The sequence below is a fragment of the Sinohyriopsis cumingii genome, chromosome 2 (genome assembly GCF_028554795.1).
Source record: "Sinohyriopsis cumingii isolate HCF-2022 chromosome 2, ASM2855479v2, whole genome shotgun sequence".
NCBI lineage: Eukaryota > Metazoa > Mollusca > Bivalvia > Unionida > Unionidae > Sinohyriopsis > Sinohyriopsis cumingii.
The window spans coordinates 158,671,197-158,815,375 of record NC_142962.1 but is presented as its reverse complement, the minus strand read 5'-3'; the positions used below and the strand labels follow the sequence as shown (position 1 = coordinate 158,815,375).

At 35.5% G+C, this 144,179-nt stretch overlaps 2 protein-coding genes and 1 long non-coding RNA gene across 6 annotated transcripts; 2 read left to right on the top strand and 1 right to left on the bottom strand.

Annotated features, from left to right (window-relative positions):
• The first annotated feature begins 49,363 nt into the window (after positions 1-49,363).
• LOC149806195 (uncharacterized) lies at positions 49,364-73,802 on the top strand. Its single transcript, XM_089951110.1, has 3 exons — positions 49,364-51,525; positions 64,112-64,300; positions 67,425-73,802. The coding sequence occupies exons 2-3, from the start codon at positions 64,141-64,143 to the stop codon at positions 67,661-67,663; spliced, it is 399 nt and encodes a 132-aa protein (XP_089807236.1). The 5' UTR covers positions 49,364-51,525; positions 64,112-64,140; the 3' UTR covers positions 67,664-73,802.
• Positions 73,803-83,796: 9,994 nt separating this feature from the next.
• Positions 83,797-129,570, bottom strand: LOC149806193 (caspase-3-like). Of its 4 annotated transcripts, none has more exons than XM_089951108.1 (6): positions 129,405-129,570; positions 118,171-118,422; positions 116,943-117,151; positions 108,983-109,148; positions 92,941-93,129; positions 83,797-88,430 (listed from the first exon to the last, which is right to left on the bottom strand). In XM_089951108.1, the coding sequence occupies exons 2-6, from the start codon at positions 118,373-118,375 to the stop codon at positions 88,192-88,194; spliced, it is 1,008 nt and encodes a 335-aa protein (XP_089807234.1). In that variant the 5' UTR covers positions 118,376-118,422; positions 129,405-129,570; the 3' UTR covers positions 83,797-88,191. The 4 variants fall into 4 exon arrangements, with proteins under 4 accessions (XP_089807234.1, XP_089807232.1, XP_089807235.1 ...); XM_089951106.1 differs by lacking the exon at positions 129,405-129,570 and adding an exon at positions 124,072-124,124; XM_089951109.1 differs by lacking the exon at positions 129,405-129,570 and adding an exon at positions 122,702-123,739.
• On the top strand, positions 121,452-127,783 carry LOC149806194 (uncharacterized). Its single transcript, XR_016414655.1, has 3 exons — positions 121,452-121,498; positions 125,895-126,046; positions 127,604-127,783. It is a non-coding gene; the product is annotated as an uncharacterized LOC149806194 (long non-coding RNA).
• Positions 129,571-144,179: the final 14,609 nt, after the last annotated feature.

Below are 144,179 nucleotides of genomic sequence, written 5' to 3'. Positions count from 1 at the left end.
GACCCTAATTAACAAAGGAATAACCAGTCCGAATTCCTAATTTCCAAATAAAATAATATTCAGCAAAGAAGAAATATGCACATTGCTGCACGTGTCATCCAGGTCATGTATTTTTATCCAGTAGTGATGTTTTACAATTGTGTCTGTACTACTTGAAAAGAAAAGTAGGGAAATTAATGACATCACAGCCAGTAATTTAAACTAGACCAGAGATGAAACAATTTGGCATTTTCAGCAAAGGTGCACATCATTCCTCTCCTAAAAAGTTTCGAGACGGTGTAAGTCAATAACCAGCTAATGTATTGGCATGCGTTCTTTAATATTTGCTTATTTCAAAATGTACCACCAAAATAAAATATTGAACTTTTTCACTCCATATTATCTTTCAGTGTTTTAATATAACATTTATGTTGAAAAATAGAGTTTTATATCATATGTTAAAGCTATTTCAACATAGTGCAATAAGAAAAAAAGACTCATTCATCCAGATCTCCCATGGGGCTCTGAGATCTTTGCTATATGAGGGTCTGACAAAGGTCTCATTTGGACTACCATGTCAATTTCTGCAAAACAAAATACATTTGTCAGTATGTATGTCAGCCAATCTGAATAAAATTAGATCTTCACTGTCTTATGTGAACATCTGACAGCAACCACTTAGGGGTCATGTTCTGGTGATCTATGTTATCACCATAATCACTAATTTTATCAGCCAGTCAGGTAAAGTCTTATATCTTCGCATCTCGGCGACTGAGCAACATGGCTGAAGAGCATCCCTGTTTGCCAAATGATTTCATCCAATATCAGATTTTTGAAAGCTGCATTTCAATTGGCTAATTCAAAGGTTACCAGAACTTGACCCCAAAGTGGTCGCTGTCAGATCTTCCTGCAGGATAGTGGGAATCTGATTTTAACCAGATTGGTATGTCAGCACGATAATTTACAGAAAACTTGTAATTTTTGTTAGTTATAAATTTCTTCACTAAAAATCGCACCTACTGGGACCAGCTGGGCTGTTTCTATTATTAGACTGACCATAGAGTTGACAGAGACAGTCGTTTGCATTCACCAATTCTCAGTCAGTCTTTGTGTCATACACATCTGAGGTGGTCCAAATGGTAGCATTGGCTGTAATTGGCATACAATTCAAGGTATGATCCGAAGGACTGAAGGCTGGTAATCGTTGGAAGACCTTTTCATTTCACAGTTCTTCCATATTTCTTTCCCCCTGGCTACTATGCGTCACTACACGCATCCACCATTAAGGTACTGATTAGAAGTTGTATAATATATTCTAAGGAAATAAATTTCTTTGTTGATTTTACTAAACTTGTTGGTTTCGCTACTTTGTTTATTAGTGATTCTCTATATGAAGTTGAGTCAGTTGTTTTACCTATATAGTCCCTGACTCCACTATAGATGTTATGATAGGAATGAGTAATTTCAATGTAAACAATTTTATACACCTTGCAGCTTGACCCATGTCACAATAACCATTTTCTGGAAATACTGCTACTCTGTAATCTTAAAGGAAATTTCCATCAAGTTCATAAATTTACTTAAATTTTAGCAGCCAACCTGTCAGAAGTCATTTAGACCATATAATTTCAGTGGAGAAAACCAATGTGTTGAACTCAAATCCATGTAAATATGTTCATCTATGAGGAAGACTGATCTTAAAATATAATCTAAAATCAGTTATGTAATAGTATTACCCTTACAATCTATAATCATGGACAAAATATCAAACACACAATATAGATGTATATAACAACACATTCATGCAATAATTAATTAGTAAGATTTCTAAGGATCCTTTTATTAATTTACTTCTGTGGACTTTGGAATGGACAAATGTATTTTTATCAAATAAATATCCTTTTAATTACTGTGGATCCTACAAAGAAGTTGATTAATTAATAATTCAGTTGCACAAAAAATTGGAGACTACAGTTGCACAGTAATAACTAACATGTACTTATGTAATTTTCAATTCAACAGTGAAATACACAATTTCGGAAAAAGCAGCTCTCATTGTGAAATACCACCAAAAAAGAAATTTACCTTTAAGAATTGTTTGAATAACCTCCTTAGCAAATACATCAAATTTTAGGTGACAAAACAGTTTTTCCCTGTTCATGTCATCCTCAAAAGCCCATCTCCTTTCTGGTTCCATAACGTGATTAGCAAAAATCAATGCATATCCTCTGTGCATGTGACTGCAGTGATAATGGTCCATTGTTGAAGTCATTGTTTTGAACATCTAAATTATGAACAATGTACTGTAGGAATGTGAATGTAGTTTTCATGAAAAATAAAAATAAAAATGTTTAAATATTTTGCAACAACAAGAATGTAATACAATCAAAAGTGAATTGGAATTATATATTTCCTAACAAAATGAAACACACGTACCAGTTAACTGAGTAATATAAATATGAATGCATAAAGTCGTTTTGCCATGTTTAATATAACGGTGGCTATATCGGATGTCCAACTGGCATAATTTTTAATTTATGACCAAGTAAACACCATAAAAATCTTTTAACAAAAATACAAGGAGTGAAACAATACACCTCTGCCGCATATCGATACGATTCATGAAACACAGCCTATGATACAATACCGTATCAATACATATATTAACTTGATGGTCTTTGCATCCTTAGAAGGACTGTCAGTGGAAGGTGGTGCCCTTTTATGTGTGTTGACATACTGGTTTTATTTCCAATATGAAGATTACAGATAGACATATAATTAGCATCTATTTATATGCCATTCTCATTCATGACAAGTTAACAAAAATGCTTTCAAACAGACCACCTGTTGTCAGTGATTTGTATTCAGCATTTTAGGCCATATAAGGCTGCTCCATTTGACTAGATGCAGGACTCACTTTAGCCGCCAGACAGTGGTATTTTGATCAAATAAATAACTTTATATCTTAATTTCATTTTTTTCCTTCTTATTTATTCAGTTTCTCTTAACTGTGATATGGAAATGTACTTTTGCAGCACATGATCCCACAAGGATATATGGTTTGAAAAAATAAATGAAAATTGGATTCTACTCTTAAATTGTCTATATTTTAATTTGGCTTGGTATTCTGCATTTTCTACTTTTGATGAATGGGTGATTGACTGGCATGCCATCTATTTTTGTCCATCCAGCAAGGACTCATATTTAACACCATTTTCCTGCTCAAAATTACCACTCTTTCCTCCATTAACACTTTTCCCAGCTCCAATAAGCTGATATACTTCATAACTTTAAAAATTACTGTCATGATAACTATCATCAGCCAGTATTTGCCAAGTGATTTTGTCATCTGAAGATAAACCATGCTGGGAATCAGCCATTTTGGGTTATCCAGGTAGCCTGTATTTTAAACATGCATTTGTAAAACTTTCTTGATGCACGTTCAAAATTACAATATAATCTTGTTCCAGGGCACAATGTGCCATTCAAATTTAATTTAACAACCATTTATATTACGTGGCTTGCTATGCAAGCGGCAACTTCCAGGTCAAATATTATCAACACTGTGGTTTTGTCTCATCTGTCAACAGAGTAAAGATATACTCAATGTTATACTCACAATTTCAGAGAATATAAATCATCTTCCTATCGATTTCAAGCAGGTACGGCTCGATGTAAGAGCGTTCAAGATTGCTGGATAGACTAGTAAGCAGCTATCCTATGCCAACACCACACAGTGTCAGTGAATTCCAACTTTTCAAAGGCAGTTGGATCTGACCCTACACCCCAACATAAATGTCTAAATATCAAAAATGTGGTGGCAAGGGCCAGCGGAAACTCAGACTACTCTATGCCTAACAATTTGTTGCAATAACATAATTACAGTGGAATTGGGGGGGGGGGGGGGAGGGGGGGAGGCATTATTACAAACCATGTTACTTGGTCTTAATTTGTAGATGGTTAGTGAGTGTTGTCAATTCTTTTTTGTTTTTACTAACAAAAATGAGTGCCTGTGCCTGCAACAGCTGTCTCAGATGAATCCTCAATTAAAGAATAACAAGGCATCAAAGCAAAAGACTAATAAAATTGTTGACAAGTGCTTAACATTAAAATAATTGTTTTGTACTGATTTTTTCACCACTTGTATCGATATGTGTATCAGTACAGCAAAAGTATTGATGCGCCAATATATCGATAAATTGTTTCACCCCAAGAAAACACCATCTCAATTTGACATTTCTTTTAGTCATTGTAATCATAGCAATAATATATCCAAACTGGTGTACATATTGGAAAGCCTTGTGGCACCATTTTCGTTATGACCAACTTTACTAGGCCTTGGGACAAATGTGTCATGGCAATTATTAGGAGGATGACAAATTTATGTCAACAGGTGGCTGTATGACAAGCAGATGACAAACAACTGGCATTTCCATACGTTATTCTGTTCTGCACCAGTTATGAGCTAAAAATAGATTTAACTTATATTAAACTAAAGATCTTCTCAGTTTTAACATTCACAACCTGGATGAAAATGTTTTGTTGGTTTGTTTTTCTTACCATGAAAACTCGAGTAAAAATTATTTTATAAGGACTTTTGTAGCAAATATGTGAATTCTATCACCTTTCAGCCCTATTTTATATTCTTTTTCCTTCATTTCTCGGTATCAGGGTAGATGTCTGATATTATAGAACTAAATAAACGTAAGCATGAAGTACAACAAAGCTATATAACGTCAAGATGTTTAAAATGTATTTAAAACAACATGTGATTAATGCAAATTTTCAAAATATTTTATTGGGGCAGATGTTCGAAAGAATGTGCTTATGCGTAGACGGATTCATCATTATTGATACTCACACAATACTCAATACTGCAAGAGCACTAATATGTTCAGCACTTCATTTTGCCTAAGGTGTCTTCTGAAAGCGAATATATGCAACACAATGTACTAAAAATACATGAATAAAATTAAAAAGGTTTCACAAGATATCTTTTATCATTCATATCAATATTATTAACAAACTTACAGATGAATAAACACTAATAACAGCTATTCAAAGCTGTAACATAGTGTGATGTTAGGCTACTGCACACTATTGTCTATGGAGGGGGATTACCGCCATAATTCTATGCATGTATTTTCTAATCTTCCTTGATGATCCATTGTAAATGGCCGCTGGCAAGTGCTACTTTCATAACTCTATCAATGTATATTGTATTTTCATTGATACAAACTGGACGTGGCAGTTTGCAAGTGCTACTTTCCTTCTGCATTATTGTCAATGGCTGCTTGCAAGTGCTACATTCATAATTCTAGTCATGAATTTTCTATTCTTCATTGATGCAAGCTGTAAATGGCTGCTTGAAACTGCCTAGATCTACTTTCCTTCTGCGTCATTGTATCATGCAATATTCCAACTACTAAACTGATTCTGAAGTTTGTCATATGGCAAATACTATGTCAGTTATTACAAGTTTTAACATTCCATTTATAAACTTGCTATATCACAAGTTTCACAAATTGCACCCTCCAAAATCATGACTATAATGCACAGGTGCTCGACACGAGCTTGATGTTGAGAAAAAAAAAAACAACCAATAATCTAAAGGAAAAAAAATCATACAGAGTGACAAAAATGCCTTAGATTACCCCCATGTATATTATGACAGAGAGGGTCCTATGTCAAATCGGATCATGGGGTAATCTAAGGTATTTTTGTCACTCTGTATGACAGGAAGTCACCAACAAGCCAACCCATTCCCAAGCCTAACTCAAAGTAAATCTCAACCACATTACAGATTTAGCTTCTGTGTGAATTTATAAATGCTAGGCTTGTGATAATTAGGTTCGTGCCTTCTGCCTTAAAAAATTAGGGAGGTGTCAAAATACGAAACTATCCAGTGAGACCTTACAGCAGATGATGTCTCAGAGTATTAACATTCGGAAGAGAGGTGGCCTTCAAGTAGCACAAAATCAATTAAATGTATCAAATTGTATACAAATAGATGTATTTACACACCGTTATAGTAATTAAATTTTACTGTTGATATGCAGTTTACAGTGGCAGTTAAATTACACACACACACACATAACAAGAAGTAATGTAAATAGTCAAATTATACAAAATTCTTATATATGTATGGCATGGATGATTATGCTTGTTGTTCTAGTGTTTAACGCCATTTTTCAGCGCACGATAGGCTATACATGGCGGCCAGTATTAATGGTGGAGGAAGAACCCGGGAAAACCCGGAAAGAGCCACCGACCCACGAGAAGCTACTGGCAAGCTTTCTCACATACCGACATTGGCTGAATCCGAGACTCGAACCCACGCAGGCAGAGGTGAGATGGCAGTGATCCGTAACGGAGAGCGCTTTAGACCACTCGGCCACTCGGGGCCCCGGATGATTATGCAATAGCCAGCAAGTATTGTCACTAGTTGTCTGTGACAAGTATGTCGTATCTCCAGTTTCATTTTAAATCTCTAATTCCAATACAACAGCAAGCGGCAAATGACTTGAAACAACGACATCACATACAAAGCATATACGCTACAAAAATATGAACTTATTTCTTTATATAAAAAAAGAAATTCTAAGAGTATGAAATAGATTTTCTATATGCAAACATAAAGAACACTTCCATACAATTATGAGATACTTTATTTCGACAGATATCAAACTGGAAACTACATTTTTTATTATTTAAAACCGTATTCATCCATATATGAAGCAATATTTATAGTACAGATAAGATGACTGATTGTATGGTACCTCACTGATAAAACATCAAACTCCTTTGGTAGCAATTATAAAAACATAATATACTGAATATAAATAACATTGCTACCACTACCAGTAACCAACTCAATTTGTTTGTATTATTACTGTACAGTACAGTACTAAAAGTGCTTGGATATGATATTAATGTAGTAGTTAAAAAGATTAATACAAATTTTTACATGTATCTTCTACAGATGTGATTGTTTTCTGTTGGAAGAATAAGACACTCCCCCCACATAATTTTCTATATAAAAAAAAAAACTTGTCACAGCTCAGGCTGTTGTAGTACCCACCCCACATAAACATCTTCATTTGTCTGTGATTTTATCATTATTTTATCCTGTTTAAAATATAAGCTAATATTGACATGACACAAAAAATATCAGCACAATACAACTATGCAAGAAAGCAAAATAAATAAATAAAAACAATATACAGTCATATGTTTAACTTTTTATAGGAAATATAAGAGAAAAAAATAGTTTAAACCGGCATTCATAAAAAGAATATTGTTAAATGAATTAGTCTGAAACAAAAATTATCATACAGGTAGGCAATTATAAGGAACAAATACCTGGATTGTCTTGTTACATTGTTCTTATAGATTTATTTGTCAGTCCCTTTTGTTATTCAATTTCACATCAATAAAACATGAATGAAGACAAGCTTTTCACACAATCTGGCTTTTGGATTGGACATATACTCATAATTGCAAATTCTGAGGAATTAAAACAGTAAATTATGGATTGGCCAAGACACATTGTCTTTTGTGTACCACATACATTTGTAAATTATGACTCAAGAACAGTCAGGTTATATTCCCTTGTGTCTGTGTCAAGAATTATTCCCCAAAAACATTCCATTACTGGATCTGTATTAAATATATATACTGTACAAAAATGCTCCCTTTTTGATGAATTTATTTTGTGGGCAATAGAAACAAGTTGTTTGCACTTGCTATGAGCAAACATCCATGAAAAGGATTATATTTTATTTGCTAATTTGTTATTTCTGATACTTTGACCTTCACAAAACTATTATATTATGAACCTGAGATGAAATTGTAAATTTGGCCTCTTATCCCTAATGTATGTGCCTTGGAACAATGGATAAAGAAAATTCCATAATTTAAATGTCTTAATCACTCAGCAGAGAGAGAGAGAGAGAGAGAGAGAGAGATTCATAAGTAAGTTAGTTTCTTCACAGTATAATAGAAACCACTAGCCAATTTCTGACTGCATTGTAAGATATCTGAGCAGAAAGTAACAGCTACTTTATTTATAAGCATGCAATTTATTTTAATCTGAGTTATAGGCCCCCAAGTACTATTATTCCTCAGAGAAGACACAATACTGGGTTTTAGAAATTAAAGCCACACAAGTACCAGTTTGTTACTGTGTGAAAAATGGGGTCATTATGAGAAAATGGAGACACCTTATGTACCTGCTGGTGATGAGTGGTCAGTGAGCAATCAAATTGTTGTTCCTATGTCAGGAAATGCATAGTCTAGCCCATAAAACTCTGGTCATTTTGGTGTCAGTAAGACTGATCATAAGATCCTGAATCATTTTTATTTGTAGAAAATTAAAAGTGATGTTTATAAGTACCATAGATCTTGTCACACTTGTCAAATGGTAGGAAATCCCAATTCGAATATATCTAAGGCACATCTGCAACCTATTTCTGCATTTTGACAATTTGGCAAGCCATTTAACAGAAAAATAGTAGACTGTCAGTTCTTTACCTATTACCAAGTCAAGCAACCAATACTTGTTGACCATAATGTGTGCATCCTCAAGATTTCCACAGTCTGTTCCTTGGAAGAATATTAAAGCTAAAACTGTTCTAAAAGTTAAGGCAATGTTTTTAACACTTGTTTGCCACCCCAAATCTGTCCAGCAGTTTAATTTGTCTATCTGTCACCCTGAAAACAATGGAATTTAGTTCAAGACTCCGAAAACACTCTCACCTACCCAGGATATATGTATACCATTATATTGAATCAAACCTTAAAAAGAACAGTGATCAGTAAAATCCTGCATTGTATAATTATCGAGTAAGATCAGGAGAGTTTTTTTCCCCCATATTGGTATTTATTACCAAATGAAAGACCTCATGACTACCGTAAAACAACAAAAGACTGTCCCAAAAAAATAACAGAGAACTCGCCCCATGGAGAACTTGCCCTGGGAGAACTCGCCCCATGGAGAAATCGCCCTGGGAGAACTCATCCCAAGTGTCAGGAGAAGTCGCCCCATGGTGGTCGGAGAAGTCGCCCCACTTCGCCTGGAGATGTCGCCCCAAGGATAATATATAGTAATTCTTTATTTATTGTTGTTTTTCTTCAACTTAATCACTTAATAAATCTATAAAATGTGAATTTTTTTCAAGTTTTCCATTTGATCAACTCCGCTTCTATGCTTAACGAAAAGTAAGTGTTATCTGTCCCTTTCGCTCTGCTCTTCAAATCATTAGATGCATTTTTTTTTTGGTGGAAAATTAAGAGAGGATGTAAGCATGATGTGATGTCTGCAGTTTTGTATATAAAATGGTTCCAACCTAATAACCTAAGTCATCCTGAGATGACTTTATGGCACTGACTTCTATAACCCGAAATCGACTGAATTGGCGCTGACCGTCAATAAGTCAAAGGGTTATGTTATTATCTCTCTAACCGAACAATTTAATCTGATTTTTCATTGAGATTTGCTAACCGTTGACAAATGATACTTGAACTCGATAAAAAGCATCATTGACGCCTACTCAAGAAATGCGGTCGCTGCCTAGTTCATCATCATGGCTAATGCGCATAATTCGGACAGTTTCTGAAAGATCACTTGTACTACATCATTTAGTTTATTTCTTCTTTTTTGTCAATGTTCGTAATTATATTATTTCTCAATAATAACAAACTATTTCAAGTTGAACGAGAAGTTTAAAAAATATTTCACTACTAAATTACCGATGCAAAATAAACAAGATTACGTTATTTTGTAATATATAATAACACCATGATCACGCGTACTAGACCCAAATTCACTAGTGAGTCACAAATCAATGTCAGTGACACTTTAACTCATTATATATGTTTCTTTCCTTAATGCATACATTTTTGCTATATCAATATACGTCTATCATTCAAAAAAATTCAATGTAACATTAAATAAAACTCGGATTTGAAAATATTGTAACCTAAATGGTGTATATCAATACCTACGTTACTATCGCCAGTGTACTTACGAGATATTACTAAATTAAGAGGCCCAGATTCAATTCCATTGAAAATATTTAAATGAACTGTTACAATGAACGGTCTGCTCTTTGATGAATGGAGATAAAACCTATCAGGGAAAATGGAGAACGACGTGTGTGGAGTGGAAAATTGTGTGCAAATAATTTTGCATTTAATTTGTGCTTTTTCAGGCACGAAATAATTAAAAGAAACGGATAACGTTTTTTATTTTTAAACAACAATTATGTCATTACGTAACAGTAAAATAATAAAAGAAAAGAGACAAACAGTCATACATATAATTATATTGTTATAAAGGATTTACAATTTATAAATTAAAAAAGAAAATTATACAATTTTATATAGTGCATTGGTATTAAGGCCATTAGGATACAAAGTATCTAACTTATGAATCCAAAAAGTTTCTTTTTTGAGTCTATGCATGTCACCATGCACAATATCTATTGGCATGAAAGACAATTCGCTTAGAGAGAGATTATTGGTGTTAAACTGTGTTGAAATGTTAGATGAACGCTGCGGATCTCTATAATTTTATATATGAAAGCGATGATTATTCATATTAGTAGTTTCTCTTATGTTTGCTCATCGAGAGCACCGGTGTATGTTACATTTAGATGACGAAAATGTTTTTTCTTCTTTTCTGTCTGTTTAGTACTAATAAAAAACATATTGCAAATTCTTGGGTCTTCTTTAAGCGATAATTGATTTATTTTTGTAAAGTGCTTTTACGCTTGTTTTATTTGATAAATTTAGGAGACTATAAAATGTATTAATTATACGACGTAGATTAGATAATAAAGGATTCGATTGTATTGTGAAAGGAATTACATCTCTCTCTGTTTTACATTCTGCTGTGTTTAAAGCCTCATGTTGAGTAAGATTACGAGCTTTGTTCAGCGCAGAATCGATTATATGTGTAGGATAATTTCTATTTTGGAAATATGTTTGTAATTTATTCAACGAATTTTGTAATTGACAATCATCTGAAATGATGCGTCGGTATCTTTTCGACTGGCTATATGGGATGACATGAAGAATATTCCACATATTGGTGGATATTAGTTTCCTTGATATGAATATTTGTAGAGATAGTGTTATCAATATTTTATATCACATTTACATCTAAAAATGAAACATGCGTACTAGATGCAGTATAAGTAAATTGAATTGTCGGATGAAAATGATTTAGGCGATCAATTAATTTTTTCAGTTCTTCGGTTGACAGCTTCCAGATATAAATATGTCATCAAAAAATCTGAACCAAAGAGATGGATTAAACTTTTTGTTTTGAAGAAAATCCTTTTCAAATTTACACATGAAAGGGAAGAGTATGAAGGAGCCATATTAATACCCAATGCCGTACCCATTATTTGTATGTAATTCGTATTATTAAATTGAAAATAATTATTTTCCAAGATAAGTTTTATTATTATACGAATATGTTCACAAGATAGTGTGCTTTTATTAGGAATGTTATCAAGAAAATATTTACATGCTTCAATACCAACTGCATACGGAAAGTTGGTATATAGTGATGTTACATCTAATAATACCAGGATTGAAATTAACAAATAGCTGTGAAATAGACTTCAACTTTTTAATGAAAGTTGTTGTATCTTTAATGTATGATTTCATTATGAGTTTTGGGTAATATGTAGAATTGAGGTGTACAAATGTTAAGAGGGAAAGTATCAAATTCCTCATATACGGAATTATTTTTTTTAGTCATCTCATTAATGCATGTTGAAATTTTTTATTTAATTTCTATTGACGGATCTTCGACAGTATGTTTGTAGTAGTTTTCATCATTTAATTGACGTTCAACTTCTTTAACATAATCTTCTTGATTCATAATAATAATAGTGTTTGACTAATCATCCTTTTTAATCACTATACTGTCGTCATTCATTAGATTATATAAAGAATGAATTTCGTCTTAGAAATATTACTATGATATTGTTTTTTATGATTACCAGTTAATATCTCTTTTGTGATCGCGTATAAATAAAAATCTGAATATAAATCACGTAAAAGATGTTTTAATTCTGTTATGAAAAGGTTATCTGGGTTTTGGGGCGACTTCTTCAACCACTCTGGGGCGAGTTCTCCATGGGGCGAGTTCTCCCAGGGCGAGTTCTCCATGGGGCAAGTTCTCTGCATACCGTCCCGAAACACCCTCAACTACCCAGGATACATATAGGCAATTAAATAGAATAAAACCAAATAAAAAGACAGAAATCTGTAAAATTCTACCCAGTATAATTATCGAGTAAGATCAGTAGAGTTTATTCTTTTGTCCCAAAACACATTCATCAACCCAGGATACATGTATACAATTACAATGACTTAATGAAATATGCAGTTTTGGTGCATTCTCTCACTCTTTCTTTCTCTCTCTCTTTCTTTGATCATAGATAGTTCACTAAACTACTTTCATATTGCAAAGAGCAGCACAATTAACAAGTCAGAATCATTTGTCACTACATTCATATCTCAAAAATTCTTATTAGCTTTTTTTAAAAATCTTTAATGTGACAAACAGCAGCTGAATAATTAGAACCCAAGGGTGCTATATTTATATTTTTAAAATCCTTGAACCAAATTATTAATTTTAATTGGTTTGATAATGGTAAGAATTACAATAGATAAAAGTAGAATCTCCTGTAACATCTTTTGTCTCTGATTATTTCCACTTTTAGAGACAAAAGTTTTACAGGATGCAAAACAGTTTTAAAGCTGGTCTTGTTTGTTTTTTTAATATATAAATACATTCAAAGGTTGAGGTTCTCTACATAAACAATGCAAATTAAGTATTGAAAAACAATTGTACACTAAATCTAATCTTTCTAATCGCAAGTAAACATTTTTATCATGATACGATCATGATTTTCCACAGTTTGATTATTTCGGTTTTTGCGGCAAAATATATTCCAAAATGAAGATCGTGATAAGAATAAGAACACCTTTAAGGAATGTTTAATTTTTGTAATGTCATTTTACCTATAAACTTTTTTTTTAAAAAATGTGCTATTGATGTTACTCTGAAATATTTTATTTTCGCAGGAGCTTATGTACAAGAGTATCACAGGAAAAGATAGACGTCTGTGATGTTCGTCAAAATGGGCGACGTACAATACAATGCTTACAACCAGGGTTCGTCTGATGAAAGCTCGTTAAGAAGAGTACAAGGGAATATATCAGTCATTTCTGATCCTTACTAAAATAACTAATATTTCCAAAGTAATGAGAGATATCACTAAGAAGTAGATTTCTTAAACGGTGAAGGTAAATTCTTAAGTACGTCAAAACTGGGGTTGAAAAAAATGGACCACCCTGCTGTACTGAATGCGTTTTTGTTTTCGTTAGGTGCTATAAATCACTTAGATCTTCGAGAAAGCATATGGTTTTAGAGACGATTAAAACTTTGTTGCTAACGTACACCTTAAAAAAGGGACTGAAAGAATTATCAACACAAAATGAATGTCGTAAAGCTCTGTGGGAAGCATTCATTGTTTCTGGTAAAGGAAAAACTTTAGAAATTTAGAGCGTCGTCTATTGTCATAATGCCATGCTAATCTCCATTATGCCCTTATGACAACAGATGGCGACACGAGATGGACAACAAAGACGATACTGATAAAACTTAGTATTTACGTTGTTGCAAGGCCAAATCTGTATGAAAACAGCAGTCGGAATGATGTAATTGTAAAGTTTATAAACCGAATATACAAAACTTGTAATAACTGACATAGCGTTTGTCATACGACAAAACTACAGAATCAATTCAGTGGTTGGCAAATCGCAAGATACAATGACGCAGAAAGAAAGTGTTACGTGTTTAGGCTCGAATAAACAGTAACACAGAAAGAGTGAAAACAACAAGCTTTTTAAAATTTGACAAATAATTTATTTTTCTGGAAAATTCTGTAAAAATGAAAAAAAAAAAAAGAGAAGAACTTACGGTTTCAAGAATCAAATCCAAAAATAATCTAAGAATAATCCACGAATTAAGTTGCAAAAGTCCTAGTAGTAAATGTTCTAATAATTTCAAGTTCGAATCCTGATGGAAAATCCAAGATGGATGGCGATGACGTAAGCTGTGGTCAGTACTGTGCTTATCTACAGTTCCTTGTAGAAATACACATAATGGCACTCCGGTGTTGGAAATCCAAATTAAATTTGTATGCAATGTCTTACCAAAATTTCTGCGTGAGCACTCCTCAAAATATTTCCAGAGAATAAAGAATTAGTCTTTTTGAAATCCAGCTGATCTGCAGACTTATTATAGCTCAAATCTGGCTACAACAAATTAACTTGATGTCAGTATAAAAAGCCCAAAAGTGAGAAATCTTTCTCAAAACAAAGATTATATTGTATCATTAGACGCAGTTTCGAAATTCCTCAAAGTTGCGAAATCGGGGGGGGGGGGTCATATGATCATGTTTATGTCACATACACAGAATATGGCCTTGATTAGATCAATGATTTTATTCCCAGAATAATTTTTTTTTTTTTTAAAGTGTTTACCTCGTAACCCACGTAGTCTCATCATGACCTTGACAACAACCAACCATTTTAAAATAAAATTTTTGCATCAATGAAAATACGATATACATTGATAGAATAATGAAAATAGCACTTGCAAGCAGAATAATGCATCAAGGAAGAACGTGAAATACACGCATATAATTATGGCGGTAATCCCCGTCCATAATTGTCAACGTAATGTTACTTTCATTTAACAAGAGTAAGCCCCGGGCTATCCGAATGATCAGACCGGTTTCGATAGTGTTTATATTTTTATGTTTTTTAGTGTATGTAATGTTTTATATATGAGTCTATCTGGAAAAAAAAGAAGTGAAACTTCATCCACGATCGGCAACAGTGCTTAGTATAAAAGTGTTTGTTTACTTTTTTATTAGGGTGTTTAAGGTGCTGAAATACTCTGGGTATCTTCGTTACGTTTTTGGTATATTTTTTGAACAAAGGAGCTTATTTAACTCCAAATATCATTGTTATAGTACTCAGCGTATAACTGCTACTCAAAACTTAAATAGCTCATGAAAGTATAGTTGCCTCTGGTCCATTATAAATCGTACCCTACCTCCGGACGGACCATGTCTGATTCGGACCGTGGCTGATTCGGCCCATATTACAGACTGATTCGAACCAAATGCCAGGCTATATCGGACGATGTGAAATATTTTTTTTTTTTAAAACCACACCCATCCACCCACAAAAAACCCAAACAATGGAACACCTGATTTATTTTAGTAGTTATTACTGTTTTCGCATGCATATTAACAAAATGATAATCTTAAATTTACATCAGATATTAACAAAATATCTTGCCCAAGTCAAAACAAAAATGAATATAATCAATTACAATTACATTTAGATTTTTTTTAACCAAAATAACTTTCCATTGCATCAGTAAAGAAATTATAAAGTTAACTTTTCATAAGTCAAGCCAGTATGAACACTATCAAATAGTAATGCATATAAATTGACCTATGCATTTATTGATTTTTCTTGCAAATCATGCATTCTTCACATTATATTTTTAAAATTAATTATTTCAAGTCATCATTATATTTGGTATTGTAGAATGGTATTAAATTCAGTAAATTGGCAAATGATATCAAAAGTGCTTTAGTTATAGATGTGTTGGTCAAATGAATTTTTGCCAATTCATTGTCAGATGATCCCACTATTAGTGTTTGCAGTTATATTAATTAGGGAGGCAATGATCAAACAAAGTAATAAACAAACGGTGATATTTTAATTTGAGATGGTACCTGACGGTAAATTCAGGATATACTAGGCCGATAAAGCAGCCTCACATCTATAATGATATTGACTGGTGTTTTAGGGGCTGATCTTGTTTATTCATTAAAACATGCACAAATCTGCAGACACTTTTTATACACTTGCCAGTATTTGTCTCAGCTGTTGAGCTACCATCAGCTAAAGGGTTCTTTTTCCGATATGTACCTACTGTTTCTGGATAAAATCCTGTGTTTGGCAATTTTTAATCCATGATGAGTAGCACAACTCTCTATCTTGTGGCCATTTTGAATTTTGCTCTAATTACCAAATACTGGCAAGTGTTAAACTGTATGCAGGTGTGTTCCAGAAAGATTTGCATGCAGCAGAATTGCACATATTAATAAATTGGTGACATACCTATCGTCTACCAGTATAAACACAGATTTGGGGGCTGGATTGTTTGGAATAAAGAGAGACAAACATAAACAGATGAGGAATTACCAGGGACAATTGGTGGCACTGTGTAAGCCATACACCAAGAAACAGATCTCCACCAGTTAGCTACTGAAGTTACATTTATGGACTGTTTCTTCATTGCTAATATTATATATGTGACCCAGGTGTGTGTTTATCATGAATGAATGAGTGAGTGAACAAGCAATCACAGTGCACAAAACACACAAAAGGCCAGCTAATGTTGATCTCATGCCACCTAATAAAAGCCCTTAGACAACACCTTACTCATTTTGCTTTTGCATCGGCTTAGAGTAATGGTCATAATTCTAGTAGTATTGTGACATTTGTAGATTTAGAGTCTTCGTATCTGGTATCATTTATATGTTATCGAGCTGATATATCATTTTAAATAATAATATGCTATTTTTTAATAGCATCTCCTGGACTATGGAAATTCGATAGGTGGCAACCTGATTATTCTTGGAGATTTCAACTTTCACTTTGACTGTCCCGGAAACCCAAATACATCAAAACTCATAGATTCCATTAATGTTTTCAACCTCAAACAGTCAGTTAACCAACACACCCATAAACATGGTCACATTTTAGACTGGATTCTTCATAGACCTGATGATAACATTCTACGGTCCTCCCTTGTATCCCATGACCTTGCATCAGATCATCTCTGCATTATGTGCCATCTTGATGTATCAGTCCCTAACCCTCCACTTTTATCTGCTACTAAGAGAAACCTCCGGATGATATATAGAACCAAACTAATGCACAACATCCAAGCTAACCTTACAACTTGCTTACCTCTTACAGCAGAACAACTCGATAACTGCCTGCGTTCATTGCTTGACAAACATGCCCCAGCTACCAAGTGCAGAGTATCAATTCAAAAGTGTTCTCGATGGTATAGCAGTGTTAGGGACCAGCTTTGCACTGCTAAAAGGGACTGCTGTAAAGCTGAGAGGCTTTGGCTTTCAACCAGACTCACTATTCATAAGCAAATCTATGAAGCCGCAAAGAAGAATGTCACAAATATAGTCCATGCTGCGAAATCAGCCCACTACACTACTAAGACCATAGAAAGTTCCAGTTGCAAAGAGCTCTTTGAGATTACTAACAAGCTAATGTCAAGGAACAAATCTACACCACTTCCAACTACCTTCTCTCCAGTCATCCTTCCGAACATGCTTGCAAATTTCTTCCTTGACAAAGTACAAACCATTAGGGACAAGCTTGGCACCACAATTTCAATTGACTTGTTGTCACCATACAGTTGGGATACAGAATTTGAACGGCAACCATTAGCAGCATTTGAACCTGATGAAGAGTGCACCAAAGTCATGTGAACTTGATCCATTTCCATCATCACTGCTGCTTGAGTGCTTAGATCCAGTATTGCCTTCACTAACTGATGTTATTAATACCTCTCTCTCATCATTTTTCAAAACTGCCTTTGTAAAGCCTCTGCTGAAGAAACCAACACTAGACCATAACGATTTAAAGAACTACCACCCAGATTCTAATTTCCCATTCATATAAAAAATCTTAGAAAAGGTTGTTCTATCCCAGCTTGTATCTCATCTAAATTCAAACAGTCTTTTTAGCAATGTACAATCTGCATATCGCCCTTGCCACAGTACTGAAACTACTCTTCTAAAAGTAGTTAATGGCATTCTCTCAGCATTGGACAGCAGAAAGATTACAGTCCTCACCCTCCTTGATTTGTCTGCAGCATTTGACACAATAGACCATGATATATTACTTCACCATCTCCAGCATGTATTTGGCATTCACGATACAGCCTTACTGTGGTTCAAGTTCTACTTGGTCAACAGGACACAAATTGTATCTGCAAATTGAATACACTCCAGCCCACCAGCCCAATTCATCTATGTTGTGGTGTTCCAGAGGGGTCTGTTCTTGGACCTGTTCTCTTCATTCTGTACACTCAGTCGCTCTCAAGTGTCATAGATCATCATCCAGTGTCTCACCAATTGTACACTGATGACACCCAAATATACAAATCTAGACACACAACTGAAGTTGATGCTACCATCCAAGGTGTAGATAGGTGCATTTCTGATGTGAAATCATGGATGACATGTAACAAGCTGCAGATGAATGATGATAAAACTGAGGCCATTCTGATCACAACACAAAGACTTTCTCATTCACATCCTTTACCTCAAACAGTAAATATCAGCAGCACCAACATTAAATTCACACAATCAGTATGAAACCTAGGTGTTACTCTGGACAGTACTCTCACATTGCTCCAACATGTCATGAACATATGCAAGGCTGCATATCTTGAGCTGAGATGCATCTGCTCAATTCGCAAATATCTTTCAGTTGATGCCACTAAAACACTTGTGTGTTCATTAGTACTTTCAAGACTGGACTATTGTAACTCAATTCTGTCAGGTTCATCTCAATATCTACTCCAGAAACTTCAAAAAGTTCAAAACACAGCTGCTCAGATCATACTTAGAGTACCACGATCAGAGCACACCTCCCCGCTGCTCTGTACCTTACACTGGCTATCCATTCAATCCAGAATCAAACACAGAATTTGTTCTCTGTGCTACGTTTCACTGTCGGACTCTAGTCCAACATACCTATCCGACCTCACCCATGTGTACACGCCAGCAAGATTCTTACGCTCCTCTTCTGACAATCGTATACTCATTATTCCCACTCTGAAAACAAAGTCATATGGACAGTGTTCTTTTGCATACCAGGGCCCAGCAACGTGGAATGAATTGGCCACTGAACTTAGACACAAAGACACAGTGATCACATTCAAGAGGGCTCTCAAAACTCACTTATTTCGACTGCAAGAACAAACTTAAAGACCTAATAATGTTTCCTACCTTAAATATTCTCAGCATGTTTTTTTAATGTTTTCTAATTTCATGGTGTTTGTTTTTGTAATCATATCATTATATGTTTTTTATCTTATAGGTGTTTAATGTTGGAAAGCGCTTAGAGCTTCTAAAGATTAGGCGCTATACAAAGTCCTCATTATTATTATTATTATATTTGCTTTTATACAGTATTCACTTTCAATAATAATATGCATTCATTTAAGTAATTCATTATAAATTTAGCCTATGGAAATTGCTTATGGTACTCATTGTTTTTGTTTAAATGGTTAATTTAGTTGAGAGAACTAAAAATATGCTGCTATAAACAAAGAATATTAAAAAAGGTCAAAAAAATTAAGAGAATATTTAAGTATGATATTAATAAGTGATGTTGCCCGAACTAAACCATACATTTTACAGGACCACACTTTCAGGTTTTAGTATACAAGTTTTATTTAGTACTATTAGTTTATAGTACAATACACAGTATAACAATGAATTCTACATAAATCTAATAATGGCATTGACATACACAGACCAGTGTGTGTAGAAAAAACAATGTAACAAAAACATTAACACACACACAAACACCCACACACCCCCACTGCTTCAAAGCAAGACTCATAAAATATATTTCATGTTTTAACAGAGATAATACTACCATTTTTGTTATGTTATCGATAACACAACCATTTTTGTTATGTTATCGATAACACTACCATTTTTGTTATGTTATCGATAACACAACCATTTTTGTTATGTTATCGATAACACTACCATTTTTGTTATGTTATCGATAACACTAACATTTTTGTTATGTTGTCATTTTTATTTTAATTATTATGGTCCATAAGATATTCAGAATATAAACATGATTTTGTACGAATTTAAATCTTAAATTTGACAGGACCCCAGTTTAATTTTTTTAAGTATATATTTTCGCTATTTAGCATTACTAGTCTATAGTCTATAGTACAAGGTACAGGATAAATATTAATTAGAAGTAAATCTAACAGAAGCATTTATATAATCAGGCCAATATGTATTTTAAAAAATGTTATTGGATGAGTCCTGATGTCACGATTTTGTCAGTGTTAGTAATTTTTTGTTACTAAACAAAATTAAATATTCAAGTTTTGCACAAAGGTAAATGAGCTGCTTTGACAATATTTCACTACTAAATTGCTGATGCAAGATGAACAGTCTTACATCATTTCATTTCATTATATATAACAACCCCATCGTCGAGCTTAAAATCGGGGATTTGTTTCCTTCAATGCATATTTAAACTGGTCAACATAGATAAGAAATAATGATAAATATCATATTTTATACAGATATAAATGTCACATTTAAATCACAGACAAAACTTAATAATAATTCACATGGTTTGAATCAGCCTGGCATTTGGGCTGAATCAGCCCATAATGTGGGCCAAATAAGCCTTGACTGAATCAGCCAGGGTCTGAATCAGCCAGTTACCTTCAAAATTATTTACCTGGCACAGTTACTGTCTGGTTGGGGATTATTTAATTGCTTTAAATTAAACCTTGCAGATTTCAAAACCAAACCTTAATGTACCATAAGTGCAAATTTTTCTTAAATTTTGAAAACGAAGTAATTAATGATGAGTGCAATGTTAAAGAGATGCTACCTCATTGTGGTGCTACCTCAGTACAGATGAGGTATTTAGTGAAACAGCCTCAGAAATAACATATCCTTTGGAATATGGAATGCCCTTTATTACTTGGCTCACCAGGTATAAATCTTTGTGGTCTTCAACAAAATGCTCTGCTGCAGGACAGTGGTCACTAGTCCCAGTTTTCTCTGACCCTTGCCACCCCATTTTTAATATTTGGACATTTATGTTGGGGTGTAGGGTCAGAGTCCATTCCCTGTCCAAAAGTTGGAATTCGCCGACACCATTTGGTGTCGGCATGGGGTTGTCGATTACTAGCTGCCCCAGCAAACTTGAATGACCTTTCATCGCGATATACCTGCATGAAATCAATAGGAATATGATTTATTTTCTCAGAAATTGCAATCATAGCATTTGTGCTGTCTTCAATCCACTGACAGACGCGACGAAAGTACATCAGTACAGAATTTGACCTTGATCTGGCCATTTGCATTCCTAGTCACGTGATTACACAACTCTCGCAACCTACATGACAATGACATCAGAGGTCATACAGTCACGTGATGTCAACAATAAACAATTTCTAGTGTTGCTGTAGGAAAACAAATCAAACATGTAAATGAAAGTCATCTAATTTTTATAGAAAAATGAAAAAAATAAACTTCTAAAAATATTTATAATGAAAACAATTATCGAAAATCTGTAAATATTGCTTCAATTTGAAGAAAACCATATTCACTTCACAGAGAACACATGTCAATGTGGTAGTCATGTGACACAAACAAAAACATCGCTGACTCATGCTTGGTACTTTTTGAAAATGGTTTTCTCCACCCTGCTGCAATACTGACAGGTTTCTGGTTGTTCTTCTCAGAATAAAGATGTTGAGAATTTAGTGTGGATTGTATTTATTTACAAACATTAAGTGACTTCCATATAATATGTCCAAATTCTGTATACAACAACTTTGGAAATTTGTTTGTTGATATCATGTGACTATCAGACCTCTGATGTCACTGACATGTTGGTTGCGAGATTTGTATAAGTCACGTGACTCAGAATACAAATGGCCATAATTAGGACTTTGCACTACTGCATAGCAAGAATATGGATTAGGACTTTGCACTACTGCAGATTAATTAGGACTTTGCACCACTGCATAGCAAGAATATGGATTAGGACTTTGCATTACTGCAAATTAATTAGGACTTTGCACTACTGCATAGCAAGAATATGGATTAGGACTTTGCATTACTGCAAATTAATTAGAACTTTGCACCACTGCATAGCAAGAATATGGATTAGGACTTTGCATTACTGCAAATTAATTAGGACTTTGCACTACTGCATAGCAAGAATATGGATTAGGACTTTGCATTACTGCAAATTAATTAGGACTTTGCACTACTGCATAGCAAGAATATGGATTAGTATCTTTGATAATAACAGCAAATCCCTCTATCTGAAATGGTTCTATTCTCTTGACATTAGCTTTACATTAGCAAGTAGCCTGTGTACATGTGAGTAATTTAAAGCTGATGTTTGCATTTCTGGCAAGAAATTTAGAAAGAACAATTCTGATTGTAATCATATTTGTGACCTCCAGACTACTTGAAAGACATCATGTGGGTTTGTATTTATATTTATTTGTGGACTCCTTTAAATTTTTCTGAGCATACATGGCAGGCTAGAGCTTAGAAGATGTCCCCTCAAATAACTTTCCGGATACCCAAAAGGCTTAAAGTTTCAAATTTAATTGACGGTAATTTAAGTCAAGGCTTGTTTAAATTTTTTTGCCAAGTAACCAAGTTTTCTCGGGCTGGGGATTTCCAGGTCTATACCCACCTCCTTTAAGGTATTTCCTGTTGGTTAGCTTGCCTTTCCTTTCTCTCCCATTCTACCTTCAAAAATTATGTTACCCAGAGGACATTTTGGTTTTATTAATCTGTTTTTATTTTTAAATTAAAATGCTACTGTATATCATTTTGTCATTGCTATGGCTTTAAAGATCAAATTCTTTTGTTAATCTAATCCATGTGTGTTTTGGTTAGTGCATGTTTGTCGTTCTTTTTCCTCTCTCTTTCTTATACTTCCCTGTTTAAGTTTTCTGTATGTGTGTTTGTGTGTGTATATATATATATATATATATATATATATATATATATATATATATATATATATATATATATATATATATATATAATTTTTTGTTTTGTTTTGTTTGTTTATTTCAGTTCATTTCTCCATCCTTTGGGTTCTCATAGACTAATTGGCATTATTTTTTGCAAAGTGTCTTTCTCTCTCTGCTTTTTCTGTACTTTTCTTTTCCTTTTACTTTGATTTTTCAATGGAGTTAAATTTCTTATTTCCAAAGCTCTCTCTTCATCCCTATTGTTGTTTCCGTCTTTTGTTTCTGCTTGCTGGGTCCTGTTCTTTCCCTAGCTGACTTCTGTACCACTTTTTGGTAATTTTCTCATCATAAAGGTGTAATCCACTGCAAATGAGGTTGAATGTTGCTCTCTGTGATGTCACAATGAAAGTTAACCATGTTAAAAAAACAATCGTACTACCATAATTATATTGTGATGATCAGACCCAACATGATCTTTTCTTCACCCAGTCTAGCACCTGACCACTTGATAATAAGACATTTTAAGATGGCAGTTATGGTGCAGAGACATCAGTAGTCAGGATTTGTTTAAAATATACAAACTTGTATTAGATTTTAGAACAATATATCAACATATACTATAGACCATATCATTGTTAGATGTTAGGTTGTGTATGCCAAGTTACAGAGCAATCATATGTTGGTCATTGTTTATCCTAGATTGAGCAAAAAGTATACACAAACAAAGAAGACTTAATGACCACATTGTTGATGGTTCAATAATAATTAGATTAACAATTATCACTATTTTAGTAGATGAAGGCACTCTTCTTTTTCCTTAAGTTCTTTGAGAGCAAATAAATATAGAAAATGAGCAGATTTAATCATTTTTATTTTTTATATTTGTATTTAAAAAGTACTGTTTCTAATGTTGTGTTAAATTATTAGTAAAAACATATCTCTTTGGGACAATTGGAATTAGATTTATTGCATGTGATTTATTTAAATCCAATTGACCAGGGAAATGAAAGACTGATACAAGAAATATGGTATAATGATCTGTTAATTTAAAATATTCTATATATTGTTTTTATATGAAAAAAATATGAAATTCGTTCCTCCAAGTCAGTATGTTTTCCCTTCATTATGTACATATGTACAAAACTGGTTCTATAGTGCCAATAATTTACTGTCACAACCCCGCTACTGTATTATAAATAATACTGATCCACTACGGTATTATAAATAATGCAGAAGGTGTGCATTAAAATTTAATGGCTCATGAGCCCAGAGTCAGCAGTTCCGACTCACTAAATACATATAACAACTCAAGGTTAAATAAATAACAATTTTATCAAATATACAAATGCAAGAATTTCATGGAGATAAATCTGCAGCTCAATATATCATAATACAATAATGGCCGGGTTGACCAAATGCCCTTTATTCTTTACTTCATCATATAGAAATTACTGTCCTATTGTGTGAGTCTCTGTTCAGTGAGTTTTCCCAAGTACTCATCTAATTTCTCTTCTTTCCTTCTTCCTTCCTCTTCCTCCTTCTATACACTGTGCCTTCTGTGTACACACTAGAAGTCTCCACGGCTTCCTTCTTATTCTCTCGGTGTCGTCACTTCGTACACCCTGGAATATCTCAGCACCGACTCTCACGGCACCCTGGGAGCTTCCTTTGAGAAGCTTGTTTACCCAGTTCAATTCCATTCTTTTTACGAGTTAAGTCTCGGAGTGGCTTTTACTAAAATTCCCTCCTCAACATAAGCTTCCTGCTTTACTAGACAATACATCTCTATCCCCTGAGAATTAGCAGCTCACTGATGGGTCTGTGCACATTTACGAATAAGAATGAAGCCTAAAGTATTAGCCCCTCCCAGTGGAAGATCTCATCCCTAATTAGTCGACACGCCTACCATTTGAATTTCTTTCCGCCTGGGTCCAGGTTTCTTCACACCATCTTGGCGTGCTATGGTGTATCCGGCCCAAATATGCCCTTTGGCAGAAGCCCTGCTTGCACAAGGATTAAAAACCTTTGAAGCCAATTTAGAGATCCAAAATTATGTAACTCTTAGTAAGACATCCGGCCCACATGCTCTGATTCTGCAAAATTCTGCCTTCAGTTTGTTACATTTACACAAGTGTGTTGAGTAATTTAAAGAGAATCCTTAGTGTTTTTGAATGATGTTTTGATAAGTACTCTACATAAGTACATGATACAATACAATCAGAACTTCACAATTAGGTATTAAATAAGCACATGACACAGCCAGTACTTCACAATTAGGTATTAAATAAGTCCATGCAACAGTCAATACTGAACAATTAGGTATTACATAAGTCCATGACACAGTCAGTACTTCACGATTTAGTATTAAATAAGCACATGACACAGCCAGTACTTCACAATTAGGTATTAAATAAGCACTTGACACAGTCAGTACTTCACAATTAGGTATTAAATAAGCACATGACACAGCCAGTACTTCACAATTAGGTATTAAATACGCACATGATACAGTCAGTACTTCACAATTAGGTATTAAGTAAGCACATGACACAGCCAGTACTTCACAATTAGGTATTAAATAAGCACATGACACAGCCAGTACTTCACAATTAGGTATTAAATAAGCACATGACACAGCCAGTACTTCACAATTAGGTATTAAATAAGCACATGATACAGTCAGTACTTCACAATTAGGTATTAAATAAGCACTTGACACAGACAGTATTTCACAATTAGGTATTAAATAAGCACTTGACACAGTCAGTACTTCACGATTTAGTATTAAATAAGCACATGACACAGCCAGTACTTCACAATTAGGTATTAAATAAGCACTTGACACAGACAGTACTTCACAATTAGGTATTAAATAAGCACTTGACACAGCCAGTACTTCACAATTAGGTATTAAATAAGCACTTGACACAGACAGTACTTCACAATTAGGTATTAAATAAGCACATGACACAGACAGTACTTCACAATTAGGTATTAAATAAGCACATGACACAGCCAGTACTTCACAATTAGGTATTAAATAAGCACATGACACAGTCAGTACTTCACAATTAGGTATTAAATAAGCACATGATACAGTCAGTATTTCACAATTAGGTATTAAATAAGTACATGGTACAGTCAGTACTTTACAATTAAGTTTTAAACTTGATGATTGTGTAAAGGATATTTAAGACTGAATTGCCATTTTAGCAGAATGAGAGATCATCTCAAAATGTACCGGTAAAATGTGCCCTCTCTTCCTGCTTCACAGGATGAAATATGAAATAAACTTGTTTACCTTCACTGGCGTATAGTTTGTAAACCAGAGTATTAAAATTTGCCTGTTATTTGGCAAGAAATGCATTAATATTGCATCCATTTATTAGCATTAATGTGTGAAATTTTGGTGGGAAATTGCAAAGATTAAAACATATTTGTAGACATAAATTATTTGACATAAATGTTGATTAAAAAGTATGAAAATACCATCATTTTATTGTTTTATCTTGGTCTTGAACAAAACATGACACAATCGTTGATTAAAAAGTATGAAATTGACATGTTAAAATATAAAACAAAATTGATTAAAAAGTTTGAACTTGACATGTTTCATTGTATTACCTTGGTCTTTGCACAAAACATGATACAAAAGTTGATTAAAAAGATGACTCAGAATATGAAAGCATTCGTTGGTCAAAAGTGGAAGGTGGAGATGTTGACTGAAGATAGGTGATATCAACTTTGCTTTTTTTTGTGTGTATTTGGTTGAAATGATGTGCAGTTGCCTGAATCACCCCATCACCCTTTTATCTGGAGATAATGCTCAAGATGATCACACAGCTTTATGCCCTAGTAACAACTGTAACTTGTACAGCCTTATGGAATTGTTACTCTGCAATGTATAAAAAACAGCTGTTTTCAAATTGATGGTTTGTATAAAAACTGTTTAATGGGACATTTGCTGATGCTGGATTCCACATGCCAGGTATAGCACCCTGTCACGGAATTGTATAAATTCTTTTATTTATTAAATACATGTACTCGGGTTTCGTTTTTTGTGTACAATGATACCCGAGGGTGATTTATGTATATTGTGTTGTATTTCGAAAACGTGAGTTCGGTTCATCCTATGCCGCACGTGCGAATTAGTACTCTTGATGGGAAGAACCAAATGCCTTCAGTACACAGACTACATCTATGTATAAGTACCTCTCCGTAGGTAAAATTCCTTACATAACGTATAGTTTGTCTACTTTAAGGACTTGCACATCTTCAGCTATAGAGGTATGTAAGTTTATTAATTTTTTGTGTATAAATTATAACTGCTGTATCGAGTCCAAGGCTCGGCTAGCGTGGGTACGTGAGAAAGCCTGCCAGTAGCTTCTCGTGGGTCGGTGGTTCTTCCCTGGGTTTTCCAGGGTTCTTCCTCCACCAGTTATACTGGCCGCCATGTATAGCCTATCTTGTGCTGAAAAATGGCGTTAAACCCTAGAACAACAACAACAACAACAATAACTGCTGTATTTCCAAGTTTATTTTTGTATGTTTGCTATGTAGCTTTGGTTTACGCAGTATAATGAACATCTTTCTATTCTTGTTTGCGACTTAGCAATACATTTATATTAGTAATATAAAGCTACATTTTCAAGAAATGTTTAGTACAGTAGGATTCTTATCGAGCAGGGTTAGGCTTATTTCTGAACCTGTTTTGAAATTATTGTGCTGATAATGTAATCTGTATAACTTACTGTGTATAATGTCATTACGTTTTACCTTATATGCCCGTGTCATGTATAGTACACAGTATTGGATATATTTTCAGCTGTCTGGAGTGTCTAGAGTTTCTGGAGTGTTTAGAGTAGCCCAGAGTGGTTAGAGTGACCCGGGCATTCAAAGTTATTGGAGTGATCGAGGTCGACGTGTGCAAGCTGTAAAGCCAACCACAGGAATTAACCGTAGCAGCAGTGAAGCTGAACTGTAGCAGCCGTGGAGCTGAAATAAAGTGTGTTGGTGATGGATTGTATCTCCTTACATGTAATCTGTTAGCCGTGGGCTAATTTTGGGGTTCGTAAAACCCATTGTATCTTTTGGGACACTTCACTATCTGAGTGAATTCATTTTACTACATCAGTAAAATTCTACATTGTTTACTAGCTGAGTAAACTATATCCATCTTTTCATTGTGAAATCACTGTGAACCATTCACCCCTTGTCTTTGTATTTTGTAAAGTAATTTATTTGTATTTTTCATTATTAAGTCTGTGCATTCTTATGTTAATTAATCCAATATTTGGATTATATATACATGCACATATTCATAATTAATTGCTCATTCAAGTCATTCATTATTAATCTTTGTATTTATATCATCGTCAAAAGTGTTCTGTTGTGAATCCGGAAATCCCACCCGGTTATCTTGTTACACACCCATCTTACCAGTGTGTAAATGTCTTTCTGGAATATTAGATGACCTGCAAGCTGCTGAATGATTGCTGTTGTCAACAAAGAGACTAATGGCTGAGGGCACGTTATTGTCAATGCCACTTAAGTATAACAGAAACAAAGCTGGGCCTAAATTTGCCCCATTAGATTTGTCAGATGTTACATGAGCAGTTTCTGATATGGCACCATCAACACAGCTTGTTACTACTTATTATCTGGAACCCACTGCAGACTCAGGTATGTAGAATAGACCTGACAGGCTTTCTTGCATATTCTAAGAGGTAACTAAGGGAGAAAGAAACTGGTGGCTCATTGGTAAGCATGCTGGTCTCATGCCAGAATGGTGCAGGATTGTATCCTACTATTCTATCCTCCCAGGTCAGGGTATTAAGCTATTACTTTACTCCAACTCTATCATCAGTAAACAAATGACTTGTATTTTGGTGCCATAAATCTCCACAACCAAACACTAACCGGACCTAATACTGCATCTCCAAAATATGCCAGTATGTTTATTGTGTGAAATAATTGGTAATTGCAAGGAACTTTGTTGAAGGTTGTAGAGAAATGAAGAATATATCCATATCAACTCTTCACAGAGTGCCTTTCTTCTGGTTCTTTGAGAGATGAAGAATATATCCATATCAACTCTTCAAAGAGTGCCTTTGTTCTGGTTCTTTGAGAAATGAAGACTATGTCCATATCAACTCTTCAATGAGTGCCTTTGTTCTGATGTTCTTTGAGAAATGAAGACTATATCCATATCAGCTCTTCAGTGAGTGCCTTTGTTCTGGTTCTTTGAGAAATGAAGACTATATCCATATCAACTCTTCAATGAGTGCCTTTGTTCAGGTTCTTTGAGAAATGAAGACTATGTCCATATCAACTCTTCAATGAGTGCCTTTGTTCTGATGTTCTTTGAGAAATGAAGACTATATCCATATCAGCTCTTCAGTGAGTGCCTTTGTTCTGGTTCTTTGAGAAATGAAGACTATATCCATATCAACTCTTCAATGAGTGCCTTTGTTCTGGTTCTTTGAGAAATGAAGACTATGTCCATATCAACTCTTCACTGAGTGCCTTTGTTCTGATGTTCTTTGAGAAATGAAGACTATATCCATATCAGCTCTTCAATGAGTGCCTTTGTACTGGTTCTTTGAGAAATGAAGACCATATCCATATCAACTCTTCAATGAGTGCCTTTGTTCTGGTTCTTTGAGAAATGAAGACCATATCCATATCAACTCTTCAATGAGTGCCTTTGTTCTGGTTCTTTGAGAAATGAAGACCATATCCATATCAACTCTTCAATGAGTGCCTTTGTACTGGTTCTTTGAGAAATGAAGTATATATCCATATCAACTCTTCAATGAGTGCCTTTGTACTGGTTCTTTGAGAAATGAAGACTATATCCATATCAACTCTTCAATGAGTGCCTTTGTTCTGGTTCTTTGAGAGATGAAGAATATATCCATATCAACTCTTCACAGAGTGCCTTTGTTCTGGTTCTTTGAGAAATGAAGACTATATCCATATCAACTCTTCACTGAGTGCCTTTGTTCTGGTTCTTTGAGAGATGAAGAATATATCCATATCAACTCTTCACAGAGTGCCTTTGTTCTGGTTCTTTGAGAAATGAAGACTATATCCATATCAACTCTTCACTAAGTGCCTTTGTTCTGGTTCTTTGAGAAATGAAGACTCTATCCATATCAACTATTCACTGAGTGCCTTTGTTCTGGTTCTTTGAGAAATGAAGTCTATATCAATATCAGCTCTTCACTGAGTGCCTTTGTTCTGGTTCTTTGAGAAATGAAGACTATATCCATATCAACTCTTCAGTGAGTGCCTTTGTTCTGGTTCTTTGAGAAATGAAGTCTATATCCATATCAACTCTTCACTGAATGCCTTTGTTCTGGTTCTTTGAGAGATGAAGTCTATATCCATATCAACTCTTCAATGAGTGCCTTTGTTCTGGTTCTTTGAGAAATGAAGACTCTATCCATATCAACTCTTCACTGAGTGTCTTTGTTCTGGTTCTTTGAGAAATTAATGAAGACTATATCCATATCAACTCTTCAGTGAGTGCCTTTGTTCTGGTTCCTTGAGAAATGAAGACTCTATCCATATCAACTCTTCACTGAGTGCCTTTGTTCTGGTTCTTTGAGAAATTAATGAAGACTATATATCCATATCAACTCTTCACTGAGTGCCTTTGTTCTGGTTCTTTGAGAAATGAAGACTATATCCATATCAACTCTTCACTGAGTGCCTTTGTTCTGGTTCTTTGAGAAATGAAGACTATATCCATATCAACTCTTCAGTGAGTGCCTTTGTTCTGGTTCTTTGAGAAATTAATGAAGACTATATCCATATCAACTCTTCACAGAGTGCCTTTGTTCCTGTTCTTTGAGAAATGAAGACCATATCCATATCAACTCTTCAATGAGTGCCTTTGTACTGGTTCTTTGAGAAATGAAGACTGTATCCATATCAACTCTTCACAGAGTGCCTTTGTACTGGTTCTTTGAGAAATGAAGACTATATCCATATCAACTCTTCAATGAGTGCCTTTGTTCTGGTTCTTTGAGAGATGAAGAATATATCCATATCAGCTCTTCACTGAGTGCCTTTGTTCTCGTTCAGTGATTCTCAAACTGTGTGCCGCGGCACACTAGTGTGCCATGAGAGATTTGCAGGTGTGCCATGGGAGTTTTGAAAAATATTTAAAATTGCTAGCGTTTTGAGCGGTTCTTTGAGAAATGAAGACCATATCCATATCAGCTCTTCACAGAGTGCCTTTGTACTGGTTCTTTGAGAAATGAAGACTATATCTATATCAACTCTTCAATGAGTGCCTTTGTTCTGGTTCTTTGAGAGATGAAGAATATATCCATATCAACTCAGAGTGCCTTTGTTCTGGTTCTTTGAGAAATGAAGACTATATCCATATCAACTCTTCACTAAGTGCCTTTGTTCTGGTTCTTTGAGAAATGAAGACTCTATCCATATCAACTCTTCACTGAGTGCCTTTGTTCTGGTTCTTTGAGAAATGAAGTCTATATCCATATCAACTCTTCACTGAGTGCCTTTGTTCTGGTTCTTTGAGAAATGAAGACTATATCCATATCAACTCTTCAGTGAGTGCCTTTGTTCTGGTTCTTTGAGAAATGAAGTCTATATCCATATCAACTCTTCACTGAGTGCCTTTGTTCTGGTTCTTTGAGAGATGAAGTCTATATCCATATCAACTCTTCAATGAGTGCCTTTGTTCTGGTTCTTTGAGAAATGAAGACTCTATCCATATCAACTCTTCACTGAGTGTCTTTGTTCTGGTTCTTTGAGAAATTAATGAAGACTATATCCATATCAACTCTTCAGTGAGTGCCTTTGTTCTGGTTCTTTGAGAAATGAAGACTCTATCCATATCAACTCTTCACTGAGTGCCTTTGTTCTGGTTCTTTGAGAAATTAATGAAGACTATATATCCATATCAACTCTTCAGTGAGTGCCTTTGTTCTGGTTCTTTGAGAAATGAAGACTATATCCATATCAACTCTTCACTGAGTGCCTTTGTTCTGGTTCTTTGAGAAATGAAGACTATATCCATATCAACTCTTCAGTGAGTGCCTTTGTTCTGGTTCTTTGAGAAATGAAGACTATATCCATATCAACTCTTCAGTGAGTGCCTTTGTTCTGGTTCTTTGAGAAATGAAGTCTATATCCATATCAACTCTTCAGTGAGTGCCTTTGTTCTGGTTCTTTGAGAAAAGAAGTCTGTATCCATATCAACTCTTCACAGAGTGCCTTTGTACTGGTTCTTTGACAAATGAAGACTATATCCATATCAATTCTTCAATGAGTGCCTTTGTTCTGGTTCTTTGAGAAATGAAGACTATATCCATATCAATTCTTCAATGAGTGCCTTTGTTCTGGTTCTTTGAGAAATGAAGACTATATCCATATCAACTCTTCAATGAGTGCCTTTGTTCTGGTTCTTTGAGAAATGAAGACCATATCCATATCATACTCTTTAATGAGTGCCTTTGTTCTGGTTCTTTGAGAAATGAAGACCATATCCATATCAACTCTTCACAGAGTGCCTTTGTTCTGGTTCTTTGAGAAATGAAGACCATATCCATATCAACTCTTCAATAAGTGCCTTTGTTCTGGTTCTTTGAGAAATTAATGAAGATTATATATCCATATCAACTCTTCACAGAGTGCCTTTGTTCTGGTTCTTTGAGAAATGAAGACTATATCCATATCAACTCTTCAGTGAGTGCCTTTGTTCTGGTTCTTTGAGAAATGAAGACTATATCCATATCAACTCTTCAGTGAGTGCCTTTGTACTGGTTCTTTGAGAAATGAAGTCTATATCCATATCAACTCTTCAGTGAGTGCCTTTGTTCTGGTTCTTTGAGAAATGAAGACTATATCCATATCAACTCTTCACTGAATGCCTTTGTTCTGGTTCTTTGAGAAATGAAGTCTATATCCATATCAACTCTTCACTGAGTGCCTTTGTTCTGGTTCTTTGAGAGATGAAGTCTATATCCATATCAACTCTTCAATGAGTGCCTTTGTTCTGGTTCTTTGAGAAATGAAGTATATATCCATATCAACTCTTCAATGAGTGCCTTTGTTCTGGTTCTTTGAGAAATGAAGTCTATATCCATATCAACTCTTCAATGAGTGCTTTTGTTCTGGTTCTTTGAGAAATGAAGTCTATACCCATATCAACTCTTCAGTGAGTGCCTTTGTTCTGGTTCTTTGAGAAATGAAGACTGTATCCATATCAACTCTTCACAGAGTGCCTTTGTTCTGGTTCTTTGAGAAATGAAGACTATATCCATATCAACTCTTCACTGAGTGCCTTTGTTCTGGTTCTTTGAGAGATGAAGAATATATCCATATCAACTCTTCACTGAGTGCCTTTGTACTGGTTCTTTGAGAAATTAATGAAGTCTATATCCATATCAACTCTTCAATGAGTGCCTTTGTTCTGGTTCTTTGAGAAATGAAGACTATATCCATATCAATTCTTCAGTGAGTGCCTTTGTTCTGGTTCTTTGAGAAATGAAGACTATATCCATATCAACTCTTCACTGAGTGCCTTTGTTCTGGTTCTTTGAGAAATGAAGTCTATATCCATATCAACTCTTCAATGAGTGCCTTTGTTCTGGTTCTTTGAGAAATGAAGTCTATATCCATATCAACTCTTCACAGAGTGCCTTTGTTCTGGTTCTTTAAGAGATGAAGTCTATATCCATATCAACTCTTCAATGAGTGCCTTTGTTCTGGTTCTTTGAGAAATGAAGTATATATCCATATCAACTCTTCAATGAGTGCCTTTGTTCTGGTTCTTTGAGAAATGAAGTCTATATCCATATCAACTCTTCAATGAGTGCTTTTGTTCTGGTTCTTTGAGAAATGAAGTCTATATCCATATCAACTCTTCAGTGAGTGCCTTTGTTCTGGTTCTTTGAGAAATGAAGTCTATATCCATATCAACTCTTCACTGAGTGCCTTTGTTCTGGTTCTTTGAGAAATGAAGACTATATCCATATCAACTCTTCACAGAGTGCCTTTGTACTGGTTCTTTGAGAAATGAAGACTTTATCCATATCAATTCTTCAATGAGTGCCTTTGTTCTGGTTCTTGGAGAAATGAAGACTATATCCATATCAACTCTTCACAGAGTGCCTTTGTTCTGGTTCTTTGAGAAATTAATGAAGACTATATCCATATCAACTCTTCAATGAGTGCCTTTTTCTGGTTCTTTGAGAAATGAAGACTGTATCCATATCAGCTCTTCACAGAGTGCCTTTGTTCTGGTTCTTTGAGAAATGAAGACTGTATCCATATCAACTCTTCAGTGAGTGCCTTTGTTCTGGTTCTTTGAGAAATGAAGACTATATCCATATCAACTCTTCACTGAGTGCCTTTGTTCTGGTTCTTTGAGAGATGAAGAATATATCCATATCAACTCTTCACTGAGTGCCTTTGTTCTGGTTCTTTGAGAAATTAATGAAGACTATATCCATATCAACTCTTCACAGAGTGCCTTTGTACTGGTTCTTTGAGAAATGAAGACTATATCCATATCAATTCTTCAATGAGTGCCTTTGTTCTGGTTCTTTGAGAAATGAAGACTATATCCATATCAACTCTTCAATGAGTGCCTTTCTTCTGGTTCTTTGAGAAATGAAGACCATATCCATATCAACTCTTCAATGAGTGCCTTTGTACTGGTTCTTTGAGAAATGAAGACTGTATCCATATCAACTCTTCACAGAGTGCCTTTGAACTGGTTCTTTGAGAAATGAAGACTATATCCATATCAACTCTTCAGTGAGTGCCTTTGTTCTGGTTCTTTGAGAGATGAAGAATATATCCATATCAACTCTTCACAGAGTGCCTTTGTTCTGGTTCTTTGAGAAATGAAGACTATATCCATATCAACTCTTCAGTGAGTGCCTTTGTTCTGGTTCTTTGAGAAATGAAGACTATATCCATATCAACTCTTCAGTGAGTGCCTTTGTTCTGGTTCTTTGAGAAATTAATGAAGACTATATCCATATCAACTCTTCACAGAGTGCCTTTGTTCCGGTTCTTTGAGAAATGAAGACCATATCCATATCAACTCTTCAATGAGTGCCTTTGTACTGGTTCTTTGAGAAATGAAGACTGTATCCATATCAACTCTTCACAGAGTGCCTTTGTACTGGTTCTTTGAGAAATGAAGACTATATCCATATCAACTCTTCAATGAGTGCCTTTGTTCTGGTTCTTTGAGAGATGAAGAATATATCCATATCAGCTCTTCACTGAGTGCCTTTGTTCTCGTTCAGTGATTCTCAAACTGTGTGCCGCGGCACACTAGTGTGCCATGAGAGATTTGCAGGTGTGCCATGGGAGTTTTGAAAAATATTTAAAATTGCTAGCGTTTTGAGCGGTTCTTTGAGAAATGAAGACCATATCCATATCAGCTCTTCACAGAGTGCCTTTGTACTGGTTCTTTGAGAAATGAAGACTATATCCATATCAACTCTTCAATGAGTGCCTTTGTTCTGGTTCTTTGAGAGATGAAGAATATATCCATATCAACTCAGAGTGCCTTTGTTCTGGTTCATTGAGAAATGAAGACTATATCCATATCAACTCTTGACTGAGTGCCTTTGTTCTGGTTCTTTGAGAGATGAAGAATATATCCATATCAACTCTTCACAGAGTGCCTTTGTTCTGGTTCTTTGAGAAATGAAGACTATATCCATATGAACTCTTCACTGAGTGCCTTTGTTCTGGTTCTTTGAGAGATGAAGAATATATCCATATCAACTCTTCACAGAGTGCCTTTGTTCTGGTTCTTTGAGAAATGAAGACTATATCCATATCAACTCTTCACTGAGTGCCTTTGTTCTGGTTCTTTGAGAGATGAAGAATATATCCATATCAACTCTTCACAGAGTGCCTTTGTTCTGGTTCTTTGAGAAATGAAGACTCTATCCATATCAACTATTCATTGAGTGCCTTTGTTCTGGTTCTTTGAGAAATGAAGTCTATATCAATATCAGCTCTTCACTGAGTGCCTTTGTTCTGGTTCTTTGAGAAATGAAGACTATATCCATATCAACTCTTCAGTGAGTGCCTTTGTTCTGGTTCTTTGAGAAATGAAGTCTATATCCATATCAACTCTTCACTGAATGCCTTTGTTCTGGTTCTTTGAGAGATGAAGTCTATATCCATATCAACTCTTCAATGAGTGCCTTTGTTCTGGTTCTTTGAGAAATGAAGACTCTATCCATATCAACTCTTCACTGAGTGTCTTTGTTCTGGTTCTTTGAGAAATTAATGAAGACTATATCCATATCAACTCTTCAGTGAGTGCCTTTGTTCTGGTTCCTTGAGAAATGAAGACTCTATCCATATCAACTCTTCACTGAGTGCGTTTGTTCTGGTTCTTTGAGAAATTAATGAAGACTATATATCCATATCAACTCTTCACTGAGTGCCTTTGTTCTGGTTCTTTGAGAAATGAAGACTATATCCATATCAACTCTTCAGTGAGTGCCTTTGTTCTGGTTCTTTGAGAAATGAAGACTATATCCATATCAACTCTTCAGTGAGTGCCTTTGTTCTGGTTCTTTGAGAAATTAATGAAGACTATATCCATATCAACTCTTCACAGAGTGCCTTTGTTCCGGTTCTTTGAGAAATGAAGACCATATCCATATCAACTCTTCAATGAGTGCCTTTGTACTGGTTCTTTGAGAAATGAAGACTGTATCCATATCAACTCTTCACAGAGTGCCTTTGTACTGGTTCTTTGAGAAATGAAGACTATATCCATATCAACTCTTCAATGAGTGCCTTTGTTCTGGTTCTTTGAGAGATGAAGAATATATCCATATCAGCTCTTCACTGAGTGCCTTTGTTCTGGTTCAGTGATTCTCAAACTGTGTGCCGCGGCACACTAGTGTGCCATGAGAGATTTGCAGGTGTGCCATGGGAGTTTTGAAAAATATTTAAAATTGCTAGCGTTTTGAGCGGTTCTTTGAGAAATGAAGACCATATCCATATCAGCTCTTCACAGAGTGCCTTTGTACTGGTTCTTTGAGAAATGAAGACTATATCCATATCAACTCTTCAATGAGTGCCTTTGTTCTGGTTCTTTGAGAGATGAAGAATATATCCATATCAACTCAGAGTGCCTTTGTTCTGGTTCTTTGAGAAATGAAGACTATATCCATATCAACTCTTCACTAAGTGCCTTTGTTCTGGTTCTTTGAGAAATTAATGAAGACTATATATCCATATCAACTCTTCAGTGAGTGCCTTTGTTCTGGTTCTTTGAGAAATGAAGACTATATCCATATCAACTCTTCACTGAGTGCCTTTGTTCTGGTTCTTTGAGAAATGAAGACTATATCCATATCAACTCTTCAGTGAGTGCCTTTGTTCTGGTTCTTTGAGAAATGAAGACTATATCCATATCAACTCTTCAGTGAGTGCCTTTGTTCTGGTTCTTTGAGAAATGAAGTCTATATCCATATCAACTCTTCAGTGAGTGCCTTTGTTCTGGTTCTTTGAGAAAAGAAGTCTGTATCCATATCAACTCTTCACAGAGTGCCTTTGTACTGGTTCTTTGAGAAATGAAGACTATATCCATATCAATTCTTCAATGAGTGCCTTTGTTCTGGTTCTTTGAGAAATGAAGACTATATCCATATCAATTCTTCAATGAGTGCCTTTGTTCTGGTTCTTTGAGAAATGAAGACTATATCCATATCAACTCTTCAATGAGTGCCTTTGTTCTGGTTCTTTGAGAAATGAAGACCATATCCATATCATACTCTTTAATGAGTGCCTTTGTTCTGGTTCTTTGAGAAATGAAGACCATATCCATATCAACTCTTCACAGAGTGCCTTTGTACTGGTTCTTTGAGAAATGAAGACCATATCCATATCAACTCTTCAATAAGTGCCTTTGTTCTGGTTCTTTGAGAAATTAATGAAGATTATATATCCATATCAACTCTTCACAGAGTGCCTTTTTTCTGGTTCTTTGAGAAATGAAGACTATATCCATATCAACTCTTCAGTGAGTGCCTTTGTTCTGGTTCTTTGAGAAATGAAGACTATATCCATATCAACTCTTCAGTGAGTGCCTTTGTACTGGTTCTTTGAGAAATGAAGTCTATATCCATATCAACTCTTCAGTGAGTGCCTTTGTTCTGGTTCTTTGAGAAATGAAGACTATATCCATATCAACTCTTCACTGAATGCCTTTGTTCTGGTTCTTTGAGAAATGAAGTCTATATCCATATCAACTCTTCACTGAGTGCCTTTGTTCTGGTTCTTTGAGAGATGAAGTCTATATCCATATCAACTCTTCAATGAGTGCCTTTGTTCTGGTTCTTTGAGAAATGAAGTATATATCCATATCAACTCTTCAATGAGTGCCTTTGTTCTGGTTCTTTGAGAAATGAAGTCTATATCCATATCAACTCTTCAATGAGTGCTTTTGTTCTGGTTCTTTGAGAAATGAAGTCTATACCCATATCAACTCTTCAGTGAGTGCCTTTGTTCTGGTTCTTTGAGAAATGAAGACTGTATCCATATCAACTCTTCACAGAGTGCCTTTGTTCTGGTTCTTTGAGAAATGAAGACTATATCCATATCAACTCTTCACTGAGTGCCTTTGTTCTGGTTCTTTGAGAGATGAAGAATATATCCATATCAACTCTTCACTGAGTGCCTTTGTTCTGGTTCTTTGAGAAATTAATGAAGTCTATATCCATATCAACTCTTCAATGAGTGCCTTTGTTCTGGTTCTTTGAGAAATGAAGACTATATCCATATCAATTCTTCAGTGAGTGCCTTTGTTCTGGTTCTTTGAGAAATGAAGACTATATCCATATCAACTCTTCACTGAGTGCCTTTGTTCTGGTTCTTTGAGAAATGAAGTCTATATCCATATCAACTCTTCACAGAGTGCCTTTGTTCTGGTTCTTTAAGAGATGAAGTCTATATCCATATCAACTCTTCAATGAGTGCCTTTGTTCTGGTTCTTTGAGAAATGAAGTATATATCCATATCAACTCTTCAATGAGTGCCTTTGTTCTGGTTCTTTGAGAAATGAAGTCTATATCCATATCAACTCTTCAATGAGTGCTTTTGTTCTGGTTCTTTGAGAAATGAAGTCTATATCCATATCAACTCTTCACTGAGTGCCTTTGTTCTGGTTCTTTGAGAAATGAAGTCTATATCCATATCAACTCTTCACTGAGTGCCTTTGTTCTGGTTCTTTGAGAAATGAAGACTATATCCATATCAACTCTTCACAGAGTGCCTTTGTACTGGTTCTTTGAGAAATGAAGACTATATCCATATCAATTCTTCAATGAGTGCCTTTGTTCTGGTTCTTTGAGAAATGAAGACTATATCCATATCAACTCTTCACAGAGTGCCTTTGTTCTGGTTCTTTGAGAAATTAATGAAGACTATATCCATATCAACTCTTCAATGAGTGCCTTTTTCTGGTTCTTTGAGAAATGAAGACTGTATCCATATCAGCTCTTCACAGAGTGCCTTTGTTCTGGTTCTTTGAGAAATGAAGACTGTATCCATATCAACTCTTCAGTGAGTGCCTTTGTTCTGGTTCTTTGAGAAATGAAGACTATATCCATATCAACTCTTCACTGAGTGCCTTTGTTCTGGTTCTTTGAGAAATTAATGAAGACTATATCCATATCAACTCTTCACAGAGTGCCTTTGTACTGGTTCTTTGAGAAATGAAGACTATATCCATATCAATTCTTCAATGAGTGCCTTTGTTCTGGTTCTTTGAGAAATGAAGACTATATCCATATCAACTCTTCAATGAGTGCCTTTCTTCTGGTTCTTTGAGAAATGAAGACCATATCCATATCAACTCTTCAATGAGTGCCTTTGTACTGGTTCTTTGAGAAATGAAGACTGTATCCATATCAACTCTTCACAGAGTGCCTTTGTACTGGTTCTTTGAGAAATGAAGACTATATCCATATCAACTCTTCAGTGAGTGCCTTTGTTCTGGTTCTTTGAGAGATGAAGAATATATCCATATCAACTCTTCACAGAGTGCCTTTGTTCTGGTTCTTTGAGAAATGAAGACTATATCCATATCAACTCTTCAATGAGTGCCTTTGTTCTGGTTCTTTGAGAAATGAAGACTATATCCATATCAACTCTTCAATGAGTGCTTTTGTTCTGGTTCTTTGAGAAATGAAGACTATATCCATATCAACTCTTCACTGAGTGCCTTTGTTCTGGTTCTTTGAGAAATGAAGACTATATCCATATCAGCTCTTCACCGAGTGCCTTTGTTCTGGTTCAGTGATTCTCAAACTGTGTGCCGCGGCACACTAGTGTGCCGTGAGAGATTTGCAGGTGTGCCATGGGAGTTTTGAAAAATATTTAAAATTGCTAGCGTTTTGAAACCTTGAAACTATTGAAAAATTTAATGGTAAATCAATGTCGCAAAAGTTAAAAAAGTAACATATATAAAAACGCAAACTCTGTCAGTCTGTCATTCATTGGTTCCTTTTGTAACACAAGACTTGTGCGAGATCTCGGGAGAACTCGATCGCTCTAATTATAATAATAGTCTAATAATAAATACATGCAGCCCATTATACAGGTGTGCCGTGAAATTTTTTAGATCTTTTTGGTGCGCCGCAAGACAAAAAAGTTTGAGAAACACTGTTCTGGTTCTTTGAAGACTATATCCATATCAACTCTTAACGGAGTGCCTTTGTTCTGGCATGGCCAGATGTTATCGTTGGTCTGATTCTATTTGACCTTTTGACCTTTTGGCTCGTAAGCCTCTAATAACCATAATAATAAAAAGCTGTTGTTATGGAGACAGAATTATTAATTTATCAGATACAAAGTTATTATGGGGGCAGATTTATTGATGTGTCTGATACAAATTTGTTATGGAGACAGATTTATTGATGTATCTGATACAAAGTTGTTATGGAGACAGATTTATTGATGTGTCTGATACAATTAAAGGTTGTTATGGAGACAGATTTATTGATGTCTGATACAAGGTTATTATGGAAACAGATTTATTGATGTGTCTGTTACTCACAAAGTTATTTTGGAGCAGGTTTATTGATGTGTCTGATACAAAGTTGTTATGGAGACAGATTTATTGATGTATCTGATACAAAGTTATTATGGAGACAGACTTATTGATCTATATGTTATTCAACAAGTTACTGTATCATGGAGACAGATTTATTGATCTTTCTGTTACTCAAAAATTCTCACAGATATGGAATCATTTCACAAGTTTCATAAATTTCATTGAAATTGAACACAAATGTAAGAGTATGTCTATCTTATGAAAAAATGTAAATAAATGTTATACAAATTGCACTGGCTTAGAAATTTAGTTTGGCACCTCTGTCACAGACCACTAGCATGACATGCTGATGTTGCATACCCATTTGAACAATGATAGGATACACTTCACTAGCATGACATACTGATGTTGCATACCCATTTGAACAATGATACAATACACTTCACTAGCATGACATTGCTAATGTTGCATACCCATTTGAACAATGATATGATACACTTCACTAGCATGACATTGCTAATGTTACATACCCATTTGAACAATGATATGATACACTTCACTAGCATGACATTGCTAATGTTACATACCCATTTGAACAATGATACGATTCACTTCACTAGCATGACATTGCTAATGTTACATACCCATTTTAACAATGATAAAATTTGTATTTTCAAAAATAAATTTACCTATGGAAAATAACCTTCTAGAAGTTTCCTAATGTTTGCAACATAAAATCTTAGTTATAACTAATATATAAAATGTAGTCAACATAATTTCCTTGACTCAGGCCAAGATAATAATCCTAATAGTTAACCCATACTTGTAGAAATCTGTTTGTTATATATTAGTTATTTACAGAATTTAAAAAATCACTGATTAGGTCAAGTAGAAAATGAAGTCCAAAATAGTTTTTCTTAGCATATAATGAAATTAAAAAACAACAACAAAAAACTATGAAACAATGCAAATTAAGTATACATAACTATATAAATTGTTAAAGTTCAGCATTAAAGCTTTTGAAAGGAACACTTTTACAGACAAGCATTCATAGGCAGGTGAGACACTCTTCATTACATACTTAAATAGTGTTCTACAAATGTAGACATATTGCTTTTCAAATGCAATTGTATGAATTTGTATTGAGCTTCTCTCTAGAAAAAAATTTCATGTTATACACTGTTTAGGTTCAATGTCTGTTAAAAAAGTGGATTTTCATTTTTAATGGGTTATTCAGGGCACAGTATTACATCAGAAATGTTTGTGAATAACAACATTAACAGTCTTTGCATTTTTCTTTGGTAAAAAGTGTATTCATTTAGAAATAAAATCACTACAGTAACAACAGATTCATGAAAGGAGTGTTTCACTTAATTTATCAACAATTGGCAGTTGGAGCAAATTGTTGTATTAATATGTTATTTACTTGGTCATAATTTGTTTTGAAATTGCTGATCGTTGCTCATACAAGTCTGAAATAAAGTTATTACTATTATTATTTTTCCCAGTTTTTAACTTCACTTACTTATTAATTTACATATACAAGAAATCATTCCATAAAATAATCACTGTTATTAATTTCACTTACATATAAAAGACATATTTCCATAGAATAATTTCACTTACACACAAAGACACAGTGATCACATTCAAGAGGGCTCTCAAAACTCACTTATTTCGACTGCAAGAGCAAACTTAAAGTCCTAATAATGTTTCCTACCTGAAATATTCTCAACATGTTTTTTATTTTTTAATGTTTTTCTAATTTCGTGTTGTTTGTTTTTGTAATGATATTATTATGTTTCTTATCTTATAGGTGTTGTCTAATGTTGTAAAGTGCTTAGAGCTTCTAAAGATTAGGCGCTATACAAAGTCGTCATTATTATTATTATTATTATTATTATGTAAGGACTTATTCTCATATAATAATCCATTAGTAACAAGAAGACATCTTTCTGTTGATTAATCCCTATTATTAATTTCACTTGCATATAAAACAACATATTCCTATAGATTGATCACTGATTTTAATTGAATCTTTTTTATCTTCACACAGACTAATCCCTCTTTTTAATTTCACTTAAATGTAAAAGGGACACCTGTCCATAAAGGACACCATTTTGTGATCACTTGAGGGTCCATAACCATAATAGTATGGACAGGTTTCACTGTATCATTAAAATTATTTTATCTTCTATATTATTTTCATGTTTCAAATTAATGTCTTGAATAAAAAGATGGACTGGTTATGAGCTTCAGAATTTATGCTTTTTGAAACTATCCCTTGTTTTGGGCAAGATATAATACAGAAAAATTAAAACAGTAGATTATTAATAGATGATCAATATTTCAGTAGAAACTGATGATTGATCATGAAATTTGTACTAATACCCAACATGACCATCCAGGATTTCTGTCAATGCATTCAAGGCTTGTCTTGGACAATCACAGATTTTCACATGAGCTGTCATTTTTGTAACTTCTGACTGTAACCAGATTGTAACTTCATCTTTAGCAGATTGTGTTATTCTGATACAGGCATTGTAACCAGACTTCACTGTTGCAAAATGTGTTGTTCTGATTTAAACTCTGACTGTAACCAGATTGTAAATACATTTGTTGTTGATAGTGTTATTCTGATCCAAACACTGACTGGAACTATATTGTAACTTACACTTATGCAGATTGTGTTGTTCTGGTACAAACACTGATTTTTGTCAGACTGTAACTTCATCGTTTGCAGATTGTGTTATTCTGATAAAGACACCAAAGAGAAGTAATGAAGAATGGCAGAACATGTCTACAAATTTGAGCATAAGCCACATGGACTGGCATTGATCATTGTCAATGAAACATTTGAACATCAAAAATTTCGCCGTGGAGCAGGAAAGGACTTGGAGAACATGCAGACACTGTTTGAAGCATTTGACTTTACAGTGCAGGTGTACAAAGATCTGAGTGCAGATGATATGCTAACAGAACTAGTAAAAGGTATTCCTATTCACTTTTTAGGTAACTTGTATAAATTTATTTAAAATTATTCAATATATTGTTTGATATTGTATATTTGTGTTTTTCAAAATAAAATATCTTAATATAAAGTTTAAATTGGAGCTCCATAGTCTTCATCCAATTCCAGAAAATTTCTGTAATAAACATCTCATAAATTATATAGGATATCTTGAAAACTTAATGACCAGGTGAACAAGATATTTGGTAAATGTGAGAAGATAACTGATATATTTTATGAGACATGTGGACCTACCAGTCATTACAACTTTGCTTATAATATGGCTTACTGAAATGACTCAAATGATGAAATTCAGAGCATTAGCAATTACCAAAGTTCTATGGAAATATGATCATGTGGTCAGATCTTTGTATTGGCTTCACAGGACTTGGTGCAGATGCAGTTTTTCATATTAGATTCAGGGAATGTGGTCAGGGTACCAGACTATGTTTACAGGAGGTTAATCAGATGCTTTAATCTGCCCATGTTGTTTATGCAAAATGCCTGCATGATTAAACTTGTGCTTTTACCGTATAACAATGCCTGCATGATTAAACTTGTGTTTTTACCATATAACAATGCCTGCATGATTATACTTGTGTTCTTACCATATAACATTAATGCCTGCATGATTAAACTTGTGTTTTTACCATATAACAATGCCTGCATACTGTATAACAATGGCTGGAAAATGCAACAAACAAAAATACATTGAAGGTGAAGTGGAAAATCCTTAAACAGTCCAAAACATCAAAGAAGTGTTAAACAATATTCAGATATTTTGCCATGCTTGGAAAACAAAGCAGGAGATGTGGCTATTGCATTTACTGGATGTCATGTCCTGTTTATTTGAATATTGTCCATGGTGGGATATTATTTACCTCGATGAGGTTTGGAAATGAAGTTTCTGAAATCAAACTGGAGGTCATTGAGGCTGAATTATATATTATCATAGACTTTTTAGTGAAACATAATGCTGCCTTCACATCATAAGACCACACTTGTAAACTTTTCAAATGCTTGTATTTCCATGGCAACAATAGTAATATATGGTATTTTGCTACATCTTGTTACAAATTCATATTACAGAAAAAATCTACTGCGTTACTGTAAAGACCCATTTAGGGTTGGTAGGTCTGGACAACTGGTTCTCAGGTCTGGACATTAAATTTAATTTTTGCAATGAATATTTATTATTTGGAGTTAGCTTGATAATCTGCAAAAATGGTTTGGATCATATGTCAGATTTTTGTTGTAGTTCTGTTGTGTAAACATTTATAATTTAGCATTTATTTTATTAATTCTCTACGAGTTTGGTAAATGAAACATTCATAGCACAACATTTTTATGATTGATATTCAGTTTGTGTATAGTATGAACTAAATCAAGTCATATAATCTGAAAGTTGTTTCTTTCCATACTTTGAGAAGCAGGCAGTATGTAGGGAAAGAACTTTGTTACACATACAGCCTGCTGCCTTGACCTCCTTTCAATGATGAATTAAAAATTGTTTTGAAATCTTGTTTGGGATTTAGTGCCAATTATTTTTTGCCTGTTGCCACTACACTTACAATAAGGGTGCATCTGGGCATGAAAATGTATTACTGAATGTTGATCACTACAACCTGAAAACTTAACATTGCTTCCTTTCTACAATTTAATCCTAGTGAAACATCCATGTTAGGTGTCTTTTTGCTGAATAAATTATATAAGAGAAGATTTAGTCCACACTTTACTTCGTGCATACTAACTTTAAAACTTTTTGTAAATCAAATCTTTTGGCATCTTTATTTCAAGAACAGTGTTTAAGCAATGTGTGATAAGTGTGGCCACAAGAAGTTTCCCTGGGACACCCCACTTGTTAATCCTGCATGTACTTATTATGACTAAGGTCTTAAACTATGTACCAGAAAGAAGCAAAACCAACAAGTTCAGTAAAATCAAGAAATAATTTATCTTTAAGTTACAAAGTGAAAATTGAAGTGAAATGTACAGTATTGTGAATTAAATCCCTAATAATCCTAAATGTTCTATCACAAATCCAAAAGTATAGAATGATCCAAATGAATTCCAGTGGTCTTGAATGCCCTGTTGTGCCACAATGATGTCATCCAGAATGTCTTTGAATGAGCCCTCAATAATCAAAAAGTATTGTCTTAGTCTAAAGAGTCAGTGAGTACTTTGTAATTCAATGAATATTTTAAAATAAAATGATTCCTCTCAAATTATATCTGAAGACAAGTAAAAGTGATTCCACAGACTGATTTTAAAATAGGAATGAATAATTTTGTTAACCACAACCTTGTGTACAACCTAAGACACAATAAAATGACCAGGAATTGCAAAAATGGCTTGACCTTGAATTCATATATCAGTAAACAACTTATTTATAACTTACAAACATAGACAATAGTTAGCTATCTAAACATGTTGTTTACAAATGACCATTAGTTTAAAGTACAACCTACAATCATGGATAAAAGTTAAGTATGCAATATACAAATACATAACACATTTTAAGAGGACAAACAGCTGTCCATTTTGTAGCCTTTGGTCTGGCAGGATATGGAATCTGTCAGAGAATTAATGCACCTACTAAGTGAGGAATAAAATATCCATGTCTTTGTCGGAGTTTTCCATGTTCTTTTTAACTGAGCCCCTCAGGACTCGGAGAAATATTACCCAAGTCTCCTCGGAGACTCCTGGGATTAATGGGCACCCTCCCATGTTGGAGATGCTGAGATTACAGACCAAGTTGTCAGATCATCTTTTTCCCTCTCTAGTAGTGACTTTGAACACCACAGTAGACCTGGTTCCCCTAGGCAAGCTTCACTTGCATCTGCACAAACTTCTGCCTTTAGTGGCTTGTAAACCACACAGGGACCCCTTGAAGACTCTTATTTCTCTGGGTTGGGATTTTCACCACCATCTAAATTTGTTTAAAAAATTGGAGTCCCCATGCACCACCCACCTCAAAACCCAACTCGTACCAATTCACAGATATGTCAGATCCAGGTGGAACATTCATCTTGAGCTGGAGGGTCTCATTCTTCAGGGTATATGGTCTCAGGAAGAATCAACCCACTACATCAACAATTTGGAAATGGAGGCAGTATTTTTAGACTTTCAGAAATGTGTCCAGCAAATAAGATGCTCTGTGATGCTCACCTCCAACAACACAGGTGTCAAGAAGGCACACATGCACATTCTCTCTCTGTGTAGGTTTGGAACCTCCTTCACTGGACAGGTTCAGAATGAATAATCCTTCAAGTGCAGTACATTACCAGAAGGAAGAGCATTTTGGCAGGCAGTCTGTCAAGGAAAAGAAAAATAGTTCTCATTAAATGGTCTTGTGACCAACCTGTAGCTGAATCCCTGTTCCATCTTAGAGGAACTTCCTTGGTGTTTGCCAAGAAACTGAACAGTGAGTTCCCAATTTGTTTCCCCAGTTCATGACCCTGAGCAGGGGACATCTTCAGCTTGAGATAGGATCATTTGTTTGCTTACATCTTTTCACCCTACAGGATGATCCCACAGGTCCTTCACAAAGTCAGGCATTCCACTGCTCAGTTCATTCTGAGTGCCCCTTTGTGGCCCTGCAATCAGTGATCTTTTTGATCTACTGGTGGACCCTGCCAGGACCTTACCTCAAAGGAGGGATCTTCTGTCACAGCACAGGGTCTCCCTCCAACACAACAGCCCACAGATTCTCCACCTTTATGCCTGGCTCGTCTCAAATAATCTCTCTGTAAAGAAAAGATATATTTAGTTAGTCAAGTTGCCAATTGCATCATTCAGTACAGGACAAGATTAACCTCTAAAGCATATGACGCCAAATGAAGAATATCTTGATGTTGGTATAGCAGAAAACATTTCAATCGTAGCTGTGAGTACAGTAGCCAATTTTCTTCCCTTCCTTTTCAAAGAGAAACAATGCTCAGTTTTGACTATTAAGGACTATTGAGCACCCCTTTCCAACACACTAAAATTTTGAAATGCCTTGCCATCAGGATGGATTTTCTCTTAACAGACCTGATCAGACAATATTTTGAATTGCCGAGACAAAGTGTCTCACTCGCCAGTGGCTAAATGGAAGTGCTCTTGTGTCATGTGGTCATTAAATAACCAGTCTATGAACCTTTTGATGAAGCTTCCTTTGGGTATCTTACCCTCAAGACAGTTTTCTTGTGTGCCTGCAGAGATTTCCATAACACTGGTATATAACAGTTTTTACTGGTGAAATTTGTCATTCTACCTAAGAACAAGATGAGACTGTATTTGTGTACCAACAAACTGTAAAATGTGTTTTAAGACCTGAAAGTTAATAGTCTCATCATCAAAATCGTTAGAAGCTTATCTATTGTTTTCATGCAATCGTAGTCTTATGTCCCATTAGACTTTGATCACTGACTGACAACAGCACCATAGCACCATAAGAAGAGTCAACTTATTTCTTTGATGGATTCAGGTCAGTTATAATGGTATATACATGTGGTATACTTCTGCTTTCCTGATCTGTTAAACTTGACAACATACAGTTAGGGCCAGAATTCCTAAGGTTATCAAATTACTGAAACATAGTATTGGATTGTTGCTGTTGCTTACCAAGTGAGGGAGCCTAGAAGCCAGTCTCGTTGTGTGTAGTTGCTGTCGAAACAATGCCTGAAGCCATGAAACAGATAAGCCAACTTTCCTTCTGGTGCTGTTGTGTTTGACTAATTGCTGGTGCTTGAAGCAATAAATACTAAAGGTCCCTTATTTCTGGACCATACTTGGTAATCCAAGCTTTCTTTTGATTTTATTCAAAGCAAATTAATAACTAAGGTATTTGTGTTTGTTTGCCAAGGGGCTGGCTTGGTTTGGATTTGGCTGCTTTCTATTTATGGATGACCATAGGTCATGTGATCTATAAGCAATGCTGTAGTTAAAGGCATTTACTTGAACCAATCCGCTAAAATTGTAAACACTTTATGCATATAGTTTGCTAGGTCTACACCACCACTGTCAGATGAAACTCAGACTAGGGATTATACAACTGTAACGATGTTGATTTATTATCAACTCAGATCCTGTAAGGGTCACAAATGCATTCATTTCATTTTCTTTCTCTAAAGTATTGTTTACAACATAATTTTCTGTACTTTACGGTAATGATAAACTGTGCATTGATGATACTCAATGAATGGCATTTATACAGGTAAAATTTAGCCTTGTACCAAAATTTTCTGTCCATGCTGGTATTAAGCACTGGAAGTTGAGCAACCCTTGGGGAATCCCTGGTCCTCGAGATAAAGGAGCAAGCTCCTGCCCTATCCATAGAGCAAGACTTGTCAGGTTCATTGGGAAATATGAGTCAGTTTATATCCTTTTACAACCAGGGTTTTTTTTAGCAGAAAGCCAGCTTTCATCATTTGCTCCACTCCTGATTGAGATCCCCAGTTTCAGCCATATTTATTCAGGGGATGCCAAGATAGACTTGTATGTCCAGTTAGGGCTCTATGTTTTTACTTGGTAGCCTTTTAAGGGAGAAGGAAGGGTAGGAAACATCTTTACCTACCCATTTAAGGTTCAGCAGTTATTTCAGCTTCCATCATTTCTAGGTGGATTGCATTAACTTATCAAGAGAGCCTATGAGTCTTTTACTGATTGGGACCTGTCTATCACTAAAATTAAAGCCCATTGCTGCCTTATGGTCCAGTTTCATTCATATTTGGAGAATGTGGTGAAAGCTGAATTTTCCTCCTTTTACTTTTGCTCATTAGCCAGTCAAAGCAAAGGCATTTTCTCAGTGGGCCCAGTCATTGTTGCTCAGGACATGGCCCATGTGGATTCCATCCTGCAGTAGTCTTCTGCTCTTCTGTGAGGGTGACTATTCTTGGTGGGGTGTTTTTTATTGGCCACTTTAGGGTTCATCAGACCTCCGCACCAAACTGACAAATTCAGCTGTGCAATATCAACATGTATGGTATTACTGATATTAAAGTAATTTGAGGGTGGGGTAAGTCTAATTTCAGTGATGTAATTCTTACCTGTTGCAATTGCCAAATTCCCTCTGCCATCCCTGCACTCATGATCCACTTTAGGCTGCTGCCTCAAAATAATAAAGAGGGCCTTCAAGCATGTCTGAGATAATTGTGTTCTCACAAAGAGATGAAGGACCCAGTGTTCTGTAAATTCTGGTTCAAACCCCAGCACACACACAAACACATTTTCATGCATATGGCCCTAATGGTTTTGGTAGAGTTCAAGGTCATTATATATGCATATGCAGTCTGGACTATACATATGGATTATATAATATTATTCCTGTTTCTTTGATAGCATATGGGTAATGGATGGATGCATGGATGGATGTTTTCACATGGCGAAGAAAAGAATCTCACATGATTTCAACAAAAAGAATTCCACTGGATTTCAATACAAAGAATCACACAGGATTTCAATACAAAGAGTACCACAGGATTTCAATACAATGAGTCCCATAGGATTTCAATACAGTGAGTCCCATAGGATCTCAATACAAAGAATGCCATGGGATTTTAATACAAAGAATTCAATAGGATTTCAATACCAATAGTCCCATAGGATTTCAATTCAAAGAGTCCCATATGATCTTAGTACAAAGAGTCTCATAGGATTTCAATACAAGGAGTCCCATAGGATTTCAATACATAGGCTGGTAACTAGTAAAAATTTCTATCTCTGTATTGGTTGTTTAGTAACTCATACCATGTCATGTGAAAATATGATTTTTTGCTCCCCTTGACACATCATGTTAGAAAATCATGATTTTCAATGATCTTTGAAAAAGAAACACCTAAACACATTTTTTTAACACCAATATACATGTCCAAATAAAAAACCATATCAACATTAGTCATTTTGGAGTGTATCACATCCATCAGCATAGGAACACCACTGAGCATGTTTGCCACTCCCTCGCAGCAATGTAGATGCAGGAAGATTATTTTCTATGCAAAGAAATACTCTACAAGATGATGGAGAAAGTTTGAACAACAGTACCATCCATTCTTAATGAGTGCCAAGATACCTTCAGCCCCTACCTGTGCAAAAATGTTCACTGTCTAATGGACTTTAAACACAGAAACTTAAAAGATATTTTCTTTAAAGTATGCATGGTGAAGTTTATGTGAGTGTGGACTCATGTGTGGAGATGATATTGGGCAATGTTAAGTCTACCAACAGTTTTTGGTTTGTATGTATACGAAATACCTAACTTTTCAGAATAAAACTAATCCCAAATGGAATAATTTTATTTCAGGTTTGATAAAATAATAAATGTAGAACTAGAGACACATCTGGAAAGCAATGTATGATTATTGAAAAGATGTGAATTATCTTAGGCTTGCAGGTCATCCGAAGGTCACCCCAAAGAAGATTTGGGGCATAAAGTCCTAGTGTTGCATGAATCTGAGTCTGCCACTGATCAAAGCAAGGTGTCTGAGGGAATTGCTGCCATCCACCTTGATGCATTTCCAAGACAGGAATCCACTGAGGCTTGGAAGGGTCAAGATAAAGGTAAGGACTGTGCTAGGAATTTAATTCAATGTCTCCAGTAATACTTGGTGCACTTCTTCAGGAAGGAATGTTATACAGTAGGGACAACAAGAGGAGCACTGTACAGGATACTTTTTTAACAGAAGTGCACTATTTGGACAAAATGGACATTTATTGTTTTGCAACTGAAGGCCTTTAAAGTATACTGCTCATTATGAAATTTAGAACTTCATTCTAGAAATTGAAAGCAGACAGAATCACATTTCAGTATGTATGTTGGATAAATTGCAAATATATTAAATAAATAAAAAGTTTTCTGAGGAATGTTTAGGGAGGGAGAGTCCCAGAAGAGCAGAGTGTGCATAGGGGAGGGCATTTGGAACATGGGGTGAGCAAGCCTTGTATCTATCCAACTGGAGTACAGTTGTTGCCTTTTAACTATCTAACTGTAGTACAGTTGTTGCCTTGTATCTATCAAACTGGAGTACAGGTGTTGCCTTGCCTCCTTTAGAAAATGGCAAATCATAAGGCCTCACTTTTGCCAGCTGGATAGTGGCAGCAGTGATAACATTATCAACAATTTGTTAGAAGTTTATTTTTAATTAGTTAAACATAGGTGATGGTGATATTGACAGGGTGTAAGAAAAAAAACAATCTTTAACTTATGTTATGTACATCATTTTGATCAGTATGTAAATTTGTATGACTTGAATCCTTCAAGCCATCAGTATTCTTTGTGTACTTTTTTGTGTTAATTATTGAGTTATTCCATTATTAACTGTGTATTTTTTGTGCTAATTTTGGGGTTTTCTCATTATTCTCTGTGTGCTTTTTTGTGCTAATTATTACGCTTTCCTATTATTTTTTCTGTACATTTTGTTATTATTGGGCTGTTCCATCTTTAAACAGATGCGCCAGGCACATCCAAGAATTTAAATACAAACTAAAATGTCATTTTTAACAAAACTTTATAAATGGAAAACAAATTACCCCACAGTGGATGTTGGTGAGAATGAGCTGTTATGTAGTAACTGTTTGAATTCTGTTTGTTATAGTGGATGTGCAAGGGTCTCTAAAAGACTTGTGTTATAGCTGATATGTAGTAACTGTTTGAATTCTGTTTGTTACAGTGGATGTGCAAGGGTCTCTAAAAGACTTGTGTTATAGCTGATATGTAGTAACTGTTTGAATTCTGTTTGTTACAGTGGATGTGCAAGGGTCTCAAAAGGACTTGTTTTATAGCTGTTATGTAGTAACTGTTTGAATTAATAATAATAATAATAATAATAATAATAATGCTTTATTTATAGAGGGTGACTCATTAGTCAAGGACTATTCTCCCTTGAGGCCCTCTTAAGGAGAGTATAACAATGCACATTATATGAAGATGGCAATAATTACTGTTTATTTTAACATGTTTAGTGTTAAAATACTAAATTCCATTATCTGTTAGAAACACATACATGCTCATGATATCTTTTCTTAAATACTCTAATATTTTCAGCAGATTTTACATGTAGTGGAAGCTTATTCCACAGAACTGTACCAGAGTATTGAAAACTCTTTTTAAATTGCTCTGTTCTTGGTTTTGGTATTAGAAGGTTTCCATGTGATATTGATCTCAACTGGTATTGTGCTGAAAAAGGCCTGAATAAGTCTTGAAGATACTCTGGTGCAGTTCCATGTAGACATTTATATAAAAGAACTGCCTTGTGAAAATCTATCCTGTCATATATTGTGAACCATTTGAGTTCTGTAAATAATGCTTTTGAGGGATGATCAACAGATGCATCTAAAATTACACGTGCTGCTCGTTTCTGAAGTTTATAAATCCTGTCAAGCTCAGATTTGGCACAGTTTCCCCATACATTAGAACAATAATCCATTGTTGGAAGAATATATGACTTGTAGTATAGACTGCGAGTTTCCATAGGTAAATATTTCTTGATTCTGCTGAGAAGGGCAATTTTGGATGACAGTGTTTTACAAAGCTTATCAATATGGTCATTCCATAATAAATTATTATCTACAGACACACCTACAAGCCTTTCATGTTTGACATTTTCTAATGGATGATTATTTATTGCAAGAGACAGTTTTGGGTTCCCTGATTTGTGTAGCTTTTGTGATGTCCCTAAAATCATACATTTTGTTTTACCTTCATTAATTATCATCCTATTTTGTTGTGCCCAGTTTTGGACTCTGATAAGGTCTGAGTTTAATTTCATTTGGATAACTTCAGTATCAGAACTAGATGTATACAAAGTTGCATCATCTGCAAACAAATCTGTGTTTGTGGATTCATTATTTAATGGTAGATCATTGATATAGATAAGGAAGAGGAGAGGGCCCAAAACTGAGCCTTGAGGGACTCCTGAATGAATAGTGCGAGTTTGAGAGCTAATATTGCCAATGCTTACTTGTTGAGACCTTTGGTTTAGGTATGATCTAAACCAGTTTAAAGAAGGATTGTCAAATCTGTAACAGTTCAACTTTTGCAGCAGAATTTCATGATCAACAAGATCAAAGGCTTTCTTGAAGTCAAGGAAAACAATCCCAGTCATATGTCCATTATCCATTTCCTTCAGCCAAAGATCAATTAATTTGGTAAGTTCTGTTTGGCACGAGTGGTACTTTCTAAATCCTGATTGAGCTTTATGAAATAGAGAGTATGTTTCGAAAAATTTATAGACCTGAATGGCTACATGCTTTTCAAATAGTTTTGACAATACAGGTAGAATTGATATTGGTCTGTAATTTCCTGGATCCTCCTTTTCTCCTTTCTTAAAGATAGGTGTAACCTTTGCACATTTCAGTGTTTCTGGAAAATTACCACTCATTAAACTTAAATTTATGATATGCGTTAGTGACTTTGTTATTACTGGTGCGGCAATTTTAAGAATTCGTGGACCAATACCATCCAATCCAGAGGATTTATTAATATTAACCTTAATTAGCATATCAAAAACATCAGCTTCACTAACATTAGCTATTGAAAAATAATTATCATCAGGAATTTTAGCTTTTATAAATAATAGAAGAGCATCAAGTTCAATTGGGATATTAGTCTGGTTCTGAATACTCTTACTGGAGATGCTTATGAAGAAATTGTTGAACATTTCCACAATGTCTTGTACAGATGTTGCTATATCATCATTTTGCTTAAGTCTAGGGGGAAGACAACTGTTCTTGCGTGGGTTCAGCTCTTTTAGATGCTTCCACAATGTTTTGGTACTCTTACTTTCATTAATAGCCTGTTTATAGTAGTTCTCTTTTGCCTTATCTATCAGGTGCTTAGTTTTATTTCTCCACTTTCTATAGCTTTTGATGTCTTTTTTCTTGTGGAAATTATCTCTTAGGTGCCTAGCCTCATTGATCTCAGGGGTGATCCACTTGGGTGTAATTTGGTGTTTAACCCTTTTTGTTTTAATTGGGGCATGCTTGTTTAAGGCTGCATTGAACATCTGATACCATTTGTCCAAGGCAGTGTTGACATCAGCTATAGTGCAGACTGATTGGAAAGGTTTGCAAACTAAATCATTTAAGAACATTTCCTCATCAAATTGTTTGAAGTCCCTGTATTGAATTTCAATGTGTTGGCCATTTTTAGATGATTTCGGAACATGTCTAGTTATACAGACTGGGTAGTGGTCACTCAGTGCATACACTGGTACCTTAATTTCACTTACGTTTTCAGGTTTATTAGTATAGATATGATCAATGATAGTAGCACTTTTATCCGTTACTCTAGTTGGGGTGTTAATTAATTGAGTAAAGTTGTAAGTTTCAAAGCTACTTATCCATGTTAATGGTGGAGTTTTCATATAGTCAATGTTAAAATCACCTAATATGATAATTTCTAAATCTTCCTTAAGTAATGCTTTTTGAATTTGAACCTCAAATCTATCAATCTTTACTAGCTGTTTTCATTTATAGACCACCTTCCTCCAAAGCATTTTGGAATGATAACTTTTTGAAACAAATAGAAAGTGTTCTAGCACAGGAGAAAGAAACATATATACTCGGAGATATAAATAAGGACCTTCTCAATACTCAAATAAGGAACAACTGAATCATTAGGCCTAGACCAGCTGGTAAATGAGCCTACAAGGGTAACAGAAAAATCAAGCACTCTTATTGATCACATTTATACTAATCTACCAGACAATGTGGCTTGTGTTAATGTACCAAATGTTGGTCTTAGTGACCACTATCCTACTTTTTTGACAAGAAAGGTTAAATGCAAGAAAAATAAGAAAAATACACATAAAACGATCACTTACAGATCGTTCAAAACTTTTAATGAAGAACAATTTCTCAATGACCTATATAAAGTTCCATGGAGTATGATCCAAAATTTGGATGACATAGATGAAGCCATGAGGGTGTGGACTGACTTATTTATGGATGTAGTATCTAAGCATGCACCACTGAAAGTACATCGAGTAAAGACTGATTTTCAACCTAATTGGCTTACTACTGAAATCCTAGATGCTATGAAAACACGATACAAATTTAAGGCTATGGAAAACCATGCACAATATAAAGTATGGAGAAATAAAATAACAAGTATATTCAAAAAAGCTAAAAAAACTTATTATCAATCATTACTTGAAAACAAAAAGAGCAACACAAACTCCATTTGGAAAGTCTTCAATGAACTCACTGGAGGAACGCACAAAAAACAGACAAATAAAATTCACTCACTTCTGGTAAATGACACCATAGTCACTGATGAAACTGACATTGCAAATGTTTTCATCAACATTACCACAAAGTTAAAAGAGCCAGTGATAGAAAACAACTTTAATGAACTGAAAAAGTTCTGCAGCAGTAAAATCTCAAAGGAGGTATGTTTCTCTATCCCACCAGTGTCAAAAAACTTTGTTAAAAAATGTCTCAGTTTGTTTAGTGCATTCTGTAAAGAAATTTCGAGCTCATGCTTTGTGTTTTGGATGTCTGACAATGTTGTGTCATCTGCATAGAGATCTGTAGATGATATTGAGTCTCTTAGTAAAAGTGGTAGGTCATTAATAAATAAAATGAATAGTAGTGGACCTAGAATTGAGCCTTGTGGTACTCCATATCTAATTGTCTCAGGTTCAGACGGAACATTATTTATGTAAACATGTTGTGTTCTCTCATTTAAGTATGAAGTAAACCATCTAATTGTTCTTTCATCACACTGGTAGATTTTCAGTTTCTTCAAAAGGATTTCATGATCCACCATGTCATTCTGTTTGTTACAGTGGATGTGCAAGGGTCTCAAAAGGACTTGTTTTATAGCTGTTATGTAGTAACTGTTTGAATTCTGTTTGTTACAGTGGATGTGCAAGGGTCTCTAAAGGACTTGTTTTATAGCTGTTATGTAGTAACTGTTTGAATTCTGTTTGTTACAGTGGATGTGCAAGGGTCTCTAAAGGACTTGTTTTATAGCTGTTATGTAGTAACTGTTTGAATTCTGTTTGTTACAGTGGATGTGCAAGGGTCTCAAAAGGACTTATTTTATAGCTGTTATGTAGTAACTGTTTGAATTCTGTTTGTTACAGTGGATGTGCAAGGGTCTCAAAAGGACTTGTTTTATAGCTGTTATGTAGTAACTGTTTGAATTCTGTTTGTTACAGTGGATGTGCAAGGGTCTCTAAAGGACTTGTTTTATAGCTGTTATGTAGTAACTGTTTGAATTCTGTTTGTTACAGTGGATGTGCAAGGGTCTCAAAAGGACTTGTTTTATAGCTGTTATGTAGTAACTGTTTGAATTCTGTTTGTTACAGTGGATGTGCAAGGGTCTCAAAAGGACTTATTTTATAGCTGTTATGTAGTAACTGTTTGAATTCTGTTTGTTACAGTGGATGTGCAAGGGTCTCAAAAGGACTTGTTTTATAGCTGTTATGTAGTAACTGTTTGAATTCTGTTTGTTATAGTGGATGTGCAAGGGTCTCTAAAGGACTTGTTTTATAGCTGTTATGTAGTAACTGTTTGAATTCTGTTTGTTATAGTGGATGTGCAAGGGTCTCTAAAGGACTTGTTTTATAGCTGTGATGTAGTAACTGTTTGAATTCTGTTTGTTATAGTGGATGTGCAAGGGTCTCTAAAGGACTTGTTTTATAGCTGTTATGTAGTAACTGTTTGAATTCTGTTTGTTACAGTGGATGTGCAAGGGTCTCTAAAGGACTTGTTTTATAGCTGTTATGTAGTAACTGTTTGAATTCTGTTTGTTATAGTGGATGTGCAAGGGTCTCTAAAGGACTTGTTTTATAGCTGTTATGTAGTAACTGTTTGAATTCTGTTTGTTACAGTGGATGTGCAAGGGTCTCTAAAGGACTTGTTTTATAGCTGTTATGTAGTAACTGTTTGAATTCTGTTTGTTATAGTGGATGTGCAAGGGTCTCTAAAAGACTTGTGTTATAGCTGATATGTAGTAACTGTTTGAATTCTGTTTGTTATAGTGGATGTGCAAGGGTCTCTAAAGGACTTGTTTTATAGCTGTTATGTAGTAACTGTTTGAATTCTGTTTGTTACAGTGGATGTGCAAGGGTCTCAAAAGGACTTATTTTATAGCTGTTATGTAGTAACTGTTTGAATTCTGTTTGTTACAGTGAATGTGCAAGGGTCTCAAAAGGACTTGTTTTATAGCTGTTATGTAGTAACCGTTTGAATTCTGTTTGTTATAGTGGATGTGCAAGGGTCTCAAAAGGACTTGTTTTATAGCTGTTATGTAGTAACTGTTTGAATTCTGTTTGTTATAGTGGATGTGCAAGGGTCTCAAAAGGACTTGTTTTATAGCTGTTATGTAGTAACTGTTTGAATTCTGTTTGTTATAGTGGATGTGCAAGGGTCTCTAAAGGACTTGTGTTATAGCTGATATGTAGTAACTGTTTGAATTCTGTTATAGTGGATGTGCAAGGGTCTCTAAAAGACTTGTGTTATAGCTGTTATGTAGTAACTGTTTGAATTCTGTTTGTTATAGTGGATGTGCAAGGGTCTCAAAAGGACTTGTTTTACAGCTGTTATGTAGTAACTGTTTGAATTCTGTTTGTTACAGTGGATGTGCAAGGGTCTCAAAAGGACTTGTTTTATAGTAGCTGTTATGTAGTAACTGTTTGAATTCTGTTTGTTACAGTGGATGTGCAAGGGTCTCTAAAGGACTTGTTTTATAGCTGTGATGTAGTAACTGTTTGAATTCTGTTTGTTACAGTGGATGTGCAAGGGTCTCAAAAGGACTTGTTTTATAGCTGTTATGTAGTAACTGTTTGAATTCTGTTTGTTACAGTGGATGTGCAAGGGTCTCAAAAGGACTTGTCTTATAGCTGTTATGTAGTAACTGTTTGAATTCTGTTTGTTATAGTGGATGTGCAAGGGTCTCAAAAGGACTTATTTTATAGCTGTTATGTAGTAACTGTTTGAATTCTGTTTGTTACAGTGGATGTGCAAGGGTCTCAAAAGGACTTGTCTTATAGCTGTTATGTAGTAACTGTTTGAATTCTGTTTGTTACAGTGGATGTGCAAGGGTCTCAAAAGGACTTGTTTTATAGCTGATTAAGCTTTTGATAGATCTTATGCAGATTGATGAACTGCATGATTGTAGCTTGTTTGTTTTAATGGTTAACTCAAGATATTACATTTTTATAGTGACATTCACAGTTTCTCCTAGGCTAGATAAGTTTGTCTAACCTAGGATTTCCATGCTGCCATGAAATTAGAAATAATTGGGGAAAGAATAGGTTTTGTTTCCAACTGGGAAAAGCCCTTAAATTTTGGAAAACCAAGAATTTTCAGCAGCCTGTCATCACTAAATAGATAATTGAGTCATCATTAACCAGTTGAGAGTTAACTTTATCAAGTTTTCACCATAACTTTTGAGGGTTGTGGAACTCTTCAGTCAGTTTAGGTAACAATTGCTCTATGGATTACTTGAGTGCTTGCATTAAAAAATTGTATAGCCATTTGAAGAACTCAAGCAAGTGGACTAATCAAGTAAACTGGCTACCACATAGTCAGTTTCACATCTGTACTTTCATTTGTGTAGAACATATGAAAACTTATAGTGACAACAGCAGGTTTCCTTACTGTATGTAAAGTTAATGAATTTGTGATAAATCTCTGTGTAATATTTGATAGTTTTCACTGGACTTCCTTGATGATTATCACATTCAGTATATGGTCCAGTCAGATTATACTGAGAGTAGATGTTGGGGCAATGATGATATGGGCATTTTTAATATATAAACAAAATGTAGTCTTTCTCTTGCAGAAGTATTTAATTTTTAAGACTTTGTGTCCAAATAGAAGAAAAGCATGTTTCTAAATTAAAGAAAACCTTTCTTCACACAAACAGTTAAGTAAAGAAAAGGTAACATTTATTTTGTAAATTTAAATAAATTACATGCAAATTTATATGAATTTCAATAGTTACTGCTGTTTCTGATGCTGTAGTTAATACATGGTCTTATGTCCTAATTCAGGTGTTATATGAGAATCTAAAGACAGTTTTTGATTTTAAAAAATGTACATTTCGAAACCACTTTGTTGTTGATACCATTCCATTCAATAAGGGTGATGCATGAATGTTGAAAACAATTTCATCCAGAAAAAAAAACATGGGAAAGACCTGTACAATTTTCTTTCAAAAGGTGTAGGAACTCGGTGAATCCAAGGGGCAGATAACCCAAGGGGCAGATAAGTTCGTGCCTATCAGTATGATGGAGTTCACTTAATATATATGTCATTGATGCACATATTTTAATGTACAGATGGTACACATATTGTAATGTACAGATGGTACACATGTTGTAATGTACAGATGGTACACATGTAATGTACAGATGATGCACATGTTGTAATGTACAGATGGTACACATGTTGTAATGTACAGATGGTACACATGTTGTAATGTACAGATGGTACACATGTAATGTACAGATGGTACACATGTTGTAATGTACAGATGGTACATATGTTGTAATTTACAGATGGTACACATGTAATGTACAGATGGTACACATGTTGTAATGTACAGATGGTGCACATGTTGTAATGTACAGATGGTACACATGTTGTAATGTACAGATGGTACACATTACAATGCACACATGGTAGACATATTACAATGTACAGATGGTACACATATTGTAATGTACAGATGGTACACATATTGTAATGTACAGATGGTACACATATTGCAATGTACAGATGGTACACATATTGCAATGTACAGATGGTACACATATTGTAATGTACAGCTGGTACACAGTATGGTTTTATCCTGCACTGTTTTTGATGCAAAATAATACATGTGGTGGGCAAGAATAATAGTTTCTCACATTCCTGTATGTGTATGACTGTTTTCCAATGTGGAAGATGAGTGCAGTCTGGAATTACACCTTTTGGTGCCTTTGACACTGATGCTACTGTTTGCCATCATATCCACACTTTTAAACACCGCAGGAATTTTTTCTTAGTTTAATTCGCAACTGTAAATTGCATGAGCTGTGTGCAGCTCCTCTATATGTACAGTTGTAAATGTTGTAAAGCGCTTAGAGCTTCTAAAGATTAGGTGCTATACAAAGTCTTCATTATTATTATTATTATTATTATTATTATTAGTATTAGTATTATGTGCCAGGGATGTGACTTGTTTGGTAGCTTGTGTTGCATTTAGTGTATGGTTGTTGGAACCATCATTTGGGGAAGCAGATATGGGCTCGAACATGTCTCCCACTCGAACATTTAAGCATTCAGAGTTCACATAGATGATATAAGGTACTTTCATTTTTCATTGCATCACTGTAAACTTCAAAATGTTTTTACCAGGTTCCGGCATAATTGTGTGCTGTGGTTTTTGACTGATCAGATCCCACTGCAATAAAAGTCATGGTCTGTATGGAAATTTCTTACCCTGGAATTTGCTATGTTGGTATAACTTTCATGTGACATTTTTGATCCACACATAATGGTTCCTGGACTCTGAATCATGCATTAATAACAAGTCAGTATTAAACTGCCTGCATGCATGTGGGGATAATGAAATGGGTTGCAAGCCTTTTATCCCAAACAAATACATTAGCAGTGAGATAAGGGTTGAGTCATTCAAATTTGCCAAAGTCAGTAACTGGAAATTCAATGTTACCAATGATGAGTTTACATGTATTGCTGGTATTTTCAATGCTGATCTTTATGATGACTCTTGCTGGATATAATCTCCCATTCAAAATATCAGTTTTTACACTTACCACAGTGGAACATACTCTTGTGTTAGAATTTAAATCAATCTATGATGGGAAAAGATGTTAGAAAGAGGAGTAAGTGATTGCTAGATGGGAAAAGGTGTTAGGAAGGAGATTAAGTGATTGATAGATGGGAAAAGGTGTTAGGAAGGAGAGTAAGTGATTGGTAGATGGGACAAAATGTTAGGAAGGGGAGTAAGTGATTGATAGATGGAAAATGGTGTTAGGAAGGAGAGTAAGTGATTGATAGATGGAAAATGGTGTTAGGAAGGGGAGTAAGTGATTGATAGATGGAAAATGGTGTTAGGAAGGGGAGTAAGTGATTGATAGAGGGAGATTGATGTTAGGAAGGAGAGTAAGTGATTGTTATATGGGAAAGGTGTTAGGAAGGGGACTAAGTGATTATAGATTGGAAATTGCATTAGGAATAGGAGAAAATGATTGATAGATTAGGAAAGGGATTAGGAAGGGTAGTAAGTGATTGCTAGATGGAAAATGGTGTTTGAAATGGAGAAGGGCATCAGTGATAGATCAGAAATGATGTTTGGAAGGGGAGTAAGTGATTGATAGAGGGGAAATGATATTTGATAGGGAAGTAAGTGATTGACAGATGGGAAAAGGTGTTTTGAAGGGGAGTATGTGATTGAGAGATGGAAAAGGTGATAGGAAGGAGAGTAAGTTATTGAAAGATGGAAGAGGAGTAGTAATTGATAGATGGTGTGACCCAGGTCAGGTGTTATATACCAATTTGTTGCTGGTGGATGCAAAACTTAACCAAATTACACATTAGCAAGCTATATTTAGCTAACCTATAGTCTTTTGCAATGTTTACAGTTTCTTTTGTGATGTCAAGGTGTGTGTTTGTTAGGAGTGAGTGACTGAGTGAGCGATCGATCACAGTGCATGATGGGGCACTAAGATAGATTCCCCTGCCAAGCTGACCAAATCTTCTTGCATTCCTCTCCTTGATTTTGGACAGACAACACCTTGAGTCATTCCAGTCTTACATATGAATAGTGCTTCTCTTTCATGTGAGTGAAGGCAGGCAATTGTCATAATTTGAAAGAATTTTAATGCTTCTACTTTTGAGTCTGGTAAGACACCATTTATATTTTATTGTGCTAAAATTATGTAATGCTGGTGTGTGGGTTGTGTATTGTATTTGTTTCATTTGTAACTACTTCTAGTCTTTTATATGAAGTATTAGGCTCTGTATTGTTTTAGGTTTATTCCATACCGTTCCTGTCAATTAATAAGCCCCACAACCAGCAGCAAGTGTTGAGTTCTAGTTCATGATTTCCTCTTGAATATAACACCCAGCTCTCAAAGGGAGTAAGTGATTGAGTGTGTGTGTGTGTGTGTGTGTGTGTGTGTGTGTGATTTGGAATTTTGATGTAGCTTTAACAATGTTTCAATCATTATGCTATGATGTCTGCAGTGCATCAGTCTATAGTGATGTCTAGTCCTGGGTGTATCATGCCACAGACATGAACCAATCATGCTCCAGTCACACTATCCTGACACTAGAACAACCAGTCCTAATACTAACATCTTAATGCAGAGTGCTAAGTGGGGCTGCTGTTTGTACCATTTTTATGTCTTTGGTATGACTTGGCTGTGGTTCAAACCCAAGACCTACTGCATCCAAGGCAGATGCTCTAACCACTTAGGCCAATGCAGCAGTCAAGTAAGTGATTAATAGATGAGAAAAGGTGTTAGGAAGGAAAATAAGTGATTGATTGATGGGAATGGTGTTAGGAAGGGGAGTAAGTGATTGGTAGATTGGAATGGTGTTAGGAAGGAAAGTAAGTGATTGATAGATGGGAATGGTGTTAGGAAGGAGAGTAAGTGATTGATAGATTGGAATGGTGTTAGAAAGGGGAATAAGCGATTGATAGATGGGAATGGTGTTAGGAAGGGGAGTAAGTGATTGATAGATTAGTAGGGGGAGTAAGTGATCGATAGATGGGAAAAAGTTGTTAGGATCAGGATAAGTGATTGATAGGAAAAGGTGTTAGGAAGGGGAGTAAGTGATTGATTGATATGAAAAGGCATTAGGAAGGTGAGTAAGTGATTGATAGATTGGAAAAGGTGTTGGGAAGTGGAGTAAGTGATTGATAGATTGGAAAAGAAGGGACAATAAAAAAATGTATCAAAGATATGTTAGCAACAACAGCCATTAAAATGAATATTTGCTACTGTCAAACCATCATTGATGCCCTTAAAGCCATACACATGACAGTGCTCTCCACATTCTAACAGATGTTGGATATTTTGTGAAAAATAGCCAAAATCTTGTGTGATTCTACTATACTGGAAGAGTCTTGACATAAAAATCAATATAGGTGATTGTCTTAAGTTTGTACCTTCTACTACTGCAGAGGTGTCTGAGGGCGCATGGCAGGAAAGCATGCAGGTGCCAGAGGAAGAGGAGGAGAGAGACAAGGAGATATTTTGTCAGGAGACAGCAGAAGATGTAATAGGAAAAGATGATACAGCACATGCATTGCTTCCACCTTCCTTGATTGCTTGTTTCAATGATGAACTGATCATGTGGCCAGTAGTATCAGGTACCCCATTCATAATACTGCTATTAAGTCCACATTTCTCCGATGTTAATGAGTTGTCTACAAACAGGTACTTTATTCATAATACTGCTATTCAGTCTACATTTCTCTGATGTTAATGAGTTGTCTACAAACAGGTACTTTATTCATAATACTGCTATTAGGTCTACATTTCTCTGATGTTAATGAGTTGTCTACAAACAGGTACTTTATTCATAATACTGCTATTAGGTCCACATTTCTCTGATGTTAATGAGTTGTCTACAAACAGGTACTTTATTCATAATACTGCTATTAAGTCCACATTTCTCTGATGTTAATGAGTTGTCTACAAACAGGTACTTTATTCATAATACTGCTATTAGGTCCACTTTTCTCTGATGTTAATGAGTTGTCTACAAACAGGTACTTTATTCATAATACTGCTATTCGGTCTACATTTCTCTGATGTTAATGAGTTGTCTACAAACAGGTACTTTATTCATAATACTGCTATTAAGTCCACATTTCTCTGATGTTAATGAGTTGTCTACAAACAGGTACTTTATTCATGATACTGCTATTAAGTCCACATTTCTCTGATGTTAATGAGTTGTCTACAAACAGGTACTTTATTCATAATACTGCTATTCGGTCTACATTTCTCTGATGTTAACGAGTTGTCTACAAACAGGCACTTTATTCATAATACTGCTATTAAGTCCACATTTCTCTGATGTTAATGAGTTGTCTACAAACAGGTACTTTATTCATAATACTGCTATTCGGTCTACATTTCTCTGATGTTAACGAGTTGTCTACAAACAGGCACTTTATTCATAATACTGCTATTAAGTCCACATTTCTCTGATGTTAATGAGTTGTCTACAAACAGGTACTTTATTCATAATACTGCTATTCGGTCTACATTTCTCTGATGTTAACGAGTTGTGTACAAACAGGCACTTCATTCATAATACTGCTATTAAGTCCACATTTCTCTGATGTTAATGAGTTGTCTGCAAACAGGTACTTTATTCATAATACTGCTATTAAGTCCACATTTCTCTGATGTTAATGAGTTGTCTGCAAACAGGTACTTTATTCATAATACTGCTATTCAGTCTACATTTCTCTGATGTTAACGAGTTGTCTACAAACAGACACTTTATTCATAATACTGCTATTCTGTCTACATTTCTCTGATGTTAACGAGTTGTCTACAAACAGGCACTTTATTCATAATACTGCTATTAAGTCCACATTTCTCTGATGTTAATGAGTTGTCTGCAAACAGGTACTTTATTCATAATACTGCTATTAAGTCCACATTTCTCTGATGTTAATGAGTTGTCTGCAAACAGGTACTTTATTCATAATACTGCTATTAAGTCCACATTTCTCTGATGTTAATGAGTTGTCTACAAACAGGTACTTTATTCATAACACTGCTATTCGGTCTACATTTCTCTGATGTTAACGAGTTGTCTACAAACAGGCACTTTATTCATAATACTGCTATTAAGTCCACATTTCTCTGATGTTAATGAGTTGTCTACAAACAGGTACTTTATTCATAATACTGCTATTCGGTCTACATTTCTCTGATGTTAACGAGTTGTCTACAAACAGGTACTTTATTCATAATACTGCTATTCGGTCTACATTTCTCTGATGTTAATGAGTTGTCTACAAACAGGTACTTTTGTCCTAATACTGTAAATAAATCAATATTTCTAGGATATTAATTTTTTATATATATTGTTATTATTATTATTATTTGGTCTTCGCAACAACAAAAAAAAATAATAATAATGACCACAAATAATTTTTATGGACACCCGTAGACCTTATATAATCATAAATTAAGTTTCACCTCATTTTTTATTGCTTGATTTAACATTAGTCACTATATTTTTGATGGCATTGACTAACTCTCCATTCTCTGGCCCACATTAGTCACCACATTTTGAATATTGGCTAAAGGTTCCGATTATTAGCAATATTATTAAAAGTACCCACAGTTGAATGGAAAACTTGTGTATTACAGTGTGTTGACAAATTGTCTAAAAATTCATTCACAAAGCAAACTATGAAAAATCTGTGACACAATTCACTAGAAAGTCTTGACTGTTATATTGACTTACGTTTTAAATTACAGTAATATCAATGTTAAAAAATAAACATAATGTTTCAAGTCATACATTTAAAGGCGTGTTTAGTAAAAACAGATATACTAACTTTTATCCATTTTTGACATACCTTCAAGAATTAGGCAAGGTTTATTTTGACACCCATCTTACCTGTGAATTTAATATTACTTAATGTTACATCATTACTGGCATTCGACCGACCATATTCTACCTTTTGGATTTCATTGCTCATTCACAGAAGTAATTGGCTATGTTTCTCGCCCTAATGCTTTGATGATTGATAAAACTTCTTGACTTTGCAATTTTATTTCAGGCATCAACTTACAATCATTCCGCAAAACTTGATTTTGAGTGGGATTTTCTTTTATAAAATAATTAAGTATTTTATTCAAACCCAAGAATTAGGACTTTGAGAAGTAATAACATTTTGCTGGCAACCTAGAAAGAATGTACCCCTGGCCCACCCAATGCTTTGCTTTTGGGTTCAAAATTCTGCCCTGCTTTACAAATGTTTGAATACAGCAGAGTATCTATGATCCTAATTCTATTTATTGATCAAAACAAATTCATCACCAGCTACTAGCATTGCATGCCAGCAAGATACAGAATTTTCTGTCCTATTTTTAGTTCACCTGACCATACGGCTGAGTGAGCATATGGTATGACCTTGTATCCCTCCATCTTGCATCATTCATCAACATTTGCTTTCATGAACTTCTCAATAATGCCCATCAAAATTTGACCATATGGCAGAAACCATCCTATCATCAGTTTCTTTTATATCATTGATGCCAATCCATTGTCAAGTATGTATAGTGGCCCTAGTTCCTGAGAATGTAGAAAATCTTTAGACGGCTTCATTGACAGAATTAGACCAGATTTTACAGTAAGCATCCTGTAAATCAGACTACTTGACCACTGCTCTTGTATTAGTTGGTAGATGTATACCAGGTAAATAATATCAAGGTTGTGTTGAACCTCTTTTTATATTTCAGGATTAAGTGCCCCGAGATACCCCGATACAGGATCTTGGATGTTGACCTTTCTATTTGAAGAGCTGATGAAGATACAGCCAAATGAACCTCTTTTACATGCATTGACCAGAGTTTCCAGCAAGATGGCCAATGAAAAATCAGCTTTACAAATTAATGTAGTGTCATGCATTAATCACAGACTTTGCAAACAGATTTATTTCACACTCAATCAGAAATCTTTAAATTTGAAGAGAACTTAAAGCTTTTTTCATAAACCACAGCCCATATTAATATAGTCATAGAGAAACCTAGAAATTTTTTGTCTCACCCTTGCAAAGACTTTGAGATATAGGTATCACATTTCTAGCAACAATAGCAGTGGCAATAACATTAAGGTTTTGTAGTAAAGTATTTGCAAGTCCTATACATGGTGGGGCCCCCAAGTGGCCGAGTGGTCTAAAGTGCTCACCATTATGGATCACTGCCATCTCACCTCTATCTGCGTGGGTTCCAGTCTCAGGCTCCGCCAATGTGGGTATGTGAGAAAGTTTGCCAGTAGCTTGTGGGTCAGTGGTTCTTTTTGGGATTTTCATGGGTTCCCCCTCCACTGTTTATACTGGCCACCATGTGTAGCCTATCTTGTGCTGAAAAATTGCGTTAAACCCTATAACAACAACAACTATACATAGGATACTTTGTAATAGGAGAGATATGCATGATTGAACTGGGGCTGAAACTGAGATCTTGCTTTTGAATGCTAGCACTCTACTGCCATAGCATATCTTTCACCCCAAGCCATATGTTACACCCCAAGCCATATGTTACACCCCAAGCCATATCTTACAATCCAAGCCATATCTTTCACCCCAAGCCATATCTTACACCCCAAGCCATATCTTACACCCCAAGTTATATCTTACACCCCAAGCCATATCTTACACACCAAGCCATATCTTACACCCAAGCCATATCTCACACCCCAAGCCATATCTTATACCCCTAGCCATATCCCATACCCCAAGCCACATCTTACACCCCTAGCCATATTGTATACCCCAAGCCAAATCTTACACCCCAAGCCATATATTATAGCCCTAGCCATATCTTACACCCCAAGCCATATCTTCCACCCAAGCCATATCTTACAGCCCAAGCCATATCTTACACCCCGAGCCATATCTTACAGACCAAGCCGTATCTTACACCCAAGCCATATCTTATACCCCAAGCCATATCTTACACCCAAGCCATATCTTATACCCCTAGCCATATCCTATACCACAAGCCACATCTTACACCCCAAGCCATATCTTACAGCCCTAGCCATATCTTACACCCCAAGCCATATCTTACAGCCCAAGCCATATCTTACATGCCAAGCCAGTACCCTTCACATATTTACCAGCTTTACCTTCGTGAGATAAGTCCTCATGTCTCCATCAACCAAAATGACCAGACCTGAACTTGAACTTATGTTTCCACAACGCTAACCAAATCCTGTCAGTTATCTGTTAATATTCAACTTGTGCCTTTTTCCTTGAAGACTCACAAATGCCAGATTCATGTGTGTCTTTTCATCATTTGAGTGATTCTTGCAATTTAGAGTGGTTTACTTGAGCTATTTTTCTTAAATATCTTGCTCTGCTTTGACTATAGATGAATATTAAAGCTTCACTTCTCTAACTTATTTATACAAAAAGCTTATCAGCACCATTATAATTGCTTGCTCTGTGGTTTATAGTACTTTAAAATGAACTCAGTATTAAACTGCAATTGTCAGTTCTACCAAATAATTTACTCATTTATTACATGTTACAAAATCATTCCTGTATTTGCTTTGACTTTTTCACTATACCTAGAACCCCAGAGACAGAATGTGATGCTTGACAGATGTCACATGCTAAATTTAGAAATCTTCCTCCAACCCCATTTCCCTTGATGAGAACTGAGATTTAAGGCCAGCCACTGATGACAAGACATGGAGAGACAAGAATCAGTTTCAACCCAGCTTCTCTCTCACCACCAAGGCATATAATATGACATTATTTCATGCCACCCAAGCATGCTTTGGCCATTGTTTAAAACAGAATCTTCCATGGGTTCTGAAACTGTTTAGTAAGATATCCATCAAGCCAGTGTCTAGAGCCTTCATGATTACCTCTTGTCTGCCACAGTGGGGTTTTATTCACAATGGGTCTTGCATTCATTACCAAGAACATGATCCATTTGGTGGGTAATTAGTTCTTTGTCGTGAAGCCATATTTCTTTGGACCATTAGTCCTAGACGCACCTGCAAGACCCATTTGGAATGGTACCTAAAGCAAATTGAGTTAATCAAAAGAGAGAGATCTTGCTTGTTTAAAAGAAGGAATGTATTAGGTTGGGTGCTGGATATGATGGGTTATCTACTTAGTCAACAAGGAACTAACCCAAGACCATTTCTTATGCTTATTGGCTCATGAGGTTAGGCAGTTGCTACTTGCATAGTATTTGCATGCAACTGCTCTCAAAGTGACATCATTCAAATTGCCATATGCAGGTCAGAGATGACATCATCTTGGTGTTACCCCTGAGATCCTTCACTTCCAAAAGCTGACTTAGACCTGGTGTGGTCTATATCAGCAGCACAGCAGGCTACCATCCTAGGCTATTTAGTAGCTTTGCAATCGTGCAAGTTACTCTACCTGCACTGGAATCACAGGAATGAAAACTTTGGCTTCAAATATCAGTGCATAAACCATGTTCTTATCCTAGCCAATATCTGACACAACCTCAACCTGGTTTATGTAGGTTAGGGTACAGGAGGTAGGTAGGTAGGGTCACATCTGGGGTAATGGGATGTAACTATTCTCCTCTTACCTGTTCTTCTAAAATATTAGGATTGGCTAATGTATCTGAAAAGAAGCATTATTAAGAGTGAAATGTTTTTCTGACAATATTTACTCAATCATAACAGGGCCACACCCTCCTAAGCCTCTCTGTAGTTAATCCCTGGAAGAGCATGCACAAACAGTCCAGAAGTACTAAAAATTTTAAAAAATTGGTGCCAATCGATCTGTCCAAGTGTTGTGTATATTTAATTTTTATTATGTGCTTGACCTTTGGCTATAGTTGAGGGTTGAGTTTTTGCTAGCCTGACGTGTCATTTTTTTAGAGATGTTTACATGGATTTAAGTAAAATACTTGGGTTTTTCTCATGTAAATTTGAGGGACTACCTGATTTTTTCATGTTGTTTACTAAAATTTAAGTAAGTAACTTAGAATGATCTGGAAATGAACATTTGATCCACATCCTTGTCATTTTATTGTGTCTTTAGTTTTGATATTAGTCTTTTAAACAAAATTATTCATTCCTATCTTGAGTTCAATTTTGTGGACTTATTTACTATTGTGTTAAGATATAAGTTGAGAGGAAGTATTTATTTAATTTATTGGTTGAAATTATGGAGTGCTCATTGACATTTGTACCAAAACTCTATTTTCGTATTTATGTAAATTCATTCAAAGACATTCTGGATTATATCATTGTGATACATCAAGACTGTTGGTACATAAACACATTAAAGATTGGAATTCATTCAGAACACTATACTTTTGAACTTGTGGTAGCACTTTTAAGATTATTTGGGTTTAATTCTCAATACTGTAAATTGCTTTTAATTTTCACTTTTGTATTTTTGCTAAATAAATTGTTTCATGAATCTAACAAAACATGTTGGATTTTGCTTTTTCCTGTTACATAGTTTAAGATGATAAGTAACACAAGGAAAGACCATTCTATTTCTACTTCTGCCTAAACAACAGATTAAATTGATTAAAAAAAGCCAGAAGTGTGGCAAATGACCTTTTAAGCTAAAGTGGACTGGATTTGTAAGGTAGTGGCTGTAATTGGTCATAAATGTGAACCAATATCTGATCATTAATATAGCTACTGTGTTGGCAGTCTTGAACATCTCAGTGCTCATTCTGAATTATGGTTGTCTTGACAACAGATGCTACTGACAGTTGATAGTTTATCCTAAATTAAACAAATGCCATAGAAGCCATCATGAAAATAATTTTTATTCTCATTGAATCTTATCAACATAAAGGTTTTACTGAAGGACATCTTTTAGATATGTAGTGGGTCCTATTTAATTAATAATTGCACTTTGTTGTTGTGGCTATTGTAGGGCTAATGCTAATATTCAGCACATGATAGGCTATATATAGCAGTCAGTATATTTGTTGGACGAAAAACCACCATCTGCTGGAATTAGCTACAGGCAAGCTTTCTCACATGCTCATGCTGACCAAGCCAGAGACTCAAACTGACACCAACAGAGGTGAGATGTCAGTAATCTGTAAAAGCAAGCACATTAGACTAATCAGCTTCATGGAGCCACCCATAGCTAGGAATAAATTTTGATCAAACTTGGTATCTTTATACATCTTGGAACTATCATGAATGAATTTAATAACTGAACTTCAGAATCAAAAGTCACTAATTTTTTACTTCAGTGAGATTATGAATACATTGACTTTTACACATGCACATGGATTTTGACCATACTTTGCATTTTGTTGCATTTCAGCAAACAAATTACAGTAGGACATTGACTTCTACATATACAGATAGATTTTGACCATATTTTGGATTAAGTTGCAATTCAACAACTTGACATTCAGCACTCAAACATTAATTTCAGGTCAAAGATCATGACTGGTTTCTGCCTGTAATGACATGAAAACACGGACAAGTATGAATAAACTTGTATCAATCCAGGGTTGTAGATTAATCAGAGGAGTAAAGGAGTACAAGTTTAGTGGTTATAACTAGAGCTGTTAAATTAGTATGTCTTCTGAGTAAAGAATAAAAACAGTAATTATGGTTTTTATCCATATTGGGATATATTTTGAGAGTATCTTCACTGATCTTCGTCCATGACATTGGCTTTTCTTTAAAGCATACCAGTATTTCTTGCAAATATGTTAAGTCTCAAAAAATATTTTTGTTTACCTTATCTCCTATATGTTTGAGTTTCTCAGGAATATCTTGTGGTCTCAGTAATCAGTAGTTAATAAAAAATAATGAAGGAAGAAACCAAGTTTTCATTGATTTCTACAGATATTTTTCATCCAGTATGGTCCCTGGTCCATTTGAGGGATACCTCATATTTTTTCCTTAGTTGTACCTTGTGTGATGAATCAGTTCATTAATTTGTTCACCGCTCCTCTGGCCTAGTGGTCAGAGCATCTGCCTCAGATGCAGGAGGTCATGTGTTTGAACCCCGGCTGAGTCCTACCAAATACTTATAAAAATGGTACTAACAGCTGTCTCACTAGGTGCTCAGCATTAAGAGTTTAGTGTTAGGACTGGTCAGCCTGGTGTGAGGATAATGTTACTGAGTGGGAACATCATGCTACATGTCTGCGGCATGATGCTCCAGTGCTAGACATGACTATAAACTGTCACACTGCAGACATCATAATGATATGACTGAAAATGTTTTAAAGCTAGATTAAAAATCCAAATCACACACACACACATTAATTTGTTCAAACATACCTCTAGAACAGAATATTTCTTATAATTTTTGACATAACAAAATATATTTCAGTGATATAATTATGTTCTAATTTATAAATTATTTTTTGTATATACATGTATAGCTTTGTTTATTGGACTTGACCTTGTCCAAAATCATGTTCTCTTTTTACCTGACCTGAATTGATTTTGGTTTTGTAAACAACATGTTTATCCCAGTCGGAGTCTAGAACTTTGGAAATTACTCATGTTGTTTGCTAAATGTCATATTATAATTTTAGCAATATAACTAAGATTTTGTCTTGTAAACATCTGTAACTGTCCAGAATGAAACTTTCTATTAGGTTTTTCTTTTAGACACTACTAATTATAACCATAGGTAAAGAAGAGGACTATTAAAATCTTGTTTGTCTAGAAAATAATTATTCATGCTTTAAGATCTTAGCAGAATTAATTTATTATTCTTGTGTCATGAAATTCATTAGGGGTAGAATTTATTTATTTAAGTTATTTAATTCAAGTGATTCTTCTCTGGAAATACAAGGTACACTTCAGAATTAACATTCTTGGAAATAGAGATGACAATTTATCCTGAGGTTTCAAATTAGGATATATTCTTGGATTGTATATTGTGATCCAACAAAAGACTTTTGGCACATCACCACTATATGGGCCACCACAAGCACATCAACACTTCCAGCATTAGATTTAATTTGGATTTCCACTAATGTTTATTCAGAACTTTAATCATCAGGACTTGTGTCTGTAATTCTAGGGTTATTTGGGATTTGATTTGCAATAATATCAGTTCCTATTTCTTACATTTTTACTTTGTATTCTAGGGAAATAAATTAATTGTTGAAATTTCCAAAGCTTGTTGGTTCTTACTCTTTTCTGTTGTTATAATACCATGGAGTCATAATAGCAAATTGGAGGCTCATCCTTGGGATACGGATTTTTCTAAAATATTTTACAAAACTTTGTTTCTAATATTTAAGTTCACTTTGTTTGGGAATTTTCCAAGTACTATTACACATTTTAGAAATATGTTGTAAAATCAACAAGCTTTTACAATGTCATTTAAAGTGGATAATTTCAAATCCTGCCCAGGAACAGCTAGACTCATTGAAAAAGGATGAATTGCTCCAGCTTGCTAGAAAATATGAACTTTTTGAGGCAAAGGCTTCTTTAACAAAGGAAGAATAAAAAATATCTTGGTCCATTATTTGGTGGAAAATAATGTTTTTTTTATTTATTAAAGTGCTTTGGATTTGATTAGTGAGTCTCCATCTGGCTATAACTTGTGAGTTATGGAATTGAAATTAAAATAGAAAAATGAAATAGAGTTAAGAAAGCTCGAGTTTCAAGAAAAAGAAATGCAGTTGCAAAAAGCGGAAAGAGGGAGACAAATGCAGTTGCAGAAAGAGGAGAGAGAGATAGAGAGAAAAAGAGAAGATAGGCTAATGCAAAAAAGTATGCAACATGAAAAAGTAGAGAGAGAATTATAGAGAGATTGAAAAAGAGAGAAGAAAGAAAGATATTTTCAATTTAAATAAAAAGAATTAGTTGGCAAGTGGAAAACACTTTCCCACTTTACACACAAATTCAAGTTTTGATGTTACTAAGAATATTAAGTTAGTACCCACTTTTAAGGAAAAAGAGGTAGATAAATATTTTCCTCATTTTAAAAAATTGCTGAAAATTTGAAATGGCTAAGGCAGCATTGGACTGTTATTACAAAGTGCACCTTTTGGTAAAACTCATGCACTTCCCTGTCAGTACATCAAAGTGCTGATTATGATCTGGCTAAAGAATGCATTTGGAAGAGTTATGAGTTGGTATCAGAGGCTTATAAACACAAGTATAGGAACTATAAAAAAGAAACTGGACAAGCCCATGCAAATTTGCAAGAGTAAAACAGCAGTTACTTGATAGGTTGTGCTTAGCCAAGAAAGTTGGTCAACATTATGAAATTTTCAGACAACTCATTGTAGATGAAGAGCTCAAGATTTGCATCCATACTGACATTACGACCTACCTTGATGAACACAAGGTCGAAACTTTAGAAAAAGCTGCTTGTACAACTGCTGATTATTCCTTAGCTCATAAAGTTTTTTTTTTTCACCAAGTCTTCCACTCAGCAGTCTTCAGGTAAAAAAATTATTTAAATTGAGCACTTACGAGCACTTCCAAATTTTAAACTGGCACAACTTTTAGAAATCAAGTTTCTGATAAGACTGATCAGAAGTCATTATCTCTTTCTTCATGAACCTATTTTGTACCTCATTTGAAAAAAAGTTATTTATCATAGTGACCCTCTTTTTACCATTCATTGTCTTTATTCTAATCAAAATAATAATTACTTGTCATCAATCGAGAAAAAGATCCTGAGATTTCTTGTTTGTTTCAGAGGACTATTAGTGAAACTGATGCCGCAGATATGTTTTTGTTATTTTGTTAAAAGTGGGGTCCTTATGAGAAAATGAAGACCACCTGAGGTACCAGCTGGACACGAGTGGTCAGTGAACTGTCAAATTGTAGTTCCAAAGTTGTACAGGCAGCAAATTCTTAGTCTGGCCCATAAAAGCTCCTTTCACTGGTCATTTAGGGATTAATAAGTTTTTTCACAAGATCTGGAATCATGTCTCTTGGCCAAAAATTAAAAGTTATGTTTGTAAATACTGCAGATCTTGTCACACTTATCAAATGGTAGAAGAACCCAATCAGAAGATACCTAAAGCTTTATCTGTAACCTAGTCCTGCATTTGACAAACCATTTAGCAAAATAATGGTAGATTGTGTTGGTCCCTTACCTAAGACCAAGTCAGGTAACAAATACTTGCTGACCATACAAGATTCCAAGAGAATTCCTTTGAGGAATATTAAATTTAAAACAATAGTAAAAAAGCTTTGATAAATTTTTATTACTCAATTGGCAAATCTGTCCAATTAGATCAAGGGTCAAATTGTGTTGAATTTTCCAGCAAATTATGTATGAATTAGGCATCCAGCAATTCAAGTTAATAATTAAATGTGTCTGGAAAATATTATCTGCTTTGACTCCTGAAGTAACAGAGCACTGCAACACCCATATAATTCCAGGAGTCATATTTGATAAAGGTTGTTTTGCATCTTTACCTGTTTTGTGTGTGGGATAATTGCCATACAATTTTCTAATTCACCACTGCGCTTGTGAATCTGAACTTAAGGTACTTTCAATTGCTGTGCTTTTTCACAAACATACTCAGCAGTTTCTTTAGCAATAGCAGATGCAATATGACAATGGTTTTGTTCATCCTCAACACCCAATGCAAGTATGTCTGCTTTCCTTAAACCTCTTGGCATTCATATATTACACTGCAGCTTCAGTTGTACCATTTCAACCGATGATGAATTTTCAAGCACAGGTATGGGTCCTAATAATTCAAGTATGTCAGTTTTTCACATATGGCTTGGTCGTCATATTCCACGCTGAACGCAGTTGGCTTGCTTATATATATATATATATATATAAAGGAAAATCATTCTCTAATTTAAAAGTCCATCAAATTTATTTTTACTCTAGCAAGATCAGAAACTGCAATTGCTTAAATTCAAATGTATTCATTAATTTCTGTGTCTGAGTCAACAGCTTTAGGTATTTGTGCAATCACAGGTTCAGCAAGACTTCATCAACAAGCACAATAATACTCGCAAAGAGTTCTGTACGGCTGGCAAAGCTGATTACATGATTCAACTCTGATGCTGAATTGACGATGTGGTCAAGCATCTGCATCAACACAATACGTGAGCAAATGTGACTTACAACATTCATAATGATCTACCACATAATTCATGCTTTCCCATGAATACACTTTGACATTTATTGAGTCCCAATGGTTTGTCTAATTGGGCCAAACATAATTATTTATGAGTCTGTTTCCTCACCAGCTTCGGGTATTTATGCAATCACAGGTTTAGCAAATCATTGTCTACAAGCATGATAATGCTCATGAACAGATTCGTGTGGCAGGCAAAGTTGATTACAAGATATTTGACTCCAATGCTGCATGGAGGATATGGTCAAGCACCTGTACCAGCACGTAACACCAGCCAATGTGATTTACAATATTTATAAGTTACTACATCTGTATGGGAAAATACAAAGTTTTTCTGACCTTGGAAGTGCAGTATTAATATATAAAAAAACAAGTTCATAGTTTCCCATACAAATGCAGTAACCTTTTTATTTTATACTCATCTTGTTTTTCTACCTAAAGATTAATAATAAGAAGAATAACAAGAAACCAAGTAACTGAATTTATGCTGTATTCTCAAAAAATACACAACTATACATTCATCAATATGCAGTAACAATACTGATGCGCACATAGTGACACCCAGTGACTTTTGAACTTTTATCACACACTCAACATTAGTTTTTAACAAATCCTTTTGTTCCACTTAAAACTGAAATTTAGATTTATTTCGTTAATGAAACTACATTGCAACAACTTTTCCAGTTGGTCTGGAATGGATGGATTTTTTGTCTTCTATCAATTCTGCTCAATGATGCTTTTCTGCTTGTGATGGACTAGATTTATTAGCTGTGTCAGTTCCGTACCAAGTACTTGTGATTTGAGCAAGGAGGGACCTGCCTTGAATCAGCCACATGTGTATTTCTGTTCTGTCATTGATTGTGGAATCATTATGTGGGAAAATTATGAACTCTTTCAATTAAAAATAATCAAAAAGACGCTTTGGAATACCACAATCACTTCTAATGCAGTAAATGTGATTGTAGTTGGAAATGTAGTCATAATTAAAGTACAATTTCACTGTGTGTAATCATGCTTTAGAACCCATGACATAGCTCATGTAACTCGGATATGCAGAGCTAAGAAAGTACATTATGAGGAAATTCAAGATGCAAAAATGTAATTATATTTTTGCCATTCTTATTATCAACTAAAGAAGACATGTTTATGCCTTGTCACTTGTATTCCTTTTGTAGGGACCCCATCTGTGTAATGACCTGTATGGCTTCTATCGGTAGCCTAAATCTTGCTGGTGTGTGACAGTCCATTCAGCCATTATATGCTGTGGATAGTTGTATTTTGGACTTGACCTTGTCCAAAATCAAATTTATGGAGAAGTCAAATCTATAGATGCTAAGGTCAAGGCTATCTCTGCATTCCCTGTGCCTACCAGTACAAAGCAGTTGATACAATTTTTGGGTATGGCTGGATATTATCAGAAATTTTGTTCCATATTTCCATAATTGCTGAACCACTGACAAATTTGTTGAGTAAGAAAACCAAGTTTTATTAGTCTGTAAAATGTCAGTAGGTGTTCAATAGGTCAAAGGCCAGTCCTAAAAGTGCTCCAGTTCTTTCAGCTGCAAATTTCAGTCAGTTCAAAATGTCTGTTGATGCACGTGATGTAGGGGTTAGTGCAGTATTGATTCAAGATGAAAGAAATGGTGTGGATTATCCAGTGTGCTATTTTTCTAAGATAATAAATAACCACCAGAGAAATTATTCTTCAATTTAGAAGGAATAGTTGGCTTTGATATTGTCTTTGTAACACTTTTGAATGTATATTAGCTCAGCACGTTCTCAGATTATTCTATTAAGTGATCACAACCCCATTACTTTTTTTATACTGGCAGAATGAAAAACAAAAGCTGATTATTAAGGTAGAGTTTGATGTTGCAGAAATACAATATTGACATCAGGCATGTCAAGGGGAAAGACAATCTAATAGCAGATGCACTTTCACATGTATAGAAATATAATATTGTTTTGTGTATACTTTGTGTCATTCATATTTCATCTCATGCATTTTATCACATTTATTTTGACTATTAGTTAATTGTATAAATCTTTTTCTTTATGAGAGGAGGTGTTATATATATTTAATTTGCATTGTATGTTAGCTTTATTCATTATATGCTGTGGATAGTTGTATTTTGGACTTGTCCTTGTCCAAAAATCAAATTTATTTTCTACCTGGCTTGAATAATTGATTTTGGTTTGTAAATAACATGTTTATCTCAATCTGAATCCAGAACATTGGAAATTCCCATTAAAATGCCAAGTCTACCTGTTGTTTACCACATTTTATATCATAATTTTAGTAACAGATCTTCTAATTATAACTATGATTTTATCTTGTAAACATTTTGAACCTTCCAGAATGAATCAACACTTAAAGCATTGGATTTATTTTGGAATACCACTCAAGTTCATTCAGATTTTTATTCATTAGGGCTTGTGTTAGTAATTCTAGTACTATTTAGGATTTCATTCACAATACCGTAAGTTATATTTTACATTTTCACTCTGTATTTTAGGGAAATAAATTGTTTGTTGAGTTTGACTACTTGTTGGTTCTCACTATTTTTTGTTACTTGATTGTAGACCATAGATTTGTAATAGTAGAATTAATAATTCTTAATACTACCACAAGCCTTGGAAGTTATTGAGTTATATTGAGAGGAATTCATTTACTTAATGTAATCATTTGCTGGAATTACAGCGTTTGAAATTATTCAGATTCACTGGAACAATAGCTGTATGGAATTACAGCGAATTCATTTAACAACCATTTGGATTTAATAAATGTCATGGGATTAATGTCAACTCATTCAAAGACATTTTGGAGTTATATTATAATGAATCTTCTGTACACTTGATACATCAGTATTTTACTGACCACCATTCAGAATACCTTTGCAACTCATTCGGATTACTCACTACTTTTTGAACTTAAAGAATATTTAGGACTTTAATATTTCATTCAACATAAAGTAATTTATATAAAAAATCTTAAGAGAAATTAATAATATTTTCAGTTATACATAACTTGTTTATTTTGATCTTTCTTGTTACTTATTTTACAGCCATATGTGGTGAAACAGTGTGTTATGGGTACCTAGATGAGACTTTGGCAATGAATACCTTTGGTGGTAGCGTTTGGTTATCTCTCTGGAAACCTATGTTTGAGTTCAGGTCTTTTCCTTCTGTTTGATGGAGACATGAGGACTTGTCTGATAAAGGCAGATGAATATATCAAGGGTACCTGCTTGGTGTTTCAACTTAACTTGCAGTAGAGTGCCCAGCTAGCATTCTAAAACAAGGTCCCAGTTTGAGCTCCAGTTCCATCCTGAATATCATTCCTAGTACAGATTATAGACCTTTCCTGTAGATGGTGCTTACATAGTTATCTCCTCCTGCCAATATGTGTCATCAATTGCATCGTCCATTAAGGTGCTGATTAAGCCTGGCTACAGACTATGCAGACTATTCATGATAACAGGTCTATTAACCTCACACACTTATTTCAAATTACTTAACAATTCATCTCATGAAATTAACACAAGCAATATGATGTGAGTGTCATATAAAAGCAGATTTATAAATCAATATATATATACATATTTATATATTCATTATGACTTGTTGTAATAAATTGGTGCTTCAAAACAGTTTCACATTTTGGTGTGTGCTTCTGAAAGCAATTAATTATTTTAAATATTTATGGCGTCATGCTGTTGAATAGATATTTCTAAAATACACAATATAATCTGTGATAGATAAATCAATAATATATTACATTGTTCTATCACATGCATTTACTGGATTTATCTAATATCTGCATTCTACCAATATACTTTTATCTGCTTCAACCTTTCTTTCATTCATTTTTTCCTCTGTGTGTGTGTGTGTGATTTGGATTTAAAACACAGCTTTAACAATTTTTCAGTCATATTGCTATGAATTCTGCAGTGTGACAGTTTATAGTGATGTCTAGCACTAGGGCATCATGCTGCAGACATGTGGTATGATGTCCCACCCAGTCACATTATCCCCCAGAGATATCTGCCAAAAGGTCAGTTCAAAGCCCGACTAGATTAGAGGGAGACCCAGACCGCCAGTCTGTGAGGTTGATCCTAAGCCCACCGGCGCCGGCGCCACAGGGGTCACAACAGGACGACTCAGGGCAGCAACCACTGAGGCATTCAACCAGAGACCGAAAACCACCCGACCGGCTAGGCCAGTGGGTGTGTTTGCAAATGGTTTACTACGTGTGAATTACTGAGATCTATAGATTTCAGGCCTGCATGTAGCAGTGGATAGCTGAAACAATGCAGTAGAGTCCCTTTCGTGTAAATTAAATACCGCAAGGCATTTGACGACGACGATTCAGTTATAATTTTAAATTATTAATTAAAGCTCCGTATTTTTAATCATTTCGTATGTATGATAGCTTTTTTACTCTTTCCAGACTTGAAGGATGGTTCAAAATGGTAGTTGTGGTTATTGTATTTTTTTTTTAAGCACACTCTTGCTAAATGTCGGAAGACATTTACCTGTAGGGAGGGAGTATGTGACACGGGACTTGCGTCATGTGCTAATGTGCGTGGTTGTTGTGAGTGAGTGAACGAGTGAGCGATCGATCGCGGTGCATGATTCCCGTGCGTCATGTGTATGAAAACCACCTCTCTGCGATACTAATAAAAGGCTAGGGAATTACTACTCGAGGCAAGAGAGAGAGTCATACAACACCTCGAGCAGTGCGGAGGTTTGCCTTTCACGCAAGTGAAAGACAAAGGGATTGAATATGTTAATATATTTCGGGAAAGTAATACTCTTCGAGTCTGGTAAGGGATTGTTTTTATTTTTGTGATAAAATTATAAATGCCGGTGGGTGGGTTATATAATGTGTATTGTATTTGTTATATTATGTATTATGTTCATCTTGTATTCTAAGTATGTGTTTTGTATTGTTTTAGGGTTTTTTTTATTGTACCTCATACCAACTGTCATAAATTAAACTCACAGTGATCAAGATGGCTGCCATGTATATATGGTCTTAACACAGCTCCACTCAACTCCATGAACTTGGTGTAAAAACTGGTGTTAAATATGCTAATACCTGTAGCCATCATTTATACTGTGGATTTATGACAATATTACGTTAGTGTGCGTGAAATTATATGTGCACATGTTCATGTATTCAAGTGAATTTGGAAACCTGTTCAGAACAAAGGATTTTTGGCTATCCAAGATGGCTACCAAAGTGGATATACTTGAAATTGAACTACACCTACCATATCTGAACTTCAGCTGATACCAACTCAAACACACTATGCAAGATTCATTCAAAAGTTTATGGATATGTGCTAGTCATAAATAAGGATCTGATATACTTTTGCTATCACTGCTATGAACAAGCTGAAATTATCAGAATCATGGAAACATATTTAAATACCAGCCTTGTAGGTTCCTTACTCAACACACTCAGCTCAGCCTTTTCTGCATCATTTTCTGGCTTTAGTATGTCTGATATACCTGAAGATCAGAGCCACACAGATAATCCCATGCAGGAAAGTCATGTTCAGAATAAAAATGAAAACAATGGTGCAGATGATGATCTGGAATTATCCATTATGGCTGACACTCCAGAATTCTTGAGGGTCAAACATAATAAATACAGTATCACTGTGAATATAGATCCACAAAAGTTTGAGTTTGTAAAACAGATATTGGATTCAGAACCTTGCATCACTTCATGTAGTTCAAGTGTACAAAATGGTATTATCTACAGAACACAAGAGAAAAACACTGTGACAGCTACACTGTATAAAACAACATGTGTCTTACATATACAGGGGCTGAACAGTCTCACATGGTTAGATCATATTAACTGTAAATGTAGACAGGATGTTGTTGTGGGGTTTAACGCCATTTTTCAGCACGATAGGCTATACATGGCGGCCAGTATTAATGGTGGAGGAAGAACCCGGAAAACCCCGGAAAGAACCACCGACCCACGAGAAGCTACTGGCAAGCTTTCTCACATGCCCACATTGGCTGAATCTTAGACTCGAACCGCCGCAGACAGAGGTGAGATGGCAGTGATCCGTAACGGTGAGCACTTTAGACCACTCGGCCAGTAGACAGGATGAGAACACCCATGCTAAAGGCATTTATATGCTGACATCTACACCAGTAACTAGATGTAGTACCAAACATGAAACAGTTCCTAAGTCTTTGACCTAAATGACTCAGGCAATAAAATTAACACCCCTCCAGAGTGTCAGGCAATTACACGCTCCATAAATCATGACCACAGCAGTGATGGCTTAAGCCTTAATGATTTCTTCATGTGTGTACATCAAAAAACAATTAGGAAATTAGAGACCCAAATCGAAGAATTAAAACTACAGTTACATGCTATTAAATCAGCACAGGGAAAGGTTAATGAGCAAGTAACCTCATGTGAAACAGCAATTCAGACAGACTCCCAAATATCAACAGTATCAGATGCTCAGACACAGACAATCCCAGTACCAGCCAAAAGAAAATGTAAAATGACCATGCAAATAAAAACTGATGCCCAAAGTAATCCTGCATTGCGTACAACAGTATCCCCCTCTCAGTCATGTGACACACCTGCAACAGCAATAAGTGTACATCCATGGCCCGCAGTTCAAACAAGTCTGTTACCTTCACCAACAACTGCATTTCCCAGTGCTCAGACAAATGTGTCAGAATCAACACAAGTAGTTCACACAACTGAAACACCAATTTCAGCACCCCTTCCTCCAAGATATGTGTCTGAAATACAATCCAGAGTCCAACACACGACATCACAAGCCAGGAAAGATATGACTCTAATAATCGGCTCCTCAATTTTGAAAAGTATAATACCAAGGAGACTTTTTAAAACAGATGTACAGACTTTAAGAGGTGCAAAAATTAAAAATCAACAACATCACTGACAGAATAATGAACAGTGACCTAACCAAATACAAGCAAATTATTATTTTAGTAGGTGGAAATGATGCCTGTGAGGGAAGGTCACTAAATCAACTCAAAACAGATTTTGAAAGTTTATTGTATGCTGCTAGATATTGCAGCCCAAATACATGTAAATTAATGATATCGGGACTACCTCCTCGTGTGGACACCAAGGCCAAAGAAATAAATGATCTGATAATTGACTTATGTGAAGATTTCAACCTACAGTACATTCCACAATACAAATCTTTCTTCATTCAGAATCAGGATGTCAACCTTAGTCTCTACCACAGAGACAAAATTCATCTAAGCAGAAAAGGAACCTCTCAGCTACTGAGAAATATTAACATGTATGCCCCTATTTTCAAGCACTTTAATGAAGAGTGTTGTCTCAACTGTGGAGAAACTGGGCACATGACACAGGTATGCCATCATGGCAAACAGATCGAGTGTTTTAGGTGCCATAAATATGGACACAAACAAAGACTTTGTCCATCAATGTATACATATTAGGAAGCTGGCAAAGAGGAGAATGCCAACGCTTCATTTACAAAAAAACTAAATGTACCCAGTGGGACTCTTGACTCTAACTATTCAATGGACACTATTGTAGATGCAAATGTAAATGGATTTTCAGGGTTTGTATGTGACTTTGAAGATGCTAATATATATGAACATTTAAATATAGAAATAGGATGTCAGAATGATAAAAGTAGTATGGAGACAATCTCAGTGAGTACCCCATTGCATGATGACATACATGTAATTGATATGAAACTAAATACAAAAGGTTTTAACCTAGGTCACTTAAATGTACAAGGTATAGTGGGAAAGATAGACCAGATTAAGTTAATGTTGTCTTCCATGGAAAATAATATACATGTTTTAGGACTCACTGAAACCAAATTAAATGCTAACCACAATGATGATCTATTTCACTGTCAAGGCTACAATAAACCATTTCGTAGGGACAGAGAGACAGCAGGGGGGGGTCTTGTTATATACGTTAGGGAAGATGTAAATGTAAAAAGGCGACTTGACTTGGAGTCACATGAAATTGAGAGTATCTGGGTGGAATTTTTCAAAATAATGCAAAATCTTTCCTAGCTGGTTTCATTTATAGACCACCTTCCTCCAAAGTATTTTGGAATGATAACTTTTTGAAACAAATAGAAAATGTTCTAGCACAGGAGAAAGAAACATATATACTCGGAGATATAAATAAGGACCTTCTCAATACTCAAATAAGGAACAACTGGATGGAATTTATTGAATCATTAGGCCTAGACCAGCTGGTAAATGAGCCTACAAGGGTAACAAAAAAATCAAGCACTCTTATTGATCACATTTATACTAACCTACCAGACAATATGGCTAGTGTTAATGTACCGAATGTTGGTCTTAGTGACCACTATCCTACTTTTTTGACAAGAAAGGTTAAATGCAAGAAAAATAAGAAAAATACACATAAAACGATCACTTACAGATCGTTCAAAACTTTTAATGAAGAACAATTTCTCAATGACCTATATAAAGTTCCATGGAGTATGATCCAAAATTTGGATGACATAGATGAAGCCATGAGGGTGTGGACTGACTTATTTATGGATGTAGTATCTAAGCATGCACCACTGAAAGTACATCGAGTAAAGACTGATATTCAACCTAACTGGCTTACTACTGAAATCCTAGATGCTATGAAAACACGAGACAAATTCAAGGCTATGGAAAACCATGCACAATATAAAGTATGGAGAAATAAAATAACAAGTATGATCAAAAAAGCTAAAAAAACTTATTATCAATCATTGCTTGAAAACAAAAAGAGCAACACAAACTCCATTTGGAAAGTCTTCAATGAACTCACTGGAGGAACGCACAAAAAACAGACAAATAAAATTCACTCACTTCTGGTAAATGACACCATAGTCACTGATGAAACTGACATTGCAAATGTTTTCAATGATTTTTTCATCAACATTGCCACAAAGTTAAAAGAGCCAGTGATAGAAAACAACTTTAATGAACTGAAAAAGTTCTGCAGCAGTAAAATCTCAAAGGAGGTATGTTTCTCTATCCCACCAGTGTCAAAAAACTTTGTTAAAAAATGTCTCAGTGAACTTGATACCAAGAAAGCTACAGGACTTGATCAGATTGGTCCATGACTCATTAAATCTTCTGCCTTTGCTATTGTAGATAGCATAACATTCGTAATTAATTTAAGTATTGCAACCTCATCTGTCCCCAAAATATGGAAAACTGCAAAAGCAACTCCTATTCACAAATCTGGTTCTAAGGATGATGCTGATAACTACCGACCAATTTCAATACTACCAAACTTGTCAAAATTGATTGAAAAACATGTCCATGACTCATTCATGTCATATTTAACCAAACACTTGCTGTTACACCCTAATCAATCAGGCTTTAGACAGAACCATTCCTGTGAGACTGCCTTGATCTCCCTAACTGATAAATGGCTTCAAGCACTTGACCAAGGTAGAATAATAGGAACTGTATTTGTAGATTTCAGGAAAGCTTTTGACATGGTGGATCATGAAATCCTTTTGAAGAAACTGAAAATCTACCAGTGTGATGAAAGAACAATTAGATGGTTTACTTCGTACTTAAATGAGAGAACACAACATGTTTACATAAATAATGTTCTGTCTGAACCTGAAACAATTAGATATGGAGTACCACAAGGCTCAATTCTAGGTCCACTACTATTCATTTTATTTATTAATGACCTACCACTTTTACTAAGAGACTCAATAACATCTACAGATCTCTATGCAGATGACACAACATTGTCAGACATCCAAAACACAAAGCATGAGCTCGAAATTTCTTTACAGAATGCACTAAACAAACTGGAAAACTGGTGCACATGTAATGGCATGGTGGTAAATACTGGTAAAACTAAAATATTACTTATCTCAACACGGCAAAGAAGGACAAATCTTGATAGTGATGAACTATGTCTGACATGGAAGGATACAAATCTGCAAATAGTCTGTCATGATAGGCTACTTGGTGTTCTGGTAGATAATAACCTATCATGGACTGAACATATCAAACATACCAGTAAAAAAGTCAATTCAAGTTTATGGCTTCTCAGTAGGATAAGACATTTTCTCCCTGAAAGGCACAGGAAACTATTTATAACAGTTACATACAACCCTATTTGGACTACTGTAGTACAGTATGGGGTAATTCAAATGATAAAAACATAGCAAAGCTGGCACATCTTCAAAAAAGAGCATTTGGGCTAATATCAATCCAGAAAGAAAGCAAGGCAAGTTTAGCTGGTAGGTTAAAAATATTACCTATTAAAGACCGAATCTGTTTGAGAAAAGCCAAATTAATGTACAGGATATCTCAGAATAGTGCTCCTGAATATTTACAATCACTATTCCAGTATAGGCTACCTGGTAATACTTCCCACCTGCGATCCATGTCAACCAAACAGTATAAAATTCCCAAACCAAATAAGGAGTTATTTAAAAAAAGTTTCCAATACTCTGGAACTCTGCTCTGGAATAGTATTCCAGCTGAGATTAGAAATGCCCACTCTATTTCCTTCTTCCAAACCCAATATATCCAGTGGCTTCAGAGATGCAGCTAAAATAAATGAATTCCTTTGTATGAGGGCCTCAAGGTAGATTAGTTTTTAGCTAATTGTGTTACCCTCTTTAAATAAGGTCATTATTATTATTATTATTATTATAAATCCCACAATCGACAACAAGAGTACTTATTTCTTTGCGAGAGCAGTGAGAGCTCACATGTCTTTTTCATAACTCAATAAAATTGTCCTTTAACTTTTAATCCTACACCTCTTTCATAACTGGAAATCAGAATTGTGACTTTTTGTTCTACACCACTTTCACAGCTGTGAAAATCAGAATTGTGACTTTTTGTCAAATGACTTTCTGTCCTACAACTGGGCATCTAAGTCACTATCTCCTCTTGATGATCATTCGATGGTTTTTATAAACAACTGATCATGTCTGAAATTTAAGGACCAGACTTGATCTGGTTCACTAAAGCGGGAATAAATGGGAAGAAGACTCAATCGGCATTGCCCAGGGATTATATTTTATCAACTTTCTGATCATGCTAATTGTTTGTATTTTGGAATTATTTTATCCATTTTACTATAAAACATCATTTATCTATATTTTCTGTTGACATGACTGCTTGAGATAATCACTGGTATTCAGAATCAACACGTGGGAAATAAAGTCTCTCGGATTAACCGCAGAGATAAATCAGTACCTTAATGGTGGATGGAAACAAAAATAGAATGGTCTATACCATGTATATGACTGAATGTTAATGCTGATGCCATTGCTGGAAGAGTGATTCTTATATCTCACCATGTTTACAAAGGTGAGACAATTTTTTTTTCTAGATTACGTCTTGTCTGTTATATTAATCATATTAAGGGCTGTGGTTTATGAAAATATCCTTAAAATGTCTTCAAGTGTTTAGATTTCTGCTTCAGTGTGAAATAAATCTCTTTGCAAAGTCTGTGACTAATGCATGACACTACATTAATATCTGAAGTTGGTGATTCATTGGCCATCTTGCTGGAAACTCTGGTCAATGCATGTAAAAGAGGTTCATTTGGCTCTATCTTCATCAGCTCTTCAAATAGAAAGGTCAACATCCAAGATCCAGTATTGGCATATCTTGGGGCACGTATTCCTGAAACATAAAAAGAGGATCAAAGTAACCCAATGTCATTTACCTGGCTTACATCTACCAAACCAGAGATCTCGGAAATGCTTAATTACGCATATTTGGACGCCAATTTTTGATCTGGGACGCAGAAAATCACTGAGGCGGGAGTCCTCTGTATGCATGTAATAGGTGTGCAGTAAAATTCAAAGACTTGCTTGTCCTGCTTCAACCACCTGCTTTGTGGGAAAATGATAATGTGTTGATCAATTAGCTGTGCTGATATTTACAATGACAGAATTCAGTGACTGAAAGACCCCTTGATGTACATACATGTTGCCATTTTATAAGAGTACATAAAAAAGAACATGATGCAATAGCTGGGTGGCAATTTCAAAGGTTTGACTGGCGGACAGGTGTGAAAATGTACTGATATTCACAGTGATTGAATTCAGAGGCGGAAAGACCCAGAGATGTACATGTGGTCATTTATAAAAGTACATCAAATAAACAACTTTAGCTTTTGTTATTGTGTTGAATTCTGAATGTAACTTTCGCCTTCTTCTGTTAGGAAAGCAAAAATGACTTTACCCTGTGATTATTTAAGAGGTACATTGACTGGCCATACCATATTTTTTTTAAATGCCCCTCACCTTAGTCCTGTTAGTTCTAGTGTTGTGGCGAAATGCATTCATCAAGGCATCAGTAGCTAGGAGTAGGTTTTATATCAATTACATTGACAAACAAACTCTTGCCCATTCACAAGCATTATGTTTTAATAGCTGATTGACCATTAACCCTTTTCAGAGTAAGGTAGCAACTATCAATTTCCTGCATCCTATCCTTTGATGATAAAACATACAAACTTGTGTTTTAAGATCAGAATTGGTGATCTGGATATATATTAACTGCCTTTTATACAATATTTCGTCATAAAATTAGTTTGAAACTGTAAGTGAACCAATAGGCCTAACGGGAAATAATGGCTGACTTCGCTAAATCTGGGATGTACCAGTTTATTAGATTGTCTGTTTTCTTAAATCATCGGGCAAATATATTCAGAAAAAATATACAAATCATTGAAACCAAAGCCTATGTATTATTTTATTAAAGATTTAACTTTAAAATGCAAATTATGTAGGTCAGAAACGTATGGGACAATGCTATGTTTTGGAATTCGCTTGATGCGCCTTAAGGTCTAAGCTGTTTTCTGACTTGACACGTATTTGTGAAAATAAGGGAAAAAAAAGCAAATCAGATACTACTGCCTAAAATTACTACACGTACGTATACAAATAAATAAACCATAAATTTGCGATCCTGTCAATGGACTGTTGTAATGAAGCTATATTATAGTGAGTGATTACATTACTAAAACCTCTCCATCTAAAAATAGATGCACTCACATCTGTGTTGATTCTGTAGGAAAGAAGGGACTGCAACTTTTGATGGTGGGACTCCTAGTTTTAAAATCATAGTGAGACCTCTGCAAACTAATACCTGACGTCATTCTACCTGGCTTACATCTACCAAACTAATACCTGACATCATTCTACCTGGCTTACATCTACCAAACTTATACCGAATGTCATTTACTTGGCTTACATCTACCAAACTAATACCCAATGTCATTTACCTGGCTTACATCTACCAAACTAATACCCGATGTCATTTACTTGGCTTACATCTACCAAACTAATACAAGAGCAGTCACCAAGTAGTCTGTTGATCAGGAGGTTTATTGTCAAATCTGGTATAATTCTGTCAAGTGCTTTCTGAAATGAAGTCTTTGAAAGGCTTTTCATTTTTTATAACATTGGCATATTTGACCACACACTGACACAATTTTTAGAATACCTTTATGTGGGAAGCTTTCTGTCTTAACTGGTCTATTTCTGCTAAACAATTTTTCTCAATTGCGTTTATCTACATCAGATTTGCATCATGTGTACAAATTCAAAATGCCTTCAAGCCAATATGTCTTCTGTGAATTTAGTCAAACTTTTACTGTTTTATTTTGTTATAGATGAAGCCATCTAAAGATTCACTACATTCTCAGCAACAGCAGCTATAAATACTTGACAATGTATTGGCATCATTCATACAAAACTGAAACTGATGCTAGAATGGTTTCTGTTATATCTCGTCAAATTTTGCTGGGCATTAATTTAAAACAAATATTGATGAATGTCGCAAGATGCAAAATGGGGGATTACAATGTCATACCATATGCTCACTCAGCCTTATGGTCAGGTGACCTTTAAATAAGACAGAACAATCTGTACCTTGCTGGCAATCAATGCTAGTAGCTGGTGATCAGTTTTTATTTTTTTATTGTAAGATCAATGATAAAGTTAGGATAATGCATAATCTGCTGTATTCAAACATCTGTATAGGAGGACAGGAGATTCAACTCAAAAACGAAGCATACGAAGGAATAAATTCTTTCTAGATTGACAGCAAATGTTTAAATTTCTCAAAGTCTCAGTGGTTGCTGTTCCTGGATTTGAATTAAAAACTCCATTATCTTTTACAAGAAAATCCCCAACAAAGTCAAATTTTCTGAGGTGAAAAAAAATTTGTAAGGTTAAGAAGGTTTTATCTGCGATCAAAGAATTAGGACCTAAATTGACAGAAACCTAGTCAGTTTCCTCTGTGAATCAGCATTTGGACCTAAAGTAATAGAAACCTATTCCAATTTCCTCTGTGATTAATCATTAGGACCTAAAGTAATATAAACCTAGCTAATCACTTCAGTCAATGAGCATTAGGACCTAAATCGATAGAAACACAGCCAAGCACCTCAGTCAATGAGCATTAGAACCTAAATCAATAGAATCACAGCCAAGCACCTCAGTCAATGAGCATTAGGACCTAAATCAATAGAATCACAGCCAATCACCTGAGTCAATGAGCATTAGGACCTAAATCGATAGAAACACAGCCAATCACCTCAGTCAATGAGCATTAGAACCTAAATCAATAGAATCACAGCCAAGCACCTCAGTCAATGAGCATTAGGACCTAAATCAATAGAAACACAGCCAATCACCTCAGTCAATGAGCATTAGGACCTAAATCAATAGAATCACAGCCAATCACCTCAGTCAATGAGCATTAGGACCTAAATCGATAGAAACACAGCCAATCACTTCAGTCAATGAGCATTAGGACCTAAATCAATAGAATCACAGCCAATCACCTCAGTCAATGAGCATTAGGACCTAAATCGATAGAAACACAGCCAATCACCTGAGTCAATGAGCATTAGGACCTAAATCGATAGAAACACAGCCAATCACCTCAGTCAATGAGCATTAGAACCTAAATCAATAGAATCACAGCCAAGCACCTCAGTCAATGAGCATTAGGACCTAAATCAATAGAAACACAGCCAATCACCTCAGTCAATGAGCATTAGGACCTAAATCAATAGAATCACAGCCAATCACCTCAGTCAATGAGCATTAGGACCTAAATCGACAGAAACACAGCCAATCACTTTAGTCAATGAGCATTAGGACCTAAATCAATAGAATCACAGCCAATCACCTCAGTCAATGAGCATTAGGACCTAAATCGATAGAAACACAGCCAAGCACCTCAGTCAATGAGCATTAGGACCTAAATCAATAGAAACACAGCCAATCACCTGAGTCAATGAGCATTAGAACCTAAATCAATAGAATCACAGCCAATCACCTCAGTCAATGAGCATTAGGACCTAAATCAATAGAAACACAGCCAATCACCTCTGTGAATGAGCATTAGGACCTAAAGTAATAGAAATTTAGCCAATTTGTAGAAAAATGTTGGTCATTACTTAAAATGATATCTTACTGAAATGTAACAAAATTTCTCAGGCATATCTCTGTGTGTGGCAACAATGCATATTTTTTTACCATAATATCCTTTCTTTACAATAACAGGATCCCATTTTCCCATCAATTTTTCCCCCCAAAAAACAATTTTTGTCTCGAGTGTAATAAAGTACATGTCATTTAAGGGGAGACAACTCTTGTCCTTACTGTTGTTAAATTTTATTTCTGATCACAGTAGAATTTCAAAATGATATAACTATTCAGGTTTATTATAAAGCAAATTTGTTGTCTGCATAGCTCAAGCACAGTTTAAAACACCCTATGCCATAGAGCTATAAAGCCCTTGGGCCAACCATATGAGAAGTTATTCAATTTGCCAACTTCACCTTTTTCACACTATTATACCAAAACCATTGGTTTTTAAAGCCATAAATTTCATGAAATTCAAGATCTAATGGAAATGTTTATGGAAAAATTGACAAATAAAAATATATTTGATAACATGTCTTACCATAAATGTGTAGAAAATCTAATAAATATGAAACAAGAGATTTATTAGCAGTGTTATGAATAAAGTACCTGTTTGTAAAAGAACTAATTAACTTCACAATAATAAGAGATTTATTAGCAGTATCATGAATAAATAACCTGCTTGTAGAAAACCTAATTTATATCAGAGAAATGTAGATTTATCAGCAATTTTATGAATGGGGTACCTGATGCTACTGGCCACATAATCAGTTCATCCTTGTAACAGGCAACCCTGGAAGGTGGAAGTCCTGTAGTTGCAGTATCTCTTTGTCCTTTGGCATCTTGTTCTGTCTCCTGACAAAACCTATCCTCCTCATCCTCTTTCATCCAGTTGTCTGGCAGCTGGCTTTCCTGCCATTCATCTTCAGATACATCTGCAATAGTAGAAAGCATAAAGCAAAATGCCTGACATACCCTCAATAGTAATCTTAATGTCAAGTCTCTTCCAGTATCACACAAAATTACTGTAGCTTTGGCCATTTTTTAGACAAAAAGTCTAAAGTGTCAATGTGTACAGCTTCAATGATATCAGTAACTGGTTGATAGAAGCAAATATTCATTTGAATGGCTGTTACCTCTAACATATCTTTTATAAGTTCTTTCTTCCCCCTCTATCACTTACCTTCCTAATGTGTTTCCCACCTATCATTGATGTACTCCCCTTCCTAACACCTTTTCCCATGTAGCAATCACCTATTCCCCTTTCAAACACCATTTCCAATCTATCAATTATTTACTCCCCTTCCTAATACCTCTTCCTATCCAGCAGTCAATTACTCCACATCCCAACCCCTTTTCTCATGAAGCAATCACTTACTCCTCTTCCTAATATCATTTCCCATTTGACAATCACTTACTCCCCTTCCAAACACCATTTCCAATTTTGAAATCATTTACTCCCTTTCCTAACCTTTTGTTCCATCTAACAATCACTTACTTCCCTTCCAAACACCATTTTCCATCTATCAATCACTTACTCTCCTTCCTAACATCCTTTTTCATTTAGCAATCACTTACTGTTCTTCCTAACATTTGTGCGCATCGATCAAACACTTACTCTCCTTCCTAACATCATTTTCCCATCTAGTTATCACTTCTCCTCCTAATTCCTTTTTCCATCTATCAATTACTTACTCCATTCCCAAACATGTTTTCCCATCTATCAAGTGCTTACTCCCCTTCCTAACACCTTTTTCCAATCAAGCAATCACTTGCACCTCTTTGTAACACCTTTTCCCATTTAGAAATCACTTACTCCCCTTTCCTAACACCTATTTAATCCATCTAGCAATAACTTACTCCACATCCTAAAACCTTTTCCCATCTAGCAATCCCCTACTCTCCTTCCTAACATCATATTCTACCTATTAATCAAGTAATCCCCTTCCGAACACCTTTTCCCATCTACCAATCACTTACTCCCCTTTCCTAACACCTTTACCCATCAAGCCATCACTTACACATCCCTCTAACTCTCCTTCCTAATGCCATTTCCCATCCATCGATCACTTACTCCTGTTCTGAATGCCTTTTTACAACTAGCAATCACTTACTCCTCTTCCTAACACCTTTTTCCCATCTATCAGTCACTTACTCCCCTTCCTAACATTATTTCTCTTTTATCAATCACTTACTCCCCATCCTAACACCATTTCCCATCTGGAATCACTTACTCCCCTTCCTAACCCCATGTTCCATCTATCGATCACTCACTCCATTCCCTAACACCTTTTCCCATGTATCAATCACTTACTCCTCTTCCTAACACCTTATCCCATCTATCAATAACTTACTACCTTTCCTAACTCCTTTTCCCATCTAGCAATCACTTACTCCTCTTCCTAACCCTGTTTCTAATTATGTGCATGGATCAAAAACAACTTCCTAAAATTATTATATATCAAGATTTGAAATCCAGTTTTCTACTAGCTTTCAAGGTGAACAACCATGAATGCATCCTTGACTAACAATTTGATGTAATCAGGCCCAAAACAGGGGGCACTGGGCACATATTTAAATCCCTATTACATGTATCTATTAAAGTGAATGTTTACATGTCAGAAGGATTTATAAGGTATCAATGATTACATAGCTCACCTCCGTTAAACATTTCCCATTAGCCAATAACAACATTAATTATTATGCAGAAAATAAGTATAGATGAAAATAATCTTGACAATTAAATGTTCTTTTTCTAACTAAAGCTTTTGTAAAAAAATTAACTTTACACTTTAACTTTTAATCTATATAAATTAAATACCAGCAATATACAGCCAGTATTTTGCTGACATACTAATAAACAACATAATACAGGCCATAAAATACATATAAAATTCTTTTCTATGATACCTGACTAAAAATATAATAATGACTCCCTGGTCATGTTTCTAAAAACACCAATTTCAGTAATCTTCAGAAACAAACAAAAAAAATACCAACAAAGAAATCAAAAAATAAAAACAAATAAAATTCAATATGCTCGTTACAAGTAACATGCACTATAGTAAACAGTACTGATTGAAGCTGATGTAAAACTATTTCTAGGGCAGTTTAAATAGCAACAATTAAAAACCTACAAGGTCAGGTATAAACTACATTTTCACATATTATTTAATTGGTTGGTTAGTGTGATGTATTTGAAGGCTGCATCGGGTGAGCCCATTGAGCTAATTTACTTAAGTCAAGATCACCAAGCTGAACAACCCGATATAGGTAAATCAAAAAGAGCTAGATGCATGTAGGATAACAAGTTATTAGCCACCACCACCCACCCCCATGTGTGTTTCCTATTGCACTGGTTTAAAAATAAAGGTAGGCAGGTCGTTTTATTTTTAAAACATATGTATTTAATATGATTTTTTGTGATTTTTTTTTAATCTATGGAGGAAAATGTGCTAGGGTCAGCAATAAGAACAGTCGGCCAACCAGAAAACATTTTTGGTCTTACATATAACTGCCTTGAATGAGAATGATTAAGCCATCTGCATTAAAGATTATTGACAAGCTTCTAAACAGCGGCAACATTTCTTTGAAGTCAGATTTTACACTCTATATAAAACGCAAAATAATATTAGTTCATTTGTTGGAATAGTGTTCAGTTGGGATTCATTTTTGAAGATGATTCAGGAAACAAATAGCTATTAGCTAAGCAAGCACAGCCCAGCAAAAATAATTTTAAGAATTGGTTGACTTTGTGAAGCACACCAGCAAAGGGGTGGGGGCAATGTGTATGATCAGGTTTAATGCCATTTCTCAGCACATGATAGGTCATACCTATATGTGCCATATAGCCTATCATGTGCTGAGAAATGGCATCAAACCCAAAACAGCAACATACACTACATCAGCTTTACAAAAATCAATTCTTTTGTCAATTTATATCCAACTTAACTTTTTATCAGGGGTTCTAAATGTTAAAGGTACATCAAAATATTTAGAAGTATATCTGCTGTTTTTTAAGGATTGTGGTAAAGGGGGTACGACTTACCCAGGGGATTTTGTGCATGTAAATTGTTTTCTTCTAAGATAGCATTGCTCACCAAAAATTAAGAAATACCTCTCTCCTTATGTCAGAAGTAGTAAAGGTAAAGGGAACTGTGAGAGCACCCATACATTTTCCTAAGGTCTCTCCTGACAATTTCCAGTATAATTAGAGAGAAGTAGACAATGATCATTTTCAACATGAGAACTGAACTACGTTATCAACTCCGCTCAAGAAACAAATTTAGTATGCATAACCTTGTTATCAGAAAATACTCCGAGGAATCCATGAGATGATGTATGGGTGAGACCTACTTTGATCCATACTACCATTTTGATTTGCCTATATTCACACAAAATTATGGTAGCTGATGACAGATGGTTGTGATTATATAATAAATTTACACAAAATTATGGTAGCTGATGACAGATGATGGTTATATAACACTATTCAACAAAATAATGTTTAACTGAAGTGACAATATATCATAAATAATAACTTGATTGCTATCTTAAATATTTTTTGAGATCATACCAGATGAAACAGAAGTCACCAGAATGGTGTTCAATTATGCCAACAATAGTAGATGGCTCTGATTTGACCATGGTCCTTGGGATCTGCACAACTGTATAACCACTAATGTGGTTATGTGAGAAAGCTTGCCTGTAGCTTCTTGTGGATCGGTGGTTCTTTACAGGATTTTCCTGGGTACTTCCTCCACCATTTATACTGGCCGCCATGTATAGCCTATCTTGTGCTGAAAATGGCGTTAAACCCAACAACAACAACAACAATTGCATAGCCTGAAGATGTGGCCAGACATAAGGTTGGTAAGCAGCAAGATTATGAGACCATATGTTTGTCTTTGGGAAACGTTATTTGAGCCCATAATTAGAAAGTAGATTTATATCACAAAGTGGTGATAAAGCTAATGGCAATGATATCTGCACCAGAAATATCAAAGATTTCAGATACAGACCAGATGGCTATATCACGGATGCAATAAAAGTTTTCTTCTAGAATTCAAGTGTCCCTTTGTCAGAGATGTCATCAAGCCACCTGATTATTATTTTCCACAAGTATTATCAGACCTAGAAGTTTCATTATATGGTCTGCTTGTAGACACAATTGTTCAAAAATGCTCTTTGAGTCAACCTGGATTTGACCCCGAATACAACAAAAAAATTCATGATGAAGGTAAAATACTAATTATTACACATGTAGAACAATTCTATTGGTGACGTCCTAGTATGAAGAGTATACATTTATGCAGTTAAGTCGAACTAAGCGAGAATAAAACAGAAAACTAATTTTCCCATTTGAAAATTGCAGAAAGGGAGATGTTTAATAGATTTTATACAAAAACATCATCTATATGCAATTACAATTGCTAGCAAGAGTGATTCTAACAAATACAGGTATCTCTATACATGTGACAAATACAGGTATCTCTATACATGTGACAAATACAGGTATCTCTATACATGTGACAAATACAAGTATCTCTATACATGTGACAAATACAGGTATCTCTATACATGTGACAAATACAGGTATCTCTATACATGTGACAAATACAGGTATCTCTATACGTGTGACAAAGGTAATAACTGACACAATATCCATCTGATTATCAGATGCAGTGGATTGAAAATATTCTTTAGAATTTGGTAGAAATGGAATGAAAATAATTTTCTTTCAGAATATAATTTTTTTCTTCAAAAGTTTGAATTTCGTTCATGGATTTAAAGAATTTAAGGGTTATTTCTTGACTTAAACTAAATAAAATATAATTTTGCCAGATGCACTACTGAATTTTATAAATTTCTGAACTTTACAATCCATTAATAAGCAAACGAAAAAGCATATCACTAGTACGAGATGCATTATATCTGGTATTTCTTTCATATCAGTATAATTAATGCATTCTTTGATGTATGACCAAAATATACTTTTAAAATAACTTCCTTTACAACTCAAGTTGTTTTAAGATGTAATTTTTAATACAACTTTTAATGTTTGCTAGTTTCAGAACAACTGGTCTACTTAACCTAGGCATTTAGTTCTGTAATATTTCAAAGTGTCTACATCTGAAAACTTTTAATATCATCAAGTACAGCAGTATTATCACAGTCATTAGTTTGGGCCTTCTTGTCAGAACACAGTAGTGGACAATTTTTTTGGTTACATAAGGTACACAACATGGGTTGAGAAAGGCTAGTGTCATTACAGGACTTATGGTATTATAATGCTATGGAAGAATGGGAACCAGTCTAGAAATGGGTGAAGAAAACATGGAGCATATTTGGGTCTGGATAGTCAGGATTTGTTGATAATGAAACGAAAATTTTAATGAAAAGAATCTTTGAGAGTTTATCCTAATTGTAACTGGAAAAACAGAGATAATGTTTTATTGATGACATTTCAGTCCTTTTACAGATGTGAGTTTAGAAAAATCTTTATTGAAATAGCACCTTACTCTTCTTTGCTGAATTGAAAACATTTCAATCACAAGAAGATCCTGAAAATGCCATCGTTCATATGCTTTCTTTACAGAGAAGCTGTCATCCAAGATATATCTATACTGATAAATATAGTTTTGATCATGAGCTTTCACAAATTTAAAGTTATTTAAGGTGTTTGCATATGTTTACTGTGGGAGTTAGTCCTACAAAGCCAAGTGAGCTATTTGATCTTTACTGCCAAGCGAAGCTGAAATGAACAACAGTATGAACACTGAGATGCAAATTTGCAACACTGGATGGGAGCACTTGTGTCCCATACATATGTATGCAAGTGACATTGGTTGTCATGTACTCTTTCAAGTAGAATAAAATAGATTTCTCAGCAACAGTCTTAACAGAATACTATTGTGACCAGGTAATCTACAAAGTAATTATTCTTAATAAAATTCTTTTGGTGGACAATCTTTGGACTGATCTGTATTTTATTTAAATGTATTTAGAGCTGTACTTTTCAGTGTTATAAACTGTGAAGACCAGAAAAGGCAAACATTATATGTTGCACTTACTTAATTACACAGAAGGATACCTTTACATGTGACCCTTACTAAATTACACAGAAGGATACCTTTATACGTGGCCCTTACTGAATTACACAGAAGGATACCTTTATATGTGGCCCTTACTGAATTACACAAAAGGATACCTTTATATGTGGCCCTTACTGAATTACACAGAAGGATATCTTTACATGTGGCCCTTGCTGAATTACACAGAAGAATGACTTTTTATGTGGCCTTTACTGAATTACACCAAAGGATAACTTTACATGTGGCCCTTTCTGAATTACACAGAAGGATGACTTTTTATGTGGCCCTTACTGAATTACACAGAAGGATACCTTTACATGTGGCCCTTACTGAATTACACAGCAGGATACCTTTATATGTGGCCCTTACTGAATTACACAGAAGGATGACTTTATACATGGCCCTTACTGAATTACACAGAAGGATGACTTTATATGTAGCCCTTACTGAATTCCACCCAAGGATAACTTTACATGTGGCCCTTACTGAATTACACCAAAGGATAACTTTACATGTGGCCCTTACTGAATTACACAAAAAGATGCCTTTACAAGTGGCCCTTACTGAATTACACCAAAGGATGACTTTACATGTGGCCCTTACTGAATTACACCAAAGGATAACTTTACATGTGGCCCTTACTGAATTACACAGAAGGATACCTTTATGTGGCTCTTACTGAATTACACAGAAGGATAACTTTACATGTGGCCCTTACTGAATTACACAGAAGGACACCTTTATGTGGCCCTTACTGAATTACACAGAAGGACAACTTTACATGTGGCCCTTACTGAATTACACAGAAGGATAATTTATATGTGACCTTACTTAATTGCAGGTAGTTATTTTTCATATATAATAACAATAATATGAATTCTGTATGTATATCAAATTTAAAATAAAACATGTTATGAAACATAATTTTCTAAGAGCTCCTGCACTTCCAGGGTAAAGAGCTGCTGAAAGAACATTGTGATCATACACATTATAACTTCTGTATTTTAATAAGTGGTAAAAAACTTCCAATGCCTTTTTCACAACCTTCATCATGTGGCTTCTTTGACTGATGTTTTTTCTGCTTCTGGTTGTGGCTGTGAAATTTCTGCTACATGATCAGGCTCAGGCACAGACTGCAGTGGCGCCTCCTCCTCATCAGAATCTTGCTCTCCATCTTCATTATCAGATGAATTCATTACCTGTAGTAGTGTTTCTACATCAACATAGATCTAACAGAATTCTCTGTCAAATCTTGTCACGGTGTACAAGACCAAAGCTAATTTGGAGCAGGGCTTAAGATCAGTTAAAATATGTATTGGTTCATTGCTAGATGGATAGCTGTGTAATGGTAAATATAGGCATAAAAATGGATATACTCATCGAGTTACTGATACCACGGGGAATAATATATGTGACGTGAATAATTGAGTTTCCTTGATAGAGGTGTCAGATGTGGGATCAACAATGAACTTAAATGACTATTTTTGGTAAACTAAAGGGAAATTAAAAAGTAAAAAGAACAGACAAGACAGTATTGATTTGTGCTTTGACAAAATGAACATGAATCATTCAGACATAACATGTTCAAGCTTTTATTGAGAAATGAACGATAACTTCAAAAGCTGGCATATTTACAAAAACAGATGGAATGGTGTTAAAAAACTGGAGATGCTTCAAGCACTCTTAAGAGACCAGTTGGCAGACTAGGTTGAATATATTGATGAAGAAAAATTGTCATATGATACACTTATAAGGATACTGACAGAAAAATTTGTCCCATAGGCTCTACAGAAAATGTGTTTCACTGAATTATTTCAAAGGAATCAATTGGATGGTGAAAGTGTGAATAATTCCAGAAATACAATACATCATCTAGCCTGCCTGGTACATGGGGGTGGGGGGTGGGGGCAAAATGAAAATGACAAACTGTTAAAGGAGCATTTCATTCAGGACTGAGGGCTAACAAGATTTGTTATCCAAACTCCTTTAAACATGCATTCAGACTATCAAAACAGGAGGAATGTAATGACAATCATAATGGAACAAAGTCAGTACAAACCCTGAATCTTGATTCTATTTGTGAAAATAATATTAACTGAAAGAATCAAGTTTCTGGCAAGCGAAGTTGCGTTTCTGAGAACTAGGCCTCCGCCGTTTCATGGTCAAGGAAGGGGCTACACAATAAGTGCATGTGTGATTTGGATTTTTAATGTAGCTTTAACAATTTTTCAGTGATATCGCTATGATGTCTGCAGTGTGGCAGTTTATAGTGATGCTTAGCACTGGGGCATCATGCCGCAGACATGTAGCATGATGTCCCACCCAATCACATTATTCTGTCACCAGACCAACCAGTCCTAACACTAACCTCTTAACGCTGAGCACCAAGTGAGGCAGCTGTTAGTACCATTTTTAAAAGTCTTTGGTATGACTTGGCCAGGGATCAAACCCACGACCTCCTGTATCCAAGGCAGATGCTCTAACCTCTAGACCACCAGAGCGGTTACACAATAAGCTATAAAGACGGGGTTGTTGGAACAACAGAGGTATACCAATACGCAACTTTTGCCAATGGGTAGGACACATTGATAGACAGTGCCTTAAAATGTATAACCAGGTATAACATTTAAACTAAACCAGGCCCCATTCTGTGAGAGCAAAGGGGCCCCAAAAACAGGAAAATCCTGCAAGAACATCATTTGGAACCATGGCCGATGCCAGTGATTATTACAGCCATTAACCAGACAAAATAATTACTTCTGTAATGGTAATGGCCAGTGACAACAAGGGACTATTTATTCCAGGGCCACTGTTCTGAAAAAAAACCCAATTTATATCTTGACATGGGTGTTCAAGTGTCATTAGTGAATGACAGAAGTTTGACAGCTGTGATCAAGCAAACCATTAAGCCCCAAATGAGAAATGTGGTTTCATCAACAGGGCAATCTCTATATATAATCTGTGTAGTGCCATGCAATATCTGTGTTGGTAATGATGAGTCCATTAAGGAAATGTATTTTTTAAAAATCCAGTATCATGCAATAATTGGAGCAGATATTTTGAGGCAAATGAACTTTGTGCTAGATATACCAGACAAATGAATCTGCTGTAGCACCTGTTACATTAAATTAACATCAAGTGAGGATGAAACAAAACCTCTGAAATCCTGGCATCTGAACTTAATAAAAATAGTTGAAATACTATCTGTTCAGAAATGCTACTCAAGGGGAAAAGTGAAAGGGAGGAATGTGGGAAGTAAGGGATTGATTGCGCCAGAAAAGTTAGGACTGATTAAGCTAAAACAAGATTGTACAGATAGATACAGCATAATGCCAGCCAGTGTTCTAAGGTCAGTGAAAATCTGACTCTAAAACGATTAAACTGAAGTCTGAAATGAGCATGACAGCATGTTAATTTAAGGAACCAGCAAAATATGTGAGAAGGAATCAGAGCAGCAACAATGGATGAAAACGTTCAGAATAAAACTGCTGAACTTCATGACCAGAACCTCAATAAGGACTGGAACAAATATTCAGCAGAACAAGAAATCAAAATATGCCAACTTGTTTACTCATACAGTAATATTTTTGCAAACTCTGATGAGGATCCAAGAAGAACAGACACGGTAGAACATAGGATACACACGGGAAATAGTCCACTAATTCAACACAGGCCATAAAAGCTTTCTTTCTCTCTAAAAGTTATAAATCAGGTGCAAGATGTATTAAATAGGGAAGTAATATGACCTTCATCAGTCCTTGAGCAAATCCTGTCATACTAGTCAAGAAACCAGATTGAAAATATCATTTTGTGATTGACTATCTCTGTTTGAATTCCATGTGCAAGAAGGATGTCTATTTCCTCCAAAAAATAGAAGAAATGCAAGAAGCTTTCAGCAATTATCAATATTTTGCTTATTTAGTTTGCTGTCTGGATACCATCAGGTACCAATTATAGAACAGGATAAAAAAAAAACTGCATATGTTTGCTCAGAAAGTTTATACAAGTTTATACAAGTTTAATACAAGTTTATACAAGTTTATACAAGTTTAATACAAGTTTATACAAGTTTATACAAGTTTAATACAAGTTTATACAAGTTTATACAAGTTTAATACAAGTTTATACAAGTTTATACAAGTTTAATACAATGGGATTTTGACTGTGCTATACTCATGAGGACCTTCCAATGACCTATGACCTACTAACATGAATTCTATTCAAATTTGTTCTGGTATACATTGAAGATATCATCATCTTTTCCTCCACCACTGATAATAATAATAATAATAATAATAATAATAATAATAATAATAATGATAATAATAATAATAATAATAATAATAATAATAATAATAATAATAATAAAAATAAAGCCTTTATTTTGAGAAGGTAGCTCAATTAGTTACAGAACTAATCTAACTTGAGGCCTTCTATCTGTTATGTACAATATATACAGTATATACAACATGATGTGAAGAGTCTGGCTTGACACTAAATATTTAAGTGATTTTAAAGTCAAAGTATCAAGCATGGAACATATGCACAGACATCTGTAAACACATAAACATATATAAAATATAAAATATCATCCTGCATTGAAAAATTCAACTGTGAAAATGATGCTAAATTGCAGAAAAGCAGGCAGTATTTATTGTCCTAGTACTGTTCAACTGTCTAAAGATTTCATCCATTTGAGACTTTGATTATGAAAAGGAGAAATGCTAGGGGCCTGCCTTATGTCACTGGGAATGTTGTTCCATACCAATGGACCAGTACATTGAAAACTTTTTTTTAAAAAAACAATTCTTTCTTTGGCCTTGGTATAATGTAATTTTTACTTCTTATGGACATTAAATTTGGAGTGCCATCAGCATCAAAAGATATTGTTTAGATAGACAGGAATGTCTTTTCTGGATACTTTATACGTCAATTTGGCCTTTCTAAGAAATATTCTTTCATTCATTGTTAAAACCTTTATATTATTCATTACATCCTGGAAATTGTCTATACATTGATCTAGAATTAAATGGCAAGCCCTCTTTTAGAATCTTAAAAGTGTTGTTATGTTTGAATTAGAGGTATTAACCCAAAGTACATTATAATATTCCAGATATGGCTGAATATAGCTTTTATACAAGATGACTCTATACTGAAGAGAAATGTATGTTTTGTTTTTCTTCAGTAGCCAAAGATAAGACTTAACCTTTTTTTGAAACATGTTTAATGTGAATCAACCAAGTAAAATTGTTATCTACGAATACAACAAGAATTTTTATCCTGAGAGGTCATATCAAGGCTCACATTGTCAAACAGAACCTGGAGTTGTCACTATCTAGCTTGCTCATTTTTGTTGCGTTGTAACTAGTATGCCTTTGGTTTCTTCTGTATTTATAATCATACTGTTTTCCTTGCTCCATACTTGAAGTCTGTTGAGAACATCTTGCAAGTTATTTTCAAGTAACATTTTGGTTTTACCCATCTCAGACAGTGTAGTATCATCTGCATAGAGGTCAGTGGAAGAAAGTGAAGTTGCAATCTTAAGAGGTAAGTCATTGATAAATAGAATGAATAACAGAGGTCCAAGGATAGAGCCCTGTGGTACTCAACAATTAATATTTTTATCTTGAGAAAGTTGACCATTTAAAGATACTTTTTGCACTCTATCGGTTAAGTAAGAAGTAAACCAGTTTAGGGAGTTTTCACTGTATTGATATATTTTTTTGTTTTTTAATCAAAATTTCATGGTCTACAAGATCAAAAGATTCACACAAATCAACCATAATAGTGCCTACCATTTCTCCTTGATCTAATGCTTTCAGCCATTTATCAATCAAAGATACAAGTGCAGTTTCACAGGAGTGATTCTGGCAAAAGCCAGACTGATTATCATGAATAAGATCATAAGTGTTTAAATGGTTGAGAAAAGAATCATGTACATGTTTTTCTAGTAATTTGGAGAGACAAGGAAGGATAGAGATGGGTCTGTAGTTATTTACATCATCTTTTGTTCCTACTTTATGCAGTGGTATAACCTTGGCAGTTTTCCATGTTTGTGGAAATTTAATAGACCTAATACTTTCATTGCAAATGAAAGCTATACTCTCTGCAATTGCAGGTGCAGCAACCTTTAGTAGCCTTGGTCCAATCATATCAAGTCCTGTAGCTTTACAATCATCCATTTTGTTAATATATTTCAACACAAATTCTGGACTCATCTGAGGAATTTCAAACTTATATTGTTTGGTAGTTTTTTTAGCACAAAAATGTTTGAATTCAAGATGATCAGATGAAGTTCTGGATTCTTCAAGTTTTTCAGCAATTTGAACGAAAAAGTCATTAAAATATTTGAGATGTCAGCTGGACTATCGGTATAAATGTCCTCATGACTGCATCTACTTTTAAAAGAATGTGCTACAATTGTTTCATGCATACTACCATCAGTGGATTAAATCTGAGTTGTCTCCCTTGAAATACTGCAACGCTGCCAACCTACATTCCTTTATGAATAGTTTTTTTACTTCATAGACACAGACTTGACTATGACTTAACCATGACATGCTATGAACCAACTAATGTAACTTAATTTATCATAAATGCAGTAAATCATATTATTAGAAATAATACTAATGATCAGGCACAGTGTTCATATAAAGCAGGCATATCTATTTTATTATGTGCTGGAATTTTTCATGTCACCATGGCAATTTGAAATGTCATGTTCAGTTACTATTTTCAGACTAAAACACGCTCAGCAGCTAACTTCATGAGAAAACATCTCCATAACAATCCATATGCTCATACTCAATGTGTCTTTGGTTACCTATTCCTTCCCAGTGTTGTCATCTTTAAGTCTTTATTTGATTTTTATGGGCATCATTTGGTCCATATGTGACAACAATCATTATTGGTTAGCTGCTCTGCAAGAGCATTCAATTCAACTGAGCACTTTTGAGTTTTATTCTTAGGCAAAACTCTGCCCAATGACAATGCACCAACTTAAGCAATGGCAAAATGCTCAATTCTGACTGTTCTCTTAGAACTATACACACATGTGGGGGGGGGGGACTTTTTGTTGTCAATCTGTCAAAACAGTAACATCATTTTATTGTGTTTGTCTGTGTTATGAGTCTAAGGTTTGAACTATTGACAGAAAAGAGAGAAAACCAACAAGTTTTGTAGAAATTCAACAAATAATTTACTTTCCCAGAATACAAATGGAAAATTTAAAAAGAATTTATAGTAATGTGAAATGAAATGAATCCTAAATAAAGTTCTAACACAAATCCAAATATATGAAGCTCGAACTGAATTCCGGTGGTGTTCCAAATAAGTTTCCAATACTGAATGTGTTGATGTGCCTGTAGTCTCAAATATGTACTGATGTGACAATGGCCTGGAATGTGGTGATGTGCTAAGTCTCGATGTATTACAATAATATAATCAAAAACATCCTTGGCTGAATTCACTATAATTCCAAATCAAAGTTTTTTTCCAAGAATATTACTGAGCACTTTGTAATTCTATTCAGTAATAATCTGAACAAATAAATCCACCAAATTTAAAAACTGAACACAACTGTACAATAAAACTGATTTGGCTTTGAATGTTAAGGTAAGAATCAGTCATTTTTCAAGTAAACAACTTGATATAAAAAGCTAAGACACAATAACAGAGCCAGGATGCAGATCAGTCTCCTCTCTAAAACATTCAAAATCATCAACAAGTTAAGAAATTTCCAAGCGAAAATGTCCTACATTCAGAGAGAAGTAAACATGTTTACTTCCACTGATAATGATCTGAATATTTAATCTATAATCACAGACAAATGTACTATGTTTACAAAATAAATAGGTATACCATTAACTTGATTTTGGAGAAAGGTCAGTTACAAAATACAAATTTACATAACACCTAGTCATTAAGAAAAGCCAACAAACAATACAAATTAAATAAACAGTCTGTCTGGTGGTAAACAGCCAGGGTTAAAAGAAAGATTGAACACAGATGACAGAAGCAACCTTGCAAAAGTCCCAACAATGGTAATTTTACAACCCCCCACCTGCAAGAAATTTGGATGGTGGCAAAGTCGGCACATGTTTGGGTTGACTAGCTAGATTCTGACCATAATATAATAGTAATATTAGGTAATGTAAGGACCAAATTGAAAGGAAAGTTACAGGCAACCTGTAAAAACAGTAATTTGTATTCTCTTTATTACCTGACTTGTTAATTGTAGTTTCAGCATTGTTCAGCAATCCAACCAGGTTGTTGAACAACCAGGTTAGGTTGAGGATATACCCAAGGTACATAGGAAATCTGAATATATATACAATATATGAAGATTCTGCCTTGAAATTTCTGTTCCTAATAATGAGTATTTTTCATACAACTATATTTGTATTATGTCAGTAAGAAGGAACAATGAAATACTGCCTAGTCTGAAGTATTCTTCATTTCTGCACAGCCTTTAAACATGGACTTCATTATTTAATAAAATCTTCTTCACGTTGAACGTAAACTAACTTTGTCATAGTTATTCTTTTGGTTACTCGACAAGAATCCAAACAACAGTACAACCCTTTGTGATGCTATCTTGGCTCTTCATCTTTGAAACCCCAAAACCATACAATTCAAGCCCTTGTGATGCTATCTTGGCTCTTCAGCTTTGAAACCCCAAAACCATACAGTTCAAGCCCTTGTGATGCTATCCTAGCACTTCAGCTTTGAAACCCCAAAACCATACATTTATGTACTCATCAAAACATTATTTATGAATTCTGAAGAGCCTTGCCAACATTACAAAATGAAACTGACATAAAAGATTGGCAGATATAAACTTTGTTACTAAATTTACTATCACCATAAAGTTTCCAGCTATTTGTAGCAATATAAACTATATTTGGTAACAAAGAATGGACATTATGTCATTAGCATAGAGGGACTGAAATCTCAACAGAACCTAAAAAAGTAAATCTCTCCAAACCCAAAATTTGTAAGCTATTTTGAAATGATCAAAATGATGTGCATAACCTTAAGTTACTGATCATTATGTCTGTGAACCCCAGCAATTGCACTGAGATCTATATTCCACTCATTATGTCTGTGATCCCCAGCAACTGCACTGAGATCTATATTCCACTCATTATGTCTGTGATCCCCAGCAATTGCAATGAGATCTATATTCCACTCATTATGTCTGTGATTCCCCAGCAACTGCACTGAGATCTATATTCCACTCATTATGTCTGTGATCCCCAGCAATTGCACTGAGATCTATATTCCACAAAGTGTGGCTAAATCCCCAGCAATTGCACTGAGATCTATATTCCACAAATTCAAAATAAAATTCTAACAAATTGTTGATAATGTTATCACTTCTGCCACTCTCTCAACTGCCAAAAAGTGTGGCTAAATGACCAGTAAAACTTTGCCTATTTTATCCAGGATACACAATGGAGTGTGATTTTGTCTGCTTTTACTTCCTAATAAATGAAGTTCTAAATTTCACCATAGGAAGTACAAGTTAGGCTTTGGATTACAAAAATAAATAGTTCACTTTCTATTAAAAATGTGCTCCTATCCTACACAGTGTTCCTGATTTCACCTCTGTAAGAAATTCATAGCAAGAGAATTGTACCAAATATTATTGAGGATTTGAAATCAAGAACTAAGGCATACTCCTTACCCTTACCTTCATCCTTGTATGCTTCGGTAGATTCTTGTGTTGGAAATTCATCAAAGTGGACACCTTGTCCAGCAGACACCTGACTCTGACCAGTGTCAGACTTGGACTCAGATACTATTATGAATTCATGTCCCAAATCTGCTTTAGCGTAACCTTCTGATGACCTACAGGCCTGAATAATTCACAAAGTTTTCAATAAACATATAATGCTTACTTGGTGTGTCTCTAATTCTACTTTATTTTTCAAAACTGAAATTTCATTTGAGATTAGTTTTATTCTGAAAAGTACTCAATGACTTCAGTATGAGCAAAAAATATTAACTGAAGGAATGTCTAGTAAAAAATATCAATGACAGTTTGAAATTACATGAAAATCAGTTAACAAAGGTACACTTAAGGGACCACACCATTTTGTCAAAAAGTCCTACATATTTTCAATACTAATGAGATAACTGATAACTATCAACCACCTTCTTTGAAAAAACTAAAAATAAGTCAAACCTTTTACCAATTATGCACGTCAATCATGTGACACTGCCAACCCATGACTGCATTTTAAGACATAGATTCAAAACTGGTCGGCAATATATGAATGACATCACTGTTGTGAAAATGATATCATTGACCAACCAAAAGAGACATAGAGATTTGACTAGCTATCCGCCTACAATACTGGTTTGACAGTGAAGGCCAGTATTGATATTTGTTATGGATATGTATCCATTATGTACGTGTGAATTTTGGAAGTAAACTTATGATAAAGGTTTATAAATGTATCCTTAGTCATAAGGTATTCTTTAAGTGGAGACGATGTCTTCAAAAGCAAATTTTATGGTAAAAGTAACTAGTACCATTTTACTTTTATTTCTGATACTCATTTGCATAGTCTATTTTGAAACTTACAATTTTAGGGGGAAATTCTGAACTCCATTTGAGAACAGGGGAATTCTAAGTATATGAGAGATTTTATGAAGAAATAAATATTGTGCTTGAAAATTTTTTTTCAAATTTTAAGCATGCTTTTTTTTATAGAAATTAGCATGAATCCCTCAATCCTGGGTCTTAGAATAAACCCTGCATTGCAGGCAATACCATCCATCATGCAAGAGTAAAAGATCTATGAAAATTATTTTCATTAAACATTAAACACTTGGTGATCAAAACTGAAATTCTTTCTCAATTTCTCAATTTTAATGTTTATGAAAGCAATAACTGAGACAATAAAGCCTGGCCAGATACATAAGAAAGCAGTAATTGAGACAATAAAGCCTGGCCAGATATGTAAGAAAGCAGTAACTGAGGCAATAAAGCCTGGCTAGATATGTAAGAAAGCAGTAACTGAGACAATAAAGCCTGGCTAGATATGTAAGAAAGAAGTAACTGATACAATAAAGCCTGGCCAGATACATAAGAAAGCAGTAATTGAGACAATAAAGCCTGGCCAGATATGTAAGAAAGCAGTAAGTGAGACGATAAAGCCTGGCCAGATATGTAAGAAAGCAGTAACTGAGACTGTAGCCTGGCCAGATAAGTAAGAAAGAAGTAACTGAAATGATAAAGCTAGGCCAGATATGGAAGAAAGCTGTAACTGAGATAATAAAGCCTGGACAGATATGTAAGAAAGATGGAGCCTTAGGGATCAGATGTGTGATTTGACCCAACAAAAAGTTGGTGAACAATATTTTGTAGCTGGAAATGGAACTGTGTCAAAGTTTACACAATTTGCTTAAGACATCTCATTGCACATGAAATCACTGAAGACAATCTTCATGAAAAGAAAAGTGTACTTGTATTGTGTAAATTTGTACTGTATTGGGCAGATGTATACCTGTATTGGGGAGAAGTATACCTGTATTGGGCAAAAGTGTACTTGTATTGGGCAAAAGTGTACCTGTCTTGTGCAAAAGTATACTTTATTGGTCAACAGTTTGCCTGCATTGGGCAAAAGTGTACTTTATTGGGCAACAGTGTGCCTCTATTGCGCATATGTGTACCTGTATTGTGCAATAGTGTACCTGTGTTATTAAAGTATACCTGTACTGGGAAACGTTTCTTTTATGTAATGTATTGCTTGATATTATATGTCTCAGTGGATTTTAATTATTAACTTTCAGCCAGGTTATAATCATAAAACAAAGTTCAACAGGATCCCAAAGGCATAGGACACTGTGTTCCACCACCATCCAAATCTTGGGGAAGCTCAACATTTAAAGGGACAAATGAAAAGAGTAGTATATACACTGTAGTACACTAGTAGTCCAAGAAAATAAGACAATTGTATTTGCTTTAATTTACAGTTTTTCCACCTTAACTTTGCCATCTGCCCTGTACTATTATATTCCTTGGACACCTACATTACTGCAATAAATGTTTTGTTGTGTGCTCAAGTAACTCATAAAAATAAGAACATATTTGAATATGACCTGAAATAAGTTACAACATGAAGTTTTCCATTTTGGATCCTGCTCCCATTTAATATTAGTGTTCACTCATTATCTACCTGCATTTACTGTACTAAACACCCGTTTTCTGAATTTATTTTCTTTTCATATTAATAAATAATTCATTAAAATGGCAAATTATACATTGGCATACATTTTGTATTTATTCATTAATTCAACTTCAAAATAGTTTAAATCTTCCTTACCACAGGTGTGACTTTCACCATGGATGGCCATCCAGGATTTGACATTGCAATGTGACCTACTTCCACAAAACGTGCCTAATACATTAATTTAAAATGGATATTCACTTACAACCTACAGTTTGTATCACCTTTATTAACTTAGGTCATTACTATCAACAGCACAGACTTGGATGTACATCCACTAAAGAAAAGTTGTAGGCATATTTTTTGTTCCATATTAAAAGCATGCCCAGGTGGGTGCACTGCATGGGTGAAGAGTTGCAAGACATGCGATGAAAAATTGTTTCATTGCACTCCATTGGTGACACTGTTTAACTGTAACCTATGAATAAAATCCATAGGAATAAATATTCTTTGACTCATTTTCAAAACATGTAAGAGTACAGTCTAAGTGAAAATTGCCTATTATGAAGACAAAACCATTTCCTTTCAGACTCTGACCTGAACTTTGACCTCAAACCAATATGTTTTTCTTTGGCTCATGAACAAGCCATTTCAGAGAAAACATTTAGTGATTTCAAGGTTGGAAACTCATACACACACATTTTCTACAATGATTCTCAACATGTTATTAAACATGACAATTTTTCTTTCTTAAATTATAAATGATTGTTTTATCTGGAGGATTTGTATACTGCTTAGTTTGTACTACATTATGATTTATGAACACCAATCAATTGTCCAAGAATGTGCAACTCTGAAATCTGCTATGTTATATTTAAGAATTTAACTACTTATAGTTTACAAGCTGTTTACACTTGATGGACATTTTTCTGCTTGTAAGTCTTGATCTTTGATAGGAAGTTTTAAACTGACCTCATAAATTAGTGCCCGACTTTCAGAAAAATATTAAAATCTGCATCAAGGCACTCAAATGTTTTGAAATTATGCTATTCACAGGAAGATGGTTCTTAAATGGACTATTTGTATTGATATCCTATGGGACTCAAATATTGAAATCCTGTGGGATTCTTTGTGTTGAAATCCTATTGGACTCTTAGTATTGAAATCCTATAGGATTCTTTGTATTTAAATCCTATGGGCTTTTTTGTATCAAAATCGTAGAGGATTCTTTGCATTGGAATCCTATGGAATTCATTGTATTGAAATCCTATAGGATTCTTTGTATTGAAATCCTATGGGACTCTTTGTATTGAAATCCTATGGGACTCTTTGTATTGGAATCCTATGAGACTCTTTGTATTGAAATCCTATGGGATTCTTTGTATTGAAATCCTATGGGATTCATTGTATTGAAACCCTATGGGACTCTTTGTATTGAAATCATATGAATTCATTGCACTGAAATCCAATAAAAATGTCAGCACATACTCCACAACAATGAGCATGATTATGTATATCACTTGAAAATTTAAGTGGAAACGTGTTCCATTGGCCAAAAGACAGGCGTAAAGCACACCTGTGAACCCCAAGTGAGGTATAAGGGTAATCTAAGATGAAAAAAATTGTAATCTGAGCATAAAAATTTTAATTTTGATATTACATGCCATAATTATAATAAACTATATGAAAAATGTACATTTATTTTTGCTACTAACCTGATTCTGAAGCTGGTTTAAAAATCTTGCAACAAATGGGCAAAATCCACATGGGATTAATACTAGAATACAAACACAAATCATATTTACAAATTATATAAAATACAACACTGACCTTTACTAGTTAACATGCCTAACTTTCACTGAGTGATCATAAAGTCAACACCACAAAGTCTGCTACAAGCATGACAATTTGCAAAGAGAATGACAATGAAAAAGCTACCTGAGTGCAATATTACATCACTCTCGTATTACTTTTTAACATTTGTAAAGTATTATTGATTTCTTCTTTATCTAATTTGACATGTTCTAAAGTTTAAAAAGATGTTTTCACTACCATTTTTCAGTCATTTAACATCCATGGGTGATACAAACACTTATCTATACATTCCAGTGCATATAAAATCATAAGAATTTAAAATAATACAAAATAAGTTTGTTTTGTGTTAGATTTTTTACCAAACAAATATTCTCAAGTGTAACTTAGCATTCATCATGTTTACATTATCAGTCTGTAAAGACCTAATGCATTATGTTTGAGTCATTTGGCTTAGTGACACTTTAGGGCTTTTTAAACTATGACTAGACTTGATAATTCAAAATCTGGAAAACCCTAATATTTTAGTCTGAACTTGAGATTTATGCCAAGGAATCACAAAGGGCTTGACTTCTGGATGATAACGTTTGAAGGGTCTGGACTTGAATCTTGATTGCCACAAAGAGCCTGACATACTGATTGTATTGTCACAAGGAGCCTGACATACTGATTGTATTGTCACAAGGAGCCTGACATACTGATTGTATTGCCATAAGAGGCCTGACATACTGAAGTTATTGCCACAAGAGCCTGACATACTGAATTTATTGCCACAAAAAGCCCAACATACTAACTGTATTGCCACAAGGAGCCTGACATACTGATTTTATTGCCACAAAGAGCCTGACATACTGAAGTTATTGCCACAAAGAGCCTGACATACTGAATTTATTGCCACAAAGATTTTGACATACTGACTGTACTGTCACAAGGAGCCTGACATACTGATTTTATTGCCATAAAGAGCCTGACATACTGAATTTATTGCCACAAAAAGCCTAACATATTGACTGTATTGCCACAAGGAGCCTGACATACAGATTCTATTGCCACAAAGAGCACGACATACTGAAGTTATTGTCACAAAAAGCCTGACATACTGAATATATTGCCACAAAGAGCCTGACATACTGATTTTATTGCCACAAGGAGCCTGACATACTGAATTTATTGCCACAAGGAACATGACATACTGATTCTATTGCCATAAAGTGCCTGATATACTGAATGTATTGCCACAAAGAGACTGACATACTAATTTTATTGACAGTTCTGACCATTAACTGATTTTAAAAACAGTCAAGTAAATCATTCTCACTAAAAGGAAGGCAATGGTAATCTTGTGATTTTAGTATGTTAACAATGGGTGTACACATGTTGATTTCTGGCTTTTAAAGTATGGACTAGTCCCCTAACTAATTCTCTTAACAATAATGAATCTGCAAGATCGGTTTTCAAACTGAAAGAAAAACCCAGTCAATTCATATATCTGCTAAAAGTAGAACATAATTAGAGTGTCATAAAAGTACAAGGAAATTTACAATGGACAAGAGTGTTATGAAAGTACATGCAGGTCTGTGATGGACAAGAGTGTCAGGAAGGTATATGCATGTCTAAGATAGACAAGAGTGTCAGGAAGGTATATGCATGTCTAAGATAGACAAGGGTGTCAGGAAGGTATATGCATGTCTAAGATAGACAAGAGTGTCAGGAAGGTATATGCATGTCTAAGATAGACAAGAGTGTCAGGACGGTATTTGCATGTCTAAGATAGACGAGAGTGTCAGGAAGGTATATGCATGTCTAAGATAGACAAGGGTGTCAGGAAGGTATATGCATGTCTAAGATAGACAAGAGTATCAGGAAGGCATATGCATGTCTAAGATAGACAAGAGTCTCAGGAAGGTATATGCATGTCTAAGATAGACAAGAGTGTTGAGAAAGTAAAAGCAGTTCTAAGATGGACAGACATATATTTATGCTATTGTAATGCAGCAGCCTTCTTTCTTTGAATATTCTCAAATTTATATGATGACATGTTGAATTAAAGGGATGATAATAAAACAACATAAATTGTTATCACTTTATCTTCTTTTAATCCATATACAGGTTAAAGCATAAGATGTAATTCAGTGAAAAATTGTATAATGATTATGCAACAAGCATAATGGCTGGCAGGTATGCTAAAGGGGAATAATCAACTGATGCCTGCATACTTAAGATGTTTTGCTCCCCTATTTCTTGGGAAAATGAAAAGAGTAAACTAACTTTCTAACCACATGAAACAATTATTTTTTATTTATTTTCTCATTTGGTGGCCCCTGGTGGTCTAAGGTGCTTGCTGTTACCGATCATTGCCATTTGACCTCTGTCCATGTGCGTTTAAGTCTCAGGCTCAGCAAATGTTGGTATGTGAGAAAGCTTGCCAGTAGCTTCCCATGGGTCAGTTGTTCTTACTGGAGTCTTCCAGGTTATTCCTCAACCAGATATAATCACCAGTTATACTGGCTGCCGCATGTGGCTTAACATTCACTGATAACAATCCAAAATGACAAAAAGGACTTACTTGTTATCACCATGTTCTCAAAGTAGTACAGGAACAGTGTGATACAGTCCGTCCATACATGCATGCAAAAAAGTATGGTCAGGACTCCTTAAGCATGTGTAATGACCTTGAACTCCACCAAAACCATTAAAGCCAGAAACATGAAATGTGAGACTTTAATAGTTTTATGGGTGTAGATTGTGCCCAAAACTTTGGGAATTTTTATTTCATCCTTAAGGGCTGGGATCTGGAATTGGTTGGAGTTTGAGGGGAGGGGGTAAGTAAATTTTACATAACTGAGTTATTTGTCTTGCATGTCTGAGAACTGGCATGCATGATTACATGTTATACTGCAATCATTGGGTCTTGTTGCTGGATCCTTCTCTAACACTGTTGACTTGTACCCTGGTTCATAACATTGAAACTACTGAGATACTCACCCTGTCAACCATATTATATTTGGTGGCATGAAAAGACAAATATACACATGGAACTAAAACGCTTAGAGACTAAGCCCCTGGCCATTCCCACAAAACTGTTAAGATCCCCACTCTATATGCACATGTAAACTTAATTGCAACTGACATTTACCCTTGGGTTTATCATGAACCCCTGGGACTTAACTCCTTGGTTGTAACTTGTGAACCATTCAGATTCCCACCTTATACCCATATATACACTTACTAAGGCATGAAAAGACAAATTTATACATGCAACTAACATTGCCCCCCCCAACCCCCACCTAGAGAATTAGCCCTTGGGTCATAACTTGGAAACTATTGAGATCCCTACCCTATATTGTTAATGAGCATGAGAAGACTACTCCACAAAGCACACTGACTCCTTAGGTACTTCTTACCATCAAGAACCTACCCATATGACTCAAATTTGGGGTTGGAAGTCCAAATATAGAATTACAGGGATGTTTTCTTATACACACATACAAAAATACAGGGACGTTTTTTTTACACACATACAGAAATACAGGGATGATTTTTAATCACAGAAAAAGAAACTTAGGGATGTTTTTTATTCACAGATACAGAAATACAAGGATGTTTTTTTATACACACATACAGAAATAAAGGGATATTTTTATACACACATACAATACCAACCTGTATGAAAAAGAGCTTTGGCTTATCAACCAATTCACAACAATTTGCAAACATTCTAGTAACTTCCGATGTATAGATAGACAGCCCATCAGTACCATAGAGCGCATGCTGAATTGTAGTTTCATCATAGTGGGTGTGCTTTAATTCCTCACCATGTGTGCTGATCACACAAACAAAACAGTCGCAATCAGCATGCGACTTTTTTGAAGCTAAGAAAAAGTGAAAAACAAAAGTTAATTTATCTAATTTGAAATTTTTTACATTTGCTTCTTCATAATACTTGAAGCAAGCAATTTTCATGAATCAGCCACAAAAAAATGCTAAAACATTAGCAACTTGAGATGCTGTGAAGGTAATATTATGTTTAACTAAAATGTCTATGATAAAGTACACTTCTGCCAAAATGACTTTCAGTTCAATTTCAGAAATTGAATTTCCACCCCACCCCACAGGTAAATAATGTCTTGCTAGATGCCTTAACTTAATAGTCATCTTTCCCACCATGAGCAATATTCAAAATAGACAGGACATACCTAATAAATGCAACTGCCACATTTCCTGCTTTCTTCAAAGTATGGCAAAATATCTGAATATTGTTTTACACTTCTGTGATGTTTGGACTATTTAAGGATTTTCCCCTTAACCTTCAATGGATTTTTGTTTGTTGCAGTTTCCAGCCATTGTAATACGGTAAAAATACAAGTTTAATCAAGCAGGCATTTTGCATAAATAACATGGGCAGATTATAGCATCTAAATAACCTCCTGTAAACGTAGTCTGGTTCCTTGACCACATTCACTGAATTTAATTTGAAAACCTGGATCACAACCAAAACATTGTGAAGTCAACACCCAGATTTGAACACAATGATCATATTTCCATATTTTTTCCTACTGTTTATCAAGCCTATCATTTGAGTCATTTCAGTAAGCCCTATAGCAAAGTTCTAATGACTGGCAGGCCTACATGTCTTATAAAATATATCAGTTATTTCTCACATTTACCAAATATCTTGTACACCTGGTCATTAAGTTTTCAAGATATCCTATATAACTTATGAGATGTTTATTACAGAAATTATCAGGAATTGGATGAAGACTATGGAGCACCAATTTAAACTTTATATTAAGATATTTTATTTTAAAAAACACAAATATATAATATGAAGCAATATACTGAATAATTTTAAATAAATTCATACAAGTTACCTAAAAGTGAATAGGATTACCTTTTTCCAGTTTTTCCATCATTTTATCCCTACTGAGATCTTTATATGCTTTCACTCGGAAGTCCAATTTTTTAAACAGTGTCTTCATACTGATCAGGTCTTTATCTGCACCACGGCGTTCTGCTAAATGGTTAAATGTTTTATTGACAATGACCACCGCAAGTCCACGTTGCTTATGCTTGAAGTCGTAGATGTGTTCAGCCATTCTTCATTACTGTACTTCTTTTTAGTGTTGTATCAGAATAACAAAACCTGCAATAGAAGAAGTTGCAAACTGGTTACAGTCTGTTTGTAATAGAATAATACAATCTGCATTCAAGTTATAAACTGGTTACTGTCAGTGTTTGTAACAGAATAACACAATCTGCAATAGAAGAAACAATCTGGTTACAGTCTGTTTGTAATAGAATAACACAATCTGCTACAGACGAAGTAATAATTTGGTTACAGTCAGAAATTACCAAAATGACAGCTCATGTGAAAATCTGTGGTTCTCCAAGATATGCCTTGAATGCAGGCCCAGCCCTAGGATGTGCGGGGCCCAAGGCAGCATGCAGGGCCCAAGGCAGCAAAAGCGATAACCAGGGCCCCAAGCAAAAACATTGCACTGCGGAGTTGATCTCCTGAAAGAGCAGGGCCCAAGGCAGTTGCCTTATTCGCCTTGTCCTAGGGCTGGGCCTGTTTGAATGCACAGACAGAAAGCCTTGATGGTCGTATTGGGAATTGGTACAAATTTCATGATCACTCATCAGTTTCTACTGAAAGATTGAAGATCTAATAATAATCCACCATATTTTCTGTATTATATCAAGGATAGTTTCAAAGTATAAATTCTGAATGCTCATGACCAGTCCAGCTTTTTATATGAGAGGTTAACTTTTATGATGAAAATATTACATAACCAGTCTGCTTTTTATATGAGAGATTAACTTGTATGATGAAAATAATACATGACCAGTCCACTTTTTATATGAGAGGTTAACTTGTATGATGAAAATATTACATAACCAGTCTGCTTTTTATATGAGAGATTAACTTGTATGATGAAAATAATACAATAAAAAATAATTTTGATAAATTATTATGGTTAAGAATGTTCATACTACCAAACAATTGTGTCTTTCATGGACAGGTGTCCTTTACATATAAATGAAATTAATAAGCGGAATTAGTCTGTGGGAAGTTTCAAAGAATTAAATTAAGAACGTGGTTAGGATACATGCACAATGAAACTAAAAAAACAGGGTTAGTCTACGGGAAGATGTAATTTTATCTATAAGTGAAGTTAATAACGAAATAATCTTTGAAAAGATATCATTTATATCAAGTGAAATTAATAAAAGGGATTAATCAATCAGATGTCTTATATATGTAAGTGAAACTAAGAGTGTTCAGAGATTAACCTAAGGAAACAAGTCCTTAATCTGTAAGTGAATTTAATAATGGATTAATCAATGGGATAATTTCTTGTATATTTAAGTTAATAACAGGGATTAATTTATAGAAAGATGTCTTTTATATGAAAATGAAATTAACAGTGATTACTATAATAATAATAATAATAATAATAATAACTTTATTCCATATGCAAAGATCATCAATTTCACACAAAATATGACCTATAAAACAACACATTAATAAAACAATTAGCTCAAACTGTAAATTATTAATGAATTATGGCAGCATCTAGCATGCAAAGTGAGACACTTCTGTCAAGAATCTGTTTCTTGATTTTATTTCCAAATGAACACACTCTCTTCCTAAGCAATATGCAATGGCTGTTAACATACATGTAGTTATTCATAAGCATTCCTCATGCATTATTCATAAGCATTTCTCATGCATTATTCATAAGCATTCCTCATGCACTATTGTGCCCATCATAACTCACCGAAACCTGAAATCCAATTTGTAGCGAACATTTAACCCCATCAGTGCAAAACTTGACAAATGTGTCCATAGAAAAGTGCAATGCAAATTCATACAATAGTCTGAAAAGCAATATTTGTACATCTGCACAACATGTTTTAAGTATGTAATAAATATAATGTCTCACCTACATGTGAATGCTTGTCTGTAAAATTAGTGTTCCTAACTTTCAAAAGCTTTAATGCAGAACTTTTTTTGATACTACAATTTGAATCAAATTTTGGAAATCTGTAAAATGACTTGATACCAGTGAGACTTCATAAGTAACAGATAGATCAAATAAATCTGTCTCAGTAACAACTTTGTGAGTATTAGATAGAGCAATAAATATGTTTCCATTGCAACTTTGTAATTAGTAACATACAGATCAATCTGTCTCCATAATAACTTTGTGAGTAACAGATAGGTCAATAAATCTGTCTCCACAACAACAGATTTTTTAAATATGGTCATCAGCAGCTTAAGTGCCAAAAGGTCAAACAGAATCAGTCCAACAACAACATCTGGCCATGCAAAGAATGAGAACAAAGGCACTCTGTGAAGAGTTGATATGGATAACAAAGGCACTCTGTAAAGAGTTGATATGGATAACAAAGGCACTCTGTGAAGAGTTGATATGGATAGGCACTCTATAAAGAGTTAATATGGATAACAAAGGCACTCTATGAAGAGTTGATATGGATAACAAAGGCACTCAGTGAAGAGTTGATATGGATAACAAAGGCACTCAGTGAAGAGTTGATATGGATAACAGACACTGTGAAGAGGTGATATGGATAACAAAGGCACTCTGTGAAGAGTTGATATGGATAACAAAGGCACTCTATGAAGACTTAACATGGATAACAAAGGCACTCTGTGGAGAGTTGCTATGGATAACAGGCACTCTGTGAAGAGCTGATATGGATAACAAAGGCACTCTGTGAAGAGTTGATATGGATATATTCTTCATTTCTCAAAAGTCTTCAACAAACTTACTGTCATATTATAGAATTGCTGTTGAATTCGTTTTATGGTTGGTTTTAGTTTTGTGGCACAGAAACAGAAGTTTGTTATTTAAAACTGATGGTACAGTGGGGAATCTGTTCATCTAGTGTTTGCTCTTCAAGTTTGTTAATAGATTTATTCATGTAGATCTAAATTCTAGCACATCAGCAATCAATAATTGAACCGGCAACTTTATCTGAGAATCAGTATTATTTTATATCTGTTGGTGTTATTCACTCATCAAAGAAGTGCTTCAAACTTTGGACTACAGTGTTTTGTAGTTTAACAAATTGTGAATACAACTAAAGTGAAACCATCCACAAAATGTTTTTAAAAAACATGTTTGGCACAGTTATCGCTACAAAATGTCAAGATTTCCAGCCCATTACAATGTGTCCTTTCTAATTGGTTGGTAATTTAACATCATTAACTCTTATTAGGTCCAAAAAACAGATACAATTTTGTAGGAGTTGGTTGCTGTTGAAGATTATTGTAAACCATTAACCTGATAAACTGAGAATGCTATCAATTATTGAAAGAGTTCTCCTCCTGTTTTGTTTTTTAATGTTGATCAAGCAAAAGAGCCAACAATAAAATAATGCATGTTTTATCTAAATAAATTACACTTTACTTAAAAAAAGCCAAACAAACAATCAAGAAATGACTTTAAAAAATAAGTGCTTGCACAAATGCTTGAAAAAGCATAAGTTGTGAGCACTGGTGAGTAATTTCCTTTTTATGTCTAGTGATGCAGTCAGCATATTGTTCACATGTCAATTAAGTCTATGGTTGTTACTGACAATATTCACAATGAAAATTACATTATCTGCTGAGCTGGCCTTGAAGGCTCATTATTTTAGCTCACTAAAGTATTGCAAAAGATGATAGAAATGCACGCAGTGAGTGGGTGCCACAAAATATATGTACTTAAATCCAGTGCCACATCGTAACAATCTTGCAGCACTCATATGTCAACCAACAAGCAGCTCCATCCCCCACTCTGCTGGCACAGGCCTCAGTTGTGTAATTTTGTCAGTGCTTGTTACTAAGCTCACCACAGGCAGCAGTTCCTATAGCCCTTCACGTGGGTCCATGCTGTATGAAAGCTCACAAAAATGTCCCTGCTACTCATCTACTGTAAAATGGCTTAACCATACTTGCCATATTCCCAGACAGTATTGGGGGCCTGTTGAGACTCAAAAAGTGTCTTTTGAAGTCACAAGTGGGGTCAGTGTCTGTCATGTGACCAAAATAAGTGATGTCATCCAATTGAGAATAAGCTATCTTTTCATATAAGCCTTAAGAAAATGATTGCAAATTCAGATCTTAATAAAAGAAAAAAACATGTCTGTCTTGTTCAAAGCATTTAATACACTTACCAAGATAAAAATAGCTGATAGTTTAAGTATTATCAAATATCACCATACAGGTGTGCAAACACTCATAATCACACGCACACCGACATTAAATAAAAACATACACCAAATTTCTGTCTTTAAAATCCATTGGATGGCAAAATATATGCATAATTTCATACAGTCTTTGTTATTTTTAACAGTTCAACAGAGGGGTTGATGGTAATGCAATTGTCATAAGTGTTCATCATTATACTCACTAGAGACTGGATGGTAATGGTGTTCCAATTCTCTGCTGGATTCTCTGAGCAAAAATTGGTGAGAACAAAGTTGTTCTGGACAACAGTAACATTAGCATAGTCAATATTGTATCTGATGCAGTCTGGTCACGAGATATGCTTGTTTTTATAGAAAAATGAATATCCATAATATCTGGCACTCACTATTTCATTGGGGGGTGGGGGAGGAATAATATTTTCAAACTGAATGGGGGCTTTGCAGTTTTCTTGCCTCAAGACATCCAGGATAATCAAACAAATCAACAGTGCAAGCACAAGTGCGTGCTTATTATTGTCTTTCAATCAATCTATTTCATGGCTAAAATCATCCTCAAAAGCATAGGTCAATTAACAGAATTTTAACTAGATTATGATAATAGCGAGATCTAATCTGAATGTTCAATTCAGCTTGTTGAATATGCTGAGTATAGGTGGTGCTCCTATTCTGACAGACATTTACACACAGGAATTATTTATATTGATATTTTGATGCTGAGTATAGGTGGTGCTCCTATTTTGACAGACATTTACACACAGGAATTATTTATGTTGATATTTTGCTTGCAGTATGTGCAAAATATTAAATGCCTCACCCCTCCACTTTGCTGGAGAGCTTCACAAGTAAAACTCTGTCAATCAATTCTTATTTTCACTGGGCTTTGCTGATAGCTAATTGTTTTCTGAATCGCCTTACAAAATTAATCACATCTGAGCACTATTCTGACAATGGAATTAATGTTTTGTTGTTGTTGTTCTAATAGGGTTTAACATCTCAAAGATTTACCTACAATGGGTTGTTCAACTTTATGATCTTTACCTATGCAAATTAGCACAATGGGCTGACCCAATGCTATCTTCCAATCTTCAAACACATCACACTAGCTATTGTCAGCCAATTAAGTAATATGTGAAATGGTAGTATATAGCTGACCACTTTGCTTATTAATTGCCATTATTAAGGGTTCCCAGTCTACAAAAAGTAACATTTCTTTAACCTTGCTCTCGCTGTTAACGACTTGTATTTTCCAATTTGAAAAAAAAAAGTTTGCGCTGATGGTTCTGAAATTTGCCTGGTTTAAAGGGATTAAATAATCCTCAACTGTACAGGATAAGAATTTTTAAGACCGAAAGCGGGGTACGAGGGACCGGAGCCGGACTTACCACTGTAAATTTTTTTGGCCGGGTAGTGAAGTTAAAAGTAACGAATAACTATGATAATTAGAGTTAAATTAACATGCTGATTAGTTCAAATTAATATACATTGAAAGTGTAACGAAAATATCCTGATTTCTTCACCACCTTATACACACTACTGAAAAAGTAATCAACACTTTCAATCTAAGCACTGTTACCTTGGCGGAATTTTTCAGGTTTTTCCCAGATAGACTGGTATACATCCAATTTGGGACAGCTCTATAAAAAATTTTTATTTACATCTGGAATCAGTTCACAATTAATACTTCCAGTTCAGTACCCACGAATGTAGTTCTAGTCTATTTTTAGAACATTTTTTCCTCTCTCATTTTGGTGGTGATAGAAGAGTTTTATTTATGCATTTTTGGTAGGGATTTAAAGGTAACTGTTTATTCTTCATAATATGAGCTCAGGGTGTTGTTGTATGTGTGTATTTCGGCGACAGTGCACAGTGAGTAATAAGGCCTTGGTGATGCTCCGGAAGTGAAATGTGTGTTCTGTGTACATGGTGATGTGTTGACAGTTCAGCATCTAAAAAAAGAGCAGGTCAACCTTTGACGAGAACTTCACCGTGAAGTCATCTTTGAAGGTAGTTTAGATTAGCATATGATTTGTATTGATTGTCACACAGTGGAAAGGTCAGTACTGAGAAACCAATGTAGATAACATATAGTAAAATTAATTGTGTCCTATGTCCTGTCAGGGAAGCATTGATTCAACTTTAAATTGCTATAATATTTTTATTATTAATGATAGACACATGAGATTTTCACACCTTGTGTATATTGACTGTAGCAATCCGAAAATATAATTAAAATTTTAAAAAATTAATTAATTTTTTTTTAAAATTAATTTTAAAAAATTTAAAAATTAAAAAAAAAAAATTCCCTATAAATTCACAGAAATGGTATCTGTTGGAGATGACACTCATTATTATTAGCAGCAATGTATTCCTACACCATATTGAAGTTGCAATGGAGGATTTTTTTGAAAGCCTGTCAGCAAAAATTTCATTGAATTCTGTAATAGCACATAATAGTGTTTGTAAAATATGGACAGGAAATGTAACAGCCAATGGATTATATGGCCTATTGTCATATAAGGATCCCACAACAAACACGTGGAAGAAAAAACATGTTCACAGACTGGCACTGATGGTGAAGTTGAGAAGTCTGACTATACCAAAGGAGCTAGATGCATCCCATTTATGCCATAATAGTCTGTGTGTGAATGTGGATCATCTGGTTCTAGAGCGTCATTCCATTAATAATAATAGACAGGATTGCAAAGGTTATGGTCATTGCATTGGCCATGGTGACTATCCTGACTGCATGTTAAAGTTGAAATTGTAATATGGAATAAATTCAGGTATCATGATATATCCTTTACACCCACCCACATCCATATCAATGTATGTCTGGCATGGATGGAAGGAAGGAAGGATGGATGGATGGATGGATGGATGGATGGATGTATGTATGTGTTGAGTAACAAGGAGAAAGGAAAGAGTGTGGTCTTTATTTTAGTAAACCATGCTGGTATGACAGTGCTTTCTTAAATACATTCCTTCCTTCCTTCCTTCCTTCCTTCCTTCTTTCGTTCCTTTTATTCATTCATTCATTCATTCATTCATTCATTCATTCATTCATTCAGCTAGTCTAGTAAGTCATGTCTTGTCATGTCATGTTATTTTAATTTTGATTTTTTTAATCTTTATTTATTTTGCTTTTTAATTTCTTTATTTGTGTCTTCATATTCAGAGAAAACTGTTTCGACCTCTCCATAGGTCTCATCAGGTGGTAGTAAGTAACACAACTGCACATAACATGCGTTGTGTTACCTACGGATTTCCCCACTACAGTTTTCCCTTCTGTACAATGTGTTATTCATGGTGTATTTGAGCGCTTTCATTTTGCACATGGAATTAAGATAACTTTTTCTGTCTGCAGTGTCCATTGGCTCCTGCTAAACCTTTGCATAGGAGTGATCGCCCTTGGTATCTAGCAGTCCTTTGCAGTAGTCAGACTTCCTATTGCCTTGCTGTGTCCTGTACCTCAGATGGGCCTGTATCATATTTCCTCGTCTTGTTAGAATACGTTTCCTGGTTTTGGGATGCTTTTGATACAACTGCTGGTAAGTGCAGTCTTTATCCATTGTCTCCAGTGATCTCAGAGTCCTTGTTGAAAGTTTACCTCCCAAGTGTGTCACTTTTTTTTTCAGTGATGATCCCAGGCTGTTATTGAGTCTGTGTATTGTTGAATGCACTCTTGCCTCAAAGTTTCTGGAATAGTTCACATTCTTAGGTAATGAAACACTGATTGATCTGTTCACTGCCTCACATTTCTGTGTGTTTGTGTTCAGTCGCAATCTTTCTACAACATCACAGGAGAGTTTCATTTTCAGAACTTCTAGCAGGATGTTCTTATCATTTTCTGTCATGTTGAGATGAGTCATTTGATGAGGGCCCAGGTATGCTGATCGCATCCACCAGCTGTTAGTACTTCCTCCCCCACAGACCTTTGAATAATGCCGGCATTTGGAGCAGTCCCCTGAATAACAGCGCAGAGTGGCATCCAATACTTGGGGAAGTTGACATTTAATTTTTTTAACATCACCACTATTGTCCTCCATCATTTGTTTGAAGATTAAACCGCAACGTGCTTTAATGTCTTGGCTGAAAATTTTCTGTTTGAGCCTTTTTCCTTCTCTTGTTCTTATTCCTGGAAACATGTTTTCACTAAATATTGCAGAATTACACCGTTTGAACTGTAAACGACCCAAATGGATGGGATCCGACAGTCTTTCTACTTTCCACATTGGATGCAGAATGGTATAAGCATTTTGGAAGCCAGCAGCAGCCTGTGCATCTCCATCTGTTGTTGCATGTCTGATGAGAATCTCTTGCAGAACAAATTTTTGTCCCATTTCTCTTGCCATTTCATACTCTGAATGTGGTGCAACTGGTGACAGATTTGCTGTGCAGTCAACATGGCCTCCTGGACATTTCACATCAAAACCTTTTCCCTTCAGCCATGCTCCAGTCCAACACAGCTTGTTTTCTATTGTAGTTCCCACAATGTATTGCTTCTCTGTAACAGTTTCGCAGGCAATTCCAACAGCTTGTGATGAACTTTGACCAGGTTTCTTTTCATGTCCAAAGCTAATGGCATTGTATCTCGCATCAAAAGCAACATTTATTTGCTCAGGATGCTGAACACCACGCATAACATTAACTTGTCTGACTAGTTTCAGCTTCTCTGTCATGTCCATTTCATTCAGCTCCACAGTTGCTTTGCCTACAAGGTTGGAGGCCCTTTGCATAGATGTTCTGCTAGGTGGCGGAATGTCAGTGGCTGCAAGCAAGTATCTAGCCCTGGTGTTGCCCATTGGTGTATCTTGTAATCCAGCTTGAAACATCATATTTACAGCAGCAGGATTTGGCCCAGGTTTATTTGTTTTTATCTCATCATACAACTTATACTCTGGTGACTTAAAGCTGCAGTTTTTACACATCATAGTATGCTTCCAAGCAAGTCCCCATTTTATTTCATTAGCAATTTGGAACTCTGGTCTACCACATATGTTGACTTGATTGCCATGGCGATGAATGATATCATTCCACATTTCAACATTTTTTTTCATACAGATCATACGTGTCCCATCATGCTCATTCAAATTTGTCTCTTTCAGGTCCAGTTTTGCTTTGGATGATGGTTGTAGAATGTTTGCAGTCCCAGGTGTGCCATTACAGTCTGGTGCCTGAACTGACTTGAGACCCCCATTTGTCGGCTTTGTCACTGCTGTGAGAGAGAACTTGTCTGCATCCATTCTTCTTGTCACTGGAACAGATGCAGCACTGGAACTTGGTAGAGTATTATCAGTCAGATATGTGACTCCTTTGTTATGTGGAATATATCCAGGTTTAAAAAAAGTTGTCTTCCTCTTCTTGTACCCTTTCATGGTTTCAGTTACGATAACTGCATGTAAAATACAAGAATCATCCTCTCTCTCTCACTTATATAGTTAGGAGAAGGCATGCTAGCTTGGTTTCAGAGAACTTCACCAACTCTTCAATACTACTGGAAGCCTGACATCTGAAGACTCCTCCCCTTCATGGGTGGAAATGATGTCATGTACTTGGTTAGACCTAGCTTGCGTATTTAGATGCTACCAGATTTCAGGTGTTACCTTTCATTGACAAGCTTTGGTTTAATTGCTTCACACCTGATAAGGAAAACCATTGATGTTTATGACAAAGGATTGGAGAGACTTTGCCATAGAACAAAATTTGTCAACTTCAGGTTTTAAAATTTCATTAAAATTTAAGTTAAATTTAAATTTTCATATCAAAATATGTATGATTTTTTAAAATTGAATTTTCTAAGAAAGTTAAACAGTCTAGTTTAATTTCTAGTAATTTCCAGATTGGTGTTAGAACTAAAAACTAATTACAGTTTATTTGAAGTGTTTATCTTGATTAGCAAAATCACAATTAAACTTTAAGTTTTGTGCATTTTTGAAATTCGGCCATTTGGAATTGAGTTGTGTCTGTGTTACAGTGGTGTCAGCTAAAAGCCTGTATCTGTCCTATTCATGGATGAAAGTCCTTAAAACTTTGCAGCAGCATTTAAGAGACATTGATTTGATCATGGATGGAAGTTTTATCCATGGAGGTGAAATTGTCTAACCCTGTCAGGAATCAGTTCACAATTAATACTTCCAGTTCAGTACCCACGAATGTAGTTCTAGTCTATTTTTAGAACATTTTTTCCTCTCTCATTTTGGTGGTGATAGAAGAGTTTTATTTATGCATTTTTGGTAGGGATTTAAAGGTAACTGTTTATTCTTCATAATATGAGCTCAGGGTGTTGTTGTATGTGTGTATTTCGGCGACAGTGCACAGTGAGTAATAAGGCCTTGGTGATGCTCCGGAAGTGAAATGTGTGTTCTGTGTACATGGTGATGTGTTGACAGTTCAGCATCTAAAAAAAGAGCAGGTCAACCTTTGACGAGAACTTCACCGTGAAGTCATCTTTGAAGGTAGTTTAGATTAGCATATGATTTGTATTGATTGTCACACAGTGGAAAGGTCAGTACTGAGAAACCAATGTAGATAACATATAGTAAAATTAATTGTGTCCTATGTCCATCTTCAAAAGCGGTCTGATCATTCGGATTGCTCAACGTTTACCCATGGAAAATGAAAGTCGCGTCAATAGTTATAATAATAATAACAATAACAACAACAACAACAACAACAACAATAATAATAATAATAATAATAATAAAATAATAATGTGGACTTCGTACTGCGCCTAATTTTAATAAAGCTGTAATCATTTGCGGCTCAGACTCGAAAGACCATGCGAGTAGCGCCCTTGGAGTAGTCGTCTGTCTTTGGGGTTTTGGTAGTCCTACATGTAAGACTTGACGCTGATATTTATGTTGTGGGCGTCAAGCACCTAAAAAAAATAAACGTGCTATGTCTTACATGTAGGACCAGGCTTTTGGCAACGTCTGCTGTGGCTGTGCAGGCCTATGCGCGAGTGACAGTCCCTGTTGCAGTTGGTGCAGACCACAGGAGTCTGCCGTTTCATCAATAAAGTACGGCGACATCTCTGACAACATGAAATCACCTTATCCGTAATATAAATGAACACATTTATATTATTGATAAGATGATTTCATGTTGTCAGAGATTTCGCCGTTCTTTATTGATAAAACGTCCGACTCTTGTGGTGCAGACGTACTGGGAAGTCTGAGTTGCTGTGGTTGCTTCCGCGCTCTTCTTTCTCTCACGTTTCTCTGCCGCCAGCTGGCCTCTCCTCACATCTACGATTGCTATGCCCTTACTGACCGTCTGTCTCCAGGTGCCTCGGTCCTCGGCCTGCACTTCTTTTGCACACATCCTTGAAACGGAGTAAGGGGCAGTCGACTCTTCTGCTGCTAGTGACAGTCTTTAGCATCAAAGGAGGTGAACATACATTTTTCAAGAACGTCATTTTAAAAAAAAAAATAAAACTTCCTACGAAAACGAAATAAATAAGGTCAATAACGCCAAACCGAAGCCTCTAACGTACCGAGAGTTCGTCTAATTGGGTTAGGTTGTTTTTTTTTTTTTTTTTTTGTTACTTTATATTTGTCGTTCGTGTCTTTTTTTCTAAATTTGTATATACGTTTTGTTTACCCGCCGGACGTTTCACTGAGGTCGCACCGCCTCTGCTTCTATAAATGTATGAGTAATTAAATCATTAATATATCAATAATAGAATAATACACAAGCAGATTAGCTCGAGAAAGATTAGAAGCGATTAGAAGATATCTCCCTGTTCGTGATGCTATTAAACAAAAACTGCAGGAACAACAAGAAGCACAAGTTGAATATGCAGAAAATAAAGAACGAATTTTAAATCTATTACAAAGGTTACTGAAAGAGTTGCAGAAGCTACTGTAAAGCTTCTTACGGCAATAAAACAAACTGCCGAGCAAACTAAAAAAAATAGCAAAAAGAACCAAACAGACAAAAAAGATTTTAAGAGATCTTCCTGCTAGCTGCTCAACCTCCACATACTCTACTTAAAGGCGCTTTTGGTGAAGAACCAAAACCAATAACAGAAAAAGAAAGTTAAAATGCTTATTAAATTTATTGAAGATGCTAGTAAGGCAATAGGAAAAAAATCAAACAGCAAAAGATTTAGCTGCATTTGCTATTCCGAGTTATAGCAACAGAAACACACTTGAATATGCTAATAAGCCGGTGTCAAGAGAAAAATGGTTCAAATGGCTACTTCGAATAAAAAAGGAGGTAAGCAAGTCAGAATTAATGATCCTGATTATATGGCATATTTAAATGAAATAAATAATTATTATTCAGTGATAGAGCAACATCTTGAATCTGAAAGATTCGCTCAGACTCCTAAACCTGCAGTTGTTCTTATAAGTTGACGAAAAATGATTTTAAGGCTATCGCGAATGCAAAACCAGAAGAAGAAGTTTATGATATTGCTGCAAAATATAAAAAATAAGGGTAAATATGTAAGAACAAAATATTCTGATTCTTGGACAAAAGATGATTGGGTTAGAGATGTATATCTCATCTCTACTCAACAAAGTTCTCTCAAAGCTGATGATCTAACTTTCAAAAATTTCAAGAAGAAGTAAGAGAGCAATCTAAACGATTATAACTTGTAACTGAAGATCAACCGCAATCTCTTCGACGATAACTTCTTCAACTTGCTCAACCACAAATTTCTCAAGCAGAACTAGAACAACAAAACTTATATAAACAACAAAAAAGAGAAAAAGAAAAATATATAAAACAGCAAGTAAATGAAATTAAAAGTAGATTTACACCTGAGGCTTTATGTAATATTAGAAAAATAACGACTAATGATAAATTAATAGATATTGCAACAAAATTTCATGAAAGAGACAAATATTTAAAACCTGAAAATGTTGGATCTTTGTCAGAAAGTGATTGGATTAGAAGTGTTACTGCTGCTACTGGTATTGCTCCTTTTAATGAAAAGGGTAAGAAAAATAATTTTTAAAAAGTGTTTCATGATGGAGTAAGAGAAAGAAAAAACAATTAAAAGAAGAAGATGAAGCTTTTTATAATCAACTGATTGGAAAAATCTGAACCGAAAACCTAAAGTGGAATAGGAATCTGTTCTGACAGTGTTCTTGCCGATGTTGATCGCTTAGAAATTTTTATCGGAGGAAAACGTGCAGGAAATAACTCTCCAGAAATTATTAATGAAATATCTGATATTTGTCGAAGGTTGTTTACAGGCGGTGTTATGGATCGTGATATTTATCATTCTCTTATTAATGAAATTGCCGATGATTATTACAGCGACGGAAACAATTGATAAATCAGCATGTTATTTAAAAACGATTATACACAATGCTCAACGTGGGCCTATAATAGTTAGTGTAGTAAACTCACTACTGCAAACTTACAAAGCGATTTACGGAGATGGACTTGGAAGTATCGTTAAGGGTTTATTCAGAAGGATGGCTCCAAAAGTAATACCGATTGCAAAACAATTAAGGATGAAAGCCATTGAAACTGTTCGCGATAAAGGTATTAGTGCTGTTGTTGATATTGTCGGTAAAGCACTTTCATCAATCACAGAAAGATTAGCCCGACTAGAACAAAGAAAACCACAACCAGTAAAATTACCCAACACTGAAGTTATGCCTGCAAATATCAGTAAAATAATAAATAAAGCCGCAAATTTAAAAAAAAAACTAGCAGAGTTGGCTGTTAATGAAGTCGTTCGTGCAGAATTGACTAATAAAATCATGGTTGTAGCTATACCAGAAAAAAAAGAAAAAATATAACAGCAACTTTAATAGCAGGACGTGGTCTTCGTATTAGACGAATATAGTTGTAATCAGATGTTCAAACGTATATCCGATCTAGCATTTGATATGGACGCACCAATTCTCAAAGGCGAATCTATACGCGAGTATCAGTATTACACTTAACACTGGAGCAAAGGTCACTCCATTTTTTCTGCCTATACCGCCCTCCTCCTAGTAGAAAAAACAAGCTGGCTGACTCTCTCTTTTTGGAGCAGTTTCCGAATCTCACGGACTACGGAAATTCGATAGGTGGCAATCTGATTATTCTTGGAGATTTCAACTTTCACTTCGACTGTCTCGGAAACTCAAATACATCAAAACTCATAGATTCCATTAATGTTTTCAACCTCAAACAGTCGGTTAACCAAACCACCCATAAACATGGTCTCATTTTAGACTGGATTCTTCATAGAACTGATGATAACATTCTACGGTCTTCCCTGATATCCCATGACCTTGCATCTGATCACCTCTGCATTATATGCCATCTGGACATATCAGTCCCTAACCCACCACCTTTATCTGCTACTAAGAGAAACCTCCGTATGATAAATAGAGCCAAACTAATGCACGACATCCATGCTAACCTAACAACTTGCTTACCTCCTACCGCAGAACAACTCGATAACTGTCTGCGTTCATTGCTTGACAAACATGCCCCAGCTACCAAGTGCAGAGTATCAATTCAAAAGTGTTCTCCATGGTATAGCAGTGTTAGGGACCAGCTTCGCACTGCTAAAAGAGACCGCCGTAAAGCTGAGAGGCTCTGGCTTTCCACCAGACTCACTATTCATAAGCAAATCTATGAAGTCGCTAAGAAGAATGTCACAAATATAGCCCATGCAGCAAAATCAGCCCACTACACTACTAAGATCATGGAAAGTTCCAGCTGCAAAGAACTCTTCGAGATTACTAACAAGCTAATGTTAAGGAACAAATCAACACCACTTCCAACTACCTTCTCTCCAGTCGTCCTTCCTGACATCTTTGCAAATTTCTTCTGTGACAAAGTACAAACCATTATAGATAAGCTTGACACCACAATTCAATTGACTCGTCGTCACCATACGGTTGGGATACAGAATTTGAGCGGCAACCATTAGCAGCATTTTAACCTGTTTCTATGGATTTCGTATGTACAATCCTGAAGAGTGCACCAAAGTCATGTGAACTTGATCCAATTCCAACATCACTGCTGCTTGAGTGCTTAGATCCAGTATTGCCTTCACTAACTGATGTTATTAATACCCCTCTCTCTCATCCGGGAAATTCCCATCATTTTTCAAAACTGCCATTGTAAAGCCTCTGCTGAAGAAACCAACGCTAGACCATAACGATTTAAAGAACTACCGCCCAGTTTCTAATATCCCATTCATATAAAAAATCTTAGAAAAGGTCGTTCTATCCCAGCTTGTATCTCATCTAAATTCAAACAGTCTTTTTAGCAATGTACAATCTGCATATCGCCCTTGCCACAGTACTGAAATTACTCTTCTAAAAGTAGTTAATGACATTCTCTCTGCGTTGGATAGCGGAAAGATTACAGTCCTCACCCTCCTTGATTTGTCTGCAGCATTTGACACAATAGACCATGATATATTACTTCAGCCTTACTGTGGTTCAAGTCCTACTTGGTCAACAGGACACAAATTGTATCTGCAAATGGAATACACTCCAGCCCAGTTGATCTATGTTGTGGTGTTCCATATGGGTCTCTTCTTGGACCTGTTCTCTTCATTCTGTACGCTCAGCCGCTCTCAAGTGTCATAGATTATCCATTGTCTCACCAATTGTACGCTGATGACACCCAAATATACAAATCTAGCCACCCAACCGAAGTTGATGCTACCATCCAAGGTGTAGAGAGGAGCATTTATGATGTGAAATCTTGGATGACATGGAACAAGCTGCAGATGAATGATGATAAAACTGAGGCCATTCTGATTACAACACAAAGACTTTCTCATTCACATCCTTTACCTCAAACAATAAATATCAGCAACGCCAACATTAAATTCACACAATCAGTACGAAACCTAGGTGTTACTCTGGACAGTACTCTCACATTGCACCAACATGTCATGAACATATGCAAGGCTGCATATCTTGAGCTGAGACGCATCAGCTCAGTTCGCAAATATCTTTCAGGTGATGCCACTAAAACACTTGTCTATTCATTATACTTTCAAGACTGGACTATTGTAACTCAATTATGTCTGGTTCATCTCAATATCCACTCCAGAAACTTCAAAAAGTTCTAAACACAGGTGCTCGGATCTTACTTAAAGTACCACGATCAGAGCACACCTCCATGCTGCTCCGTACTCAACACTTGCTATCCATTCGATCCAGAATCAAACACAAAATTGTTTCTCTGTGCTACGTTTCACTGTCGGACTCTAGTCCAACATACCTATCCGATCTCACCCATGTGTACACACCGGTAAGATACTTACGCTCCTCTTCTGACAATCGTATACTCATTATTCCCACTGTGACAACAAAGTCATATGAACAGCGTTCTTTTGCATACCAGGGCCCAGCAACGTGCAGTGAATTGCCCACTGAACTTAGACACAAAGACACTATGATCACATTCAAGAGGGTTCTCAAAACTCACTTATTTGGACTGCAAGAACAAACTTAAAGACCTAATAATGCTTCCTACCAGAAATATTCTCAGCATGTTTTTTTTTATTTGTAATGTTTTTCTAATTTCATGGTGTTTGTTTTTGCAATAATATTATTATATGTTTTTTATCTTATAGTTGTTGTCTAATATTGTAAAACTCATAGAGCTTTTAAAGATTAGGCTCTATACAAAGTCCTCATTATTATTATTATTATTATTATTATTATGCACGTGTACCAAATCAGCGTGGTCGAATCGAATTGCAAGTTCACGATACAGGCAGATATTTTTTTTAACCTGTTGAAGCGTTTGCCTGACACGACATAAATTCAGGTAATCTTCGTTCAGCTTGGCTAGTCTTAAGCACATTTTCTTAGGAGGATGAGTCAACAATGGATGGTCAGACCGGGAGACTGCCCAGCTTTATATTGTTCAAGCGCGGACGCGATAGAAAACATCCCTACACTGTTTAGAGTCGGAACACTAGGATAGTTTGATTTGAGAGTAAGGGATAGAGAGAAGTCAAAGAGCATGGTTCATCATAAAAATGGAAAACAAACGACAAACGCCTTGTTTTCAAAACAAAACATTTTTATTCAAATAACAACCAACAATTAACAATTAACAACTTTTAAATAAACAATCAAACACTTTTTCAAAGAACAAACAATTCCAGGAATGGAAGTATTTGGGCCATTGATGTACACTACGTTTCCTATCTAAAGACAAAAGATAACCATAATGGTCACAAAACCATTTATCTACTTTGTCATCGTTTCTAGAAGAGTGACGATCAAAATAAGTTACTAAATGTTCTAAAGAATATCCAAGACTGCGTTGATGAAGGAAATACACACAACTATTGTCCACACACCATGGAATATGTGCCTTGTAATTTCACATTATCGAATCGTGTTGTCTGAGCATTTCTTCTCATGAAGTCAATGATGTCGTCTTCCAAAGGTGGCAATCCTTACGAATCAAAATACTCCACACAACCTTCTTTAGGAAAGTAGACGGCTAACCAGTGGGTTCCTGGGAGATGACTGTCGTCCGCGTTGATGACATAAACTTGATTGTCTTGAGGTTTGCGATGAGGTAGTTCATCTTTAGTACACACGACAGGATTCCAAGAAGCAGTGTACGAACTGTGGTTCAAAAGGTAATAATGTTCCAAGGTATCCATTTTTGTGAAGCTTTTTCTTCTTGTTGTTCTTCACTGGTAATGATAAGTGATCAATTCAATCCGGACTTTTTGCTCATACATGTATGAAATGTAACCGTTTCTTCGTTTCGTCTCTGCACTCTTAGCCAAGAGAGCTTCGATGCGATGGATCTCTAGAGTTATCAGTGGAGGAGAGGAATGATCACGCAAGTCTGTATACCACTGATGCAACACAACTCCTTCTGAGATGAGACTCCAAGCTTCGTCGATACTCGTCCAATTTTTCTTGACCCAGCATCAGACATTTACCGTGTTGAATTTGACTGGATGATCGTTTTGACATCCATAGAAATCCTTCTTGAACAATTCCGTAATGTTTTCTGCCAGGTGTTTGGTATAACAGGAGACTAAATGTTGTTCTTGTTCTGGCCATCTGGACGTCATCACTATGTCCTTTTTATCTTTGGCTTGGGGTTCTTCTTCCACGGAATCCTCCCATTCCATTGCCATAGATTCTCCACTATTCAGAGAGGGATTACTGCCTTCTAACAGCCAAGAATGACTACTCTCAAACTGCTGATTTATATGGTATTGTCGAATTCGGCATACAAGGTGACATTCACCATGTGGGGTAGAGATTTAGTAAATGTTCCACACGAATCTGACCGGATCTTATAGTGTAGAAATGTCCCTCACCGATGCCTTCGTCTGGAGTGAAATCAAAAGCCCACAAAGTGTAGCCTCCTGCATAATCATCGTACGTAATGCTGTGACTAGTGTTGGTTCCTAACTGTCCGGTGGCTTCGTATAGGGACAAGTGCGATCTCAAGTAATTCTTCTTGTCACCAAACCTAGGTTCGAAGGGTCTGGTACACAAGGTCTTACCATCGCGACTGACTACAATCTTGGATACGTCGTAATGATAGATGTTGAAAGGAGTTTCATTCTTGACTCCGTTGAAGCCTATGTTGTTCACGATACCAAGGATTAAACGTTTGGTTATCAGGCCTTGGAACAGATGATCTTTGATCATAAAGTACTGTCCAGTGGGAATGGTGAAAGTATTCACTTCCATCCGTCGTATCGGATAGTTGGCAGTCGTTCTGCTCAAAGTGTGAATGATGTCGTTTCACACTTTAAGTAACACTTCAACACGTAGTGTTTGGCTTCTTCGATTTTGGTTTTGTAAGCTTCATCAGTTGCATCCATGAAACGGAAAGCGGTACTGCTGAGATTCAGTCTCAGGCGGACATCCACACCGCTCAGCAAATACTTTTCTTGTAGCCTTATGTCCAAATGCAAGCGATCCATCAGTTCTAAAGTCTTGTTGTTTATGATTTTGCTCGACGAACGTTGAATCCCACAGTCTCGTCTTTGACCTTTCCATCTTTAATCACATCATTGTAGCTAAATTGGGCTGGTGTGTCAGGTTTCCATACCACTCAAGCATCTAGATAAGTATTCTTGGCTACTATTCCGTACGTCAAGAGATTTTCCATGTATGCTTGGTAAGTGTAAGTATCCATGCTGATACTGACCAGTTTGTTATTCAATTACAAATCCAATGAGCTGAACAAGGAATGCATAAAATAGTTGACTGGAGCTACTGGCTCAGTGTGTATAGCATTTCTATCCCCATCTAGAACATTGACTTTCAAGTACAAGTAACTGCTATTCAGATCAATGTAATCTTTGAGCTGTCCTTTGATTTCAAATTCGATGGGGGTTGATCATGAGTCCTTGAAAGAGGAAACTGGATGAAATTCGACCCATTGGGATTTTTGCATCGTCATCATGGTGGTTAGCAAGGCAAGTAGATCTAGTTCCGACTTAGAACAGGCGCAACACTCTCAGTGCATCATTTTTGTCTCTATAATTTAATAATCAAAAACGTTTAAGTCTCGGATGGTTCTTATTTTCTTTGTCTTTCTAGCTCTGTGAGTGTGAAGGCTTCTGAAGGAGTGTTTTCGTCGTCGTCTCCTTCTATCTTGTCCTTGCTGTGGCGTCAAGGAAGCCTGTTTGCAGCAAGACACTTATGCCTGCTCTCAAGAAAGCTTCTCTAGGGTTTTGTTTGTCGATGATCATATTTTGGAGCAATTATTTGCTGTGCGTCAATGCTGCATCTTTCAATGCGTGCAATTCTCGTGTCACCATTGGTTTCAATACGGGAGCCACCGAACGAAAGGCCGATTTCAACATATCTCCTAAACCATGTCATCGCTGTCGAGCGACGCCTCGATACACTGGATACTTGACTTAAAACTCACTAGAGAATCGTTTTTGAAAATGAAGTTTCACCGTGACTTTCCCTTGGGTGAATGAAATATTTTGTCCAAGATATCCTTTTATAGCAATGTTGACAGTGCTAAATTACGACTTCCTGACAGGTGAATAGTGAGGATGCACAAATTCGCGTTGAACGTGATATGTGTTTTCACCTTCCTCGTCAGCGTTCGTGACAGAATCTACTTTGAAAGGAACGACACGCAGTAACGGCACTAATGTGTGTCCTATCACGTTGTACTCCACCACATCGGAGTATACAAATATCAATTTCAATCCTTGGTTCACTTTTACAGGGAAACGAAATAACTTGGCAAAAGAATCGTTGTCGGAAATCATTGCTAATTCACCTTTTCCTCTACTTTCTTCCTCATCTCCATGTCCCCACCCAAAATGTCAAACAATTCAGGACAAAATAAAATGGACAACACTTTGCTCCCCTCTGGTAATTTTATCAGTAGGCGACGAGCTACTTTATGGTACTTAAGGATGACACGTTTTCTGCCACTCTCCAAAACTTTACTAAACAGTGCATTAAACCTGGTAGCAATCGTGCTCACCAAATGTTGGCCGTTGAAATAATAGCCCAGGGGGAATTATCAAGTTATAGGTCCACTTTTGAGTTTGTGAGTTATTTCTTTCATTGTCATATTTTACATGGGTATCCAAGTACTTTTGCACTTGTTCGTCATTAACTTCGACCTCAAATGTGTTTTGATTTGGAAGGATATTTAGGACTTGTGTAGGGTGAATGATTTCCACCAAACCACTTCTCAATTGGCTTCATGATCTAAATGGATGGCCTGAGGTGATTTGGTCGTATAAAAACACAAGGTGTTGTTGGGAAACACCTCCATGGAACTGTTGCTTGGTAAGGTTAAGTAAAATTGGTTGTTGTTAATCATAATTCTAGAGTTCAACTGTCCGAGGGGTCACTTGAAGTCAGAGGAGTGTCTAAAAGAGGATTGTTGTTGAAGTGATGACTGCTTGGAGGATGACTGACCTTTGGACACAAGGCTCACGTTGTTCTCGTTTGAGGAGTATTTCAGGGAAGGATTGGGAAGAAGGTAACCTATGCAACTGCTCAGTAAAATGGTCCACAATTGTTTGTCTCCTTGTTGCAGACTCTAATTGGCCCGGGCTGCATCGATGATACAATACACCACAATGATTTGGCAGAAAAAGACGATTTGCATTTTTGGCACACGTTCTCCATACCACACACACAAGGGTTGCTTTTGTAAATCTTGCAGAGAAGAACTAGGTGAAGGAGCGGTCATTGCAGTGGTAGCAGTAGCTGAGGCTGTGTGGAAGGGCATGATGGTCACCTCTTTTTTAAGTCGATGATTTGCGAAGCGTTGATCCAAGAATGAAAACTGACAGGATATCCTTTCTGAAGCACTTTGACTTCTTTGAAACGTCGTTTTCCCACTGTACGGGTTCTTTGTTCGAGAATGCTTTCGATGTCGTACACGTCGTCTTCTTTTTTGATGACTCGTAACTCGGTCAAGTAAAACGTGCCTTTTAACACTTCCTTGTTCATATCTTCCAATTTATAGACGGCAGGATGACGGCCACGCCCTCGTCCAGTGACACGAATCAATTCGGTGGTCCATTTGGGAAAGTAATCTTTGTCGAAAGTGCGTTTGGTTTTGCTAATGCGTATCCAATCTCCTACTGGCAATACTCCATTTTTCTTGGGGACAGCCACCGTTGGGGATGTTCCAAACAGGCGCTCAGAAACGTTCACTTCGTTGTCGGGAGTTACTTCCTGGGGGGCACGTCCGATGCTTCGATGGTTAGATTGGTTGTACGCTTGAACCAGGTGTGGTAAGACGTCGATGTACTTGAGAGTGTGTTGATGCGTAAAATACTTCCACATGCGTTCTTTCAAGGTACGTTGAAAACGTTTCACGATGTTGGCTTTGGTTTTGGGTTTCTCGGTGGTAAAAAATGATTGTCACGTTTCTTGAATTCTTTTTCGAAAGCTTGTTTCATAAATTCTGTGCCTTTGTCGGTTTGCATCGAAGAGGGTGACGACCACTTTGTTTCAACACCAGCTGGAGGGCTCGCACTAATTCAATGCTCGATTTTGAAATCAATGGCACGACCGAGGCAAATTTGGAAAAGACATCGATGACACAAAAGAAATATGTGACTTTGATTTTGGGAGCAGGTACTTTGTAAGCAGCTGCCACTGCAGCTAAAGAGGAGGGTGTCACCGCTGTAGGACAAGTTCTTGGAGGCGTGGGTTTCCATTGTTTCATCAGCTGAGGAAGGACGGTGTCAAATTGGATTGGGCAGGCATCACCAACAACGGAGAAGCGGAAGAACCTGAGACTACTGGAGACGTGGTCAACGACGATGCAGGTTGTGGTTTGCGAATGTATGATTGCGTCCTGGTCGAAGTGTCTCTCTTGCAGGTGGAAGCTGTTTTCTGATGACTTTGCTTTTTCTTTCTCTGTGGACTTTTCTTTCCTGGGGCTGTGAACTGGTCTTGACACCGTTGTTCTTTTTCTTCTTTGGGCTTCGTTTGGCTTTTTTGGGAGTGGTGTTTTCTTGGGGAAAATTTGGGGGCATTAGGATCCCATTTTAACAGGGAGAGAATGATGGCACCTCCTAGAAAACCGCTTCCTCCAGGTTTCAAAATGATTGTCGATGCGAGGATCTGCCAGTTGCGTCAAGACCACTTTGTTTCCCTCAAAAAAGCGTTTGGCTTGATGAGAAATGTGAATGATGCCTTACAGTAATTGACGTGCTGTCACCGTAAACCATCGCAAGACTTCTTCGAGACTGGCTTCTAAGACACGAGTACGTACAAGGCACGAATCAGTTGAGGGGAAGATGAGACTGAAGTAACGTCATGTTGACTTTGTGTGAGACAGACCCAGAGTGTACAGGACAGGACCTCCGTATTGACACCAGTGGTGAAACAGATGGGTACGAAATCGGGGATGGTGGGTTTTAAATCTACGAGTACATAGGCGTGTGGGGTTTGGGTGGCATCGTCGTACGCATGAGTCAGCCAAGGAGTTCCTAACTGTTGAGACCATATAATAAGCATTGAGACAAATGGTCTTTACTTTGTCGAAACAAAGTTTGGGTAATGTAAATGACACTGGCGTTACGATGATGCCCTTTGCGCATAATCCACAGTTTAAGTTCTTCTTCGTCTTATCCTAATATGTTCTCGAAAATGACCAGATGGGGTTGACTGGGGTCAGACATGATTCCGTCGTCTTCGCTAGGAATGCCTTCTGCAAACACGATGGAATAGCCCTAACTTTCTCGCAAGATTCTGTACACCGATTGCCACTCTTTGGAACACCACAGGATCCGTTGAGGTGGACGATCGATCAAATGATGTTTATTTTCGATCATAAGTTTGATAAATTCGGTTTCGCCTGAACATCTAGGTTCGGCAATTAACATGTTAAAGAGATGGTGAAAATACAAGGCCTCCCAGATGGCACAATCTAAGTGTTCGTCGATGACTTTGAAGAAAATGGAGGAAGAGGGAGCAGAGACAGGAGAGGTAGACATAGTATGGGGAATGTCACTTTTGACACGAAGACAAACAAGTCAGGACACGTTTATTGCAAGTTAAAATGGAACAACACGAAAGACAAAAATACATAAAAGCCAAATGGTTAAGTAGAATGATAAAAAAACACATCAAAACGATCAAAGTGGAATATAAACAAGTCACTGTACAACATGTTTTTGGTAACCAAGGTGTCCTAGGGACAGTGTGTAATGTTCTTAGAGTCTCAACACTGGGTACAGTCACACAGGTATCCTCCCGGAATGGTCTTTCGGGAATGTGCATGGTAGTTCTGTCCTGAAGGGAGTGGTTGCCCTCGTCGATGGATTGTTCTAGCACATTCACTAGCACAGGTTTAAAAGTTACTTTTTTCCTTGGACGTATGAAATGAGGGTCACAAATCTTGAGCATACTTGGCAACTTCTTTGGTTCAAGCCTCAAAACCCCAATTTCTCCGGTCACATACATCTGTCCAAAGAGGGTGTTAAGTCACAAACTAAGTGTTGGTAATTCTCCACCGTCTGAATAGTGTCATTGATTTCCTTCCAAGGAATTTGTTGTATCACGAATGATAAAGGTTGTGGCATGGTAGCCCGTTTTTATACCCTCTTTTGTCGGAGGTAATAAGTGCACATTCTACATACAGATGATCGTATGTTCGGAGATGGTCCAGTGACGAATATAAATGATTTAGCCAATAACTTGCACGTCACACTTCGTTCAAAAGTTTCCTTTTCAACTAAATTTATGTTGTGTGAAAGATTTTGGTAACCCTCTAACTCTTCTTCTGGAATTCTTTTCAGTAAGTCAACCTTGTAGCAAATATAATCAGCAATAACAAACCAATCATTTGTGCCAATGGGTAGTTGATCAATGTCTGACCACTGAAACACTTTCTACCGAATCAGTCCTCTTATATCATTCAGGAGCCAGTGGTGTAAACATCTGTGACGTAACGGATGCAATTGTTCTTTGCGTTAAACTTGTATTTTGACCAGCTCTCGGTAAATGAGTTCTCTCAACTCCACAGGAAAACCACGAATGTTCTCTTGTAAGGTATCCGTCATCATGTAGGCAGTATTATTTTATTTAAAATCTTCTCCTTGAGCGAAAGTAATGAACATATTGAGTAATTTCTGACCACTGCCATTGAGGGTAATGGTAAAGAATGTCATTAAAATCTTCTGATGCAAACGATCTAAAGCGGAATAATTGGATGAACGCACATTTGATCCAGAGAAATCTGACGCGTTTGTTAACTATTTTCACTTACCTCCTGTGAATTTCTCGAAAATAGCAGTTCTACAGTCACCTATTTAGATTTTGTTCTGACAAGTCACTGCCAAACTTCCTTGTGCTCTTCTCTGGCAGTTCGTTTGGTAATCCTCGAAAATAATATTTTTAATGGGATTTAAAAACTTGTCTCGGTGTTCTCCAACGTTTGACTCCTAGCCAGTCTAGTTTCTTAAACGACATGGTATGTCACTTCAATAACTCGGTCCCCACTAAAGGTAGGTAGTGACGATTCGGAGACCATCGAGCATGTTCCAGGTGTACCGAATCTTTCTGCTCCCACTGGTGAAGTGACACACCGCAACTGACGCACTTCACTTTATCCCCTTCGCCCAAATAGAAAAATCCGGCTCTGGCTAATTCTTCGGAGATAGGACCTCCCAGATATTTAGGCCATTTTCCTTGGAACATTTGAAAACGACTTTCAAAGTCGCAGTATTCAGGCAAAAGTACAGAGAACGAATATTCGTCTTTCACAGGTTCGTTTCGATGAGGGCAGGGTGAAATCGACAGGAGTTTACTCAGTTTTGGATGACATCCGTATGGTGGTAGCTGCATGGTGTCACGTGAAGGTTGACATTGACAATGAAAACCAGTAAGGATTCCATGAAAACAAGTGGCATGGCTTTCGCATCCGTCAGGTTTGACACGCAAAGTATCACTTTCCATGGTAGGTGTTGTGGTAGTAGTAGTTATAACAAAGTTCCCATGATGCTTTACTGCATTGCTGAGGTGACAGCGTAAGGCATAGCTCTCATTGCAAGGCACAGCATCGCACTCCACTTGAGAATCATCGAAGTTGAATGCTGTCTGTTTAAAAGGATTCATCTTTCTCGCTTGGTCTTGGTAATTACAATGAACTATTGGTCTTCGACGTTGTCCCTTTTTATTTGCTGACCAATATCGACGTGACCATACGGTAAAGTTTTGTGGTTGTAAAGCCACACTCGCTTCTGGTACACGATTGGATACAACTTTT

Bases quoted from the DNA above. Each gene is read 5' to 3' on its own strand.
- LOC149806195 (XM_089951110.1), top strand. From the start codon at position 64,141: ATGCAGGTGCCAGAGGAAGAGGAGGAGAGAGACAAGGAGATATTTTGT. The intron at 64,301-67,424 runs GTACCCCATTCA...TTTATATTTCAG, and splicing joins CATGTGGCCAGTAGTATCAG to GATTAAGTGCCCCGAGATAC.
- LOC149806193 (XM_089951108.1), bottom strand. From the start codon at position 118,375: ATGGCTGAACACATCTACGACTTCAAGCATAAGCAACGTGGACTTGCG. The intron at 93,130-108,982 runs GTAAGGGTAAGG...CTACTATTGCAG, and splicing joins CGAAGCATACAAGGATGAAG to ATGTATCTGAAGATGAATGG. The intron at 88,431-92,940 runs GTACCCCATTCA...TTTATGTTTCAG, and splicing joins TATGTGGCCAGTAGCATCAG to GAATACGTGCCCCAAGATAT.